Below are 131307 nucleotides of genomic sequence, written 5' to 3'. Positions count from 1 at the left end.
CGACGATGACGACGATGACGACGACGACGGCGACGACGATGAATATTGAGAGTTTCAGCCCTGATCGTCCGATGGAGCAGCAGAGATGTGTCAGACAGAGACGACAGCCATAGATGGCGGATTGATCGATGGTTTATCTTGCGGTTAGATCATCCTTCCGTTTAACCGTGAGATGCCGAGCCGTCGCGCCACTAATTGGCATCGAACTGGGGAGCCGGCGAAGATTATCTTCGGCAAACGATCGGTTTGTGGCCATTCGATGTCATCGATTTGGTTGTCGAACCACATTTATTGGATCGAAATTAAACAGCCGAACTATCTCACATATTCTAAAAGCATAATCAAATAACAGACTCTATTCGATCGGAGATACGGATTATCAAATGCATAAGCCATCAACATCAACCGGACATACGAGCAAAATAAGGGTGAAGAGGTATTAAAATATTGTTAGTATGATGTTGACGGCGTTGCTGAACTAATACGAAGTTCTCGACATTACATCCGAGGCAAATGGTATAAACATTTTACTAAAATATATTCGTAAGAACTGGAATTCATCAATTGCTTGATCTGAAGTTAGGGAAAGTGTTATTCTTGTCGCCTTGCAACAGCCATCGCTCTTCATCACACAGTACCGAGGGTGCCATAGCTTTCGACAGCATAGTTTTCTGAAGCATCACGTAGTCACACCTACTTCTTGGTAGATGTTTGTGGATAAGAGATGTAAAAAATAAGCCCGATTCGAATTTATTTCCCGCATGTAACCCTTCTGTATTCTGCGGTTAATTCCGAAAGACGCAATCGAAACGATTCAACGTTTGAACCTGCAACGATTCCGGTACCGGTAGAACCTACTGGCATCCTATAACGAGTTACAAAGTAATAGTAATGAAGCCAACGCGTAAAACGACGTGGAATTTATTCTCCAGATGATTAGTTTGCTTGTTTGTTTGCTGTATGTAGCAAACCGCTCTACTACCACAAGTCGCTTAGTACATAGTTTTCTACTAGATACTATCGAGGCGCCTCGATAGGATAAAATCGACAAAGTAACGAGAGCCCACAAACGGACCAAATTAGCGTCTGCATGACTCGGCTTTGTTTGCTGATATTTTCACGTGGCACAAACTGCGCATGTCCCAGCGCGCGGGCTGCATGCCAATCGATGGTTTCATGTAAGCATTGCGGAAGTCCTTCGTGTGTTGTACTCGAGCATTTCGGGCATTGACGCAAACCGTCGGGGTAGGGTTGCACCTAGATGCTAGATGTAACCTGTGAACGGTCTTATAGTGCAATGTGAGCGATGCCTTAGCCGAAAAATCGGACTTCTGACTGCCATTTTGGTTTCAGTTATAGAATTGGGAATTTTCCAAAGTTTCTACTCCAAATGCCATTAAGTAAAAAAGTAAGAAGCCATTTCCAGAATTCCACAAATGGCGCCCATATCCTACATTTTGAAATTTTGACTTTGACCGCTTCATATTTTATGAAAGCATCTAACATGAAATTCTCTCAAATTTCGAACGGAATTTCAGCTCTGGCTAGTTCTTATTAACCAGTAATAGTTACTAAAACGGATTGTCTCTAAAATGTCTATGTAGCACATTCACATGTTCGAGAGCTATGTATACAGAGATTGTTTCTTTCGCAATCATTTGGTTATGAAATCGTCATGACGAACGATACAGCATTTCACATACTAACACTCCTCCTCAAAATTCTGCATAATTGCGTTACTACGAACGTAGTGCGTTGAATTTTTCAATACGATTTTTTCTTTCTGTAAGAACATAACAATACTTCTTTTTTAAATATTTTTCTTTACTTTGCATAATGGTTAGCATAACTTGCCAACATTATAATTATGCGAACTATAAAAAATAAGATCAATAATATAAGTGAATAGAATTAGAATAAAATAACTTCAAATTTCCATGTTTCGTGTAAAACTCAGTTCACTTTTTTTGTCTATTTCTTCTATTTCTATTATTTATAGAAGTAATTCTATTTTCTAGCTCTTTAAAATGTCATCGTATGAATTCTGCGGTACTTACAACCGGGCGTTGAAAGGAAAGCTGCTCCGTCGTCGTCGAGCTGCATCGTCCACATCAATCCACCAACTATTAGCACAAGTAAAGACATTCGATACTTTAAAGTAATTGCGATAGTTAGTACATCCACTAGTACCACAAATCGTTTCACAAATAGCGCTAGAGCAAAGAGAAAAAGTACAGTAGTAGTAAAGCAATGTTCCTGTAATGTAATGTTCCTGCAACGTATTGCGCATGTGCATGTTTAGTGGAGAGTAAATCGGATAACACTCCACACGGGGTCACAGCAGTTACTACGCAGTCAACGATGACTATATTGCGTCTTACTTTTTGCGTTCTCCATGTACTTTGAAATAAATGATGATGATTTTCAGCAAAATGATGGGCAGTAGTTTGGCACTAATTCGTAGTTTCTGCCTTATGTTTGGCTTAGCACGATTTTTCGTTGATTTAGTTCACTTATTTGAATATTAAATGAATGTTCTGTAATTTGCCATGCGATTTCTAATATGCCTAATAAATGATACATGTTCAATATCGCTTGATAAATCTAAACGACTTTACAGAATGTAATGGGCTTTCTTTAGAAAAGGATCTGAGGGGCGTTTTAAGTAACACTTACTCCTTCAATTTTAAACATAAAAAAGTTGTTTACGTATGGCACCATAGAATGTTTAAGAAAAAAATGTGATTATATAAAATAAAACTGTTTGATTGTACAAAAGACAATTCGATATCGGCAATTGTCGATAGACAAAGATCAAACCCATGTAAAAAAGGCATCATGAATATAAAGGAATTCTTAATTTTGAACATGTAGTTAAACAAATAATTACAATTTTGTCCTAAAGTAAAACTCATATTTTTATTTAAAAAATATAATAACTACACTTACTATTACATAACATTTTATAGAACGAGTTTGATTTTTGACTTTTGTCAAGTATTTTTTCGCATAAATAGTATTTCATTCTTCTTTTTGACATCTTTTTTTGACATTTTTTTTTTGTTTGTAACTTCGGATCGGCTGCGTTCGGGTTTTAAAGCGAGACAACACGTGTAGAGCGAGAGAGCAAAGGGGCGGAGTCTCCGAGAATCAATTTACAGTAATGGTCGATAAAATAGCAGCGCGTACCAACTCTACGAACTCGAAAAGGTAAAAAACGCGTTAAAAATTTATTTTATAAATTTAGTTGAATTAGAGTTGGTTGTTACATGAGACCACGCAATATTTACGACAACTCATATTTTCTATTGGCATTGAATTCTTGATGTCAGTGCAAAAAATCGATCAGATTGAAATACAGAATTGCCGGGCATCTTTCGATTCCGGTGTCGTAAAACATTACTTTTGCTTACTGATGTGCTTGGGGTGAATATCTCGCTAAAATACTATTTTCGAGTAACTTCATTTTCAACATTTTGAAACATAAATGTTTTGCAAAATTTCGCACTTGTTAGTAGCAACTATGGTTTCTGCGATCCGATCAGCAGTATAAGAAACAACTACAAACCAGATTTTATGCGAAATCAAATTTCAAGCAACGTCGAAACGAGTTTTCGTCGGAATGAAGGAAAACGAGACCTTGGAACTGGTTTGGAGCCCGATTTTGGAGCCCGTTCTGTGGATTGCTCGCTGGAATCGCTGCTGCCTTCGAACGCCGCTCAGGTGCTCGCGGAGTGCTGTTTAAAAAGCATTTTAAAACGATTTCAACATCAAATTTGAGAGGAATTCAATACCATTTATGATTGACACACATCCATAATAATGGTGAATAGCAAAGTAATTGATCTTTCCGATTGACGGCTCGACACAAGACCGGTTTGTACGGACCGGTTTGCGCTGCTGATTACGCACAAACTGCATTTTATCATTAACGAATGTTTGAACAGTTAGTGAAGCAGCGGTGAATGCATTCAACCGAGATTTTTATGGCATCTAACAATCAGGTATGGTAAGTAATTTTAAGAAGATTTGCACGAAGGAATTTTTAAGAAGAATACGACTGCTCACTCAATATGGAAAGATGCACAGCGTATACCACATAAAATAAATCAACTGTGAAAAGATATGAAAAAAAATCACAAGGACATTAAACTGTCAATTTTTCATACCTTAAACCAATCAATTCTTTCAGATCAATGATTATAACGCGTTGTTATCTGACATACTATCTGTTTTAAATTATTGATATGGTAATCTAGCTATGCTATCTAATCACAAATTATATTTGCTATAACTCCGGGTTGGTACTTCTTAAGGATATGAAATGGTCATTTAAAATAAGTAATTTAATTAATTAATTTTTATTGGAATCTGCAACAACTATGCGCACGATTTGATATAATTTTTCATTGAGCTAAGAATTATCGTCTTTTGTGGGCAATCATTCTGGCAATCAGTGAGCGTAAGAACATATTGTGTTGCACATGCATCTTTGACGAATGATAGCGTTATATTTTGCTAAATTCCAATTCCAGTGAGAAAAAAAAGTCTGATGTATTAGTAGCCATTACTGCAGTAGTAGCCATTTAGTAGCATTTCAATATTCTTTCCTGTAAAATGAATTCAACATTTCCATTTTCTGCTTCTAGTCCAGTGTACATCTCACTGGTATCAAACGGTTTTATTTTTTATTTCAAAACTATTTCCAATCGCATGCTTGACCCCATCGATCCGCCGCTTGGATGTTAGTTTCGCGTACTTAAAGTGGAACCCGGTCTCAATCGCATCGCCCGCGGCGACGATTACCAGCAATCATAGTAACCCGCAAGTATGTTGTTAGGCGAACAGTTTAGTCAGGAAAACGGCGGTCAGCGCGGCCATGGAAAGTGTAATGGAGGCCGCACCATCGCACGCACCATCCATGCACGAGGCAAAGGCGATCGTGTGGGCAATAAAGTGTTGCTCGTAGCCACCGGACAGCATAAAAGCCCATGGACCGGCAGCATACACGCTGGCGTCTTCACCTCCATCAACGCCTTCCGCCATCGGTACCGAGGCTGGGCAGGTGCGTTCGTGGGCATTGGCCGTCCCTTCGACCACACTCACCGGATCAAGCCGACCCTGCTCCGTGCGATAGAAGCTGGAATAGGATGGTCCGGTGGCGTACGAAAGTCCGAGATAAGGCAACGTATCGGCATCGCTGGTTCCGGCCGGTGCGGATACTATGTCGGAGTTACGCGCCGGGAAACCGGGCAGGGACAGTGTGCTACCGATGTCGTTCATCGAGATGAAGAGCGTATTCTGCTCGCTACCCATCATCTTGGCCATGTTGAAGGCGGTTGCGTAGTGGCGCACCTGCTCCAGTGCCTTGCGTGCCTTGTTGTGCTGGTGGGCACGCCGGATGTTGCCATCCTCGACGAATAGCAGGAAACCCTCCTTGTGTTCCGGTTTCTGCAGCATCTCCAGCGAATAGTGAACCATCTGGACCAGCCGGGGTGTTGGTACGTTCTGTTGGCCCTCAAAATCTGCGCTGAACGGTAGATGGTCGTAATCGAACAGTCCAAGTAGGTAATCGATCTTCGAGGTGTCCAGACTGCCCAGTTCACTCTGCAATTATTTTGAGAGAGATAGAGTGGAAGATAATTAGATACCTTTGAAAACTGTTTTTCATTAAAAATATAAACTTTATCTACGTTAGTGTGATAGAGAGATGTGATGTGATAAATACATTAGCTGATGCTCAGAATGATAATTGAAAAAAAAGGAAAAAGACAACAAGTTGAACAAGAGGTCATAACTACTTCTTAAAAATCACTAAAGAATAACTATCAGATGCTCAACTAAACATCGGACTTTAGGCCCTTATTTACACAAGCAGTACAGCAAGCGGTAGTATAAGGAAAAATTAACTTTATTCTTACATTTGAGGTTTGATAATTGTTTCGATATTTTGAAATGAATTAAAATGGCTGATTTCTTGTCAAATAAACAATATTGATCAATACGATTCATTGTTTAAGAATCAATCAAGCAAAACGTTGGCAGAAGAGTCTCGAGAATTGCAAAACATTTAAGCGCGATGCTGTTTCGAGTGGAACAAAGGGCCGGAACTGAAAAACATTCTTTCAGCAACATTAATTATATTGAGATAGGCAAAAAAACAAAAAACAGTGATTAAAAAAATATTGTAATGATGTATGATCATTTAGGACTCATTTAGGAAAAGATGAATGAGCGTTGACTAGAGAAGTGTTTGGGATCTAATCGGCAACCGTTATCAAAACACAACATCTGCACGTCATTCTGCGGGACCGCCGATGCCGTCATGTTATCCTCCATTCATGCATTTTTGCCCAACACCTTCAGAAAGCAAATCCCCAGTTCAACGAACAAAACCCGAACTAATCTACCGGAAGATCCGGCTCCCTCCGTTGCCAAAAAAGGTTCTTTTCCCTCTCGAGCAACCCTCCGGTCGTTCGTTATGGTGTAACGTTGTCGCGCATCGTGTCGTCGTGCAAATGGCAAGGGACAGGAACGATAACAAGCGCGCCGTTATTGCCTCTAAATGGGATTGGAAATCAAATTAAACAACCTGAAGCGGAAGACGACGAGCGAGCGAACGAGCGAGCGAGGGAGAATCTGCCAACTAAGGGCCATTCCCGGGGACGCCTTTCCTTGGTCCTGTGCGTCCCACACAGCCATAGCAAGCCAGTACGCACGCGGTACTTGCTCCGTGGCCTAACCGTGGCTGATGGAGAGGCAAACAGTGCTCCGCAGCATCCCCGTCACCGTCACCACAGCCGTCTCTCACACAGTATGCGAAGGATATGAAAATTGCAACAATTTTCTTCGGGAGGAGCATCGACAAAGGGTGTGTGTAAGTGTGTGTGTGTGTGTGTGTGGTGTGGTTGGTGCGCTGCCAGAGTAAGGCGAGGAGTGAATTTAATAAATATTTAAAATTGTGATTAAAACTTGACGACTTTTCTCGAACTTTAGGGCTCGGCAACATGGGGAAAGCGGGTGTCTCGCCCAAACCGTGTAATGTTGTGTAGCAAATGAATCGTGAGGGCGCTAAATGGAACAAGTCAACGTGTCACGCTGACAGTAGCCGAAATTGGGGAAAACCAACGAAACGGATCCTGAGAGTAGATTTAAGAAGGGGGGGTCGATCCCCTGGCGATCGATTGATTTATTGGAAACGCTTGTTGGGAGTTATCGTCGGTCGGAACCGGGAACCAGAAATACATCTTCATCATCATTACGAAGGCAATCGTAACTCAGCTTGTTTGCGAAAAATAATAATGCATTCTGTGTCGCCTTCTTATGTTTGCGCAATTAATTGATAATAAGCCATATTGGTTTGATTGCCTACGAAGTGGGGGTGGGAGATGCTGCATAAACTCGTTTTGATCGTATTAAATGGTTTCATAATTTTATATAACTATGCTCGAACTTGGATTTAACTTTACGCATGTCCTGAATTTGGATGTCGTATTTCTGTTGGCAGCATAAAGTAAGCTTAATGCCTACACAAAAGGTTCTCATGTTGCATGAGACAACCCATAATGACGACAACCTATAATTTTATGTTATCATAAAATGAGATATTGATTGAACAATGTTGTGTTCGTGTTTTTTCACAAACAAATGGCTGTAACCGACAAAGGAACTGTTCAACTTGAAGAGGAGTAATTTGCAAAATATTGCTTGAGCAACTGTTAACAATAATCAATGATAACATAAACGATTTGCTAAAAATGACTGCGAATTAAAAAGACCTAACAAAAGAGATTTGTTTGTAACCTTCGATAGTAATAAAAAAATAGAAAAAACGCATTAACAAATAAATAAAAGTTGGTTTAAGAGGATTTCTTACAATTGTATAACTTTCAAAATTGCCCTAGAAAGTGCTTTGAAGGTTTTACAAAATACTCGCAGAACTATAATACAAGTTTGAAATTGAAAATTTGAAAAAGAAACCATCAAGAGAATTCTTCGTTTTGCAAATTTTGTAGGTAGCTTGTTTTACTTTTCCAAGCTACACTTGATGGGTTTTGGAGGAGCGTAAAATGTGAATGGTTTTCGTTTCTAGTGTAGCTAATTGCAAGCCTTGTATGCTTTGGATGGACAAGGAAGTGTGGTTAATGTCGCGAATCATTAAAGCCCCGTTAACTCTAAGCAATTCGTTTACGAAGCGCTTAAAGCTTAACCAGAAATTAGTTCCGAATTCCTTCTAACAGCAACCCCACTTCTATAAGGCCACTCTACTGTGGGAACCATATGGTTAGTCATTAAGTGGTGCCTTTGGCAAAAAAAACGGATTTAATGAAAAGCTTTCAAAAGAATTGTCTCCAACGTGGTCTTCACCCGGCATTCGACTGTATGATGATGGCGGCGGTATACTGGCTCTAACGAGCTTCTCTTACTTTTTGCATTTTTGCGTCTGCCGTCTGGGTCTGACTAGCTGGCGGGTCGTTGGTATCAAATGAATCGGAATCGATTCAGCGCGACAAAAATACGATTATTGCCACCAGTACCACCACCACCACCGCGATGGCCACCAGTGCACGGTCACACATTTGCATCGCCACGGTCGCTTGTGCCAACTTTTATTTAATCGTTTTTCTGTGTTCTAATCCCAATTGCACGGCCCCCCCCGTGACCGTCAGCAGCGGCGTCAGGTGAACCCCTTTAGCACCGTTTCACCGCAATGCAGACGCACCGCATGTGGCCGGCAGGCCGGCTGGCCGGCTGGCTGGCTCCCTTGCTCATGCTCCTCACGATGCATGACACACACACACGGTGTCGCGGTGCCCGACGCCAAAGCGTTTCGCCTCCTCGCGACACACCGACTCGCCAACACGGCGCCAGATTTTATGTCTCAATAAACGAAAGGGGTTTTGCGGTTTGGGCGAATATGTGAAACTACCCTGCCGGCCACGCTGGACGATAGAATCGCACGGAATCGTCCGACTTTAATACCGTTAATTAATGACGATGATCAACTTTAATGACTTGGCGTGTCTTGGCGGGGAAGAGGATAGAGAATTTTTATTGGAAAATTTAACAACAACAAAAAAAAAACAAGCTTTGCGACCCTTTTTTCCGGGCCCCTCGATGGGCGTGTGAAGTAGAAGCACGAAATGTCCGGCGAGGGGATTAGATGTCCCGCGGCTTATTACGATGCGATCATAATTTCCATTGCGTTCCGGATGGTAAGTGTGCTGGTAACTGTATTTTAATGTACTTATTAATTATTAGCGCTGGATTCGATCCATGAAAAATCGAATAAAATGTACTAGATGCATATTTACATGATTGTAAAAAAGGATATTCTATTCAACATGAACATCTAACTGTATGTAAAATAGGTTAGTTAATGTACAGTGTGTGACTCGGAACTACTCTCGCTAATTCATGCGTAATTTGATAGACAAAAATATATAAAATCTAAACAATCCGGATTATTGAAACAAATGAAGCTTATTCTATAAAGGTAAAAAGTATCAAAGGGGCTGTTGGTAAGTCAATATGAAGAACAAAATTAAATACATTTGTCGAGCGAAAAAGTAGGAATAAGAAGAAAAGTAAATGTATATGAAAAGCATAGAAAGGGAAGGGAAAAAACATATAGTGTGCTACACTACATGTTTACTTTAAAAGATTTTAAAAATGAAATGCTCATTTACGCAACTTGGAAACACTGTAGAAGCAAATCATGTGAGTATAATAAATCCATACGAAATCGGTTCGATAGCAAATCGGATCAGTGCGCGTGTCGGTGCCTATCATCATTCTTACAATAAAGATTAGCTATACCGCCGACTGCAGGGCGCCCATCCACTTTTGGCCGCGGAATCGGCTTTTATTGAACTGATTCGCGCATACAAATGATCCACATTACTTCAAGCGCACCGTTTCGCAACAATCTCAAACAGCCCCCCCCTCGCTTTCCTAAACACCAACCGATCTCGCATCGCCATCGATCGATGCAAACAGCAAAACCTCACACAATCGTAATCGATCGAATCGAAAATGAGGAATTTTTATCGTGCTCATAACGCAACCAAGAAAATGCACCGGAGAATGGACCGAGAATGGTCGGATCGTGTGGTCTCCGTTCGCCGTTCGCACCGTTCCTTTTCCCCGACCCCGACCTCGTGGCCACGTTATCGATTGTCAAATTGCGAATCGAAGCCAACGAAGATGCAAAGAGGTGAGGCCCGCGACGTGACGATCGGAAACGTCAGGCGCGCATCAAAGGCGAGCCCGGGCGGGTTCGATGAGACCGTGTGCTTGTTGTTGCCTTGCTGTCGACCCACGACCGTTCGCTTCTTGCCGCGCAAACGGGGCCTCCTCGATGGTTATCTCGATACCGCCCCAAAAAAAACAACCGCGAACAGTGAACCAACCTCGTAAGCTGGTCAAAACGATTGCAACGAAAACTCGCGAATCCTCAGTTCGTCCAAACGAAGCGGTACCCAAAGTGGCACACGAGGTCCGGTTGCCAGCGTTCGAGGACTCCCCCCTTTTTCCGGTTCGCTTCTGTTGCGGCGGACGTGTTACGCGGACCCTTGGGTGCGGCTCATTCCGGAGCAGCTCGGCCCCGGGTCCCGGTGCACGATCGTCGCTCGCTACTGCAACGGGCGGCAATTGACGTTCGCGGCGAATGATTTATGTCAGCCATTTTACACGCGGACCCCGGGCGCACACTTGCTGGACGATAAATCAATTCACTAAACTATTCCCTCCGTTCGTGTTCCGTTGTTGTGTGTTGTGTGTGCACCGTGCGCGGTGCAACGGTTCTGGCACTGGACGCCACGAGCCCCAAACCCCTTAGTCGTACCGGATGAACGATCGGTTCTTGCTTGAGCAATGTTTCACTTTATTCTTTTCGTTGTGCGGCTCCCCTCAAAACATGTCCCCCCTTGAAAAGGCCATATAGAGGCGCTTCGCTCTCCCCAGACATCTCCTCCTTTGCCAGGTGGATTATGTGGATTAAGATGAAGGCTCGCTTAAACCGTTCAGACGTTTGTCGAATTTTTCATCCAAAATTGAGTGTTTATCTTGCTTTCTCTTGGAAGCGGTCACTGGACAGCTTGGATCTGAGTGGGTAACGGATTTAACGGGGTCGGGAGGGGGGGGGGGGGATGGTCGCGCAAATTGAGATGCACTGGCAACCTGGACGGTATGGCGGGTAAAACATAAATTATTGCCAGCACCGAGAAGAGTTTAACCAATTAATGCTGGAGCTGTGTCTGCAGCTGACCAAGCTGACCTCCGTTTGACGCAGATTTATGGCGCAATAGGTGTCACAGAGTGCCAGGGAGAGAGAGAGAGAGAGAAGGAGAGAGAGAGAGAGAGAGAGAAAAAAAAAAGAGAGAGAGAGCAATAAAGACGACAATAAATATGAAAAATGGAGTTTAGTGGAGCGTTTCGTCGAAGTTTTGTGATAAGCTTAAAGAGAAGGTTATAGCAATGCGTGTTACAAAAGGTTGACAGCATTTTCGTATAAATGAGCGACAGTTTAATAATGATCCCGAAAAGTGATTTTAAATTATTTTAATGTTCCCGAAAAATGATTCGTGGAGTCGCAATGATTGCAATGCTATGATCAAAACCAACAGTCTCTTTCGAACGAAAAATGGATGCGCATATTTAATTCCACTCCAATAAACATTCGTTCATTCGATTCAACGTTGATTGACATTCTTGATTGATGCGTTTATTCATGCCCACATTCAAATCAGCAGCAGCAGCAGCAACTCATCAAATAAAGCGTCTCTTGATCAGTTGGCCTTTCTGCGAGCCATTTAGAGATTGCTTAAGGAACTACTCTGAAACTTGGGTCGGTTTTAATTTGTTCTTTTCATAACAGTTTCTCCTGCTTCGTTGGAAAATGCTACTGAGCAAACGATTTCAGAATCGAGAATGGACTAAACATACTATCAGTGACTTTTGCATCGTTCGTCAAAGAACAATTACACACACAGACGACAGATTTGCCCTGATAACATATGGAAGTTAATGGTGCATGCAGCGCCATTACAGCGGGACGAAGTTGGTCAAACGAGACCGTATGCTTGTGATTTATGGGCTAAAATGTGGATGTTTATTGCAGCACGAAATTCATTGTTTCGTGTGTGGGTGTGTATGTGTGACTAGCATCTCTGGAATAGTATGCAATTCATTAGCACTTATGTCTTCTACGCATTTTATCTTCAAAATCGAATAAAGTACGACCACGAAAAAAAAAACACTGTCGTAGCTTTATTTTTGTGGTGTTTGGTTTCTACTATTAATGTATGGATTCACAAAAGATATTGATTTTCAAGAATATTTTACTATACTGTCAGAAAAACATTGAATAAGGTGAATAATGACGCCAAGTAAAGTGCTAGAGAAATATCGATAATCGATGCGAAATTGGATATCTGTTTGAGCAAATTTGGATTGCACATTTATAGATGATGCAAAAAGAGACTTTGGAGGGGTCTAGAAGAAGAGGAAAACATTAATTTTATCTGAACAGTGTGCTTGATTCATACAAAAAGCAGAAAGAAATTTGATTTCTTAAGGGAACCATTCAGGGAAGGGAAGGGGGTTGCTTAAGGAAAGTAACCCACAAAATCTACTAAAGTAAGAACCGAATTCACAAAAACTGGAGAAAATCAAATCGGTTTAAGCCACAACAACACGGTTTTCGTGTCCGGGTCGTTTCATATTGAACTTTTATAATCTTTTTCAACATAAAATGCCCAAGAAAGGAACATTATTTTCAAAGAACCAAAACCGAAAAAAATCTATTTAAAGCACGAACAACTGGTGCACTCCAGCCGGGAAACGCGTTCCGCAATAAATACTCCACTATGACTGGGCGTTGAAACCCTCGAGCCATTGAAAACTCCCCACGGGATTGAGCCACGCCAACGCCACACCCAATGCTACGGAGCATAAATTGTGAGCCGTTTCCAAAAATAAAACCTCCTAAAACCATCCCATCAACGCCCATAAGGGGAGCGAGCGAGCAGCACGGAAGACCCTCAATTTCGGTTGCCCCCCTCGGAACACAGCGTCAGCATCGGCTTAAGGGTCTTCAACAACCACCGATGGGACCTTTTTTTTTTTTGGTCCGGACGTGTGGAGCGTCACACCAAGTTAATGGTCGATTGAGTCGACTCCGAGATGCTAATCTCTTCCGGGCCGATGAAGGCGAAGGTGGCTCGAGTTCACGTGGCACCTGGTTGGCCTCTGGTGGAGAATGAAACCCCGTGCTCCAGAATGAAACTCCAGAAGAGTGGTAGTGGTACTTACCGCACTGGTAATGTAGGTGGCGTTCGCTCCATCGGCACCCCTCGATTGTTGCCACTCGCGCACCAGATTCTTGCCATCGGTCCGCAGCCCACGGCCACCAGAACTGTCCGTCTCGGTCGTCGGTAGGAACTGTTTGCGTCCACCGCCCAATATCACCTGAAGAAATTACGAGAAAAGTTTGAAAAATATTCTGCCAGCCATCCTTTTTGGTAGACCTTCCTCGCAACCCCTACCACCCCTTGGCTTACCTTGAAGTGCTTGCCGATATCCCCGTGGATTAGCTGGTGGGCAATGTCGGGCACGTTGGCCACGTTACAGCCGGCCGCGGTGACGTCTGCATCGTTCTCCCAGCGGCTGTCCGGACTGTTGGCGTACAGAGCCGCACTAGACCCGGATGTGACGCGGGAAGTGGTCGCGAAACCTGTCGGAAGCAGAGAATCAGACGGCGGGCAAGACAACAAATGAGCTTCAACTTCAGGTCCTTTTCTGCTCTCGCACTCACACTACCGCCAAGGGTTGGCTATTCATTGTGTAGTTGGATGGGTGTTTGTGGTTCAAAGTTTCGCTTGCTGGTTAAATTAAAAGCAGTCCAAGCAGTCCAAGCAGTGCTAAGGGTGGCGTGCAGCAACTCGAATTGAGGTTAGGTTAGACGAGAGGGATTTTCGGTTGAATGGGAGTTATCCAACTTCTGCCGCCATTCGTCTCGTGAGGGCTCCCCGATGCCCTTTCGGGTTTAAAGCGCGTTGTGGAGCCCCCCCGGGAACACTTTTTCAAGCACTTTAATCTCCTTCAATTCCAGCTGTTTGGTTGTGTGAAGTTCGTAACTAATGTTTGGCAAACAACAAACACACAAGAGAAACTGTTGGAGACTCTAAGTCGGCATACGTCAGTTAAAGTAGGCCAATCAATCTCTTATCAAGTTAGCTCGATTGCTATACAACTAAGACCATCTTTCAACATTTAACATTGACATTAAGTCGCTAATATTGGTTCTATGTAAATAAATTGATTCTTTTTTATTTTTCACTTTGAAAATGAAGAAAAAAATTAGACTGAGTAATAGTTGTTTTAACAAATTATCTAATCATTGTTAGAACACGATTACTTTTTTCATCTACTTCAAACTTGAGACCTTAATAAGAATTTCGATCCGGATTTAAAAAAGATTTGGTTTAGAAGTGGAAATAGCATTTCATTTTGTTAAACCAATATCATATTGATTTTGAAAATTATGATGAGAAACTGATCATTGAAAAAACAATAAAAGAGCGTCCAGCACTCGACAGTGCGAAGGATGCCCATCAGGTGGACGTTACAGTAGAGATTGTAGCATTTACGGATTAAACACTTGAATAGTGCGATACTCTAAAACATGAAAAATTGATAAATGTAAGGGTGTAAGGAAGTAGCAGCACGAGATGCCTTGTCCTTCCGGAAGATTGGTCCGTATGCAAATTGGATAAAAAAAACACAAAAACCAAACCACCCACTCATGCATCCTCATCCTAGCACCGTCTGCGTTGCGTCTGAACGATAAAAAAAGTAATTGAACGAAGGCGCGGACACAAATAATGGACGCTTCGAACGCATGTGTGTGTGCCTCCCTGGTTGTGATAAATCATGGCTCACAGCCCCTCGAACCACCACCTCGCCTCACCTCACCAATTTACTTACCAACAGCTTTGCCCGCCTCGAGGGCCCATTTGGCGATGGAGGCCAGCTTTTTGGCCGGATCGAGCGTACAGTCGCCCCGGTTGACTGTCGGATCGGTTGCCACCGTACCAAAGTTCGACTTGACGCCCGTCAGGATGGCCGTCCCGGCACAGGCACTGTCGGGGACGCGGCTATCGACGCAGTATGTCTGTATCCGCCCGATAGGAGAAATGGGGAGAAAAAAAAGTCGAAAATCGGTAAATAAATAATCGGAAAAAGGGCGCGCACACACACACACGCACACGTTGGGGGTGAGTCTGGGCCCCGGGAACTGAAGACGGTGGTTTCGAGGCGAAGAAGTGCCTGCACTAAGTGGCCAATTTATTACACTCGGCGGCGATGGAACGATCGGAACGGAATCCCCCACTCCCCAGCAGCAACACGATGGACGCTACAAATCATGCGAAGCCACACGCACGCAGATACCCCGTTACGGTCAAGCGCGGCAATATGCTTCCAATCAATAAACGAAGTGAACAACACAGCACGGCCTAAGGGGCCTTTGGGGCCCTTTTACTTTTCTCGCTCTCGGCCCACGGTAACGTGTCATCGACGAACTCGGCCCGTCTCCCACCACCACCCTTTCATCGTCACGGAGCTACGAATTTTCCCACTCTGGTACTCCACTCCGGGTTCTCTCTGTCCGGCCGACTGAGTCTAGGGCCAGCGCTCCGCTTTTTTTTTCGCTCCACCGGTAATCACGTTGTACGCCGGCTTTTTTGCGGTTCGTCAAGCATGAAGGCTTGGTATGAGGAGTATGCGGTATGTGGTTGTCGCACCGTTTGTGGCCAAGACCAAACGAAATTAGAGGGACAACATGCTCACCAGCCCATGGTGGTTGCATTTTCCGATTTTCACTTCCATCATTTTCTTGCTTTTGCTTTACATTTTGGCGCTGTAGAGAACGTAAGCTTCTCGAGAGGGATTTTGAGAGAAAACAAAGGACCAAGAAGCTCTAAAACAATAGCACCAAACGTATGCAGCCACTAGTGGCACGTTAAGGGCTCAGAAACGTGCTCCTTTCATCCTCAACAACGGCATTTCTTCTAAAGAACAAGATCGAAATCCGATAATGTTATGAAAGCAAACTGCATTACTTCTCTCCAACAGGCAGCAAGTCGTTTGTCAATGCATTATACTATTGACCAAGGAGAGCCTTTTAACTACCGAAACAACGTGAGCAAGACCAGCGGCTGTACAGTAACTTCTGGGCAAACAACCGCCATCCAGCATATTGTCCACCGGCGTCGACGTTAAACTGTTTATGGCATCTTACGGTCAGGTGCACGCACCGGCTGTTGAGCTCGATTCTATTGCCCGTCCATTTGTCGTTTCTTTATTGTTCTCAGGGCGTACTTTGAGTATGGAACATGAGTGCTGCTCCTCCTAATCAAATCGTCAGTGTCCCAGACTTACCCGTGCATTGCCACTCCACTTGAGGTTCTCGAAGGCGAGCGTTGCATTGTCACCACCGTTGTAGGAGCGTGCGGCCGTGACGGTTGCCTGCGACATACCGGCCCCGACGAACACCATGATGTTCTTGGCGATGTTCTGTGTGTTCCCCACCCCCCGCGGAAGAAGGTTGGTCCCGGTCGTTCCGCCATGTTGCGCCACGAAGATGAATGGTGTTTGCGGAAAGCGGATAGAGACAAAGAGATGCAATGAGTTGGATATGCTAGTAGAGATGCTGCGACAAATCAGGCTGCTATGTGCTCATAAATCGTTTTAGATTGTTAGCTAACTAGTAAATTATTGCTAGATGCATCTTTGGTTCAATTGCGTTAAAGTACAAGCACCTAACTATCTACCACCCGAGACACATTGTTTTGTAAGATAGTTCAGAAAATATCCAAAATATGGGGAACCCCACGTGACGAAAACACGGCATTGGACGAAGGTTCAGCTGACAGTACCGTGTATCGGTTTGGTCATATATAAACGATTCTTCACTGATCAGTATTTCCACATTAAGCACTACATAACCGAAACGATACTACGGTACCATCAGCTGCAAAACTCGCATGAACTATTTGCGATGCATTTCGGGCGTCAAAGACAGTCCGTTACATCCAACCCCACAGCTCATTTTAATTGCCAAATACTGCTGATAGCGCGGCACAATTCACGAGCACGAGATAGAAAGGCAACATTGTTGTCGAATGAATTCGATCATAAGCACAGCAGCATTCGATAAGGAATGCCAGTATACACTGTTATCTGACGTACGCTATCAGCAGACTACTGAACGAGTTATGCCCGGGGATTCGAAACTGATAAGACAACCAATAAGAAGGGCTTGCATCATTGTCGCATTCACTTTCTATTGATGTAGGTTCGGCACAAGTAGCGACACGCTATGCACAACCGATTGCACATCTATCTATGCAGCCTGATAACACTCTGCTAATAAATGCACTAGACTCTAAACGCAGATGGACGCGGGCGACCGAGGATATTTACAATCTTCTGCATCGTGTAGTCCTTCTTCTCGAACAGCAGCTCGTGGGCCATGTGTTTCCAGTAGTGGGCATCATGCTCCTCGTGCGCATTGATTGTTGCTAGCGAAAGGCAGCCAAGGAGCAGCACTAGGCCAGCGGTGGCTAGGCCTATCCTGTTGGTCAGGGGAAGAGACATTCTGCTGTCAAATGTTGGCCGACTGGATACTGCACTTCACGCGCGCGCGATGGTAGGTCAACGGAATCGTGCCACCAACTGACCGTACTCTTCAGGTAAGCTGCTCCATTTTATAGGCATCTGATAAGCTTGTTAAGCAGGTGAATGAGCATCTGAGGTATCAGAGACGGCGACGGAAGGGGGCTGCATTATGATTGGGTTCCTCTTGGCATGACTACGATAACGGGTATTGCGAGAACAGTCGTACCAACAGTGTAGACATTACATTAGACAGTGAAAATGAAAAAAAAACCTGGAATAGTTCCAAAAATGGTACAAGCAGTTGATCCAACATGTCATGCTAGAGAGTTTTTAAATGTTCCAACAGCCTTAGCGTCCACGAAGGCGCGCTGGACTCGGATACTCGGAGCAAACCCTCCCCAGAATCTGCTCGAATGCCGTCGCGCATCCCGAGTTCGAGAAGCCTAAGCCGTTACCGGTCGGTTGAAGAAGTGTCCGGTGCGTGCCGTGTGCAAAGCAGCGGTGCTCGTGTTGGGGCGAGTTTTGCGCACGGCCCCCAACCGATAATAACCCGCCGCAAAGAATCGCTGACCGATGGGGCTCCAGAGTGCACTTCGATCACTCGAGCGGCACATTATTCGGTTGCCAGTCGGTGCTGCGTGGACAGCTAAACCGGGATCCGATTGTTTCGCACCAATAAGGCCTTATCGATGTCGCAGCTGTATCGTTTAATCGGGAGCAGATAACAACAGACGCGGACTCGAGCGCCGATCGGTGGCATAGAATGACATCCCTGGTCCCTGGTGTTGTTGTTAAGCCAGCAAATGGACTTATCGCGGATGTATCATCTGAGGAAATGATGCAATTCACGAAATCGGAAAGCAATGGCAATGCTTGCGAGGAATATGCTTTTAAGTGCAGCCTAGCATGATTATGTTGAAGTAGTCTGCCATCTTAATGATTAGCAGGTTATCCGTTTCATGTTTTCTTTTGTGTTTGGTTTACAATCTGGCCACAATTCTGAATAGAATTTTATTATTCATTGCTTTTTGTTTTTTTTTAATATAATTTTTAAATATTGCTATTTCGAACAACAATCATTTTGGACAGACAAATTAAGAAAGATTTTCAACTCATTTTATTCTAAGAAAAAAAAGAGTGCAGAATCTAATTAGACTTTTTAATGTGTTAATAACTAACGCCATTACATATTTTAATTAATGAGCGTTGATTAAGGGGGGGATTTGGTTATTTCGGGTTAAAATCAGGCTTTTTTTGACGATTTTTAGAGAAGAAACCAGTCAACTTTAATTTTTCAGAATAATCTCATTTAAAACTAGTACTTTTCAAGAATATTCGGTTCTATTTTGAGGAAGATTTGGTCAAAACTACGTTCGTGGCATCAAATCTAGAAAGACGAGTTTGCAAAAATGTACTTTTTGCGGTGCCCATCGTAGCTACGTGCCAGGTTATCAGAAATACTCAAATGAATATTCTTTTGTTAGATTATAAGTTTATCAATTTAACCCCGTCAAGTTTTTGCTGAATTGTCCATTTTTCGATTTTTGGCAGTTTTTGTGATGTTGAAAAAGTGATGCTTTTTTCGATATTGCCTCAAAAAACGACACTTTACATAATTGAAAAAATTATTTAAAAAAAAGTATCAACAATTTTTACAAAATCTCGACGGGGCTACCTGGAAAATAGTATAAAGATTATGTGTTCAAAATTTAAAATCGATCGGTCCAGTAGTGCTTATGCTACGATGGGCACCGGCTTTGAAAACGCAGGTTTTGGGAATCGCTTTTCAAAATTGTGAGATGCATTGAGCCTTGTATGAAAGTAGGTATTTCAAAAATCAATATCTTTGTCAGTTTTGCTTCGATTGATCCCAAAACTTTACACAATACTCTTGAAAGGATAAGCACTCATAACAAATTATAAAAAGTAAATGCGAAGAATCAAAATAAAATACCGAAGCCCCCCTTAATAAATCAAAAGCATTAGATAAACCTTTTTATAACATTCGCACGTGATAAAAGATATTGGCAATTTCTCCAAAACAGAACATCAAGTATAGAAACTATAGTCGTTAGGTAAATTGGTGTATTTTAATGTACAATGACTGTATTAAATTTACATTAAATATCTTGTTGATTTGGATCCAATGTTACAAAAAGAGATTCCTTTTTCATCCTGCCTTCCAGAAGCTGCAAGTCTGTTTAGTGTTCTCAAGCTACTAAGCCCCGTTCCTAATTGAACCTCTTCCGCATGAAAGAGGCTTTGCGAACTGTGCGAGCTAATAATGAACAGCGTAAACGAAGGGATTTCCCGTTTTGTTTTTCTCTCGGTTTCGATAGACCCAAAAGATCAGAATCTTTGTTCTGGTTCTTCAATTCCTCCATTTTATAAACATCACCCTGGTTCTTTCTCCCACATTCGTTAGTAGTTCTATTGGTGGTTTCAAATTGAAATGTAGGCATCGTGTTTGTGGTAGCAGCAGCGCCTAGGTTCGAATTGGACCCGATGTGAGGCTTTAGGTTTTACGATTCCCATTCCATGCACCATCGAGAAGGTGGCCTGGTATTTTGGATGAGTTTTGATAAGTCCTTGCCGACTGAAGACAGTTCTTGGATACGAAAAAGGTTTGTAGAGAAGCATCCTGTACGAAGTGTCCTTTAGCTTATCTCCAAGCAAAACAACGAAACATTCCAGGGAAAGCGTTTCCATCGCCACTAATTCCATTCAACCATCCTTTTCTGGCAAAAGGAAAGTAGACAAAGCTAGCCAAAGAAAACGCTGTGTACGCTTCGTTGGCGCTGGGGTTGAAATCGGTCCTCCGGAGGGAGAAAAGATTCTTCGGAAAACCCTATTCTTCGCGAAGGCTACAGAGTTTTTCTCGCTGTTGCTACCGGATATCGACCTCAGGTCCTTCGCCTGTCCTCTCTACTTTTCCAACCCCTGCTTTGCGTTGTCAAGATATTTCACGTGAGCCAGCCTGCTTCGGTCACCGATTTTGGGCACAATCTCGCAAGGTCCAAGCACGTAGTACGGTGTACGTAGTAGGCCTGGTTGGTTCGATGATTGTTGAGCTACTTTCTCGCCGCAAACCATCTCGGCTTGCTTGTATCACCCTCATCATCATCGTCATCGGCGTCGTCGGCGTCGACCCTCGCATTGTTGCTGCTGGCTTTATTGCGCAAGTCATGGGCACCCCGGTCCCGTTCCCGTTCGTTTGATGCCTTTTACCGTTTTCACGAACGTTCCGAGGTCGGAATAGCGCGGCATAGCACGCTCTCTATTACGATGCGAGTGCTTCAGTGCTTTTATAAACAGCAAGCGTACTTTTTTGAAGCCATTTTGAACAGATTTTTGTTCGATTCAACCTGAGAGGGAATGATTTAGAGATTGATTAATTTAAGTTTTTCTCTATATTTGAGTTGCTATTGGTAGCTCCTCGTTGATTTGACTATGTTAACCTTAATATCTTCTACACAGCGAACGCTATGAACATTTTCACTGGTCCAGATAATAATCAAATTCCATGCAATTTACTGATTTTTCATATAATATAACAACTCTATTAGAGGAAATTATTTTGCAAATTTTCTGCAATGGAATTTGAAATTCTCTTTCGAAAAAGAATGTTGTGGTGCATTTCATTTGGCGTTTGGTTTGCATCAACGTGTTTAGACAAACGCAGCGATCAACGACTGTTCTGTAAAAAGTATCAGTTCCAAAATATATTTTATAGATTACAAAAAGGGCAACATGATCCGTGGCAGGATAAAAACTATAGTTGATGAGATCTTTAAACCCAGCGCTAGTACAAGCTATTACGCCAGGTACTATGAAAATTTCATCCCAGGTTTTTGGGTTCCAATTCGATGTAGGTATGTTTTACGCAAGTTATTATATTATTTTTAACTTATTTTAATTCCAGACCAAAAAAAAAGAAAGAGACGAAAGAGTGAGCGAGAAAGCAAACAACTTGTGTTCAAGCTTGCACGCAAGCTCACATTATTTGCGTACAAATCTTTCCTTTCTCGCTCACTCTTTGCTGCGCAAGCGAGAGAGAGAGAGCTGCTCGAGATTTATCGACGTCGAGTAGTTTGAAAAAAATTCGAACTGTAACGGACAAAATTGGGAAAAAGGGGGGGGGGGGGGGGGGTGGTGAAGTATTTTTTTCATGTTTTTCCAGAATGCAGACCCGCTCAAAAGTATCCGGTGAAAGTTTCACATCTATCAAAGTCGAATTGATAAAGATACAGATTTTTTTAAAAATCATCACACATGCCTCACTTGTCGCGTGGTTTATAAGGCTTTGGGGGATTAAATTCGGTCGGAACCCTAAGGATTCACTCTAATTAGAGACAGGAGCCTTAGGAAAGTGAGGAGAGAATGACAACCGTTGCTTATATGCGTACCTCCAAACATGGTTGTATGTAAGGACGACGTCAATTTGCTTAATCTCTTTTACAAAATTATAACATTCACAAACTCCAACGATCTTTCTTTAAGAATTTATCGATCTGCTCGCAACTAGCACGAGTTACGAAACCATCAAATTGATTTTTCAGTCCCCTCTCTTTATGGTAAACACCGTTCCAAACCGCTTTATGGCTTTAGACATGCAAGCCGTTTGATACTGGTTACGGCTTTTGTATGTGGATTTATACGATTAGCCCAACCAAAGATTCCAAATTTAGTTTCCATCGATCCTGCACACACACATTCGATTCGCGGCTAAACAAACCATTGATAAACCCCAATCATGATAACATTGCCCCGCCAGCCACGATTAGTGACCAGAAGGGCGCCCGCTTTACAAATAGCGTCTAATGATAAGCCATTTGGTGGTTCCGTTCACTAAGCTCCATCGTTCGGCTATGCTCCCTCGCTAGCGTACAAAGGTGACAACCGTTTATGTTTCAATTATCGGTCAAATGGTCGGACAGAACAGCGTAGCCAGCCGGCCAGCAAGCCAACATAATTGGCTTCCGGTAAGCTCTTGCAAACAAGGGAGGAAACAACGAAACGTGTGAAGAACCCACTACTCGGACGCTCTACTGTTATCATAATGTCAATCCGCAACAAAGCTCAAGCAGCATGAGTCGAACGAAAGTTGATACCCTGACCACATCGACACAACAGGCAACAAAGGCTGACCAGCCATGCCATGTGGTCACATTCCCAGGCTTCCATGGCTCCAGCAAAACACCAGCGCGGATCTGCTGGATAATTGTTCTGTTTACCTAGCATTTGCTTCCGGATATCCGTGCCACAACGGCGAACGGCCACTCGCAATTTCATTGCGTACCGTCAGTCTGGTGGTGGCCTTTTAACAAGTAACAGCGACTACGACGACGCCGGTGACAACGAGATGAGTGCGCGAACGGAAGTGACACCCATCAAGCGGTTAACGACGACGGAGAGGGGGGGCTCGACGACATCTACTGCCGTGGTGGTCCTGGATGGACCGGGCATCATTGGGCACCAACAAGGACCGCTTAACAGGACCGCCAGTCGTGTGATGGAGTGCAGCACTCATGAGGCACTTTGGCCGGTCATTTGCGTTGGCCAAATCTTCTCGCTGATGCCCATTATACGGTACACCGGACCGGATCCGCGTGATGTAACGTTCCGCGTCCGGTCGGTGCGTTTCTGGTACGCCCTGCTTACGCTTCTCCTGCTGCTCACGTTTCTCGCCATGCTAACCATCTACACGGCTAATGGTAGTGGATCATTTGGCATGTCCGCCGCTTGTCAGTATCCGTTCTTCTTCTTCTGTTTCTCGGCCATCGGCCACTTACTTTTATGTGCGAGTGTGTGTGTGTGTGTTTGCTTCTTCTTGCAGCCGCCATCGTGTACTACGCCATCATCGTATTCTTTATGCTGGAGTTAATGATGCTGGCCCGGAACTGGAGCACCATCATGAGCCGATGGTATGAGGATGAGTTGGTGTTCCGAAGTGCACCCTATCTGCCACCGGCCGGTGCGTTACCGCTTAACCGAAAGATCCCGTTGATCGCCTTCGGCATCATCGCGTTGGCCTTTCTCGAGGATACGCTAAACTTCGTATCGGTGTATCAGCTGAACGCGCTGCACATCCGCTATTGTGACCACCGGGACGGGTTCTGGAAGAATTTCTTTCACCGGGAGCATCCATACGTGCTGGCGGCGATCCATGGCTATCATCCGGTCGTCGGTTGGACGATCGAGCTAACGATGCGTGTGGGCAAGTTCACCTGGCACTACGTGGACGTGTTCATCATTTGTCTGGCCGTGTGCCTGCAGCGTCGTTACGTTCAGTACAACGAACGGCTCGAGCGGCTCGGTGGCCAACCACAACCGACCGGTGTTTGGCGCGAGTTACGGTTGCACTTTGTGCGGTTGACCGAACTGGTGCGCTTCCTGGATGGACGCTTCTCACGCCTCATACTGGCCTCCTGTGCGAATAACATGTTCTTCATTACGGTCCAGCTTTTTAACAGCTTCGAGTAAGAATTCCGTGACCGGTCTGCTGCGACCTGAGATGGTCTCCTCTTGAGCTGAGTTCTAATATCCCGTTTCTGCGTGCTCCATTGACAGTCTTAAGCCAACGACCACGACGACGGTCTACTTCTGGTACTCGCTCGTCTTCCTGATGGGCCGATGCTTCCTGATGCTCTTCATCGTGTCTTCGGTGAGCGTGGCGGCCAGTGCGCCCCTCGAGTCACTGCGCCACTTCCCCAGCTCCAACTGGAATCTTGACTTAAAGCGGCTTTGCGATGCAGCGGCTTGTTCCGATAACGCCCTATCCGGTCAGCGTTTTTTCTTCATTCGGCGGCCCCTGATACTAGCGGTAAGTAGTCTGCTGCCGGGGTTCCGTCGTCGGTTTCATCTAGCTGGATCCACCGCGCAAACCTTATCTCCACTCCAAAAAGGAACGGGAATTTACCGACGGCGAGAAGCAGGGGGGGGGGGGGGGGGAGGATTGGCATTAGGTCAGGCAATGTCTTATCGCTCTCCCCAGCACTCTGCTATCGATGTGACGACTTGAAGCAATCGATAAGTGACTCTGCAACTGCTGCAACCGACCACCCTCGAGAACGTGCTGTTTCGAACACAAACGACACCTCTCGACTTTTCGACCTCTGGACACAGACGCAATCCATTACTTATCGTGTTCGTTTATTGTTCTTCTCTTCCTGCCAGATGGCGGGCACTATCATCACCTACGAGCTGGTGCTGCTCGATCAGGTCAAGAAGGTACCGGACAATACGCGGGACTGTACCTTCTAATGCTTCGATTTGACGGGGAGCCCCAGCCCGGTGCCTAATGCTGCTTCTAGTTCTGTGTTGCTGCGCTTACTGATACCTGCCATGATCCTAGTACTCGACGAGTGCCTCGTAGTTTTTGATCGGGATCTCGCTACCACCGTACGGGATGTAGAGCGTCTGGTGGCTCGGATGAATCTTGCCCGGTGTCAACGCACCCATATAGTGAGCCCGGCCCACGTACAGCGCTTCACCGGAGGACGTACGCCCGGCGAGGACGGCATTCGGTGGTACGCTACCGAATCCGGTTGGCACCCAGGAGACGTTTCCGTTGCAGAGGACTTCGAACGAGTGCTTCGGTATCTCCATGCCATTGTGCGACACGTACGCGATCTGTTTGGTGGGCAGCACCTTCGCCGGTAGCTGGTCACCCTCATGGTACGCACGACCGACGTAGATCGGCGAACCGTCCGAGTCATTGCCGGCCAGGATGGCGCCCGGTGGCACCGGAGCATGGGCCGAGCAGTGCTGCCAAGCCGCTGGTGATAGTAGTTTTGGAAAGTGAAGGTCGCAGGATTAGTTTATGCATTGTTGAATTATCAGGAACCTTCGAAAGGCCGTATTGTGTCAGGACTTACAGCGCTGCTGTCCGATTAGGACCTCGTAGTGCTTGAAGCTCTGCTCGGCACCACCGAACGGGATGTATAGACAACCGTGCGACCGATGGATCTTGCCCGGTGTCAGACTGCCCTCGTGGTGCGTACGTCCGATGTGCAACTGCTCACCGGTCGTCGTATGACCTCCCTGTACGGCCCCATCCGGTACGTGTCCATTGGCGCTGTGAACCCAGCTAAAGCCCGATCCGGTCAACACCTGTGAGAATGCATAAACCAATCAGTCAGACAGTACTGCTCCTGGCAACCACCAAGCGCGTTCGCCGCCTCGTACTTCGAACGATGGCTTGAAGACTTCCATTCCGTTGTGCGACACATAGCAGGCCGACTTGGTCGGTAACACCTTGGCCGGTATCAGGTCACCCTCGTGGTACGCTCGGCCGACGTAGATCGGCGATCCATCCTGATCGTTACCGGCATGGACGGCCATCGGCGGAATACCCTGGTGCGAGGTCCATGGAATCCAGTTGAATCCTAAATGGATGGAAAAACCAGAAGACACAGATTTTGGGTTAGCCACAATTCGCATCACATGCCCCTTCACCATCGGAAACCGGTTTGCCAATCGAGATAGGATCATCTAAAACCGGTCCTTTAATGCACTCCCTTCTTCCACCATTGTCTTCGGGGACTATACCTTGTGCCATTATTTGCTTTTGTTCGATGGTCCAAAATTCGCAGAATCAATCGGCTACGCAGAGACAGAACGCGTTCTTCACGACTGGGCGGACGTTAGCAGACTGACTGGTCCGTTGCTACTGCGTGAGTGTGTAATATGGTGGATGGCTTGTGTGTTCTTCGCAGACCGTGAAGTTGATAACGAATTCGCTGGCTGAGACATACGACCACACACACACACACACAAGGAGCCACAGAGAGGAGGAATTGGTTGACCCCCTCCACTCCACTCCATTTCCGATGTGTTGTAAGATTCCATATCGTTTGTCGAGCATGCAGCGGAAAACACCGTGACACAGATGTATGACGTGCACCATTACACCGATGGATGTTTTCAGTACACAGTACAGCGATATCACCTCTGATAACAGCTGAGTCCGAGGGTGAATCAACAATCGGCCCACCCTTTTGGCAAGTGCTAGATAATGGAACAGCGTGAATCACTACTCATGAGGGCTGGAGATGATTGGTGGAATGCAAAATTCTAATGCTGAGTTTTGCAAGGTAGCAGCAACAGCGGCAGCAGCTACCGGTTCTTGGTTGTCCGCAACCAACTGTTCTTGAAAGATTTAAGGCCTGGTCTGAACCCGATTTCATCCTTGAAGTTAATCTATCACAATTTCCAGGAATCGCATTTGGGTTCGGTGGCTTAAATAATAGGTATCTATATCTTGTGCTGACGCTGATTATCTCCATGTAATCCATAATCCCGCTACATTTAACACTAGCAGTAGGAGTCGACCAGACCTTTTTGCACTACGTTGCCCACCCTCGGCATGGCATTCGCTCGGCGGTACCATTTCGATAAGATAGCAGCTAAACAAACATTGTGGTGCAGATGCGTATTCCCAATAACTGCCACCCTTTTGATTTGCGTCTGCCACCCACCCTCGACCGTGGCCGGCAGCAGCATGCCTGTAGTGGTGCAACAATTGTACTTATCAAAACCCTTAGAATGTGTCGTTCCATGCAAAATGATAAACGCCGAGGCTGAATGATGACACCGATGCGAGAGTGTATGTGCAGAAATTCACCACACCACCGGGGGCAGTGGGATGGCTAACGAGTTATCTAGGGGTATTCAACATTCAACGTGGTACCGAAGAGAGAGACGCTCGAGCAACAGACACAAGTAAACCCGACAGAAACCGGTGACGATCGTTCGGTTTAAACGACGATCGTGTTTACGGCCACGTGTTTACTCGGTTTCCAGCACGCAATCGCTTGAGCGCGACGTGGTAGAACCTTAATCGAGTTCAAATTCACAAGAACAAGGGGTTTCGAGATTCGGAGGTAAACTGCGAACATAAATGAGGCAATGAGATCCAAAGGGTGACGTTTTGATTGCGGTTCGAATATTCAGCACCACCGAGATACCTTTTCGTTTGAGAGTACAGAAAATATTTACATGTGAATAAAATAATATGTTCAATGCTAATGTATATATGTTTAAAGTTGCAATACTTTGTTAATATCAACTGGATTAGAAGTGACTTCTTAAGTTGCCATTTTTTTGCTGCATCTAAATTTAAAATATAAATGTTGAAAACATTTAAAATGAATCAACACCTGCTTTGCAAGATAATGATCCGTATACTAATGTGCATTAACTGAACAGGGCATTTAGGCTACAAGAAAATCGAGAGAAGTGCACGCTGAGCGCTAACTTTAGAACAAGATATTAAACTGATCGTACGCTTCAAATGCAAACACAAACGAACACGAAACGAAAGAAGGTGGGGATCGTTCGGTTCAGACGATCGACGATCGTGTCTCCACCACGTGTTTGCTCGGGATCAGCTCGGTTGTGGTGTTCGTTGTTGGGTTGTTTCGGTGTTTCGCGGTGTGGCAAAACCTTGATTGAGTTCAAGTTCACGAGAAACCAGCGCGCGAAGCTGGAGATGCGTGCAACATTGCTTGCAAAGGTGTTAAAGGTGTCTGGCGGCGCGCGATTCGCGGGGAAAATGGCGAGGAAAATTGTGGAAATGAGATGTGAGGAACAATTTTTTGATGAATGTTAAGTCTCGTAAATTTAAGTAGTTGTCATAGTTAATTTGATTTTAATTTAAGATATAAAATATTCAGTGTAGATAAATTTATTATTATTATAGCTCTATGGTCCGTGATCGGTTCAATGAACATGGCACTCATTGAACCGATCAGCGAACATAGAGTCAGATAAAGCAATTAAAAAAGAAAAATAGATGATATCATGGATGGAGCAGATGGAAGTATAATAATAACCTACATCATCATGTATTGTACGATTCTAATTAAAGAAAAGTTTATTTGAAAAATACTGTTTGTAAATGTGATAATACATATATCCGTACATAAGTCTTGTCTAAAAAATGTGGTTGAACTGGCAAATAGAAAGTGAATGAAACACCCATGGAATAATGGTAACTCTTCAACATTCATGCCGGTCACTCTAGCACGTGCGAAATGCAAATGTGAAAAAAACAGCGTCTCAAGAAGCATCTAGAACCACTTGCACCGCAAACCACTCGAAAGCACACATGGTCAAGGCCGACCATCTTTCGGTGCTTCGGTACGTGCTTCAGACAGGGAACTGGCGCGAGATAGAAATCCGCCCAAAAGCCAACAACAAAACGCAGATTGATTGAAGAGCATGGTAAGGACCGCCGCAGACGCCATTGCGACAGATCCGCGGTTCACACTCTCCAACGTACCGGAAAGGTGTCTATCCCTCCCATCCATCCATCCAGCGTCCGCATCTGTGCTTGCTGCTCATTGGTAGTCATTGGCGCGCGGTTCTACGCCACGCGGCGCCGTTTCGCGTGCATCATCGCGCACGCGGCGTGGCACACGAATGTATAAACCATTTTAATTCGCGTCAGCACCGGGTACGACCAACTGGCCAGAGTTCGAGTTTCGCTTCTTTTCTCTTTCCCGCTTTTTATAACGCCAGAGTCAAGACGGCCACAAGGGGTGGACAGCGGAACAATTACCCTAATAGTAGTAGCTGCCAGCCGAGCCCGAGAAGGCTAGCGAAGAGGCTAACGGAACGATGCGATGCGAGCGATGTACGCGCGATCCAGTATACAACACATCATTTCCCTGTAGTGGTAACCTCTGAACTGGGCGACAGTTGAACCCACCTCAAGGCAGTACCAGGAGGGGAGTGGATGCGGTAACGAGGAATTACTAGAATAGGGCCGGTTCCACCGACGAGTCCTTCGACAAGAGCGGTAGGCCGTCATGCAAGCAAGCAAGCAAGCACGTCCAACCACAACCGACCGACCGACCGACCAACCGACCGGTGCGTGCGGTTCTCCGTTGATCTCGCCAAGATCGGCTTCTTCTCGTATATCAACCGCTCGACGCTGATCGACGATCGGCATTCTGTTCTCGACCGTCGTCCTAGGGACAACATCACATTACCGGTGGTAGTAGTAGTTTGTCACGGAGGTGGTTACGATCTGTCGCCATCGATGTTGATTGTTAGACAGTGCTCTAGCTTGAGAGCGTGTGAATGGAATAGTTTGAAGTGGGAATAGACAGCAGATAGTGCGCTCGAAACGAGATTATTAGTCACCGGCATTGTTCGTTCGTTACTAGTGAGTCTGAGTGTTATCTCAAAGAAAGTGTCTCTGCATTGAAAGGTATGTTTGATCTGCAGATCTATAATCGTCTAGTTCTTGATGGAGTTCTTTATCACTGAATCGCGTTGTGTTGATTAAACTATTGCTTTAAAATGGTAGGAAATTGAAGGGTTTCAAATAAGTTTAAGTAATAACATAGGTTTGCACGCTTTATTTATTGCTCTTCGAAGTTATACTTCAACACTCAGTGCTATGTTAGTCTCTATTCATGTCTTCTGACCTTCCTCAACCATATTTCGCGTTCCTTCGGTGCAAAATGATCTTCAAAGGTTAATGCTTGCTCATCGACTTATTGTGATTCCGGATAACAGAATGAACCACCAATCTCAGTTCTACAAACGCCTTCTCTCGGTGACATAGCTGAGCGTGATTTGCACGAAACGTTCGTCTCATAAATCATGTCGTACAAGATCCTCGTTGAAATTCTCGAGCTTGTAACGACACGCTAATGCCAACGCCGCAAGTGCTGCCAGTAACATTGTTCTGGTTCATTGGCTTATAATGTGCTGTTGCTGCAAAGCGGCACATAGTTTCCAACACCTACGTAGAAGGTTGTGGGTTACCGGGTGAGTGCGAGGCCTGCGAAACCTCTATGGACAGGAATAGAACGATTACCTTTCAAACTCAGCCTCAGTGAGTGGATTCCTAAAGCGAAATATAATGACACCTAGCGAGACTTTAGGGGTTCAACCCGCTGGTTGCTGAGAGGATGATTATCATTTCATTTGTCGGGAATTAGCGACCACGAGAAGCGACGCCGGCGCTGGAGTGAGTTGGCCATTTTTGATACCTATTCCTTCGGCGGGACCTCCGCCTAGCCGATGACAGGTGGCATCAGAATGGCGTCAGGCGTTCATCATCTGCTTTATCTGTTTCCATCTCGTGATTCAATTTGCTGATCATCTTCACAGTGCAAACACTGCCGGTACGGAACTGGCTTCCACGGTACCGGCCGCGTAATGATATGCAGAAACCGAGAGACCCACAGGACCGGTGTGTGGACCACTTGAGCAAACCACTTCTTAAACAAATTGTTTAACGTCCTAGGCAACATTTGGAGCTGATGCAATGCGGTACGCACCGACACAAATGGTATCCAAATCCTTGGTTTGGTTTGGGATCGGGGTTTTTTTTATTGGCAACGGCCGAGAGGAGCAAGTTCCTTCTAATTCGCCACTTGCACTAATGGCACTTGGCGCAGGTCTTGCACTCAAGAACGTGCACTTCCGTGTTCCTTGAGTGATGTTTTAGCGACGTCCAAGTACACGCAACTACACACACATATACACGTTAGAGTCCTACCGAATTGGATATCTGCGGATTGCGTCTGCCGCACACCTCGGGGGCCTGATAAAGCAAACAAGTTCAAGGGCTCGGAACGGCTTAGTTCTCTTCCAGCTGTTTTGCGCGGTGACAACGTACGGCGATACTTAACGGTATGGCCATTAACCGCTCGCGAGTTCACGTTGGTGACGACGACGGCGGTGGTCGCGTGAGTAACAAGATGGTCCATTCGGGGAGAGGAAGGGCAGAGAAGACGTACGTTAGGCCATTTTCGTTTGTTTGTCTTGACCATTCCGTGCTCAAGTGTCGCACGGTCAACGATCGTAAAAGCCGTCACTACCGCTACCTGTCGCGGCCGTCGTCGTCGTCATCGTTGATGCTGATGATGATGATGTTGTCGCGGGACAATTCCACACCGAACCGCCACGCCACACACCTGTCACACCGGTTTCGGCAGTTGGCACTTCTCTCGGAACTTCAATGAACGCCGGCCATGATCGTGGCGCCGGTTATCCAAGGTGGTCAAGGTCGCGCTTTCCATCTCGCGAGCCCTTTTCATGAGACAGCCAGGACTCGAACGCAGTGATTAAGGGTGCCCGCAGAGGCGAGAGTGGATAATTCGCAAGGTGAGGGTTAAAGGTTGCGCGCAGGGCTACCTGGGCATGTTTACGCGAAAACGGATCGTTATGACGGTTGGTGGCGCAGTCGTCAGGGCAGGAAGGGCATACGGAAGGTCAGCTGATAGTTTTATCTGGCCTACTGATACAGTTGTCGGAACTGACGGTGGATCTGATTAACTTGTTTCCCATGACCTGCTGGATGTGGAAGGCTGTATGTCACAGTGTATCAAGCTTGGGAGATTCAAAACTGAACCGTAGATCTCCCTTTTTCGGGGCGAGAAATGAAAAAACTATTACAAAGAAGCTATGAAACTAGATAAACGAATAAACCAAAACAAAAGCCATACAATGATATCTAACAAATAAGGTAGTAAAACCAGTTTAGTAGTCCTTAAACAGGAAGTAGTCGTGTGATATAGGCTAAAGCACGCAATGAATATAGCTTTGGAATGTTTGCTCAAGCGCCATCAAATATATGAAAGACACTCCGGGAGGGAAAAGGGAAAATCAGTTTATTCATCTCGTACGTTAGAAGTACAGACGCAAAACATTATTAGCTTAAAAGCAATGTGTGATACATTGGCCTAAGCAATCTTTATCTTTCGTATCAGATCACACGTTGGATATCAGCCGCGTGAGGAAACAATCATTTTGTCACCTTGCGCTCCTCGGGCAGTCATCTCGCTGCCGATACCAAACCTCCATCATTAACATGTGCATGCTAATGTATGATGGTCCGGTCCGGTGCGGTGCGATGCTGTGCGCAGATCACTTCCTGCTTGTGCGCACACGATCGCACCGGAAGGCACGAGTTATGCCAAAAATGTGTGATATTTTCAGGTAGCGTGACGCTACAATTGGCCAATTGTGCGAGTCCATTCGCGAGGTACAGAGAGTCGCAGTCCCCGCTGTCAATGGCTGGTTAGAATTATAAGGTTTTTGTTTGTTGCTACCGCATTGGATAATAAAACCTCAACCTTGACCAAAGGTTAGATCGACGGTACTGCAATTAATTGGAAAATGCGCGCGTACGCCTTTGGTTACGTCTTGCTGAGATAAGTGCAACCGTGACCGTGATCCGCGCGACGTACACAACGTACTGGAGGCTCCATGAATGGATTTCGAATTCAAATCGATTCGCGGTACCCGTTGACCACTCACCTTCGTTGCGCCATCTCGACAGGGTGCCAAACCCAAATTACTGGTGCTGATCCGTTGTGTAATCTAGAAAAGAAAACTTTGTTTGCAAGCGTGCGAGCTTCGCAGCAACCGGAACTTGCTCCTGCACATCAAGGACTGCGGAAATGGCTTTAACAATTGCTCGATCGATCGATCGATCGATCGATCGGTCGATAGGTGAATCCGTTTAGCGACCTCGAGAGGGCAAACGAGACGCTAAATAGTTCGCCGGTAACGATTGATCGTAAACTGTCCAGTCGCTTAGCAGTCGCATCACAGGCTCGCATCGTGGCTGGAGAGTCATGGCTGCTGCGACGACGTGCTGTTGGTAGCAAGAGCAGACACCATCGTGATCGCAAACCCGGTGTGTGCCTAACGGTTTAGATGATTAACGTCGTGAACCGGCTTATTACAGTTCCTGCCTATGCTTCTCCCTAACAAACAAATCATGAACACCTTGGCGAGGAAGATGCGATGCACCCGGCGATAGCTGATTTCCTTGGAAATCGTTCATCGTTGCCAGTAGGTTATCCGGTAAGTCCGGAGCAATAGGACAGTAGCAATGATGTGCGCTTTAAACATATTCACGAACAACGCCACTACGGTGACACAATTAGTGTATAAAGTCGTCGAGTCTAGTTGTCCAAAGTTGCCTCGTACATTTAACTTATACACAAAAACCAGTTTACAGCTAGCAAGGTATCTCTTGCTTACGTCAAATCTAATCGGAACGAGAAGAAAGAAAGAACGATTTTATTTCGAGAAACCCCTGCAGATATTAGGAATGAAACGCGCCCCTTCCGTTCCCGGGAATGTGTGAAATCTTCGATTGATTCTGACGTCAAAATGTGAGACTTGGAGTGGGTTTGCGTCAGCATCCTTATCATACCATCTTAAGAACTTGTTGTGGCGCCGTTAAGAGCACGCAATTTGACAACTTTAAGCGGTTCATCCCTGCGAAGCCATCTCTTTAGCGTTCGATGGTTCCCACATCACTTTGCATCCAGGAACGCAACAATATTTCCGTCGGTCGTCGGACGGCGATTAGAAATTTAAATCTCATCTATTTGCCGACCGAGTGAGCTGGCATAATTCGACAACCCTTGGACCCAATAACCAGCGAGCTCATAAGCAAATATCCTCTTCTACGACAATGTCGGATATGGTTGTAGTTAACTTCCCCGGTAGGACAGGGCGGGTTCAGTTCCGTGGATTAGCAACACCAACATCGTCACTTCGGTCTGATGAGGAACGTCAGGATTGTTTGTTTGTCAACTTCCCGTGCCTCACCAGGAAAGGCTCAGAATCAGTGTCCGCTAGTCGGCTAGAATTCAGAATGAACCATCCATCGTCAACGCTGGCAAGCCTCCGTATGCAACGTATGCTCTGGTCTACGCTACCGAACCCACCCGGGAGTTGATGATTTATAGCCGACACACCAGCATACGCTCACGGTAGTTGGCATTCAAGAGGACGAGCCCGGGCGAGGCGTACCACCACACGTCTACCGGTTCCACTGGGCGGCGCACTGTGGGATGCGAGCGTCGGAAATCTCTTCATTCCTGTGCGACACCCATGTCCAGGTTTTGGGGAAAATCCGTTCCAACCCACCACCATCCAAGGAGTGGTAGCCACTCTGCGGCAGGAGGCCGCTGGGGGGTTACGAAAGGGATTTATGATTTCATAAACACCGTACATTATTAATGGAAATTGTGGAGCAAACCGGTGTTCGCGGCTGCAGATGCACGTGTACCGAGAGGCCACAATAGCCCTGCCAAGGGGTTGCGTGAAATATCGCTTTGATATGAGCAGTAAACAATCATCAAGAAGGCCTTGCTAGGTCGTCTGGTATGCATAGTGCTATGGTGGTTACTACCTTAAGGCCAAGTGCACCGACCAGCAGCACCCAGCAGCGGGCGGAGCTGAGACCGTTGTCAACCACCGATATCCGGTTTTGGTATGGGATGTAAAACCGCTTGGACTGCGAATGTGGTTCAAAGCCATCGGTCATGGTGTTGGCGTGGATTGAATCGTTTCTAGAACAACAATGGTACAGGTGCTTTATGTATTTGATGCCCTAAATTGCATGGGTTTTTCATTTATGCTTTTTATGCATTTGATGCCCCAGGGGTCAGTAGAGATGGAAATCGAAGATTCCCTCAACAGTTCACTCGCGGCCGTCTGGTTTGTGTGCGAAACATATCAGATGGCTGCAAAAGGCCAGCAAGAGTGACGTCAAACTCGGTGACGATGTAAAGCCAAGAAGGTAACAAACCTAGAATTAACTCCTCGTGGAGAGCAGTCCCTTTGTTGAATGCTTCGGTGCAGTTCCTTACCGCAAGCTTGACACTGTACTAGAGTAGAGTAGCTCAAGCAGCGATTAGCCAAAGGTCTTCTGATATGTACGCTTACTATGAACGGTAGGCCATGATCTTGACACACACAAATACTAACGATAGGGGGGGGGGGGAGAGAGAGAGAGAGAGAGACAGAGTGAAATAGAGAAACGAGGATAGCAGGGATGTAAATAATATTAGAAGCCCGCTGTAGCGCAAGTTTGCAATCAAGTGAAACCAAGCTAATCGATTGTGAGAGGCTCGTGCACTCGGCGCAGTAGATTTGCATGCAGCGTGACGTGGGTTTGTGGTTTTTGGTGGCTAGAGTAGGGAGGAGGACACACCCAGCTTCCATTAACGGTAAGATGGTTGGAGTACAACATCTTGTGAGTTCAATAGAAGGATCTTTGCTTGTTAAACATTTTCAACAATCGCAAAAACAACTATGTTTAACTACAATGTGCACCCTTACGTACTCTCTGTACGAACTTATCCACCAACTCTCTCGTTATCCACGCTCTGGCCCTGACCTTGCCCAGAGAGAAATGAAAAGAAACTGAAGCAATCCGGTCCGCTGGAAAACAAAGCGTAATGAAGGCGTCATAAAGGCGAAGAACTAGCATGCCCTCTGACTTGCCGCTGTCTGACCTCATACGGCGCATGTCCGAACACGACCCAATGTCAGCCAATAACTTGCAATGCAAGAAACATTTAATGCTCACCGGTAAACCATTTCTTTCGCCCTCCCTCGTTCCCTCCGCGTAATGATGATAAATCGTGCGACACAGCAGCACAATGAAGGGATAGGTAATGGTGCACCGCATGGGTTCATTGCGGAAACAATGGCATCATGGTGGCATCTTCGGATGACGATCTTCAGTGTTTCCGGATTCTTTCTCCCTGCTGCCGGAAGCGTGTAGTGGAAGACCTTTCGAACACGGCCTCTCGTTGGCATGCCGACTTTCCATAATAGCGAGATACGTCTTCGATTAATCGACATTATTTTCATCAAGCTTTGGCTTTCGAGCGTACCAGGGTTGAAGGGAGAGCACGCTGAAGATGATGTATGTTATAGGAAGCGTGGCCTGGGCACGTCTGCACGATAGCATTGACCGAATACGCAAAGTTTGATGACAGCGTGCAGGGCGAAGGTCAGTTTGAGGCACACCTTTAAAGAGAACCATTGGTTTATTGGACCATTGGATATTTAAGGAACATTGGTTTATACACATTGGCCAAACGGGTTCTCATATAGAGTTCTTCACACACTCTAGCCATTAAAGATTGGAATTTAAAATAGCATACAGGTGGTATGGCAAAAGGCGAAGCGTCTACACCTGCTACATCCAACCAGATGCAACAACCAGGCAAGTGAATAATTCAGCAAACTAAAGCGAAACAAAGAGCTCATATCCATTCAGGCCTCAATAGTGAAGGAAATGATCGCAGTAAGCAAAAAAAAAAGATAATACGGCCTCCCATCGGGGTAATCACATTATCATCGCTAGCCAGTTCGTCCTTGAAGCAACAACAGTTATAGCCGACGGAGAAATCCGGTCCGTTGTAGGGGTCACGACACTTTTGCCAAGTTTTGTTTCTTTTGCTTCGCCCTCTTTTACGGGTTTCTTCACCATCCGCTCTTGGCGATCGCATAGGTGTAGCGTATCCCTAGCAACCGTGGCGGCACGATGGCATGCAATTGATGCGTTAATCATTGCGCGTACAATGAAATGGCATGGTATGGGGCGGAGAGATGCAGTTGCCACTGACGTGGTGGTATCGTACGGATCGTGTAGAAACTTTCAGCAGCTCCGCCCTGGTGCAGGAATCTGGAAGTCGATCCTACTATAGCAACACTATTTATCCGATCCGACGGTGATCTTCACACCCGAGCGACATTGAACCCAGCCAGACGGGGCCAGTGGCTTTTGTAAATCTCACAAAATGTGTCAGATTTGGCATGGCGTACCAGAGACCGCGACATCTGGACTCTTCGTGGTCAGCATTTCGAGGGCGCACATGGCATGGCACGGAATCGATTAGAACCGTGCCGAGGGCCCCGCCAATTGTTCAGTATGTACTCCAGTGACAACCGGTGTTCCGCCGGAGTGTTTGCTTTCCGAAACAACATCTCGTCTTACCATTCCGTTTGGGTAGCCGTGTTTGACGTGCGGCATGAGAAGAATTAATTTTGCTCGCCCAACTACCGGTTGCGGCAAAAGCCCATGCAAACGGTCCATTCGTCCGTCCGAGGGCTGGTGGGCTTGGCATTTAATCGTTGCCGCGTAGCGTATTTCACGTCACGATCACACAGCATATCTGGCCGAAGAGAGAAAGAGACGAAGAGTGGACGGAAGATTCTACGAGGTCAATGATGATTAAGGGTGATGATAGCGCCGTTACGGCTCGTTTGGCGATGCATACACGCAATCGCAGCGATTCCAGCTCCACTCTCCCTCGCCGATTACGGATTAGATGATTGAAACAGAATTAATATTCTCACTACTGTTCCAACAGTACACCGCGAAAGTCGTGCCAATCTGCATAACTGTGCTGACAAAGAGCACACTCTGGGTTGAAATATTTGCATTCATAATGCTGGATGGTACGCGTTTTCTCCTGTGATTCGGTTAAAATGTACTCGTTTCGTTTGCAGGAAATTCGGAGGATTGAATTGGAATGTAACGGCATTAGCATAACTTATTAGGAAGGGGATTTATTCTAGGAATTTTAAAACCCTAGCACAGGAATGTTGAGACTGCTAGCCATTCATGCTATCTGATGTTATTATACAATGAGAATAATATAAAAGAAAAATAAATGAGAAGGAGATAAGCAAATCGCAGCCTGCTGTGAGAAAATCAAAACTAAATGTTCAAAACATAAAGAAAGATTGACTATCAACATCCGTGTTGCCGTAGAGTGAGAACTTAATTCACTCCTGGTATGGCGCTTCGCCTTATTGCTTCGATTATCTATTACCTGCGACACGCCAAACAATTAGGATTCTTGTCCGAAGAATTTGATCCGACACCAAACTGTCACTGGATGATTAATTAAACGTGACGTGTTTTAAACTCTTAGCTAACCTTTGCAAATAAGGCGCCATTCCTTAATCGTCGTAGTAAATGGTACCGTGTTTGTGATGGCGGGCAACCTTCCCGTTGGCCGGGATATTGCTGTGCAAATAAGTTTCTCACGAACAGATTAACCACAACTGTAACCTGGACTTGATTTCTAAATACCAAAAAAACGGCAAGTGTTCTCAAGGCCAATCTACAAAACAAAACAAGACAAGAAAAAATATACAGTCACATTCTCCACTCGCCTTTACTTCGGATTATCGTTTGCGCCAGCAGACCTCTGTAATGTACCGACTTCCTACTTGTCGCTCACCGGACGGATAGCGCGCAAGATTTGGCAACAGCAAGCGCCTAGCCAGCGTGTGAGCCAGCGTGTGAGTAACTGGTATTGTCAACCTGTTACCGATAACTGAACGACATTCTAGAACGACCGTTTCATATTAGTGATTTCCGCCTAATCAACGTCACGCTGGTTGAGCCAGACACGGGCCTGGCACTTTTACGATGGACGCACCGTTATTGCGTTACTTTGATTGAGATAAACGAAAAAGCTTGCGAACAATCGCTTGCGAACAATCGCTTGCGAAACACTATACGGGAACGTTGATTCTACACTGGGTCACACAACACACCGCGATATCGATCAGTTTGCACTGCAACTTTCACGTTTCTACGATTCACTCTCTTAGATTTAGCACCATATCACGCCAATCATTGCCAACCGCTTCTTATGCACCTCCACCATGGCGTCTGCACTTACACTCACTGCGGGGCTGCTGGTGTTGCTATTCGCCATCATTCAACCGTGCGAGGGGCAGGCACAGATCACGGCACTGGATTCTCCTTTTCTCACCAGCAAGTATCGGAAGCTGCGGGAACTCATGTTTAACTTTATTGGCCCAACGGGCAACAATAAGAACAAGTTCCTGGTCAATCTCAAGAAGGGGGTAAGTATTCTAGGTGCGTGTACCGAGAGCGTGTACGGTACGCATTGTCGCCTCGATTTATCATCTTTTACAGAAACTGCAGCGTCAGTTCAGTGCGGAAGATCCATTCTTCTGCAACACAACGGGTATGCGTAGCCCGACCGTGCCATCCTCAGTAGACGAGCTACGCCCGGGCGACATCGACATTATCGGTGCAATTGGGGACTCGCTGACGGCGGGTAATGGTGCAATGGCCACCAACATGCTGGAGGTACTGATCGAGAACAAGGGGCTCTCGTGGAGCATCGGTGGTCAGGGTACATGGCGTCAGTACTTAACGCTACCGAACATATTGAAGGAGTACAATCCGAAGCTGTACGGTTATCCGACCACCGATGGGCTGTCGTCGAAAAAGTCTGCACTGTAAGTCCCTGGCATCCCTACATTCCTATGCCTTCTATTTAATCACGATTCGTCATACTTCTTTCTGTGCGCTCAGATTCAATGCCGCCGAAGGAGGCGCGATGTCACAGGACATACCGTACCAGGCGCGCAACCTCGTCAAACGGATGCTCTCCGATCGTAACGTGGACATTGCGAAACACTGGAAGATGATTACGCTGATGATCGGGGGCAATGATTTCTGTGCCGAGATCTGCTACATGGCCACGCCCGAAAAGATACTAGAGTACCACGAGAAGAACATCGTCAGTGCGCTGCGCACATTTCGCGATTATCTGCCTCGAACATTCGTTAATCTAGCCGCCAGTCCCAGTGAGTACCAGCGGTAGACGCTATGTATTATGTTCGTCTCATGATCCCTCATCATCACCACTTTCAACTTCTTGTAGAGGTCGACCTGTTGGCTCGATTCAAGAACAAACCGCAGGAGTGCGTCTCCATGCACCGGATCGAGTGTCCCTGTTTGCTGGCCTCGCGCTTTCGCAAGCAACGCAAGCGCTTTATTAAGCTGATCGATGACTGGAACATGCTGCAGATGGAGATCGTCGGGCGACCGGAATTTCACAGCAAACCCGACTTCACCGTCGTCTATCAACCGTTCGTGATGAATCTCACTTTTCCCGAGACACCGAACGGTGATACGGACTTCACCTACATGTCGCTAGACTGTTTCCATCTCAGCCAGAAGGGATACGCGCTGGCCTCAAATGCGCTATGGAATAATATTCTGGAACCGGTTGGCAGTAAGTCGATGAGCTGGGAGCGTGAGTTTGAGCTGTTCCGGTGTCCCAGCGATACCATGCCCTTCCTTCGCACACCCGGAAACAGCTGAACAGTAAACGGTGTCTGTTTCCTCGGGTGCGAGAAACTGGCCAGTTTGGATTCGTGGTCGAAGCCCAAGCCAGAATCGAATTGTGATATCAAAACCGTTAGCATTAAGTCATCCAACCAGCTGCTTTTCATACACGGTTAAGGCTATCCCGTGCTTTGCAAACTGTATCTGGACACACACGCCTGATTACTGCCTTTACAATACAAACGAACCATTTACAACAGAATGGTTTTATAAATTGCCTTTCCAATGCTTATCCTTGAGCTTATCACTGGAGGCACTGCAACGCAACGCAACGCAGTACGTAAGTAAGGCACGTCCGAAATGACGACACTTCCAGGGCTACCGAACTCCGATGCTAAGTTGTCTGCTTCCTGCACATCCCAAACGCTTGCAGTTAGATTAATGTTTAATGACACTCTGGCACAGACCGATTTTTCGCGACGCGCACTACGACAGTTTCATTTCACAGCTTTTTATCATATTCGCTACACTGCACACGCCTGTAATGGTTGATAGATAGATGTGCAGTATCATTGGCGGACCATATGCTGTAATTATAGAATGCTTTTCAGTTGATTTGAATAGATCATTGGTTCTCTTTGTCCAACGGAAAGTGATAAAATGATGGCGATTACGCTGTTGGCATTACTGATGGCGCTGCTCGTCGGTGATCGCATGATAAGCTATGCCCAAGAAGAAGTAACGGTACTGGATTCTCCGCCACTACTGGAACTATATCGGGGATTACATCAATTGCTATTCAATTTCGTTGAACCTAACAGTGAAGACACTACCCGTCTTGCACGTGCCCGAACGTTAGGGGTAGGTACCGGTTGGTTGGTTCCGTCATTTTTTGATTAATCGTCGATTCACTTATCCCACTAGAAGATACAAACCCCGATCCCGAAAAAGCAAGAATTCCCATGCTTCAGAGATGGTATGCGTAGCACACAGGTCCCAACGTCGGTACACGAGCTACGTCCTGGCGATATCGACGTGATAGCTGCCATCGGCGACTCCCTCACAGCGGGAACAGGTGTACTAGCGACCGGAATATTGGACCTGATAATTGAAAATCGTGGCCTCTCGTGGAGCATAGGTGGCCAGGGTACGTGGCGTGAATATCTGACTATTCCCAACATACTCAAGGAGTTCAATCCAAAGCTGAGTGGATATGCTTCAGCTGATAGCCTGTCGAACAATAAGACATCGAGGTACCTCAACGAAACATCAGGCTTCGTTATCAGAAACGACTAACTTCCATTTTCTCACACATCCTCTGTCCAGATTCGATGTGGCCGAGATAGGTGGCATGAGTGCGGATTTGCCCCACCAGGCCCGGAACCTCATCAAACGGATGCTAACCGATCACACGGTCGACATTAAGAACCACTGGAAGCTAGTGACGATTTTCATCGGTCATAACGATTTCTGTAGTCGACTATGCTACCTGCCCAACCCGGAGAAGGCTCTACACTATCACGAACAGAATCTAATCGAAACACTTCGATTGCTAAAGAAGTATCTGCCCAGGACCATGGTCAACATTGTGTCTCCAATTAGTGAGTGTTTTCTCCTTCCACTGCTCACCGATCATTCCAAGTAATCAATTGCATAACCTTCTCCAACAGATGTCAACGTTTTAAGGACCTTTCGGCCCCTACCACCTGAATGTGTATCAACTCAGCTGTTTGAGTGTTCCTGTATTTTTGGCACACGGTTTCAAGTACTCCAGCCTCGCCTAAACCGCATTATAGATGATTGGAACCGGGTTCAAATGCGTGTAGCGGAGCGGCCAGAGTTTCAAAATGCAACAGACTTCACCGTAAACTATCAACCATTTGCCGAGCAGCTCGTGTTACCAACGCTTCCAGACGGTAGCACTGATGCGGGTCTCGCATCAGTCGATTGTTTCCATCTTAGTCAACGAGGCCACGCAATCATGGCAAATAGCTATTGGAACAACATGATCGAGGTGGTGGGCAACAAGAGCGGTACGCTGCAACGAGAGTTTCAAAGGTTTAACTGTCCGACAACGGCTCGACCGTATTTAGCAACGCACGTCAACAGTTTACGCGGTCGCTAAAAGCTATTGACATTCTTCATAGGAGTATCAGTTTATCGGTTATTAGGAATTAATTTTAAAATATTATAATTATCAATTTACATGAGATGGTTATTTCGAAACTATGCAAACACCTCTTTGGTGGGAATTACAGATAACTGGGTCTATTTAAATGTTGATAGTATAATGGCCAAATCGACAAAAACGTTGATTCGAAATCTGTATTTTGGATATGTGTCAAACGTTATCAAGCTTTCTGGAGTGGAACCCCTTTGAACATAAAACGATCGTAGAAACCAACTTTCATCAGCGGTTTATAGTCCAACCTGTTTACGGTTCACCTACGGCATTACGGTTACACCAACTTTTTTCTGTTTTACCTTACATTTCCGGATATGGTTAAGATTATGAGGATCGAGCTGAATAATTTCTAACTCTTCTACTCATTCCAACGCATTTTCTTCTGCCGGGATTATAAGCTGAGCTTCAGTGTTCAGTTTGGTCAGTGGTGCTACCGGTACCGTAAACTTGAATATCACATTCTCAGCTTGAGTATTTTCGATTCGTTTATCCGAACAAGCATCCAGTTGGGCTCCTGTTCCAAACACGAAACGCTGTCAATGAACTTTATCTCGCAGCCAGGTGTGACAAAAATAAAACCAGCGGAGTATCCCTGAAATTGTAGGAAGTTAAGGCAAGTGAAGAGAAGGAGAGTAAAGCATAGGACGGAGTATCACCTCTCTCAGTGTTTCTTGCCCCCATGACGTAAACCCTTCTCTACTGAAGGTCGTCTACCGCCCGTCGGCCAAATTCTACGCGATTACAGTGAAAGGCACGAATGTTTTCCCATTTTCGAGCTAGAACAGAGCTGTCTTGTCCAAAATATTCCATATAAGCAATTCCCACTCCTGTCCGGTGATACCTGACCTGGCGATTGAACAGATTTTTCATTTCATGCGAAAATGCGATGAACCAGCGACAACTATTTATTCTCAACCCTTGGCACACTACCTTCCCTTTGTCAATCCTCCCTGAGTTATTGTTTCCAACTCACTTCTAAATTAAAATTGTTTTGAATTGTATAGTGTAAAGCTTAAAGATTCTTATGTAACCACCACTGTATTTCTTCCATCACACGATTGTCACACACGATATACGACTGAACATTGGATTCACTTTACACCACCTTGCTGCTAGTCTATTGCCTTTTGCCTGATCACCATATTATTCATCCTTTTGATTCCTATAGGTTACTTTATTCACATCCATACAATCAGACAATACAAGATCAACTGCTGCTGCAGTGGTGATGTACGTAGCTTATAATCATTGAATTCTATCCAAAATACATTTGCGCCGCTCACGTGAAGGCCGCGAAAGTATCATACCGATCATACTACTAGGAGCTCGGTCCTTCTCGGTTCTTGGAAACATGACACAATTGATGGGACAACTAAGAACCGGTTCAGCGAGTAAGCAGCTGATATACCTCCTACTTATATCTGACCAATATTCTCGAACCTCCGTTTCGAACTTGAAATTTCTGCCTAGTCAAGGCTACTCTGGATGAGTTTGCGTAGATTAACTTCTGTACTTTTTTGATGCATTCTCGCTTATTCATTACTTATCTAAAGCACCACGGTATGGTATGCAATCAAACAAATGCCAATTGGATCATAAATACCGATAAACTTGTAGAATTGATTAGCACTTAGATCCGACGATACACATCAGAATAGGGTTACTGCATCATTCCGTTATTGAGTGAACCAAATTTCGATTAGTTTGCAATGCAACTTTAACGTTTCTACAGTTTACTTCTTTAGATTAACCACCAAATCACGCCAATCATCGTCAAGCGTTTCTAAAGCAACTCCACCATAGCATCTGCACCTACGTTTTTACTCACTGCGCTTGCTACTATTCGCCTCCATCCAACTGTGTACCAGGCACAGATCACAATGCTGGATTCTCCTCTCGTCACCAGCTAGTACCGGAAGCAATGCGAACATTTTTTTTTTAATTTTTGGTCTGATGAGCAACACGAAGAACAAGTTCCAGGTGAATCTGAAGAAGGAGGGATAAAAGTACACTAGGCGCACTTGCAGGGTGAAACAGGTTCACATTCTCTTGTGCGGAAACATTCGGGCTAGCATATATTCACCGTGTATCCTCGCATTCACTGCACCGTGAAGGACATGCACGTAAAGCTATAAAAGTAGATGTGCAGTGCAGTCGGTAGAACATTCAGTGTCCTGCTGTAATACTAGCGGTGCAAGACTAGCGGTGAAACGCTTGATAGTTGATTCGAACATAACTTGAATGATAACGATAGCTTGGTAAAAAATGGTGACAATTACGCTGTTGGCATCGCTGCTGGGACTACTCGCCGGAGGACACTGCATGGACGATAGCCAAGAAGAAAAAACGTTTCTAGATTCTCAGTTCTCAATGGTGCTTTACCGGAAAATGAATGGAATGCTGCTCAATAACGTCAAATCTAACAGAGATGATGCAGCCCGTCTTGCACGTGCCCGATCATTAGGGGTAGGTACCGGTTGGTTGGTTCCGTCGGTTTTTAATTAATCGTCGATTCACTTATCCCACTAGAAGATACAAACCCCAATCCCGACAGGGCAAGAATTCCCATGCCCCAGAGATGGTATGCGTAGCACACAGGTTCCAACGTCGGTACACGAGCTACGTCCTGGCGACATTGATGTGGTAGCCGCCATGGGCGACTCAGTCACAGCGGGAACGGGTATACTAGCGACCGGAATATTGGACCTGATAATTGAAAATCGTGGCCTCTCGTGGAGTATAGGTGGCCAGGGTACGTGGCGTGAATATTTGACTATTCCCAACATACTCAAGGAGTTCAATCCGAAGCTGAATGGATACGCTTCAGCTGATACGATCAGTCTGGCGATCAATAAGACATCGAGGCAAGAGCTCCTTCACAGAACGTCCACCTTCGTCCTCAGAAACGAGTAACTTCCATTCTCTCGCATTATCTTCATATAGATTCAACGTGGCCCACATTATGAGCATGAGTGCGGATTTGCCCCACCAGGCCCGAATCCTGATCAAAAGGATGCTAACCGATCACACGGTTGACATTAAGAACCACTGGAAGCTGGTGACGATTTTCATTGGTCATAACGATTTCTGCAGTCGACTATGCTACCTGCCCAACCCAGAGATGGCTCTACGCTATCACGAACAGAATCTAATCGAAACGCTTCGATTGCTACGGAAGTATCTGCCCAGGACCATGGTCAACATTGTGTCTCCAATTAGTGAGTGTTTTCTGCTTACACTACTCAGCGATCATTCCAAGTAATCGATTGCATAACCTTCTCCAACAGATGTCAACGTTTTAAGGACCTTCAACTCACTACCACCTGAATGTGTCTCTATGAGGCTGATTTCATGTTGTTGTATCTTCGGCACAAGTTTTCAAGCATTCCAGCCTCGCCTAAACCGCATCATACATTATTGGACCCAGGTAGAGAAGGGAGTAGCAGAGCGACCAGAGTTTCAAAATGCTACAGATTTCACCGTCAACCATCAACCGTTTGTCGAGCAACTATTATTGTTGCCAACAATTCCAGATGGTACAACAGATGCTGGTATGTTTTCTGTCGATTGTTTCCATCTTAGTCAACGAGGCCATGCGATGATGGCAAATAGCTATTGGAACAACATGATCGAGGTGGTGGGCAACAAGAGCGGTCCACTACAGCGAGAGTTTCAACGATTTAACTGTCCGACACAGGCCCGTCCGTATTTGGCGACGCACGTCAATAGTTTACGCGAAAGGTGATAGATGTTCAGAAAGTGTTAACAAAAGAAACCTCTTGAATTTAATCATAAAAGGTGTGTGAATTATAGCAATTATAGCAAACAAGCAATATTGCGTGAAGAAATAAAAAAAAAAACAAATAATAACAACTGATTAACAACTCGTTAACTATAATAGGATTACTGCTATTGAGCATCAGATGCGTCCGAATATCCGAGTAACGCTTAGCGTTCGGTCCAAACGCTCGTTCACAACGTTCCAGCCCATCACGCCAACCGTGGAGCACAACGCATGTTCGACAATGTATCACATTTTATTGGACTCGCATGGCATGGTACATTATCAACTACGTGGCCTTACTTATACACCAATCCACCAACCGCCTAATCAGCCAAGGATCATGGGTAAAACCGTCTCGAGTGGTTATGGTGTCAACAGTTCGATATTGATCGTCCAATCGTGAAGTAGTACGAACATTACCGCGCGAGATATTCTCTCTTAGTCTGCTATTTGCTGTTGGACTGTGTGATAATCGTGCGGCCTGTTGTGAGCCATTTGTGCATTTGCGAAGTGAAAAATGGCTCCATGTAAGATGACACACAACAACCATAAATCGTTGTAACGCCGGTTTCAGAGAATAGAGGGTGGGCGAAAATTTCCGATATTTTCTACTTTCCCATGCTCTGTCGTCCTGATAGGCTTCAATTGGATCAAATGGAACTCGCACCAGGGAATTCCGCCCATGGCAGTCCATGCTGGACATGATCAGGATGGCTCACCGATTTATGTCGGTCGGGCTTGTCACGAGTGTGACCTGCTACCGGCTAAGGTGATCCCCACCAAGCAGGCTTGCTATGTGTCCCATAACGGAATGGAAATCTTCAAGCCATCCTTCGAGGTACGTCGCGGACACTTTATGGAATGGTAGGACCGTCAGAAAGAGTCTTTTTGATCTGGAATAGTTACATTCTCACAGGTGCTGACCGGAACAGGGTTCACCTGGGTTCACAGCACCAACGGGCAGATACCGAAAGGGGCTGTATTGGGTGGCCATACCAGATGCGGTGAACAGCTGCATATCGGACGTGCCCATCACGAATGTAGCCTGACACCGGGCAAGATCCATCGGTCTCATGGATGTCTTTACATCCCGTTCGGTGGAGCCAAGCACAGCTACAAGCACTACGAGGTCCTAATTGGACAGCAACGCTGTAAGTCGCTTCGGTTCGCTCGTGGTAGTTGGCCTACTATCACTAACCCCTCCATCTCTGTCCTCTCATTCAATCCAGCCACTTGGAAGCACTGTTCGGCCTATGCACCCATCCCATCTGGTGCCATCTTAACTGGCAAGGATTCAGACGGTTCGCCGATATACGTGGGCCGGGCAAACCACGAGTGTGAATTGTTACCGGCGAAGGTGTTGCCAACGAAAAAAGTTGCCTATGTGTCGTACGCTGGTCGTGAGATATCGAAGCAAACATACGAGGTTCTCTGCAACGGGAACGTGTCCTGGATGCCGTGCAACAATGGTTACGTACCACCGAAAGCCGTCGTCGGAGGACACACTAGGTGTGGAGAAACGCTGTACGTTGGCCGGGCACGCCACTGCAGCGCACTGACACCGGGCAAGATACACCCGAGCCACAAGACGCTCTACATTCCATACGGGGGCAGTGAAATCTCGGTAAAAAACTACGAGGTCCTCATCGAGAACTAGGCCTGGTGCGCAAAACAGCACAACTTGCATGGGGAACAAAATAAAAGCTTCTCTAGTGTGTCCCTGGAAGACAAGTGTCGTTAAATATCATTCGCCCATTGACTTTACCGTCTTTACAGCCTGTTAATCCGGAAGTCACAACTGATAACTATACTAGTTAAATAACAACGCAACACCACGAGATACTAAAATCGATGTTTTTCCGGCTGAAACCCCGCTCTTGACGTTCGTTGCCAGTGTTGCCAGTCCAGCGTCAATCCGTCACTTTCTTTGTTTTCGTTTTTGCCGACGTCAACAAAAAATCGGCAAAACCGCTCCGATGCCGCCTTTCGAGACCGGTTTTAAGTTGTGAATTCCACCGTTTTCCCCGATTATGTTGTAAACTATTACGTGTAATAATCAACGTAAACAAAATGTTTTCCTTGCTGAGCACCGCGACCATGTTCGGCGCCTTCACTGCCTTGTTCGCGATCATCTTCCAAGCGTATCTCTCGTCGAACGAGCTCGTCAAGCTCACGGTCATCCTGCAACATTTACGGGACCTAGAGGTGGAGTTTCCGGTTGCGGGGCCCCGCGTCGCTATCGGTTACGGCTCGTGTAGTGATCTGCATGTTCGAGCCGTTAATTTCCTAGCGCATAACGAGACCATAGTCAGCGGCCTTAACTTCACCGACTACACCTTCGACGACATAACGACTGAAGAGGAGTTCCTGCTCAATTTTGCGTACTACTTTCAACAGGGAGCAGCGGCTGAGTAAGTCCATTCGACAAGGCCACATAAAGGCCAGGGATTGATACGATTCTCATACCCTGTTACTCTCCATTTCATAGACGATTCACGGCCAATCGAGAACTATTCCTACGGCTGGTGCAACGGGCCAAAAAGTCTTCTTCCGCGGATCACCACTGGGCGCTGGGTGGCAATGCACCGGTCATCGGTTCACGGATGGCAATGGAGGGTGCAAATGTGCTGCTCGGAGCAAAAATGTCGAACAAGTAGGTATTCCTGGGTATATTGAGTGGACACAAAGGACATAATGAATATTTGGAATTTGTCATAGATTGAAATCCCATCTGCGGCCAGAGGTGTTGCTGACTGGTAGTCTCATCGAAGACGATGACATTCATCTCATCCTGGAGTACAATACTGGCGATACGTGGGGACAGCTCGTTTCACCACGTGCCAATCGTTACATTCTGCATAACGATCGACACAATCCGATGCTCAGTTCACTCGAGGAGTTTGACGCCGCACTGCCTGACTTCAATCCGGATCTGTTCATCGTAAGTGGCCTTCAAATGATGGACAACTATATGTACCAACCGGGGGTTCGCGAGGCACGATTACTAAAGGTACAACACCAGATGCAGGCACAGTCCCCCCATACACTCATTCACTTCGAGATGGCAAGCTTCGTAGAGCTGGAGCTGTTGCAGCAGCTGATGCGCTACGTACTCCCGTACAGCGATTCGATCGGTATGAACGAGCAGGAGCTCGACAATTTGCGACAAGTACTGGAAACGGGTAGGATCAGTTTGGTGGCCGATTCAAATCCGCGAGTTGCTCATTCGCTCGATCAAGCACGGAGCGTCTTTGCTCGGCTGAACCAACAATTTGTTGGTAACGATGCTACGGGAAAGCGGCGTCCACTGTCGCGAATCCATCTACACACGCTTGCTTACCAGGCCTTCATAGTGTCCAAGGGAAGTAGTTGGAAGCATACAAAGCAAGCAGCCGCGAAAGCATCGCTCACCGCACACCGACACGTGTGTGCGAGCACGATCGTCAACCCGGATGCATCCTACCTGCAGATGGATGGCAGCTTTGCCGTCTCGGCTAAACCGGGTGCACGTCGAATTCCCTTCGATAATCGGGTGCCTGTATCATGTTGGGACGAATCAATTCCATTATCCTTGGATGGTGATAAAGCGAGCCTAAAGGCTGTGGAAGTGGAAATCTGTGTCGCTCCGGTCTTGATTTGCAAAAATGCTAAACAAACAGTGGGTGCCGGCGATAACATATCCGGAGCCGGGCTGGTGCTACAAATTTGATGACGCCATCGGCTAAACTCATTCCACCCTGTTACCGGACAAGACTGCTACAGTTGCCCAGACTGCCATGGAGCGGATAATCTCAAATAGCGTTCCATTTTAACGCGTAATCGCTGGTCTAATCATCGATATTTTGTTAAATGAGATTTTCTAGTTTATTGAATGACGAGCATAAGAGACATTTTAACATTCCATTGGTTGATGCTTAAAATTGTAGTAAAACCTATCCAATAACACGTACAGTGGCCACATAGCCTGAGGACGAGGGGCCTCTCGGTAGAGAATGAAACGTAATTTCCAATTGCACTCGTTACACCACAGTCGTTCACTGCTCCGACGCAATTGATCTTAAATTTTAGAGACTGACTTAGCATTTTAGCCAATCAATTATCAATAGTTCATACCATGCATGGCTGCTCACTTGAACGCTAATCCTAGCTAGGTGATTCAGACTTAAGAAGTAAACCAGCGAACCTTTGAAGACAAAGTAGGCTTAACAGCGGAAATTCGTAGACGATCAGACTTCTGTTGCCCACAGCTCAGACCCAATAAAATCCCTATCGCCTCTCATCGTAAAATCAAACGATTTATTTGTGCTAGCCTTGTACGGAACGAACTACGTTAAAGTTAAATACACGATTGAATAAATGAATTGCGCTTGTCCTCGGTGATTGGTAGAGGTAACTTCGCTTCTGACCCAAGTGTTTCTCTCCTCAGCCTACCAATCCCGGTGGATTCTAGATGCAGTTCAAAATGTAGCTCAAGCACCGGCCACAGTCTCCGATTTCTGCCCAATCTGCAGCCATGGCTGGTAGCTTCTGCTGCAGCCGAATGATGCGTTCCTTCCCGAGTGCCATCGATCCGTGCTTCAGTGCACTGGTGGCATGATGTGCTAGCAGCTTGAAGCAGTAACGCCGGGTGGCGTTGTGCCGAGCGTTCTCGTAAACCGGTGTTTCGCGAACATACGGCCATGCCATCAGCACGTAATCGAGCAATGCATCCCAATGGCGTGAGCTATACAACGTTTGCGAGTGAGCGTTGATCGTCTGCTTAAAGGTGGCCAGATGAGTTGAGGCACGTAGAAATCCATGGCAATCGGTACGGCTGTACAGCTTTTGCTGCGGCACGCTGGCGTAAATGTTCTTCTTAAGCTTTATCAGTTCAGTCTCTAGTGGCCCAATGTCTGGAATAGGCAGTTCATAGCGCACGGTGCGCTCAAGCTGCTCGTTACCGTTAACCAGCGTACCGATGATCTCGATCAGCTGCTCATGGCTGTAGCCCTTGAGAATCGTCTCCAAGGGAATACCTTCATTCTGGCGATTCATGGCCGACTCTTCGACCCTCGGTCTTTTCCCACTGGATCCAGGGGTGTCGCCGATGGAGGAACGAACCGACAAAAGCCGCTTCGACGGTGTACCGAGAGAGGTGGCCGATGGCACAGCTGGTGCCGATGGCTCGGACAGCTCCTGGATGAGGGAACGTTTGCGAGGTGAGCTACGCAACGTCATCGTCGAAATGCTTTTGGTAGGCGTCTTCATCGGCGATGGAAACAGAGACCGATTATCGGGTGACCAAACGATTGGCATCCGGCGGCGGCCACGCTGTCGAATGACGATCTCCTCAGGAGACAGCGATGGACTGAGGATACTATCCGGTATGTTGGCCATCGGACTATCGATGATGCGCGGATTGAGTGCAGCACGGCGCGTCACCACAGTAGGCGTCGCAGGCGTTTCCGTTGGCGAGGGCCGCATTTGTGGCACGGTCGGCAGCTCGGTGAGCGGTGCTCTTAACCGGGGTGTTCCACCGGTTTGCGCCATCATCCGTCCAACGTTAGCTGGCTCGACGAATCGTTACACGGATGCCCGGATGAGGCGGATTTTTTCGGAATACACAAATTAACAGCACGTTATTCAATAAAAACACAGCCCAATGAGTGAAAATGGAACTAAACGGCACTAAACAGGCAAAAATTGTGATAAAATGTAGCAGGAAAACACAGGACAAAACAAGACAAAACAGAACCAAACGGAAAACCACGGCGGGAAATGTTGTTTATGCCAGGTACGTTTTCCCGCGTGAATTTTTCCGTTACGCCGAGCCGCTGTTTACCACCAGGGTCGAATACTTTACAAAACTTTTTCACTTTATAATCAGTTTATCTTACCCTAACTTTTCAACAATGCATAGACAAAAAATAGTACATAATTATTACAGCGATTTGTTAGAGACAGGTTCTCACAAAACACTTGTAGTTTAGTATACGCACGAATTTGAAATTCAACTCGCTACTTTTCGTAAACAGTGTATGGCAAATGTTAGTGTATGGAGGAAAAGCGACACATTTTTAAGCGTTTTGTTTCAGTATTTTTGGTGGTAAAATGCTTAAAAAGAAGAATTTCCCAATCTTTTTTGCAGTTCCACCGATAAAGGAATATGCAAATTTTATAATATTTTGTTACAGGTCGCTGCTCGTGAAGCGCGACTGAAGATTGGCTTGGATCAGCTGTTGGGCGTAAACAATCATTTTGTTGATGCTTTAGTAAGAGGAGCAGTTTACCGAAGATGGATCAAACTCCCAAGAATCACAGTAAGAAATGGCAACAAAATCTCTTTCCTACAAGAAATAATCTCAATCCACTCTGTCCTTTTCAGACGAGCAGCAGCATGAGGTTACCGGAGTGTCGCGGAGTGGACGGGTTTGCAAGAAACCTTCCAAGCTGATGGACTTCCAATCTCCTGATGTTATTGAACTAAAGCCGAAGAAGGCGGGACCACAGCATCGCACGGGTGTAAAATTGTTTGGGCATCATGTAACGTACCAGCTATTACTCATCAAGCATCGACTAGCGTTCTTAATTAGCTTCATGCATTCCATCGATAGGAGGATGCTCACGGCCCACATGATGACCCGCACACCGAATCCGACGAACGCGGTTCGAACGGCTCGAGTGGCAGTGAATCGTCTAGCAGCGGCGAAGATGAGGCAATCGATTATGGGGACGAATATTGTCCCACGGCAGAAGACATGGAAGGAAGCGAGGGTGAACTGATGATTGATGCATCGTACAAACAGCACCATTCAGCGGAAAAGGCACGAAAGGTAAGGAGGGTACGCTAGCGAATCCCGAGACTAGCTTATACTAATAGGAAGCATGTCCGCAGCCAACGAAACGAAAAGTAAGGAAGAATTCGAAAAGCGACACCGGCCGACCTTCACAATCGAAACGACGAAAGTCGAAGAAACACTCGAGAAGCAACGCGTACCGGAAGAAGGAAAAGCTGGGAGGCACATTCAAACCTCCAGGCTATCAGCCCAACGATGTAGCGGCACATCTTACACTGCTAGGTGACAGCCTGACACTCATTGGCGAACGGCTAAAGGAACATGAGGTGAAGTCGCACAATCGACAAACGAAGATCGACGTTCATCCGCTAACCCATCTACTTTCCGGTTGTATTACAGGGCCAGATTGCTGTCTCCGGAAGCCTGTCGGTGCTGCTGGATAGCTTGATCTGTTCGCTGGGACCACTGATGTGCTTAACGTTGCAGATACCAGGCATCGAGCGTAACTCGGAGCACCTGAAAAATCTTTTCCAAAATACGCTCGACAACATTGCTTACGTTATGCCAGGCCTGTAGCAGCGACAGGCACATACTTGGCATTCTTCGTAATCGTGATTAAGTTTTTCTTGGAAATCGTTTTGTTTTAGGATTTTTTTCTGATAAGATCTCGAATTAGTTATTTGTTTATTAGCTTAGAAAGAGTAATGCTTCCGTTAAAACATGATTTTCTGAGCATGCGGTCGTTCCTAAATAATTTTACATCGATTCCAGTTCCTCACTGTGACACTCCAACTCTAAAAACTACCTTTATTGGACACGCATCACTCAAATGTGCACAGTGAATGTGTTAGGCGTGCTTGTATCGTGGATAGAATTGAAGGATAAATATGGAAAAGAAAACGTCAAATTTGTTCCTCATCTTGTCCGTGCTTAAATCGGTGTCGGTAGATTACGTATGACAGCTTTCAGGACATCCTCGGTCTTGAAGCACCAGTTAGCGATGTCCTTGCTCACCTTGCACCACTCTTCACCATGCTTCGGTTCGGCTGCGATACATCGTTCCATCAGCTCATTCTGTTGCTGCTCGGTGCCGTGCTGCTGTTCGAACTTATAAAAGTATGCCCACGCATCGCCGAAATCAGGATCAATCTTAATCTGCAGGAAGATGCAAGAGCGCGGTGAGACATTTGAGACACCTGGGAAAAATGGTTTCCAGAAATCAAAGGGCATTGCTCTTTGCTTACCGTGCGATTAAACCAATCGCGACACTTCTGCAACTTCCGTTCGCTCCAAAATAGCTTTGAAACAGCCAGCAGCACATGTGGATCGTGCTCACATTTCTTCAAAGCGTCCACCTACGAATAGAAAGCGGTAATGCGTTAGCCGTAAGCAATGCAAGGATCATGTGTAGCTGGCTTGCTTACCGATTTCGTCTTACGCTGCGGTCGTGGCTCGAGAAAGATGGCTTCGGCCCACAATTCGCCCGCATTCGGACAATCCTGTATCGCGCGGGCCATCATCGTGTGCGCCATATCCTTCATCCCGGCCCGGATCTCAATACGAATGGCTGCCAACCAGAGCAGAGGGTTTTTAGCGTTCTTCAACCGACCACGCTCGAGCACGGAACGTGCCTTCGTTAACAGGTTGCGTTTTTCCTCGAGCGCCGCCAACAGCAACCAGAGCGGTATCGAGTTGGGACACTTTTTCAATCCCGCATTGTACGATTCGGCCGCACGTTCCAGTAGATTCTTCTGTTCCTCAATCTGTCCCTTCATCATCCACAGTTTGGCGTAATCGGGGAACACTCGTACGGCGTCCTCGAGCAGGCTGAGCGCTTCTTCCAGATCGTTTAGAGCCCACTCGAGCTTAGCCGATTTCATCATGACGCGCGGTGTCGGAGCGGAAGCTCGAGCCTTGGCCAGTAGCCGCCGGGCCCGCTCATACTCGGCATTCTCCGATTCCAGCTTCACGGCCGCCAACCAGATATCCTCCGAGTTCGGATTGGCCTGGAAGGCGAGCGAGAGAATGCCACGAGCGGCCGGCACATCACCCGCTAACCATTTCGATTTCGCTCCCATCAACCACAACACCTCCGACTGAGGACAATGCGCGACGGCCTTCTGCAGCAGCGCCTCAAGGCTTTCGCGTGTTCCGTGGTTCTTCTCGAAGTATGCCGCCCGCAACCAGATGCTCTTTTTCGAAGGGAACTCGGACAATGCGTAGCCGTACACGGCACGGGCACATTCGTACGCACCCTCTTTGGCGCAATTCTCCGCGTCATCGATCCACGTTTGCTTCCGGTCCTCCTCATCGATACCGATCGCGATAACCGCACGTACGATCGCCTGGCAGCACCGGATCGCGCCAGATTTTTCTGCCTCAATCGCCTCCTGCAGCCACTGATCACGGTTAATCTCGACACCGTTAGCCGTGAGCGATGAGAGCGCTCGATCAATGATCTTTTCCACCATGTGGATGTTCCCGTTCGCTTCTTCCAGCTTGGCAGCCGTCGTCCAGATCTGTCGATCGGTTGGAATCTTTTCACGCGCCTTGTTCAACACTTTCCGGGCATTTTCGTATGTTTCCAAGCGTGCCAGAGCGAGCCACAGCTCCACGCTGGTACCGCAGCACTCGACGGCTCGCGAAAGCAGAATCTTTGCGTCTTCCGGATTCTCCATCTCGACGGCCGCCTTCCAGAGACGCACCGAGTTGGGAATGTGTTCGAGGGCTTTGCGAAACACGCGCCGCTTCGCTTTTGGTTCCGTTTCGAGATCGGCCGCCTTAATCCAGATGCGCACCGAGGTCGGAATGCGACGTGCAGCTTGTGCGATCACACCCTTGGCCGTATCGGGCGGTTGCAGTCGAGCGGCTTCCAGCCATAGGTCCTCACTCTGCGGATTTTGCTCGCAACCACGCATGATCAGGTTTCGGGCCATCTGCAGCTTACCCGTCACTTCCTCCAGACGTGCCGAAGCGATCCAGGCCGGCGGATGGTACGGATTTGTTTCGCGCACACTCTTCAGCAGCATGCGCGCCTTCTTGATGTCATTTATGTCCCCACCGTACGTGGGAATCATGCTTTGCAGATCCGTCAAATAACCCTTCGGGTCGACCACGGTCTGTCCGGTGACAGAATCGGACACCTGCGATAGCTTCACGTTCATTAGCGTGTTTCGCGCTTGACCGATTTTGCGCAGATCGAGATCACCGCTTGGTGTCAGCATTCCTGGTGTGGCCACTCCCGGTATCATTGAGGCGAGCCCAGATCGACCATCGATCGCTGTAGTCGACTCACCGCCCAGGTTGCGCGAAAGTACGCTATCGGGCAGGGGCGTGAATTTTTCGGCCCTCGGATTGCGTTGCTTCTTGTTGCGGCTGTCGCCTACCTCGGGCAGATTGGCCCACTCTTCTTCCGAGACAGCGATCAAGTTTCGCTTCAGATCGGAAAATTGTTGCTGAATCTTTGGCCGCTCCTGACGGTAACGTTCCAGGTCCTCCTTCAGTCGCTTCTCCCGGTACTCTTTGCGCTTCTCGTCCATCCGCTTGTCGATGCTCTCGTAGATGGCGTCCGCTTCGGCATCGTCCTTATCGTACGGATCCTTCGAGAACAACGAGCCGCTGTACCCGCTGAACTCGTCGTAATTCGAATCGTTCAGATCCTCATCGTCCTCCTCCTCCTCTTCCTTTTTCTTTCGCTTGGCCGCCGGTGGTGCATGCCGGTCATCTCTGTGGTGGGAAGAAGGGAAAATTATAGTTATCAGGAGATCAGGATGAGCCGGAAGAAAACGAAAGGCTACTTACGAAACATCGTTGGCGTCACGAGCCGGACCGATATCCGATCGTGTGGTGAAACCAGTCGCTCTGAGAAAAAAAAGGATACAAAAATCATGAATACAGCGGCGACGGAAGCGGCGGTTTGATGCGACACTTACCCTCGACCAACACCGGCCACATAGCCCAGCGGTGCCGGAACACCGAGGAAATGCTTTTTGTTCTTATTTCCCAGCGAGGTAGCCGGTATATGAGCCATTTTCGTAGTTTAATTCACAGTCTTTTGCACAATTCTCAACTGGATTCTTCAACACCTACTGCGAGTTTGTTTACGTTCAGGGTTGACAGCTCGGCGGGGAATAAAACGCTCGGCCGCATTTCATACACGAATACTCACAAACTATGTGTACGGACACGATTTGGCTTTGTGTGAGTGATGCGTTTCGAATTCGTAGAAATTTCAAAGAAAACATCGCATACCTGAAATCGCGCGTTAACAAAATAAAACCAAGAAACGTGGATCTTGCCGGTAAGATTGCATTAATTACTATTCCGTGGTTAAATGAAATGTATTCCATTTTTTAGACAAAAGAGATGAAAGCAAGGAGTTTCCATGTTAATATGAATACCCTTCACCTTCGATTTGTCGCTACAATTCATTGACCTTGCACTTGCGAGCGTCTAGTTCGTGTGTTGCATCCCGCCACGGTCGAATCACAGCAACCATTACCCACCCTTTCATACATTTCGTGTTTCACTTTCGGAATCTCGCGCTCCTAAATTGTCCCCAAATCTTTGTGAATCGCGGTTCCGGCGTTCGTGTCACTCGCGAGTGTCCGCGATTTATCTTCGTGGAAACTCGCTATTCGCTCGTGCTGCACGGAAAACCCCACAACCAAGCGACGGTGGAAAACCTTCCTGCGGTGGGTGCGCTCGTGTGAGTATTTCGGCTGAGCCGTCACCGGTCGTGGGTGATGCAATCTAATCGTCACCTGCCCCGTGGATACAGCGATGAACCGCTCTCCGGCGGAAGGGTAGTTCAATGCGGCATTTCACGGGTCTAGCCAAACATCTGACTAGCGGCGAGTGCATTCGTCCTTTTGCACTGGCCAGCGTAGATCCTGCGGTATCGCTCGTACGCTAACGACGGGTTGCTTTGTTGACAGAGGTTTGCCTGAGGGCTTGTGCTGCTGCTGTGTACTCACGGCATGTTTCGACTCATGCTAGGGTCCTTGAAAGCCTCAAGGGCCAAGTGATTAGTGTGTGTATCCCTCACGGAGAAAGTAATTACTATTTTCGGTCTCTGCACTGCTACAGCACACGAAGAATTTCAATTCCCACCGGCCATGAACTTGACCCCTGCGCTTCCAAGTGCGAACCCTCAGCGAGGCCGTGTAGCGTGACTTGGAGCGACCATTGCGCGAAACTTGGCAAGCGCACCGGTCCCGTCCTTCATGTGTTGTAGCGAGAACAGGTGCACATATCCTACAGCCAGTAGTAGCAGCAGAACTTCAAGAGAAAAGGATTACTAGATTGAAGTGTGCCGATAAAGGGACGTCAGTCGTTGTAGGCCAAGGGATCTGGACATACAAAAACGCGGGTTGGTTTCTGCCAACCGCTCGATTGCAGACTTCCGGCAGCTAGCACTGGAAGTTGGGCAAACTTCTGGTCCCGCATCTGGTTTTAAGGTAAGACATACTACCCATACTAGCTACACTAGCAATTAGGAGTGACCATCATTGGCCGCATGACGCTAGGCACTAGCGTGACCCACGTTTTTGCATATGGATTAGCGCGATTGAGACTTGAGCTATTTTTAAAACCACTCTGTATCAGACAGTTCTGCGATGTTTAAGCAAGCGCGTAAAGTAGTAGGATACAACATCTCACAGCAGGCAGTATACTACTATAGTCAAATCATAATCCTTGCTTCAATTGTGTGCCTTTTCAGAGAAAAAAACAATGCTTCTAATTCTCACATCAGTAATTTAACCGAACCTAATTAGAATCGTCTCGTGCTTGTTGCTCAGCAAATTATGGTTATTCTCGCGGTGATCGATCCGATCCGCGATGCTGATCCACAAAATTATTTATTGCCGCAACCCCAACCGGGTGTGATCAGTGGATCGTGAAATAAGCGAAAGGCACGATCTATGGAAAATTTGTAGCCATATTATCGACGGACAAGATGTATTGTTTTATGCGGTTTGTCTAATTTGCAACCATCGGCATCGGGGTGGTATCGTGCGCGTCACACGCGCATATCACGAAAGCCACATTTATACGATTTCCTTCGATTACAATAAATTTACCTATTTTGCCGACCATAGAGTGGAATGTGCGCACGTTCCTGGCAAGGTGTTGAATCCAGCGGGTCAACATGCGGCTAATCACATGGCCAACGGAACGGCCCTTCGCCACAATCTGAACGGATTGATAGTGGAAGATGTTGGAACTGCTACGAATGGCCTGATGCTTGCCGCGGTTGTCGGTTGTAGCATTCGCATACTACTCACCAATCACCAACGCACTGATGGAGTTCTCAATCAGTTCTCAGTAAAATTAATTGAAAAACCTCACCACAGTGCAGCGGATGAATGAGCCGCGTCAACCGGCATAACGATCACTTTCACGCTCCGTCGCAAATCGCTGAGTAACGCGCGCCCGTTAGAACCCTCGCGAATCTCCCGAGATGCATCTTTCGATCATTAATCGAACAGCTGGTGTGGGTGGGCTGAACGCTAGGGGAACTCGTAAATTTCGTTTAATTGCACTAAACCACGATGTTCTCGATAAGGAGGTATGTCCCGTTCCTGGACGGATTGAATGTTAGATGAAGCACTAAGTATGATCACAGGCATAAGTTTTTATTCCGATTGACGATCGCGATAGGAGGGGAAGCAGCGCAGCGACAACGAGGAAGCAGCGCAAAGATGACGCTCTCCGATGCAGCCTCGCGTACGCGATCGCGATCTTTGTCTCCGTTGGCAATCGTGATTGGTGTATCGGTGCTACCGCTGCTGCAGTTGCAGTAGCATCCATTAACCAGGTGTGGTAGCCTTTTTGCTGCCTACGGAACAATCGTCAGCAGCTCCGGAGTTGATGTTCAAGCAATGATTAACGATTAATGGTTCGCTGATGGTGCATCGCGTGTCCCGTATCGACACTAGAGTGTGAGCGATAAGATAAAGCAAGGGGCCTGCAACTCACCAGAACTACTCCTTGTTGGACAAATGTTTGCGTTGGTTGTTTTACAGCCTTGTATCATGCGCTGCGGGGAAGCTTGATAAGCTAATTGTGTTCTAGTGCTAAGCATACTGTATCGACGCTGGAGTGATGTAGCAGAATTGTAGCCGTTAAGGCAGAAGCAGAATGACTTTCAACAACAGCGTACCCCAGAACTGTCTCCACGCGTGAAGTCAAGTCCAGATGCGTAAGCTCTTCGCGCGATCTCAGGGAACACGCCTCCCGCCTGTAATCGGAATCAAGATAAATCAATTTTAAATCAAACCGAAGTCACACTTCCCTGATCGTATAGCCTCGCCGGAGAGCATTTGCCGCAGTCTCATGCGCAAACTGTTGCCATTAATGAATACTCGGCATCACTGCGGTTGTTGTTGTTGCTGCTGGTGCTGCTGGTGCTTCTCAGGCGTCCAATCGAATGTAATCAGAATCTCTTGGCAGCGATTCGCGATCTTGATCATTATGATCGCACGTTCACTTGACGGCATCATGGCAAACGGCAGTTTATCATACGTAAAGCACCACCAGTAGACCCTCTCCCCCATCTCCAAAACCCCTTATATTCCCAAACTCCACCAAGGTCGTACTCTGGAGAGCCTGGAGCCTGTGGTGTGGCAGAAATCTAGCATGGTAGTCGAGAGGTTAAAGGTACTTTTTGGTGTGTCCGAGAAACCGAACCTCCTAGTTGTCTGGGCTTTGGGCGAATCACTTCCTCCTCTTCCTTCACCAGCCAACCAGCTAGCGTAAGGGTGAAGTGTCGATTTGCATAATTGATCTGGCAGTTGGACGCGGATGAGAGCGTGTGCGGGCACGCGCGCTCGCGCTCGCCCATGCACGTCTCGGAACACATCATTATCATCATCACATTGCTCACACCTAAGAGCGCGCAATGCTGATGGGACTGTTCAGTCAATTTTTTTTTTGTCGTGGCTTTTCAGGTGAGCCTGGGTGTGTCTGAATGTTTTGCTCTCATTGATCGTTTTCAGTTCAGCTCGCGGGAAAACTGTTTACACAGTAGTCACAACACCCGACGAGTGCGCCGGTAGTTAGGAGATCCATGGGAAGTAAACAAATATAGGTTACCATAATCAACTGCTAGACTGTCGGCATGTTCCGTGCCGTGCAGGATTTGATTGTGTCGATCAGAACGATTCCCCCCCTATAAAGGAATCTTCCACTGGGAGCCGTTTTCCGTTTTTCCTGCAACCCGCAAGCTCGAACGGTGTTCCAAACTGAACACCGAGTCTAACGCCTAGAGATACGGTTCTAGTCCATGCATTTAACGAATCCTTATAGTAGTCGGATGCAGGGAATTTAAATAAAATGAAATTTCCAATAAAAACCTGCTGCCGACCGGAATATTCCGAAGTCAAACGCTGGCATTCGGAAAGTTTGAATCGCGTCAAAGGAAGGCTGGTTCTATCCTCCGGCTGGTGGGGGATCACCATATCACATTTGTAGCTACTTATTCACATTCCTTCAAGTGTGCTGTCCACGCGTAAATCCGCACTTAGTCACCGCACCATCGTGACTAGCCGGCACTCGAATTCCACCGCACACCCTCAACCTCTGCGGGTAGTCTTGATCGATGATGCAACTGACGACAACCGCAACCAACCGCCTAGCCGCCTAAGTTACAGGCACGCAGGCAGCCTCTGTTACCGGCAAGTTCCAGGTGTCTATTGACAACTGCAACTCTGTCCAACCTATCGCGATCGGTATGAACGGAAATTCCGCCTTAAAACTGGATGATCTTTTTCCAAAGCGATTGAGCGAGCCAGCTGGCGGGCGGACGGACGGACAGACAGGCGTACCTTGGGCAAAAGGTTCCTTCTAATGGCGATCGGCCAATTGGCTATCACCGAGTTCCATTCGGGTTATACATGTTCCTGCTCAATTATCGAAGGACAGACACTAGCACTAGTATGTTTGATCGGTATGTTCTCGATCGCTAAAAGGTAACGCCAAACAATTACCCTCCCGGCTAGACGTCGCTGGACGCCGCAGACGGCTAGCCGGCGGCTAATGTAAGGTTTTGCGGCAGCATTCGCCCCCCGGACACAGGAAGTGCTCCAGAGAAAAGATGTTCCGGTGAAGGTTGGTGGCATCGAGGCTCGTTAGCAAGGCGGGGGTTTCCTTCCTGTGTGTGTTTGTTGTAAGGGAAGTTAAGTAGTTTCCCTCGGAGATCGAAACGGAACGATCCGATACGATCGCGAACAAAGCATAACGCTGCGATCGAGACGCGTCGGGCGCGTTCTTGACGGAACGTGTCGACGCGGTTCGATACGGGCGATCTGTCTGACCCTGTGTGCCCGACCGTACAACTACTGCTGGCTCGGCCATTGTTCGCGGTTTTGTGGCTAAAACTTTCACACTCTCCGCAGCTTCCGGACAGTGCAGTGCGACTCCCCCTCCTCCGGGTCGGTGCACAAGATGCTGCTGCGGCCATATTTAGTTCCGTACTTTAACATTCTTGCTCAGCTGTGCGTGAGCTCGTCTCGGATGGTGCGTGATGCATTTGCGAGCCTACATGTCGATGCTCTCCTCCGGCAAGACCTTCGTTCGACTACCCAGTACTCCGAAGCGGGGGGAGAGGCATACACTCTCGCAGCACTTGCTTCTGCTTGTGGAGTGAACAATGAACTAGGCTTGTGGAAGCGAGCGACCAAACCTGTTTGTTGCAATAGAGCACTAGCTTGGCAGTGGCAGAATCTGCCGCCTCTAATTGCCAATTAGTGTCACTGGGGGAGAGCATTAGCTCTAGCGATACGATAGTATCTAACGCATCGATAAGCGATGCTGAACTTGGCTGACGCCCAATTGTGCCCAGTAGAGAGTGCTCGAATCGAAGGGCAAATCACTTTACATTATCGCCCTTTTACTTTGATCTATGGCGATCGTAAAACTGTTTTTGGTGAGATGGAAATTCAATGTCAGCGCCAGGAAAATCACCGACCAATCGGTAACCCCCGGGGGGGAGACGAGAGTCAACCTCGAATGGATATAATATAGGTTTCTCTGTAAGAAAACTGTTCCGACAAAGCTCTCGCGCACTGTTTACCGTATTCTACACTTCCCAGGAAGCAGATCGAGGTCTCATGAATCTTCCCCCTTAGAGAATCGCATGATGATTGCAAGACACCGGCAGCTCGTGCCTCGACGAGTACCTTATCTTCAACCCAGCACTCACTAATCAAATTAAGCAAAAGTAGCCTGATTTGGGCATTGGTTCTCAATCAGTTTCATATCATCACACGCCTCCCTGCCCCCGGACCCCGACGATATGCCGGTTTGATTGGCGTATTAAGCTTCTTATCCGTGCGCAGGATCTCGATAGCAACGCTACTACGCTGGTGCTACGGGGGTTGGTGTGACTTAGTATTGCTGCTCCGTTATTCCACGGGGGACCAAATCAGGGCTTTCGGACGGGAATTGCTCGGGCTCGGGTTGGTGTGCGGTTAAGTAATCCGTTCTCACTATTGTATGTTTGCGAATCGCCGACGCCGGTGACGCCGTCGATATTCCGTGCAGGGCAAGGATCGCCAGGGTTCACTATGGTGTCAGTAATTGAATACTCTGATCGTTCGAGAAGGTTTCATTCACAATCAGCTCCTGGCAGGGCAGTAGCTCAGTATTACCTTGAGTCATCAAACAACACCGAGTGCATCGGAAAGTGGTGGTAGAGCCTTACACAGCCTCCTCGGTTCAGAACTAATTATAACTGATTAGATAAGGTGCTGGTAACAAATCGAAATTCGATGGGCTGTACTCCGGTACGTTCAGCGGCTCCGCCTGACTACGAGAGCAAACTCGTCGGTTTGTTCGGGTTTTTTCCGTTTTTGACAGTCGTCTCAAGTTCCCGAATGCGAAAACCGATATGAAGCTGCTTATCATGAGTTTCGCCAGTTTAATAGCTACCGAACGGCACAGGCTCACACCCATTTGCCAATGGCGGTGCACATCTCTGTTAATTTGCATCAAAGCCTTTTCGGGCCAAACGGTCAAACGGTGCGGGACAGTCCCCAGGATTCCCCGCTGTCGTCACCGGCCCGTTAGAGAGCAAGACGTAAACCACGAACCACGTTGCTTTATGCATTCTTTGCGCGTCACACCTACCCAGCAATCGCTTCCTGGGGAAACAAAAAATCCCCATCGGTCGGCGCGCGCCAGTTGGCCCAAGACCTGCAGCGTCCGATCGCTCTGGTGTGGTCTGACGTGTCGCGGGATCTTGTGGGTGCTTGGGCGGCGGTAAGGAATGCAAAGCAAGTCAGGCAAAATAAGCGGTCTAGCATCTTCCCTTGAAGGGGGGGGAGAAGGTTTTACCGGAAGCCTTTCTTGGCCCCGTGGTGCACAGGTGAGAGGGTACCGTATGGGCTGCTGACCAGGCGGGGCAGGGCCCAACATCCCCGTCCATATTATTGCGTGCCCTGGACATCATCGCGCACACACTATCTGCGTCTCGCTCACGCACGGCTTGCGAGTGCATGGTAACCGCAACCGCGTGGTACCGTGCCAGGTCGATCGGTGCGTGCTTATGCCAATAGCCTGAGAACTGTGAATGTTGGAATGGTAGGTTGGAGCTGTTCGCGAGGGTAGGGGTGGAAGGGCGATGGAGAGTCGTGGATTCACGCCACGCAAAACAAACACATTCGCGCGTTCGCCGCCGCGACCGCGAAATGATTTAAGATGATAGCAAACACAACAACGCGTCTACTAGCGTGTCTCGTTCGTCGGTCGTTTAGCCATCACCACGGGAACGGGCTATCGCAGTGTGCGGCGATACTAGTAGGACGACGCTTCTCGGAGAGCCTCAGTCGTTGGCAGATCGCGGTTTCGAGCGGATGCAGAGCCACTCACTCGCTACGATAAGGAGGGATCCGAGTGAAGACGGACCGTTCCTGTTTCCGTTCCCGTTTCCGTACCCGTTCGAGCCCTGTCGAGCACAGGAATTCGGAAACTGTTTGCGGAGCGCCGGAAAAGGTGACGCGCAAACAGACACGCCGTATTGTTGGCTCAGCCTTTCGAAGGTGAATCCTGCTGACAGTGACAATTCCTGAAGTTAAGGTACAGCTCTAGTGATTACAGTGCCTAGGGATCGTGATAGATCGTGTGCTGTGAATGTGAAGCATTATATAGGGGCGATCATTAAGTTTCAAATGCTATCGAATGCTATTTGAATGCTTCATGGATTTTTGAATTCTTTTCTGTGTACGATTAAACCGACTACATAGGCGCGCAGTGTCCGTTAGTTTGCTAGCGATCGTGTATTTGCAGTTGGTAGTTTGCCAAAAAAGAAAACCAACGGACATATTCCACGGAATGAGCCGGTTCCAAAACCGTCGTACATACACTAGTGCCGTATTACGTTTCTTCGGTTTGGGACACTTTGTGGAAACGGTCATCGGTGTCGAAGTGTCCGCTTAAACTTGAAACTTCCGTGCAACTACATGTGAATATCGCCGACGTCACTTGCCAGTGCGCGGCAACCAGCAGACCCTTGGAATGGTTTCAATTAAACCGATTCCTTAAAATACCCGAATAGCGGGACAGTTTGCTTGGAGTGAAGCAGCGGCAGTCGATTTTTGGCAGCTGGATAGTATGATTTATGTGTTTTAAATTCGTCCTCACGGCCCAGCATAGGGCGCAATCGAACGTTGGTTTGTCATCGGGCATCAAAAGCGGGAGAAGATGGATCTACGAGGATCAAAGTGCGTATTCGATGGGTGGTGTGCTCCGTTGATCAATATTTACTCGGATGCAAAGTAGGCGCAAACGGCCTACGGTGGAGCGCCGCTCGCCATTCAAGAAGGAATTCGCTTCAAGAGGATTTGCTGACAGAGATGTCAACCGGAACCGTTTGCTGACTGCCGGGTGATCGATGGTTGCGATCAAAGTTCACTACGATCACCAAGCCTAGAAAGGCGGAATGAGAGTGAGAGGGCTTGGGCTAAATATTTATGCGCAGCAGCATATGCGAACATTTTGGTTTTTAATAATTTCGATATCGCCCTAGTAGGCACAATGAAGCTTGTATACTCGCTCGTGTAGTTCCTTTTCATTTCCATTCATTATCAGCAGCAACCCGCCTGAATTCATCAATTCATCTCAACGACAACTGTTGATGGGTACAGCGCAGTCGCATAGCTCATGGGTTATCAATCGAGTGCCATTTGCAAACGATTGGCATTGGCACTTTTTGTTGATACATTAAAGTTTCTGGTTTCCTTCGCTCTGAATCAATGGGTGCCCTGTTCTGGGTCGTGTCACAGTCGGGCGCACGGGGGCAATCGCCGTGACATGCCGTCACACCATTCTCGAGTTTTTATTGAACGCTATGAGTTAATTGATTTGCTTTACAAAAATCAATTTCTACGCGTCGTGGCCAAATACCCCATCGCTTCCGTTCAGTGCGAGGAAAGTATTCAATCGAACATCGTGCATGATCTAAGACGTAAGGGCAGCATTGAAACGCTGCCGAGGGTCAGGGCCTTCGCCGATCTTTCGTGTCATTTTGTTAATTGTTTTAACCCGATCCCTATCGCTTTTTCTGAAAAAAAAAAAGCCCGCCATCTTCGGCCAGAACCGTCGCGTTCGGTGTCTTGGCAATTGCGCTCAGACAGGCAGGGTCTGTGTGCGGTGCCCGTATACACAGTGCCAGTAGCAGCGTCTAATGAACGAACGAGCCAGAGAACTGGAGATTTTAATCACAAAAACGCACCCCGATCACTGCCGATTGAACGCCATTGGTTAGACCGCGGCATGTGGTGGCTCCTCTATTCTTCCACTAGTGCCCTTTTTTTCCGGGGCCCGGTATCGACCTATTTATTGTTTCTAAGCCAAGCGGGAACGAGTGCGAGCTGCGCAAACATCAGCGTGATCGCGTGTCTTGCCGGCTAGTGTCGGATACGAATGTGCCTTGGCGTTGGCGGCGATGATTGAGGCGGCTTACTCACAGGCCTCAGCCGGGTTCGATTCCCATGGTGCTGCTGCCGTAGTTGATGGTGTGAAGTTCAAGTGCACTTGATACGATGACGCTGGAACACTCACACACTAGATGGTTGGGAGGGAGGGTGGAACGCAATAATTTGTAATTAATATTTAGCTTACCCTAACGCACACCAAGCATGAATCGCTGAGCTTCGTGTTCGTCGGGAGCAGCCCTTAGTAGGCATAGCCGGCAGGGTCTATTACGCTCATCAAGCAAGAACTTTTAACAGTTCGAAGGACGGTCAGCATATCCCTTACTGAAGCAGTTTACTCTCTTTATCCCTTCTTTCCAAACAGTAAACCAATCCAAGCTGTCTGCGGTCTGTAACAAGTGCGCGATAGTGTAAACGGGGCCCTCACGATGACACTCAAAGATTATTCGCAAGGGAACGGGGTGCTGCAGACGACGAATCTCAAGAACGGTGCGCAGAGCACCGATAACATGTCCGTTGCTAGCCATAAAAGTACCAAGGATATTCTGGATGTGTAAGTAACCTGCTCGATTCCATATTAGGCGGCACGTGCCATAGTTAACTCGCTTCTGTTCGTTTGTTCTTGCAGAAAATTTACCAAATCACAAGCCAAAGATGATTCGCAGGCCGTGTCGTACTTTAAACTGGTGAGTAGTGTGCGGTTAGCGTGTGTGTGCGTCGCCCGCCATCTAACGTGCCCGCTTCATCGTTTCAGTTTCGATTTGCCACGTGCGGCGAGATCTGTGCTACATTGATCGGTATTCTGCTGGCATCGATGGCATCCCTCGGGCTGCCGTACGGTGTGATTCTGTATGGCGAGTTCACCACGCTACTCGTGGACCGTACGATCGGCATCGGCAAGTCCACCGATACGGCCATCCTCTCGATCTTTGGCGGTGGCCGAGTGCTGTAAGTATGCGTCGCGTGCATCGCGGGGTCAATTGGTGCCGGGATAGCAATCGCCATAATGGTAATTTGTGCCACTTGGTCTGGTCGCACTTGGATGGTGTCAATAAACAATTCAATAAACGATCGCGCTCTGGCGAACGATCGGTTTTGCACCATGCGATTCCATATACCTTCAACGAAGGCATGGCATCGTTTAACGATTTCTCTCATTTGTGGTCCCATTGGTAAACAGGATCAACGCAACGGAGGAGGAGAACAGTGCCGCTATCCTGGAGGATGCCAAAGCATTTGGGCTTGGTGTGGTAGCCGTTACAATTTTGCAGTTCATCTTCGCCACGCTCAGCGTTGACTGTATCAATCGATCGGCACAACGACAGATCAGTCGGATAAGGCATCTTTTTCTGCAGGCTGTCCTGCGCCAAGACATGACCTGGTACGATCTCAACAGTGATGATAGCTTTGCGGTACGCATAACGGAGTAAGTATCAAGGAGAAGCTGCGTCGTATGTTAGAGTGGCCAGTAACTGAACACTCTCTGTTTTGTGCGATCAGTGATCTGGATAAACTTAAGGAAGGCATTGGCGAGAAGTTGTCCATCTTCACGTACCTGGTGATGTCGTTCGTGATTTCTGTGATATTTTCCTTCTTCTACGGCTGGAAGCTAACGCTCGTGATCCTGAGCTGCGCCCCGATCATCATTCTGGCGACGGCCTTCGTTGCCAAGGTAGCTTTATATTTAACTTTCGATCATTCAAACAACTCGATAACATAATACAATCTTTTCTGGTCGTTTCAGATGCAAAGTACGCTAACGGAGAAAGAGCTGAAGGCATACTCGTCGGCTGGTGCCGTAGCGGAGGAGGTGCTCGGTAGCATAAGGACGGTGGTGGCCTTCGGCGGTGAGCGCAAGGAACTGGACCGGTATCGGGAGCGATTGACAAGCGCAGAGTACAACGGGCGCAGGAAGGGTCTGTTCTCGGGCATCGGTGGTGGTATCATGTGGTTTATCATCTACTGTTGCTACGCGTTGGCGTTCTGGTATGGCATCAGCTTGATTCTGGAAGATCGCGGAAAGGACGTCAAGGACTACACGCCAGCCGTACTGATCATTGTGCTGTTCGGTGTGCTTGCCGGTGCGCAAAATCTCGGTCTTTCCTCGCCACATCTGGAAGCGTTCTCGACGGCAAAAGGATCAGCCGCTACGATCTTTTCTGTGATCGATCGTGTCCCGGTGATCGATTCGCTTGGAGATGCTGGTCTAAGGCCCGGGAAGGTCTTGGGTAACATCAAGTTTTCCAACGTGTTCTTCCGCTATCCGGCCCGCAATGATGTGCAGGTACTGCAAGGGTTGAATCTGGAGATTGAAACCGGACAAACGGTAGCCCTGGTCGGTCCGTCCGGTTGCGGCAAATCGACCTGCCTGCAACTCATCCAACGCCTGTATGATCCCTTGAGTGTAAGTATCCCGGAATGGTGGTGAATGCAATGGTGACCAATCATCACAGCTAGATCCTAACGTTCTGGTGTTCTATTTAGGGCTACGTTACCATCGATGGTACGAATGTAAGCGAGCTGAACATTGGCTGGTTGCGTTCGATGATAGGCGTAGTAGGCCAGGAACCGGTACTTTTCGCCACCACTATCGCCGAAAACATCCGCTACGGTAATCCGGAGGCCAGTCAGGGTGAGATCGAGCGTGCCGCCAAAATAGCCAACTGTCACAGCTTTATCATGAAGCTCCCGAACGGCTACGGTACGATGATTGGTGAACGAGGAGCACAGCTATCGGGTGGACAGAAGCAAAGGATTGCCATCGCACGGGCATTGGTACGGAACCCGAAGATATTGCTGTTGGATGAGGCCACCTCTGCACTCGATCCCAGTTCGGAACGACGGGTTCAGGATGCGCTGGAGCGTGCCAGCAAGGGCCGTACCACGTTGGTGGTATCGCACCGGCTCTCGACCATTACCAACGCAGACAAGATCGTCTACATCGACAAAGGTGTCGTGATGGAGCAAGGCACGCACGAACAGCTAATGGCTAGCGGAGGACTGTACTATGACCTGGTCATTGCTAGCGGATCTCAGAAGAGTGCAGATGCCGACGATGGGGACGTGACGCTCGCCAAGAGCAGCTCCTCGATGCGCCAAGATTCGGTCGAGGAGGCAGACTCGTCGGACGATGAATCGGAAAGTGGTAAATCGGACGCAAAGAATGAGGAAGAGCAGGAGGAGGTGTATCCGGTGTCACTGATGCGCTTACTGAAACTCAACTCGCCCGAGTGGCCGTACATTCTTTTCGGTTGTTCCGCGGCCATCGTTGTGGGAGCATCGTTCCCGGCCTTTGCCGTGCTGTTCGGAGAAATGTATGGCGTAAGTAGAGATGCCGAAAGGATATTCGATTCTCCAGGATTATCATTACGTTCTCCCTTTCCTTACATGCCTACAGATACTCTCCGTTGCTGATCCTGAGTACGTGAAGGAAGAGTCAAACTTCTACTCGTTGTTGTTCCTACTGCTGGGACTGATCACCGGCCTGGGCACCTTTTTCCAGACGTATCTATTCAACATTGCTGGCGTCCGGTTAACGTCCCGCCTGCGCCAGAAGTCCTTCAAGGCGATCATCAGCCAAGAGATGGCCTGGTTCGACGAAAGCCGCAATGCTGTCGGTGCACTTTGCGCGCGACTCTCTGGTGACTGTGCGAGTGTACAGGGTGCCACTGGTACACGTATCGGTTCGCTACTGCAGGCCGCATCTACTATCTGCATCGGTGTCGGTATATCGTTCTTCTACTCCTGGAACCTAACACTGGTGTCGATCGTCGCCATCCCCGTTACATTGGCATCCATAACGCTCGAATCGCGCTACATGGAGTCGAGCGGCCTGAAGGAAAAACAATCTCAGGAAGGTGCCACACGACTTGCCGTTGAAGCCATCTCGAACATACGCACTGTGGCTAGCCTTGGCCAGGAGCGACACGTGCTGGATCGTTACAGCAAAGAAACGGTGAAGATTGACGAAGCATGTCGCAAGAAGACCCGGCTGCGCGGTACAGTATTTGCCTTGGGCCAAGTGATGCCCTTCGCTGGATACGGTTTGGCTCTATTCTATGGTGGCAAGCTGGTATCGGAGAAAGAGTTGGAGTACAAGGATGTCATAAAGTAAGTTGTAATTGTTTTTTAAACGTGAGCGCAAGTACTGTTAACTATTGGTTGAATTTACTTATTTTCCAGAGTCTCAGAAGCACTTATCTTCGGTGCATGGATGTTGGGACAAGCGCTGGCCTACGCACCGAACGTTAATTCGGCCATTCTGTCGGCTGGTCGGCTCATGAAACTCCTCGACCGTACGCCGAGAATGCACAATCCCTCTACGTCCTACCATCCATTATCGCAGCGTACCGAGGGAGACATCAAGTTCACGGACGTTGAGTTCCGCTACCCGACCCGCCCCACCATACCGGTGCTGCAAGGATTGAATCTCGACATTGGCAAGGGACAAACGGTGGCCCTGGTAGGACCGTCCGGGTGTGGTAAATCGACCTGCATACAGATGCTGCTCCGGTACTACGATCCAGACAGTGGCAAAGTGGTAAGTTCGGAGCCCGTTAGTTGGATCAAGTATCTATTTTTATTTTTTAACTATTCCTATATTCTACTCTTTGTAGGACATCGACGGCATCACCTCAACGGACTACTCGCTGAATCGCATTCGATCGCAGATGGGCTTGGTGTCACAGGAACCGGTACTGTTCGACCGCACGATAGCGGAAAACATTGCATATGGCGACAATACGAGAGAAATACCGATGCCGGAAGTACTCGAGGCGGCGAAGATGGCCAATATTCACGAATTCATTGTCAACCTACCGAAGGGCTACGATACGAGTCTTGGCACGAAGGGTGCCCAGCTGTCCGGTGGTCAGAAACAACGTATTGCCATCGCACGGGCGTTGGTACGTAATCCAAGGGTACTACTGCTCGATGAGGCGACGTCAGCACTCGACAACCAGAGTGAAAAGATTGTTCAGAACGCGCTGGATCATGCGCGAACCGGCCGGACCTGTATCATCATTGCTCATCGGTTAACCACCATACAGAATGCGGACCTGATCTGCGTCATCCAGAACGGTGTGGTAGTAGAGTCCGGCACTCATGACGAACTGCTGTCGGCGAACCGCATCTACGCTAAGCTGTACCAGATGCAGCAGGTGTCATAAGGAGAGAACAATTAAGGGGATTTCCGTGCTGGAATTTCCCCTCCCTGTTCGTACGTTCCTAATCGCAAGCATCCTGCTCGCCTCGAACACACCTTCGAGTTGCCTTCGCTCATATGTTGCAAACGATAGCCATCAGAAAGAAGACAGCGTATAGAAAAAGAGTAGTAGAGTCCAGCTACCGAGCAACAAGAGTCTAAGACTTAACGAAATGTGCCGTATCGGTGGTAGATGGTGTGTATGATAATAGTACAACCGAGCGCGTGCAGCTTTCGAACTCGCGCCTCCATACGAGCCTTCCAGTGCTGCCTTTGTTTAGCTTTTTTTCGGCTAATAAGATATGCTAGTGCAACGATTGCTGCTTCGGTTTATACGCAACGTGATATACTAAGCGCCTCCTTTTAGAAGATAATTCTTTTAGTGTTAATCGATACCGAAGTTACCGATCGATGCCTAGCAGGCGGCATTCTCCAGCGTCAATCGCAGTCAATGCTCGACATAGCGGGTTCTTGGTTCGAATGGCCTCTGTACCGTGTAGATATAGATATAGGCTGAAGTTAAGATAAATTTGGCAGCTTTTTTGATTGCATCTCAGCAACGCACAAACCCCAAAACCATACAGCAAGCAGTTGACAAAGCATGTACACTACCAACAGTGATAAGCGACGCCGAATGCACAATATCCCACAGTATGACTGTTCCCATTTCCGACCGCAATCTTAGGGTGGTGGGGTTTCGGGGAGCCACACACACTTGCAAATATTTATCTCAACGAATGCGCTCAGCAGTGTAATTGATAAGGATGAGATGATGCCGAAGGATGGTTGCCAAGTGGAAAAGACATACGACACGTCCGTGTCTCTCTCGCTTACATCATTGGTGAAGTATAATAATCATAAGCCAACGATCACTCCACTCCACTGTCTATCTCTCTCTTCCCCTCTTTTGCTCTATCTCTTAGTCGGACACAATAATACACCTGTTACCACCTTCTAGTATGAATAAAGTAAATTATTTGGTACTGTAACTTTTACGAGTTGAAATCTGCATAGGATGGTGAACACGAAAGATCATTCTTAGCATTATACTTAAAACATGATTTCTGGAGATATATTTCATGCAAAATAACTTACTCAATAGGCAAAGGATACATTTTTGGATCTGTTTTTCTCTTTCTTCCGTTAATTAACTAACGCCGTTAGTGAAGCACGAACTGATCGATCGTATTGCCAGTGAGGGAGAGGATCTTCTCCACTGTCAGTGATGTTCCTGAAACCAAATCACACAGAAGACGATGGTTAAGAAGGTTCTGGAACGGACGGAGTACATAGTCGCGTTTGGATTGGATGCTCACCTAGGTCAAGCCACTCTCGCGGCAATCCAGCATCCCGACGGGCGGCCCAAAGCGCGTACCGCAATGCAAACGCCACCGTCACTCCCAGATTGTACGCCGGCTCTCCCGTTGTCTTTGATCGCAGCACACCGGCTGCATTGGAGCTCTTCTGCAACAAGCGTACGCGAAAATCGATCGGAATATCACGTGCCATTGGTGGCTTATACGTCCAAGTACGGGAATTAAGTAATTCTCCGGTACTCCGATCGTACTGTAGCTCCTCCATCAGATGCAACCCCATCGCCATCATGAAGGCTCCCTCAATCTGGCCAATGTCCAGCAGCGGATTCATGCTTTCGCCCGTATCCTCCAGGATGTCAACCCGAGGCAACTGCACCTGACCCGTCAAAAGATCGAGCTCTACCTCGACACAGCACAGGGCCCACACGGTGTACGGCTGGATGTCCGAGCGGCGGACAAAGTAGGAAGCGGTCAAATCGATACCACGTTGATAGCATGTCTGTACAGTCGCCTCCCACGAAGCGGTCCGGTTCTCGTCCCGTACGGGTCGGATGCGCTCAAGCAGCATCTCGCAGGCACGCTTCACCGAGTAAGTAACCAGATCGGTACCGATTGAGCCGCCGGTAATGAACGAGTTCGGAGAGGAAACGGTCGAGTGTGGCTTCATCGAGATCTTGGCCAGCGGGATACCAAGTATGTGAGCGGCCACCTGGGCCGTTTTAGTATTTATGCTCTGCCCCATCTCGATGCCACCGTGTGTGATGGCCACGGAACCATCCACGTGATAGATCGAGACCCAGGCATTTATTCCTCCAAAATATGTTATGGGGTGAGCCGTTGGTACAATCGAGATCCCCCGTTTTTTCCAGCGATTGGTCTCATTAAAGCGATCGTTAGCCGCCTTCCGTACCAGGAAATCGACATCCCGCTGGAAGGCAGGGAGCAAAGTGGCCATTCTGCTCGACGGATCCATGTTCGCTAGCCGGACGGCCAGTGGATCGAGCCCGGTGGTAAACGCAATATGCTCCATGATTGTTTCGATGGTGCCGATCGCTTCCGCGGTACCTGGCGATCGTAGCCAGGTATTGCTCGGGGCATCCGTAACTGCACCCTTCAGCTGCAAACGCCAAAGGTCCGTGCCGTTGTAGCAGTTCTTGAATGCCTCCCGGAATAGTATGGCCATCGATTCGTAGCTCGAGCAACCGAAGTCTTGCGTGTGCTCGTTCTGCAACTTTACGATCCGGCCCGACTGCGCATCAAAGTGGACACTGTACTCACAGTGCGCACCGATCCGCTTCCCGATCGCTTGCATGATCGTCTCGAACGGAACGACCATTCTGACGGGGCGTTTCGTATGAAGAGCTGCTAAGCTAGCTGTACATGCTATTAATCCTGAACGAGTCATTTTACCACCGAATGAACCGCCAACAGGAGGAACGATCACGTTGACCGTATTCTGAGGTATCGCCAGTGCCTTCGAGACAGCTAGATGTACTAGTTGGCTCGTTTGGGTAGTACTATACACTTCCAGTCCGTCTTCAGTCGGTATGCACAGACAGGCGTGAGGCTCAGTGGCAAAGTGGGCTTGACTCCCGAACTCGTACGATCCGCGTAGTTGCATAGTTTCTGGACGATCGACAGAGGCCCGGTGATAGTTGCGCCCGATGACATCCGATTCAACGGTTGCTATCCGCTCCGTCGCACCAACGGCCATTACATCTGCGACCGTCGGTAGGATCGGACCATCCGGTGGTCCGTAGGTTATTACTACCAGTTTGGCCGCCTCCTGAGCCCTCGCGAAGGTGTTGGCCACTAGAACACCGATCGGTTGACCGTGGTAGAGCACACGTCCTTCACAGAAAATTAGCTCCGGTACGTTGTTGTAGGGGAAGGTCGTATTACTGCTACCCTTGAGCCCACCGAAATCGTTCACACCGGGTAGATCAGTGACGGAGTAGAACCCTACAACACCGGACAGGGCAAGGGCGGGGCCGGCATCGATGCCCGTGATGCTACAGCGGGCTTTGGTCGCTAGGACGAAGGCAGCGGATAGTTCATCCGGCCGAGATGGTAGATCGTTCAGGTAAACCAACTCACCGGCCGTCTGGTGAAGTGCCTCAAGCTTCGGCAGTGCCTGGGTCAGTGGCCAGTTGGAAGGATAGGTGTCGAACGATTGAATACCGTGCGAGAGAGGTCTGATCAGCGGGTTACCACCGGTACGCACCAGTGGGTTTGCCACGCGACGATCACGTGGTGAGAGCTGCAGCACGAAACGATACAACAGTCCAACAGCCACCTGGCGCCGGTACGAAGAGCTCGGTAGTCGGAGCTGCTCGTTGAACGGTAGTTCACCGTTCAGGGTGGCCAGAGCTTCCTGTAGATCGATGTTGTTGAACAGATTCTTACCCTTTACGAACTCCTCCGTGGCGGTGGCATGACAGAACTGCAAAGATACAAGTACACAAGATCCATAAACCCCATGAGTAGATCTTTCTGTTGAACAGCTTAATAGCAAACGGATTAGATCTTACACTGGCATCGATGCCACCGAAGCAGAGACGCGCGTACTCGACGTTCACTTTGCGCGGACACAGACGCACCAGAAAGCCAGCGTTTACATACGCCTTCGAGTTTTGGGCTCTCGGTGCGATCTTGTAAGACCGGAACACGGATACCTCCGGATCCAGCGCGGGCAGCGTGATATTCAGGATGATGCGCTTCCGCAGATCGAATCCAAGGAACCGCTCCGGTAGCAGCTTATGAATCGATCCTTTTGCTCCGACTGTGCGTGTACATGTATGTGAACAACAGATAGAGTTGAAGGTAACAGCATAGCTCACACTGTGGTACTCCCTAGGATACCTACCGATGGTCATCTCAACGCCAAGGGCTTCAAACAACACGAACAGATCTGAGGGAAACTCCGGATGGCGATACTTAAGCACCAGGTTTCCGGCAATCGTACCAACATTTCGGACGGCCGGATGTGCTACGTCTTCCACGTGCTGCGCTACCTCCTTACAGTACGAGAACCGCCTGTCTTTTCTAGCGGCTTCACGCAGTATCTCGATGAACTCGGTAAGCGGTACGTTGGCACCGACGATTAGACTGCTCCCAATCCAGTAGTTATGCAGCTCCTCCACGTTGCGTATATCCACAAAGACACGCAGCTTCGGTGACCTACGGTATACTCCGTGGCCTGTATTTCCCGCCACCAACATAAACGCATCGGGTTCCAAGGGTGCCAATATCTCGAACACTTCATCCACCGTCCGTACACGGTACCATTGGCGGTTGTCTGGGCAACGTACCGAGACGGGTTGATCGAAGCAAGTGCGCGCCGAACAGGGCGGCTCACTACCGCTAGCACAGGGTACATCACAGGAGCGTGGAAGCTCTTCAATATCGGCCAAGCATTGACCGGTGGACGATCGAAGTGCCCGAGCGGGTGTGTCCACAGCGAACGATTTTAACGCATCCAGGATAGGGCGGTAACCGGTACAGCGGCAAATGTTGCCGGCCAAAGCCTGCTCCACCTCAGCCATCGTCACACTGCCTCCCTTCGCTTCCAACAACCCATACATACTCATCACCATACCGGGGGAACAATAGCCACACTGTGTGCCGTTCATCTGGGCCAACCGCTCCTGAACTGGATGATAGCCGGCCAGCTTCGAACCGATGCCTTCCACCGTTCGCACGTCCATGCCATGGCAAGACAACACCGTGAACAGACACTAAATCAAACGGATCAAATCAACAAGTTGCGCTGGGGCTACGGAACTTACAGACTCTACTAACCGAGTTGACGGAGAAAGCGGTCCGTTGCCTGGTTACCGGATGCGTTCCTTCGATATGAACAATGCACACTCCGCAGCCTCCCTCGAGGCAGAGGAACTTAGTCCCTGTTGGTAATTTTTTAATTGTTTTTTAAATTTGTTAATATCTATTAGATAAATCGTTTATTTATCGGTGCTTCTAATTAGGATACGATGTGACCTGGTTGACGACTAAAACGTTAATCTTTTATTCTATCACGTTGATAGTGTAATGTATTGGATGTGGTAATGTAGTGATAGCGTAATTCGCCACATACCCTTCAGATTCGCCCGGGTTCGTATGAACGTGTTCAGCGAAGTGTCCACCGGTAGATCCTCCGAAGAAAGTGCAGAAAATTCGTACGGTTTCCCGTTGATGGTAAATTTGGCCTGCTGCATGCTGTGGAACCGAGGACTCTGGCGCACGGCACAATACGGTACGGTACGGTGGTTAATCAACAACTGCCTCTCCGGCCTTCCAGGCACTGGTACGCTACTGGCGTCGCCGCCTTGCGTGCGAGGGATCAACGTAGCGAGAACATCGCCATAATGGTACGCCTGACTGCACCGAACAGCCGTGCTAACGTCCTTTCACGTTTTGATGCGTGTGCGCCCGTCCATGCCCAGCCCAAACATCGATGTCGGTACCACCACTGCCAATACCATCACCAAGCCTACCCTCATCTAGTGGAAACCCATTGGCACCATTGGATTACAGCTTTCGAATGAATCGGCAGCAGTACTTCGGCTACCAGCAACCAGTGCGGACAGCAAACCCTCATCCCGGTTAACATAATGAACGTAGTACGGTTTCGAATTAACGAACAGTGTTACACCGGTAAGTCCTCCGCCCCGGCCTCGTCAAAGAACTGATCTGCCGGAATGTAAGCAATCTGAGGAGAATGGCCAGTTGTGATGGTGTGGCGATTTAAAGTGATCAAGTTTTCCGTTTCAAGCGGCATCCAGAATACCATGTGTGCTATGTCCATCTTCTTGGAGTATTCTATGGTGACATTACGATTGGAAGTGAAATCTATTGTGGATCAGTGAATAGCCTAAAGGGTTTAGTGAAGCTCAATTTACATATAATTTTCAAATGCTCAATTTCGTCTACTCTACGCGTAATAGTGTGCAGGACAGTTACATATTCAAGCGTGCTGTGTGGTGCAGCAGCTCACTGCCTAGTTCCCTCTCCCCCATTCATTCTAGGTGTTTGTAGTCCTACTAAAAGCTATTTAAAAAAAAACAATCCATAATCGTCCAAACAGATGCCAAGAATGCTGGTGGTCTGGGCAGAACTATCGAAAAGGTGTAAATTATTAGGAAAGGCGCTCGCTGTTGGAGCATCAAACAGTATGCTTAAGGGGTAATCCGTTGAAAAAGCCGAGCAATAACAAACAGAGAACACGATTAACGATCGTCGACTATCGCACCAAATCGCTTAATTAATTGAACGAATCTATCAAAGATTGTCCGCGATCGTCTGGCTGGCATTAATTGCCACACTCACTCGACAGCGGACAATGTTTTATTCATCTCCATCCCCATAAAAAACCGTTCCGGATGGTTTTACCTTTTGCTTTTTTTATGAAACCCGTTAGGCTCACACATCATTACGCACCAGACTCGTATTTTGCGGCACGAACAAAACGATCGGACGGGGTTTTCTCTGCTGCCTGCCGCTAACTCAACCAGTTAAATGGATGAGGAGTGCGTGTTTGCTGCGTACGAAGCGTAGATGTGTCTTGCTATTACTCAGCAACCCTTTCGGGCTATGCAACCGCAACGCAGCAACCATTGAATGTGCAAAATGATCTACAGTTTATTAAGGGTTTTTCGAGAAGTATAGACATTTCGTTTCTTCAAAATACTATTAATCCATTTTATGCACCGATACCTTTCTTTCCAGTAAACGGTTCGACCGAAGGTATACCCGTGGATACCTCTTTGAATACTTTCATAAGGACTCGGGCAAATCTGAAGGGTATGTGGCGGATTAAACTATCAATATATTACCATATCTAACACACTACACTACACTATCAACGTGATTGAATAAAATAGTAACGTTTTGGTCGTTAACCAAGCCACATCGTATCCTAATTAAAAGGACCGATAAATAACCGATTTACCTAAAAATATCTAAAAAATATTAAAAATAAAAAAAAAAATTACCTACAGGGACCAAGTTCTCCTGCCTCGAGGGTGGTTGCGGAGCGTGCATTGTCCACATCGAAGGAACGCATCCGGTTACCAGGCAACGGACCGCTTTCTCCGTCAACTCGGTTAGTAGAGTGTGTAAGTTCCGTAGCCCCAGCGCAACTTGTTGATTTGATCCGTTTGATTTAGTGTCTGTTCTCGGTGTTTTCCTGCCATGAGCTGGATGTTCGTACGATCGAGGGTATTGGTGGGAAACGGCGCGGTGCCTATCATCCACTCCAGCAACGGTTAGCGGAAGCAGGTGGATCGCAGTGTGGTTACTGTTCTCCCGGTATGGTGATGAGTATGTATGGGCTGATGGTCGGCAATCGGAGTGATGGCCCTCCAACGGAAGCCCAGATAGAGGCAACCTTCGATGGGAATGTGTGCCGCTGCACAGGATACCGACCAATACTGGAGGCGTTCCGGTCATTTGCTCACGATCGCATCACGACACCGCCCCCAGTGCCCGATATCGAGGATTTAACGCTTTGTCCGGCAACGCGCGGCACCGGAAAAGTGTCTAATGAGCAACCGGTTACCACGAAACGATGCCTCGCATTTGGCGATGGTGAAAAGTGGTTCAAGGTGACGTCATTAGGCCAAGCACTCGAGGTTCTTGAATCAATCAAAATCGATGAACAGTATATGCTGGTCGGTGGCAACACCGCCCATGGTGTGTATCGACGAAGCGATGATTTAAAGGTATTCATTGATGTTAGCACGGTTCGGGAGCTTCGTGAGCATCGCCTAGAGGCAAAGATGCTCCACATCGGGTCTGGTGTGCCGTTGACGGAACTGATCGATGTCCTGAACAGTGCCGCCGACAATAATCTGGGGTTCGCATATTGTACCTCGTTGGCGGACCATCTCCGGAAGGTGGCCAACACACCGGTGCGAAACGTTGGCACGATCGCCGGCAATCTGATGATCAAACATCAGCATCCTGAGTTCCCTTCGGATCTGTTCTTACTGCTCGAAGCCGTCGAAGCCACGCTCGTCATCGGTAAGTCCTTATCCGGCGATGATGCCCTGCTCGGAACACAGTGCTAACCGTTCTTTCTATCACTAGTGTCGAGTCTGCAGGAAACAATCCGTGTGGCACCGTTAGACTTTCTGAAGCTCAATATGGGCAAGAAGATCATCCGATCGATCGAGCTACCATCGCACGATCACGTCAGTACCACGTTCCGTTCCTACAAGATCATGCCGGTCGCCCAGAATTCCCGGGCTACCGTTAACGCCGCTCTAATGTTGCGAATCTGCCCCGAGGCCCGACTGTACAGCTCCATCCGCATCTGCTACGGTGGCATCAACCCATCGTTCGTTCATGCGACCAAAACGGAGGTCTTCCTGCAGGGCAAAAGCCTTGGTTCGAGTGAAACACTGGCCCAGGCACTTCACATCCTTTCCGGGGAGGTAAAACCGGACGCAGTGTTACCGGATGCTGCTCCCGACTATCGGAAGCACCTGGCGCTGGCCCTGCTGTATCGGTTTGCGCTCAGCGTACACCCGGAAAACGTGGGTCGCTTGATGCGAACGGGAGCAAATGGTCTCGAGCGCCCACCGGTCTCCTCTGGTCAGCAAAGCTACGAAACACACCGAAAGCGGTGGCCACTCACGAAGAACATTCCCAAGATCGAAGCGCTGGCACAGTGCGCGGGGGAGGCCGAGTTCATTAACGATATGCCCACATTACCGAACGAGCTGCATGGTGCGTTTGTGTTGGCCACCGAGGTGCAAAGCCGTATCGTACGGATCGATGCTTCCGACGCTCTGGCCATCCCGGGCGTAGCGGCTTTTCTGTGTGCAAAGGATGTGCCCGGTTTCAACAACTTTATGCCGCTGGAGATAGGTGCCCGGGAGGTGGAGGAGATCTTCTGCAGCGGGCAGGTGAACTTTGTCGGCCAGATCGTTGGGTTGGTGTGTGCGGAGAGCTTCGAGCTGGCGAACCGGGCCGCACGGCTGGTACGGATCGAGTACAAGCGTACCAGCAACCGGTTGGTGCTGCCAACGGTGCAGGATGTTTACGATGCACTGGACTTTAGTCGTGTGACCGATCAACCGTACGATCGGCATGGTGCGACATATCACCAGGCACGGGAAGGATCTATCACGCTGACGAGCCGCTTTGACCTTAAGGGTCAGTACCACTATCCGTTGGAAACTCAAACCTGTCTGTGTGTGCCACGGCCGAATGAAATGGACGTCTACTCGGCTACCCAATTTATTGATCACGTGCAGATTGCCGTCTCCCAGGCGCTGAAGGTGATGGTAAGTGGAGAGATGAAATCGAAGGAAAAACCTTAACTTGCAATTAAAATTAATTATTAATATGCAGGAGTCGCAGATTAATGTGACCGTCAAAAGGGTTGGAGGAGCATACGGTTTTAAGCTAACGTATGCCTCCCAGGTGGCCTGCGCTTGTGCCGTGGCAGCTCATCAGACAGGTCGTCCAGTCCGTATGACTCTGCCTCTTGAGACGGCCATGTGCGCAATGGGGAAAAGGGCCGGAAGTGTGAGCGAGTACGAGGTATCAGTCGATCGAAGCGGGCGCATCAGTAAGCTGAGCCACACGTACATCCATGATGATGGCGCATCCATGAATCTTTTGCTCGGAGGCATGACGAGTGACCTGTTCAAGAACTGCTACCGGACGAATAGCTGGAAGCTGCGCGGGAAGATCGCCCGGACGGATGTACCGCCGAACACGTGGGCCCGAGCCCCGGGCACTTCAGAGGGTATCGCTATGATCGAAAATATCATGGAACATGTTGCTCATGCCACCGGCCAGGACCCGCTCCAGGTTCGGCTTGCCAACATGCCGCAGGATAGCAAAATGCGCAAACTATTGCCCCAGTTCCGGCGGCAGGTGGATTACGATGGGCGGCGTAGCGAGATCGAGACGTTCAATCGCGCAAACCGTTGGCACAAACGAGGAATCGCCGTTATGCCGATGCAATATCCGCTCGAGATCAAATCGAAGAAAGGAGCAGTGGTTTCGATCCACAACGACGACGGAACCGTAACGATCGTGCACGGTGGGATTGAAATGGGGCAGGGAATTAATACGAAGATGATCCAGGTTGCAGCTTACGTTCTTGGCATTCCAATGGAGAAGATCATCGTGAGGCCGACTAACAGCTTGCTGAACGCGAATTCGAACGCCTCGAAGCACAGCCAAGCGACGGATGGTGTGGCAATGGTAAGGAACCTTCGATGCACCAGGATCAAGTCTCTTACCGTTTTTTCTCTATCCCCATCTCTCCGTAGGCCGTGAAGAAATGCTGCGAAATACTGCTCGAGCGTCTCAAACCTTACCGGTCGCTGCTGCGACCCAGAAGCTGGGAAGAAATGGTCCGCAGTGCGGCCCTAGATGAGATCAATCTGCAGGCGTCGTATTTTTCCACGCCAGCCGACATCCGACCGTACACTATCTGGGGTCTGGCGTGCGGTGAGGTCGAGCTGGACGTACTAACGGGGCAGGTACTGGTCCGGCGAGTTGACATCCTGGAGGACGTCGGTGAAAGCATGAATCCGAACATCGATGTGGGCCAGATAGAGGGTGCGTTCGTGATGGGCCTTGGTTACTACCTTACGGAGGCACTCGTTTACGATTCCAATGGGAAACTTTTGACCAATCGTAGCTGGACCTACAAACCCCCCGGCCATGCCGACACACCCGTGGACTTCCGGGTATCGTTCCTTGCCAAGAGCGTCAACGAAGGCGGTGTACTGCGGGCCAAAGCAACTGGTGAGCCAGCCTTTTCGCTCAGCCCTGTCGTGGTGTATGCGTTGCGGAATGCCATACGATCGGCCCGGCTCGACGCTGGATTACCGGACGTGTGGTTACACATGGGTAGGTTTGTTCGGTCTAGTTCAATTTCTCCTGCCATTTGCTAACCACTTGATCTCGTTCCCCCTTTGATAGGTAGTGGCATGACGCCGGAAAAGATCTGCTCCCTGCTAGAACACTCCATGGAGCAGTTCAAGTTGGAATGATATTGCACTTGTGCCAAGTTTTTTTTTCTGAAATAAACTGTTCCCCTTAACCATGTTCACCCGGTGGTCTTGTGTTTTGTCTCAACTTTTACTGAGTTCTACCATTTAAAATTCACAATAATTTAATCCAGCCTTCCGTCGCGTGATCTGTGTATCGATGGAACTGCACGGAAGGAAATAAAACTTAAAAGCGTTAAGCTACGCCGCCCCCCTTGACAGACTGTACATAGGTGATTGTAAATGCGCATCTCGTTCGCAATCCTCTCGATCAAAAGACGCTGCTGCTTCATCGATGGCTTAGAGCCGACTATCGGAAATGGTGCCCGGCTGGGCGAGCGCTTCCTTGCGTTCCTGTATTGCATTGCACAGCCGTCGGTACGGTCCTAGCGGTAGGCCCAACGATTTGATATCCGTTTCCGTGAGCATCATCAGCGTTTCCATGTCGATCTCGTTCTTTTGGAATCTGCAAACACGAGCGAGAAGATAAAAAACTCTGCTAACCAAGGGAGACACGCGCAATTCATCTAGATAAAGAGGATGCACTAGTACTACTTACACCGGATAATAATCCTCCAGTTTGAACGCAGCCAGAAACCGTAGTATCGCCAACGAATCGTTTTCGTCGTTGTCTGAGCTTTCTACATCTGACTCCGAGTCGGAAATGACGAGCTGGGAACGTGGTTTGATAGCGCCCTTTGTCGGTTTCGCCTTCACCGAACCATCGGAGGAAGCACTGGACGAGTTTTCGTTGCCGAGCTGGGCCAACACGTTAGATACCGATCGTCTGCAAGCAACAGTAGGGCAATAGCGGAATCAATTGCTGCAATCCGACTCCAGAAGGGTTAAGGACTTACGGAAATGCCAGATTGCCGAACGAGGGTCTACTGAATAATCCGGATGGACGCTGCAGCATTACATCTTCCGTCACCTCGTCGGTTGCGTTGGCCAGGAAGTCCGGCTGACTGAGGGAACGCGAAATGGTCCCAAACTTGCCACTCGCCGCACTACCACTGTCCTCGTCCGCATCATCATCCGCACAGCCATTGGAGTCGGAGACATCAAACACATCCTTCAGCTTGCCCCGCCGATCCGAGGCATTCGACTCTTCGTTCGAACTGTATGTACCGACGTAGAGCACTTCCGAGTCCCGCCGCAATCCCTGTATCGATCGTACACTCCGCTTACCATTCGCTTCCATCTCGCCGATCTTGAAATCTGGAAACCGATTCGCCTTTGTTAGTGACCTTTCGCTGGCCTATCCGATCGAACCATACCTCCGTTTTCCATCTGCTGTCGAACCTTCGCGGCGTCAGCACGCTTTTTGACTGCGCCACCACCACGCGTCACCGTACCACCAGCGCCACCGCCTACGAGGGTACTGAATTTGGTTGATGCCGGTGGCAAGGGATCAGTCAACCGCTGGCTTTGCAACAGATTACCCTGGCTACCGGACCAAAGTTTGTGTTTGAGCGCCTGCAGCATGTTCGAGGGACGATGCGGTCGCACCGTGCGCACCGTCGCATCCTGTTCCCGCTCGATCTTTTGCTGCCGGCTGACGAACTCACGCGCTCGTTTCTCGGACTTCTTTTTGGCTTGCTCCTTGAACTCGTGAGCCCGCTTCCTGTGTGACAAAGAGTGACATTAGAGAGTGAGTGGCCGAATGCCGGGCATGATCTTACAACTTACCGATCTGTGGCTTCTAGGGTTGCCGCCGCCCCATCGAGGTACCGCAAGATATGATCCCGATTGTTGATCGCCGCCAGGTCCTGCGCACTGTGATGGTCGATGTCAAGCGCGTAGATGTTAACGCCGAACTGCACGAGAAAGTCGACGCATTGCATGTGTCCCTTGGCTGCTGCTAGATGTAACGCAGTATTACCAAACTGATCCGCCTTGTCCGGATCCCCACTGTGTCAATAAAACGAACGATTCCGCATTAGTCCGATTTTTTCCGTCTGCTGGTGGGTGGTCGTAATGTTGCAGCTAGTTCCTATGGTTACGTACCCGCGGGCGACTAGGAGTTTTAAAGCATCGAAATGGCCCTCGAACGCGGCCCACAGGACGGGCGTCATGCCGTCCACATCTTTGGCGTTGGTCTCGGAACGGGTCGCTTCCCGCAACACGTCCAGCAGCCCATCTTTGGCGGCGCTGAAAAGGAACGGAAGCGCGTTATAATGGATCTTCCAGATCATTAATTCGATGGATCATGACTATAACCCCTTTCGTTGCGTGATAAGCAGTGATGAAATTCCCTTTTCAAACACTCTCCTACTCCGCGTGCTCACACCCGGAGCACTTAATCGTGTGCGTCAAGACACTTTTCTCGGAACTCGGAGCAACCACAATATGTAGGTCCCATCGAACAATCAAACAAACAAGAAACACTTAAGCGAGGCTTTCCCGTTATCGAATTAAATGGCCGGCACCGTTGAGCTGGCTTCTCGCGGCACCTGGCCTACCGTTGTTGCCAATTGTGGCTCGAGCAATGTGATATGAATCACCATCGAGCGGCAGCAGAGAAGCCTCCTAGTCACACGGGAGTGACTTCCCCCATTCATAAGGTGGCCACAAAAGGGAGGGCTTGATATGTTCGCGAAATAAAATAGGAAACTGCTGACGACGCCCAGCCACCGCAACATGATAGCATAATCGTTGCTTTTCGATGCAGAGCCCGTGAGAAAAGCTCTCACACTTTCATTCATTAGCATATTGGGTAGAAAAGATTGGTGGGATCAGCTCCAGGGTACGCGACGCGGGGTGAAGCGTACGGCTTATCGAACTCCGACCGACCTACCGGTGTATCCTATCTGACGACATCGCTTCCGTATTCTACCACCGGTAGGCATCTATTTCCGCTCTCATTGAAACGACGCCGTGTCGCTTCACGGCTTGAGCACTGCCAATGGAGGAGGCTGTGCCACCAGAACGGCGTTTGATGGGGTTTTTGAATCGATGCAAATTCAACCCTCGGTGACGTCTGTGGTTCCTCTTCGGTCGATGGACACTGCTGCTAACTAAAATGAGAAGTAAAAAGGGGAAGGCGAAAGGACTTAGCTTTTGGAGCAACTGGTACAATGAGATACAGACACACATATAAACACACACAAAGGATTATCCATTCGCAAATACTTCAAACAAGCTCAAACACTTCATCAGATTATCCGCATCTTGAACACATCCACCCCCAGATTTCGATTCTTCCAGCAGTTGCTTTAGCGGTGATCGGTTGTGTCCGCTAGGAGGTCCACTCGAAGTCCTACTTTCTTCCTTCCCCGGCTCCGCGAAAGCACCAAACCGAAGCCAAACACCGTAAGTTTCGTTTGCCAGCGCGACGGTGTCGACGATGGCGTACTTACCGAACCGTAACCACAATCGAAGATTGTGTGCCCGGGAGCCTCCTTCCTTCCCTCAAGAAGAAGGTGGCAGGGCGACCACTCCTAAGCACTATTTCACTTTATGCTAATGGCTGCGATCTGGAGATTTAAACGGCCAGTGGTTTCACTTTCATTGACGATTGTGCCACTGGCTGCAAGAGGTGCTTGTAATCGATTTAGGCGCGGTTAGGCCAACGATCTTGTTAAGCCGTTTGGTGCGTGTATTTGAAATGTAACAGAAGCGATCGTGATTCAAGGAGATGAGAGAAATTTCCCTTTTTCAAGCATTAGTCTCAATAACCGCGATTCGATCGCGGTGGAAGCGTTTGAACAGCGATCCGGAGGGTACCATAGATCGACTCTCTATTGAAATGCCCGATTGCTGCATTGTATAGTGCTTCGTAGGATGTAAAATGATTTCCGATTCCGAATCCAGTAACCGTCGAATAGAGACTCCTTTAATCAGAATATGATTCCCTTGGGTACTCTAAGTAAGTAGTAGCTTACCCCATCGACTGAAGCATTCCTTTTAAAATGGATTTCTCTACCAGCGCCTCCCAGTAGCCGCCGAGGCATTTTATCAAATACTGAACGCCCTAAAGGCGCCCCGAAGTGAAATTTATGGATATTGTGCTGGCAGCCTATTCGAAAACGCCATTATAGTGATAGCAAACAGTTAAGTAGCGTGCGAAATGACGCGATCAACAGTAAGTAACGCCTTCGCATTTCCACAACCACCACCTTGTCACGCCTCGTTTAGCAAATCCACCACCCTGCCGCCTATCGCTGGCCCATATCAGCTGGCGAGAAACCACGAAAACGTCGACGACGAGGAACGATAGATGACTAACTACTGTGCATTTAGCATAAACATCAGCAGCGAGCATCAGCGATTCGGTCGAATCCCTTAGGCCACCATCACTACACATGGACCAGCATGTAGTGAAAAGTGAAAACCAGTTTAGAAAGAGCGTTAACTCTAATGAACATCGAAAGCACACCGCGGTACCGGTGGCATAATATGTCGACACTCGCCGTGATCGATGGGCACGGCCAGGCACATTAGGGAGCCCAGGAATAGATCCGGAAATCGGCGTGTTAAATGCAGTTCACCGGCGGTACACATATTAATCGAGTTTTTCCTCTGCGGACAATCGGTTCGCTCAAAACCAGTCCGAACTGAAAGAAATCGACGGCAGACCGGGCGGACAGTTCGGTTCGACCACGAGCCAAACCGCGACCGATAAGCAGCTAATGCTTCCACCCACATGTCTCCGCGACCAAGGGCTTTTTTGCCGCTGAATACAGAACGGGGATTTTTTGTTGTCTTCGAGCGCGACTTCGAGATCACCGAACCGAGCTGGCCCATTAGCCGATTGTGCAATCCACACACCACTTCCTGCACCCCCACCGCGGGGCCTCGCTTGGCTGTCTTGGGTGGGTAACGCAAATATCTACGCAACGCGATCAACTCGCCACCCTCTCTCTCTCTCTCTCTCTGTCTCTCGTCTGCCATGCAATCCAATTTCAATGAACGGTAATTGTTGCCATGCTCACAGCATAGACGGCGATGAATCTATACGCTTTGGACCTCCGAGTGGCGAGAGCAAAACCATGGCGTTCTTTGGTTTGGAAATTCGTTAATTTGCGTTTAACCTCCACCGGATCGCTCCAATTTTGGGCCAGGCTATGCCACCTGCTGTAGCAGCAGCGTGGCTTGTCGAGCGCGCGGCATCATCGCCGTTGTTCACATCGATTTGGATGGGCGCTGACATCCAAACGACGGAATTGACGGATTGGACGACCTTCCGAGCTTTGCTCGTGTGCCCGAAGGTGGATCGAAATGCATGCCCGGGTCGCCAACACCAAGGTGGAAAAATAACGGGTGCCGCGGGGTGAATGGGAGTGGTGGGAGAGGACGACCATTCCACTAGCCTTGGCGTAATCGTTGACCTCCGGCGGAACCGCCCGGTGGCTGCATTTATGTGCACGCTGGTTTCGGAACAACAAAACCACGCGAGTCACGGGAACCCCCGGTTTGAAATGGGCGGGCGTGAACTCCACACCGCATACAGTGGTCTCTATCCACTGCTTCTCGTTTGTTCTAGTAGCGAACCGGTGTGAAAATGGCAACATTTTCTGCCATATTCCAAAGCAAAAATTCCACTCCACAGACACGCGATCACGATCGTCAGTTGGAAATTTCAATTTTTGTCGCACATTCTCGGGAATCGCTTTTTCGGACAGCATGTTCGCCCCGGTACCACGTGGAGACCGCCCATGCCCTTTTCCGTGTTTCTTCTAACATCAATTAGCTCTCGATGTTTGCTTGTCACGATACCGAGTGGCGTTGATTAGAATCTACAAAATTGGCACACCAACGCGTGAAGACGTGAGGAAGTAGTGGAGGGTGGGGATGTGACCAAACATCACATTCACATCACTACAACAGAACATCAGAGCCGAACATGACATGTCGGCGGCCAATAACCGCCTTTCTAACCACTCGTCTTGTGGGACGATAATTGAGACATGACGACGGTGACGACGCCGTTCCCAGGATGTAACTACCAAAGCTCACACACACGCCGACCGATGCCGAATCATCATCTGCAGCACCAGCAGCAGCAGCAACGCTCTCTCAAGGCTCTGGCCAACACCGCCTTCACCATTGCACAGCCGGCGCACATTCCCAAGAGCACCGTTTGCTTTTCATGGGGTTGAAAACATGACGAAATATGCTCGGCTTCTCGGTCGCAGCAGGGCGGGGACGAACTACATTGAACCCCATATTTTGGCACCCCCAATCGGGCTTCTTGCGCCCCTCGCGGATTCAATGCCAGCTTAAAAGGAGGGCATAAAAAGATGATCGTTCCTAGCTGGTAGCGCGTGAAAACGGGGAAGAAGACACGGCTAATCTCAATGTGAACTACGGTGTGCGATTGATTGCGGTTTCAATGCGTTTGGCCGCTGTAGGGCGTGGATGGTGAACGTGGATACAATGACAGTAGGCTTTGGTGTGGTAACAGTTGGAAGGTTGAGCAGCGAGTTTATCGAACGAGCGCATGGCTGGCTCTGCATACATTCACTTCTGGACAAATTTGCCAGCTTTGGATTATTGGGTTGTTTGTTCGTTGTACGTTATCATTCTTGATGTCTTCTTAAGGATTTTCCCCCTTTACAATCTTTATTTCAATAATTATTTGGTGATTATTCATGAGCTGTGGATGATTTACACTTTCACGATTTTGATTAATTTAAAATGAACTTCAAGTTGGTTTATCGTTTCTCTGGTCGGAACGCGACATTATGAAGGAAAATTAATTGACTTAAATACTGACACTGCTTACAGTTTGTCCTCAGACAAACTTTAAATTGAAACATAAACAATTCAACTGACAATTCCAAGCGGCCAAAAAGTCGTGGGAAGACCGTGGAAATGGAAAGTAATAAAATTAATTTAAAATTCCATCCACCTCAAACGGTCAGCGGTGGAAAAGGGGAAAGCAACGAAAGTGGTTTGTGACCTACAACAAATAATTGCTGGTACTTGCCACTAAACTATGACGAGTTAATGATAGCGTACGCCTAGTAGCGTTCCGCATAGAAATGATAGATAGGAATTATTGCTATTAACCCGAACAATGATTGCGTGCGGTCCCTCACACGTTTTAATCGAATTCCAATCAATTACCGTGTCATTAGCGTTCGTTACAATTACTTGTCACATTTACAGCTTGACACCAGCCTGGCGCTGTAAACCACAACCATCAATCAATTTTTATGTCGTATAACTTAACATCTAATCACATCATTCAACCGGGTTGTGTAAAACCCTCTCTCAATCCCCCGGGATCGTGCAGGAATGATCTAATTGCACCACGACCACAACTGAGTATCGGGTAACATATACGTATTCCTGGCCTGGGGATTTGTTGCCGCTCAGTCTAGGCACTAGAGCGCTGAGCTCAAGTTTATGCGTCGCGACGCGGATTACGTTCTAACCTGAGAGAGTGACCGCGCGCCGCAACTGTACACCCGCTATGACACTGACCTAACGCGTCACGACACACACGCGAGGAGGGGAACAGTCGCGCTGGTCAGCCATGTGCAACGACACAAACAGCCGGGACCGGCAGCAATCCTAGGGGGAGGCACCGTGCAGCCTTCAGCGAGAGAAGAAGCGCAAGGGCGAACCTCCACGCGGATCAACGCTGCCACCACGTTCACGTGATCAGACCGGAAGTAGCGTAGTAGAGGTGCTTGCGGTTTAATTACCACCGAGACCAAAATAAGAAAAAAAAACCGACGAGGGGAGTTGCGATCTACCGGAATTCCGCCACGTTTCTGCGCTCGGAATCTTGGATTGAAATTGGTTTTTTGGTGGGTCAGGGCGCAAGGGTTGGGAGCACAAGAAAGCAAATAGTTACATATTTAATGATGCCAGTGCTAGCCTGCGCCAGATGCCACTTGGCGATGGTCATGCATTTTTAATGTTTAAACATAGCTCCACCACAACATAGCCCCTGGGGAGCTCGGGTTCTGTTTGTTTTGATGTTCTTCATCATTCACCGCATCACGAGCGCGAAGAGGTCGCGGGAACAGAGTTTCAATTCCACTTTGTTCTTCTTGATCTCCAGTGCTTCTTCTCTGTACTTGCTTATTCACTCCACAGCTCTGCAGACGAACACGGCGAACAATGGGATAGTTAGGTGCAGGTTAGATGCCACCCCCACCCCGCGTATCTGTGATGCATCCACACACCGTAATGTAAACATAAGGGTGCATGCAAAGAGCAACATGCAATTTGTGTCTTCCGGCGATCTGACGGCGGTGACGCTCATTCGCACTTTGCTGTGCGCCATTCGCGAACCAATTCCACTCCAAAAAATGGAGTGGGAGGGAATTGTGTCTTCTAATGGCCTGCACTACCGGTGGACTGGTAAAGCCCACCTGTCGCCGTCGCTGGAACACATGCGGGGGCTTCAGCGATACAGTGCTATCATTAAATGAATTCATCAACCAGCTCCGGGGAGCGGACTCTATTGGAATGCAAATGCGGAGCAGATAAAGCGACCCCTACTCGGGTCCGCCTCTACTCGGTGTGGCTGCTGGTGTGTAGTGAAACCATTTTTAGACTCAGTTTTGAGCAGGCTAAACTGGGCTTTCTGCTGTGTTAGCCCTGTTGTGGGATCGTTTTAAATAACCAGCGACCATCATCAACCAACGCGCTGATTGAGATCGCATGCAGGCGCAATTAATATTAATCTTCAAACTTGTGCTAAAGCTCCGATTCCGATGGTAAGGAGAGGAATTGAATATTTTAAAATTGGCCACCCCTCACCGCGCTCTTGACGGCCTGTGAGCTGCTCAGCGGTAGCACAAAACATCAGGCAACGATCAGCAAACAACGGCTGGCCATCGGTGCGGACCGTAATTGGCCAGCCAGATGCCACACAGACGCCACCGACCTTCACCACTCGGTTGTTCACCGTCCATCATTCGGTTGTGCAGCAAAATGGCCAACTATGCCACAGGGCCAGCAATCGCAAACAAACCTGTCACCCGGGCCTGGGAATGCACTAGACGGATCGGCCTACCTACGAAGAGATCCGCGATTTTGCCCTTTTCTCTCCCAACGTCGCCTGGTACGAACTAACGATGAGGACACGTTTGATGGACCTCTCGTGTCGGCCGTTTTGATGCTTCGGTGCGATCTCCGTGGTGGTGCATCAAAGCGGAAAGCATAAACGCAGCCACCGCACGATAACGAGTCTTGACGCTGCACCGCTTCTTCGAGAGGGAATGCTTTTCCTCGACGAGGGGTCGATGATGATGATGACGGTTCCTCGCTGGCAGGCACGGTACGGCCAAGCCAAGCGAACTGTAACCACCGGCAGCACACCTGCAGAAGCGCAATCAAAGCAACCGAACACACATCGTCTGCGTGCTCTCGTGACCCAGCGACGAGTCACGGCAACACAGATAACGTGCTGTTGGAGATCCGGTTGAAAGAGAGGAAGGAAAATTCATTAAACCGAAAGGGCTGCCCGGGAACCACTCATCACAACAGGATTTCAATAACCATCCAACTAGCCAAACAAGCCACAATCGGTCCGCAATAAACTCAAGTGATGAGGAGCGAAATTAGTCATTACTGATATGGAACTCCGTGCAGAGCCAGAGTAGGGTGGTGTTATCATGATTGTCACCTTGATATCTGTCGCACCACACACATACACACATACAGACACACGCGCGCGAGCAAACACGGATCCACACACTCGCGAGCAGCAGGCCGGAATTGGTGATAAGATATGGCCACATCACGGAATCGCCACGAATAACCCATTTCAATTGGCACTCGACTTCTATTGTGGGCTTCTGCGGTCCACTCTGGATATTGGTACCAGGGGGCATCTGACTAATTTTTCTTTTTCTTCGATCCCGGAACTACCCTTAGCATCGTGTTCCCAGTAAAACCGCGGATATACGGTCTCAAAATGTCAAAAGGGAATTCCGGAGCCTACTTCTCTGCTACGATACTGCTATTGCTGGAGATCTGCAAAGGGGGGCTGCTGCTGCTGCTGCTTGGGGTTACTCTTGGCGTAGACAGCGAGACGATCACGCACAACGCTATACAGCAGCACACACACGTACACAGCACCAACACACGCACAAAAAAAAAACCGGGACGGGAAGGGCAATCAGAACAACGCATGGACGCAATGCGAAAACACGGAATAAGCTAAAAACCACCGAAAAGAAGCATAACGGAACCCTTTGCTCCAACCACTGCTCCACTGTTCTCCTCCACCTCCTTTACCCCATTTTGGAGCGACGATTGCTGACGAAACACAAACAGCGCCAACCCAGCGTACGACGGGGGTGTGCGTCCATCGTTCAGTCCAGCAGAAGGAAATTACACTCGCATGGCAATCTGCGGCTACTCCAAGAATCAATGGCGGCGCTAATTACAAACGGATCCACGGCGGAAGCGAAAGAGGAGGAAGAGACGGTGGGTCATTTACACTTACGCGGAGAGATCGCTGCGGTCGAAAGATCGGGTGGTCTGGGACTACTGGGGACTGGTAGATGGAAAGGCTACCGCGATCACTTTTGAACTGAGCAGCCTCGCTTTACCCTTTCGGAGCTGCTCTGGTACCATGGAACGCGAGAGGCAGGCTCACCACTCTCCGCAACCAGGTCTACAGTCACCGGCCGAATAGAGCATTCACGCTGGGTCGTCACAACTTTGACTTACAAATGTATCGTATACTTAGTGTGTTTTTGTGAAATCATTGGACTTCATGGTTTTTTTTTAATTTATTGAATTTGAAATATTGAAAATAACGAATAAAATTGATAGAGCTACCTGGTAAACGAAAAGCAGATACATTCATACATTTTATACGATTAGCCTAGTAGCAGGGAGATTAATTGAATTGATTATTGAAAAATGTTCATTAAGTAAAAAAAAATGCTTCCAAGACAATCGCGGTGGCCACCTGAATTTGCCATTGACTGTACCAGGTGTATAAATTCAAAATGTGTGCGTGTGTTTTCCAGGAAAGCGCTATTGTTGCGAAGGGGGGAATCTCACGTTCATTTCGATTGAAAGGGGGTTGGCTATCATGAGTTCTGTGGCACAGGTGGCGCAAATGTTTAGGTTTATTTTTAATACGCGATCGCGATCTCGACCACGTGTTGTGGCGGTTACTGCTTTGCGATCTCCACGTAAACCGTTGAAGGAATCCTGTTAAACCACGTGTTTTGAATTTTACTCTATTAATAAATTAACTAGCTGCCCCGACAGACTTTTTACTTTAACTTTGACTTTGATTTTGAAAAATGTCGTTAGGTATAATTTTATCTACGTCATCATTTATTCGTATTTTATCAATTAACCAAATCAATAACTAGGTCAGCTAAGGATTTTGATAATTGACATAATGTTTTAATTGTACACCCAGATTTTGCCTTTCGCGTCAAATGATGTCATTTGGAAACATGAATTATGTTTTCCAAAAATTTTAATAAAATACTTTGGTTTCGGCTTGCACAACGCTCATTAAGTGGTTCAAATGGTGGTATGGTTTTTATATCACACGGCATTACAATACGACACACTTGATCAATTTTACCGATATTCAGCTAACGATGATTTGCATAGTCACATGGTAGATCAAAAGAAACCCTACAAATTTGCTCAAACGTCGGTCGATCAGATCGGGGGCCTTGGTAAAATTTGGTAAAAATGCATCTACTGAAATTTTTCGTTCCTGTCCACGATAAACCCATGACCGTTCAAAGACAGTACGAAGTCTGTCGACCAGATAGTAACCATTGCCGCGTCTTAATAAAAATCAATCACACTGCTATTTGGTTCAACAAAACGAAACATATTTTATTGGGATAATTATTCTAAGTAGTAACTTTCTAGCAGAGAGTTTTGGCACAATTTTGAAAGTAACCTAAATGTTGCTATACTTTTCGAGGTAACAAATTACGCTGCACGATCGTCGACACTCTCATTTGGTTTTATTGGCTCGTTGTCCATCCTAGACCAGCTAGCTCCTGTAGTTATCTTTAGCTGCACCGCCTTCCTATTAGCACAACAGCCGGTACTAGTCGAAGTTTAAATATTTGATCATTCGCGTCGCGTATACCACTAGCCGCCAGCCGCTGACCGTGCTTGATGTGCGAAATGTTGTCCCTCACATCCCACTAACGCGTGCTAATGGTCGAAGGTCGCGAACGATCCTTTGCAATCCATCAAACGAACCCATTTATCACTTAACGAGCTGCAAAAGGAAAGGGTGTGCGAGGTATAATCGGTTTCTCTTATCAACGAAGTGACGAGCGTCCACTCACGGACTGACCGGCCGATTACTAAACTCTTGTCCCAACTCGCGTCTAAATCGCACAGATTAGACACCGAAACCACCGCACCGCAAGTACGTGTGTGGACCGTTTTCAATTCCTCTTCTTCTGCTTGCTCGCTCCCCGGCCCTTTGATTTGGCTGCCCCGGGGAAGATCCGCCGTACAATGGCCTTGACGACCAAAACGAACCCAACTAGCGACGATAGGACAATCAGCGCCATCAAGGCGTACACATCCAACAGATTGTACTCGATGAAGGAGAGCTTCGTCGATGGTGACTGTAGATGCGGTGCACCACGATGCCGCAACACGTACTCCACCCAGTAGACGGCCGTTTTGGCGGGACCGAGTGGCTGATCGCGATAGCGTGTCGAGATGGTTTTGGCCGCTCGCGTGTACGATTCGTCCGAGAGGACCTTCCGGATGGCAGCGAGGATCGTTTCCTCACTCAGTGACTCGTAGTCCAGCTTCAGCCCATAGCCGGCCCGTTCGGCCCGGGCCAAATTAAGCTCCTGATCACCGTAGATCGGTACGCCGACCATCGGTTTCCCGTGGTGAAGTGCCTCCGTCGAACCGAGCAGACCACCGTGCGTGATGAACAGCTTCACCTTCGGATGGGCCAGTATGTCGTTCTGTGGCATCCACGACCGTATCAGGACGTTCGCCGGCCGGTTCGGCAGACTCTCGTTCTCGTACTTCCAGATCACACGCTCCGGCAGTTGCCGGAACGCGTTCACAAACGCATCCCGCTTCGATTCCGGGAAATTGCGGCCCTTCAACATCGAACCCATCGAGAAGTAGATCACGCCATGCTTTGCCGATTGAATATACTCCTCGAGCTCATTTGGCAGCGGTTTCGCTTCCTCGATCTGTATGCCCCCGATCTCGATGTGGTTCGGGGCGTACGGGTGCGGATAGCTCAGCGAGAAGTGTTGGTTCACGAACGCCAACCGCACACTCTGCAGCGTCTCGGTGAAGGTCCGTTTGGCATTGGGGAAGTGGCGCCGGTACAGCGCTTCCTGTTGGGGCAGATACACCATCCGGTAGTATAGCTTGTCAGCGTGGGCCACGAGCGCATTCACGAAACGCTGCCAGAAGCTCATCTCGTTCGTGTAGCTGAGGAAGGTGTGCGGGATGTAGGAATACGGGTATGGTGTACCGACGAGCTCGTTCGTCCACATGGATGCACCGAACGGGGAAAACACCATCAGCTCGCCGCCAAAGTGTTCCGCCAACCCGTACAGCACCTCACTGGCGAACGATTCGACGATGACGGCATCGAACCGCTCACCGGAACTCATCAATTCCACCATCTTCGGATGGTTCAGGATAATCTCTGACACTCCCGGTCCGATCTCGGAGTACACCAGGTACAGCACGAATAGGTTCGGGGCACTTTTGTACTGGAACAGGTCGGGACCCTCGACACCGTGAGCTTCGGACAGCTCCGGTAGCAGAATGTCCCGGTGTCGATCCGCGGGAGCTCCCTTCATGGCGTACGGGCTCACAATTGTCACGTTATGGCCCGCATCGATAAGCGCGCCCATTAGGCCAGCCCCAATAATGTAATGCGATCGGCCACACGAGGGCAAAATTCCCAAAATTTTTTTTACACCACCCGCTGGCGGTTGGGAAGCCCCCCACCCGCTGGCTACCAGCAGCGCCAGCAGGAACACTAGACTCACCGAACGCATCTTTCACGACTGACTGACTGACAGACTGGCTGGCAGGCTGGCGGTGAGCTGTGATCGTCAGTAGGCCACAATCGTTATCGCTTGTCGCGGTTCGTGATAAGCTTCGTGTGACCGTGACGCTATGGGGTGAGGGGGTACCGGCCCTACTACCGACCGACGATGTCTATATTTGTTTAGAGACCAAACGATGACAAATATAAGGTAACGCGTGCCACCGAGCAACGGTGCACTTGACGAACCGAGTACAAACAGAGCTGTGTAAGCAGTGCCTCGTCCCGCAACTGTGACCTTCTTATAGCCGGCAAGCGGCAGCGAGGTTACTTTCAAAGCAAGTGTTTTGCGGTACGACACCCGACGAGAGGAGGGCTAGCTGAATGGCCATTTTAATAAAGCGCCTTGCTGCTGACCACGTGTTCGTATGGATCCGCTTGCGAGACATTCACAGATACGGAACAAGAGCCACAACTGTTTTAGCCATTGTCGGATTTGATTCGGATTAGTAATACTGTTTAGATAAATGGTTTATTAATATTGCTTAATGCTTGGAATGGTTTATTAATATTGCTCCACCTTGGAAGCCTTACAAATGCAGACACTCGTGAAACGCTACAAAAGCCACTTTTTCGACCAAAGCAAAATCTAATCAACGATGATAGGACCCCGTTGCCATGTAGGGCTGCATAAGTTACTGTTACCTTATCTTTGTATTTCTGATTGTACGATAATTAGCTCTGCGATGGAGCGCATACCAAAAAGGATAGGGTCAACGTCAACGAGCATGATTTCACGCCTCCGCCACGTGAGGCACAGTGTCTAGATAAGAAAGAGTAGGGTAGTAGTCGTTGTAGTAGATACACATTGTGCCGCCTATGCCAACATGAGTTTGCAGAAATGGTACGATCTTCGATCGTACCCAAAATTCTCTCATCACCAACCACACACAAACCTCAGCCGTTCGAGGGGAGCGCGAGAGGGAGGCTTAACATTTTGAACAAATATTATCGACTCTCGCGCCAACGTCTGCCTTCTCCCCCCCCCCCCCCCCCAACAATACACATCTACACAAATACACAGGAACATTGTTTGCTTCACACTTTTATACGCGGCTAGACGCGAGATAGCGACGTTACGAGTTATGGTCGATGGTCCATCGCGCGCGGAATTCGGAACATGCGACTATTCCAGCCGGAGACACGCACAAGGGCACACCTATAGCGATGGTCAAGTTCAGAGTCACGCTGGCGGTGTCGATCGCGTTGGTTGCCCTCTGCCTGATCGGGCTTCCACCGGCGATCGATGGCGCAAAAATTTTGGGAATCTTTCCAACTTCTGCCCGTAGCCATTTTATTGTAGGCTCTTCTCTAATGAAGGAGTTAGCACGACGTGGTCACGAGGTGAGTTTTCGGAAGCAAATCCGAATGTATGTGTGTGTGGTTTCTATTACTTACGAATTCCTCTCACGTCCTACCCTCACAGGTGACTGTTATCAATCCATTCCCGCAGAAGAAACCGCTGCCCAATTACCGAGACATTGATGTATCAATTGAACAGGATATCATGAAGAGTGCGTTTGGTTACGGCAAGGTTAGCATCTTGGTGACACTCGATTAATGTGCCCTGCCATTCGGTTACAGATTTCATGCCCAACATGCTCGATTTGGCTGATCACTCTGTGATCGAGAGTATTACGAAGACGTACGAGTTCGGTCACTTGATCACCAATCAGACACTGCAGCACCCGAATGTCCACCGGTTGCTTAGCTCGAACGAAAAGTTTGATCTCGTCATCATGGAGGCGTTCTTGAATGATGCTCATCTAGGTAAAGCAGAGCATGGGAGCTTGGTTGATCATATCGTATAGTTGCTAAATCATTTTGTTGCTCATTTCCAGGGTTTGCACATCACTTCAAAGCCCCGTGCGTAGCGTTGTCCACCTTCGGTGCATCCCGTTGGACCAATGAAATGGTCGGTACACCATCACCGATCTCGTACATTCCCCATCCCTTCCTGCGCTTCACCGATCGTATGTCGTTCGTCGAACGGATCGGCAATGCGCTCATGACGGTCGCGGATATGATCGCCGGCCAGTTACTCGACTTCCCCGTTCAGAGCGCGATGTACGAGCAGGCATTCCCGGGACCGAAGCCTCCCTTAGAGCACCTGCGCAAGCATTCCGTATCGCTGGTGCTACTGAACAACCACTTCAGTTTGAGCTACCCGCGACCGTACGTTCCGAACATGATCGAGGTTGGCGGAATGCACGTGAACCGCAAACCGAAACCACTGCCCGACGATATTAAGGCCATTCTGGATGGGGCACCCCACGGAGTGATCTATTTTTCGCTCGGTTCCAATCTCCAGAGCCGGCAGCTGCCGATCGAGAAACGTGAAGCGATACTGCGCGTGTTCGCCAGCCTGAAGCAGACGGTCCTGTGGAAGTGGGAGGACGAGACGCTGCCAAACAAGCCGGACAATGTGATCGTAAAGGCGTGGTGGCCCCAGGATGATATTCTTGGCCATCCGAATGTGCGGCTCTTCATCACGCACGGTGGTCTGCTCAGTACGACCGAGTCTATGTACCATGGTGTTCCTGTCATTGGTATTCCCGTGTTCGGTGATCAGTACCTGAACATGGGCAAGGCGGAACGGACTGGCTACGGGTTGCTGCTGCCGTATAAGGAGATTAGCGAGGAGCGACTAGCGACCACGATTGCGAAGATACTAAGCGATTCCAGCTACCGGACCGTCGCGCAATCCATCTCGGCTCGTTACCGCGATCAGCCGCAGAATCCGCTCGATTTGGCCGTGTTTTGGGTGGAATATGTGATCCGGCATAAGGGTGCCGTACATTTGAAATCGGCAGGCCAGGAGCTTGGGTTTTTGCAGTACCACGGCATCGATGTGTTCGCTACCATCATCGGTGTTCCGGTGCTATTCATCTATCTGCTCTCCAAGCTGCTCTGCGGAAAACGAACCAAGCATAGCAGTGGTGGAAAGGGGACAGTTAGTGGCTCGAAGAAACGAAACTAAACTTTTGCCTGTAAGCGAGTGAACTTAAGTCTAGATTCTGAAATAGAGAGATTGTTTTGGAGTGTATCATAGGTCTTCCGTGTGAATCTTTCATCTGCCGTAATGATAAGACGAAGTCTTATGCTGTGAATGAAATTACTCCCAATTTCAAACTTCACTGGCGGACCTCTACTGCTCTTCTTCGTGCCAGCAATTGAAACTCCAGAGAGCGTGAGCGAAATGCTTAGAAAAAACTTCTCAACTAGTTTGACCTTCACATGATGAGGAAGCAGGTTTTTGGCTGAACCGAGCCGCAACAGGTTACCGTGAGCGACATAGCATACAATCGAACATCGCCCGGTGATCAGACGTGGTTGCTGTGGTTTTGGTATTTTCAACTGTTGTCTTATCGCAATGCGCTTTGGTATGTAATAAACTGTTTTCAATAAAGAATACGAACAATGCAATCGGCTACTGCAATGCCAATCGTGATATCTCTCTTTCTGTTCGCGTGTAAAAGATGATAAGACCCAGTATCTATATTGGAACCAGGGTTGGGTGACAGAGCAATTTCGGTGCAGAGAATGATTTGCTCGTATAAAGATGCTTTGTCATGCAGAGCGTGATTTGTGTATTCCGGCTCTGGTTCGGATCTATGATTTCTATGAATTGACTTGACAGAATTGGCCCATAATATTGTAACATGAACGAATTTGGAATTCATTATCCAAAATATGTTTTATACTTCCTCATTTACCTGTTTTCAATTCTAGCTCGACAGCTTAAGGTTCATAAGTTTCTCGAGAACATTTTCATTCGACAATTGCTTCTGTGAGGAAGTACCATCGTCATCGTCGTCTTCATCATCATCAGCGCCAGATGCATCGCTTAAGCTAACGGGAGACTCGTAATCATCTGAATCCGTTGCATACGAATCGGAATCCTGAGTAATGACATCCTTCAGGAGCCTCTGTACCACATTTTCCTCACCGAACCCGAGCGGTTCCGGGTGTACTTCCGGTAGAGTCTGCATAGTAAAGTGAACACGAAGAGTGAGCGAAGCATTCAAAACTATTTCTGGCTGTGTCACAGTTTACCTCTTCAAGTTCCTCCACGATTCGCAGTAACAGCGCATCATCCAGCGCCAGTTCGACATATCGGATGTAATCCTTGATGTAGTAGTGGTTCAGAATAGCACAATCGGTCGTCTTAAAAGCTTCGTATGCATGAAACAACTCCGTAGTTAGCCAGTCTTTTCGATTGGTTGCGGCACGTATTCGCTCGATCAGTGTATCCACGCAGAGCTGAGTGAGATCTTTGTTTCGATAGAATGGATATGTGCAAGATCGTCGATAAAACGATCGCAACAATGCTTCTACATTGCTGAATTCCACGAAATATGACAACGTAGCGGATATTCTTTGAATGTTGATGTGCGAATTCGCCTCGTTCAGTTCGTTGTTATTGGTCAAACGGTCGTAGGCGATAGCGAGCAGGATATCGAACATACCAAGCATCACAGGACGGTGCTCCGAGATGGATTTAATCAGCTCTCTCTGTTTCGGTTTCTCGCCAATAATCGCATTCGCTCGATAGCGTTGTTCGTCGGTGAGTGATTTAACTGGCGAAAGATCGCTCAACTTGAGACCCAACTTATCGATCATAAATTGTATGTAGTCCATTCCGTAGTGGTCGGCACTAAAGTCTGCCTTTTCTGCTGCCTCCATTGAGGCCAGTCGATCCGGTAAGGAATGCAGTTTTGGGTTGGAGAGAGTTTTTAGCTCCTGGCTTGTGTCCTAAGGTAAATTGTGATTGTTAATATCGATATGAAAGTGGTGTTCAATTACTTCAAACATACCATCGAAAGGGGACCGTTATAGAGTAAGCCGAAACCGTAGGGAAAAGTACTATCCGAGGAAGTCTCTTTACTGCTGGTTGCTATGTCCAGCGGAACTCGGAATGTAACGCTGCTTTTCTCGTAATCTATATGCTCTGGCAGCACTTTGCCACATTTACCGGCACGTTCCAGCGGAATTCTGCAACATAGTTTTGTAGCAAAATACTATAGCAATTTATCGGTGCTTTAATCGCTGTTCTTTACTTCCTACCTGGCATGATACGGCGGTGCTGTGAAGACGGACTCGTGCGGGAACACATCAAGCACAAGATCACTTTCATGCTCTAGATCGAGTTCGGGCAGATCGAGAACAATTTTCGCGTGCTGGGAGTCGTAAGATACGGTAAACTTTAGATTATCGTCCATTTCGTCGCAGAAATCCAGCTATTCGACGATTTCCTTGCCGGTCACACTTTGCGCCGTTCGCGTTTGTTTATATTTATGCCTGTGACAACTAGCATGTGACCGATAAATGGTCTTTAAAGAGTCGCGCGGATGACTAGTCGATTTATTGAAATAATTGTTGATATTGCACTAGTTTAAAGGCACGATGTTCGATAGAATAATTGCCGAATCGTGCTCGCTAAGCGGAAAAGTTGTGCCTTGTTTTTGGCAAGCCGTAGACATCTACCTCTTTAAAACGCACGTGATAAATAAGAAACTGTTCGGCGTGAAAACGTTGTCCGTGTCGATCTACAAATATCGAAATGAAACCGACGACCTTGTGGAACGTTTCTGCGAAGAACGGGATCTCGAAGAGCATCTATCGGAACGAGGCTATGAGCTGACGAGGGCGGTAGAGGAACTGAACAGTCCTTCGGTGGACCGTCTAGCTCGTTGTGGCGGCGACGGATTGATCATCGTGAATAGATTGCTCCCGAAGAATGTAAACAGTTTGGATTCGCTGGATGTGGTCTGCTTGGTTGGTAAGATTTGGTGTAGAGTCTAGGACTTCAAGATAATGATCTTTCATGTATTTTATCCAGATTTTAGGTCCCACACGCTGTACCTGAAGCGACAAAGGAGCGGACTAGAGAACAATCTGTTTCCCAGTTTTGCTTTTGTAGTGCAAGCCCAAAGCGAGGGGAAGCTCTCTATACGATGTCGCTCAGGTGATACTACCGATGATCGATCGATCGTCTGGTTGCGAGACGTGCTCCTTTGCCGAATGATGAAATGGATCGAAGCAAGCTCCCCAAGAAGCGAAATGACCGATGGTACGAACGCTACCATTCACTCGCTAGCGATGATTGACGATATGGAGGAGTACAATCAAGTGTTTCATGAGCTGAAACAAAAGTACGGCCTCTCGATGGTCTCGATCTGGCCCGAGTGTACCGATCCGCAAAAGTTCGTTTTTGAGGACATCGCTATAGCGACATATCTGATAGTGCTGTGGCGGCAAGAACGTCGATCGAATGCCGAGTGTGCAATGCAATCGTTTGTGGATCTGGGCTGCGGGAACGGACTGCTCGTGTACATACTGGCAAGCGAAGGCCATCGTGGATACGGGGTCGATCTAAGAAAACGCAAGCTATGGGATCTGTACCCAGGCGGTACAACGGATTTGCGGGTTCAAGCACTCATACCATCTGACGCATCCCTGTTTCCCGACATCGACTGGATCATTGGGAATCATTCAGATGAGTTGTCACCCTGGATTCCGGTCATAGCCGCACGCAGTGCACACTCTTGTCGCTTCTTCCTGTTGCCCTGCTGTGCGTATGAGTTCGACGGAAGCAAATATCAGCGACAAAACTGTGCCCTCAGCCAGTACGGAGACTTCCTGCAGTACGCCAAACAAGTAGCGGAAGTGTGCGGCTTCCGAGTGGAAACGGATCGTCTCCGAATTCCAAGTACCAAGCGCACCTGCATCATCGGGAGTTCCAGAAGCTATCCACCGGAGGAGTACGCCAGTTACGATCGTAAAATTCAAATGTTTATTGACGAGCGATCGAAGCAACATAGCGTGCCGACGTTGTCAAGCAATTCCAAGGCGGACGGATGGTCGGTAAATTTTAAACCACGAGAAAGTACGGAAAAGGTGCGCAACTGCACCAAGGTCGATCGATCGATCGTAGAAAAGATAGTTGCGATTGTTTTTCAATCGTTACTCGCAAAAAAACGCGTTTTTCCCGAGCATGTCCAGCAAAATTGGAATGCCGGTGGTACATTATCAATGGGAGATCTAGTGGAAATGATACCTCAGCAGTATCTGACCGCCTTGAAAGCTGAATGTGGAGGACTGCAAACGTTGCTAAAGAATAATCATCAAATATTCTTGGTACAAAATGGGACAGTGCAAGTGCGGATACCTAGGAAAGCGTCCGAAACGAAAGAATCGACTGTAGCGAGGAGAACAAAAAAGGTGAAAAACCACAAACCCGTTAATTTGAAGCAGAAAACGTGTTGGTTCTTTAGAAACCATCCAGACGGGTGTCCCCTGGAAGAGTTTGAATGTCGATTCAATCACGAAAAATAAAGGAAACTAAATAAACCCCAACGGCTGTTGGAATTAGAGTTACTAAATTATTGGTCTGCTTTAGTTGTTTTTTTTTATTAATTCAGTTTCCACAGCCTTATGTTAGCCGCTTTGTTGTAATAATACTTATTCAAAGATTATCGGCGTAAATATGCTTGATTCCATTTTCAAGCGTAGCCTGGCTGTACTGAAGGTCATCGTCCAGCTCATACCAAAGCCTTTGAAACTCGAGAGAATATGCGGACACCAGAACAGGATGGGACATGTAAAATTGGCTTTCCCAGTTTGTGCTCAAACCGGCCAACGTCCAGTTACTGGAACCAGCAATCAACAGACCCCCAGGTGGAAGCGGATCTACACCACTTTCATTGTGATCCTTCGCTGTAGCCCGCTTTCTTGCGTCACATCGGCCACAGGAAACCCCGAACATCCTTCTAAGCCCGGCTAGATCCGACTGAATCGCTTTATCAAAGAGAGAATATTCCATCTCTTTTAGCGGTTTTCCTATAGCTTTGATGTGTTCCTTTACGAGACATTCGGCACACAGCCACTCGCCGTCCAGTACGCAGAACTTGTGGTGCATTAAATTTGTTGTTTCTTTTTTGTACCGCACAATAATGCCTGCAAATGATGGAGCAAGGAGAACGGTTAGGAGATCTACGTACGAGGTAAACTGCTACGTTGCTACGATGATTTACCTTCATTCAACAGTTCCGGAAGCTTTGTGCTTGCGTTATACACCATGCTGTTGCAGGTTATCACCCGCACGATTACTCCACGCCGGTATGCGCGTATAAGAGCATCTCGCAATTGTTCCGTAGTGAACGTGTAAATCGCAACACTAATCGAGTGTTTGGCCCGATCGATCATGCTTACCAACCGTTCAATGTGTTCCGTGAGCACGGTTTCTGGCTTGGCCGATGCGATTGCCAGCGTACGACGATTCATAAAGTACACCTCGGCGATTTCACGTCTAGCTTTCCGGTTCCTGATGGCGCTGCGGATACCTAAAAACAGCTCGTACCCTACTTCCGACAGAATCCCTAGTCCACCAACGATGAGGAGCGATTTGCCGCGCCATCCCAGAGAATTAAAATATAATGCGATGGGATTCATTGCAGAAGTTCCGGGCTGGTCCGCGACGAAGATGAAATTTCGCTGGAAAGCCGGTTGTCAAGTGTTACTTGTAATGAACAAATTCTCCCGCGTTTTTCGTCACCAACACTACCAGCACAATCGAAAGAGTTTTAAAACAGTGCCTCAATCATTCCGTCACTTGCAATTCCGATTTTCTTTAGTTTATAAAACAATTGAATCATCAAAACCAACTTGCTGAACAAGCAAATTACCACGAGGAACGGCGTTTTGGGGTTTCGAATTCGTCGCCGCCGGCCGCGATGACCAAGGTGTTTAAATAGAGAGGTGCGCTCTTCTCGCGGATTTTAGAAAAAAGATGTGAATTTGACAGTTGAGTGCACATCACGGGGGCGCGATTTTCTTAGGCGTTTTCGCGAATTCATGGTTCTTGAGAAATGCGGTGCGAAAGTTAAAGTTTTTACAATTATTCTCAATGTTAAATGCCTAATAAAACCTTTCCCGTGTCGGCAAACGCACGCTGCTTTGTTGGTGCACGTAAAAAAATCCAATACGGCGATCTGTCAAGTTCTAAGACACCACCTCTCTATTTAAAACATCTTGGGCAAAAATGAAAACAAATAATTTTCGAATCTTTTGCGGATTTTGTGCAAGAAAAAATCCACAAAATTAATCGATTTCACCGAGAAACACTCGTCAACGACGGCAGCGTTGGTTCCTCTAGTCATACACGCGCGGAGGTGTACGTAATCTTCCGGAAGTGCGCCCCCGGTTACAATTGTGTCGCGTAACGAACCCGTGAACCCAGCTCGCCCTCGTAACCCATTCGATCTCGACGGCGAGGTGCGTAACAACCACCTCGATAAGCGTCTTCCGCGGTCCCTGGCGTTGTTATCAGTGATTAGTCGTTAGCGTGTGTCTACATTGGCCAAGATTAATCTCTCGGTGGAAATCAACATGGGAGAAAACAGCAAGGAGGCAGCGGAAACACCGCCCGCCGTCCTGTCGGCGGTGGCCAGCTTAACAACGACGACGGACCATCTAACGGAATCAGCGAGTACAACTTCCCCCCAATCACCACCGCCACTGCCACCGCGAGAGCATTTGGTAAGGGCAGCCGTTGCACTTTGCAGGCTGACTGGCTAGCTGGCACACGGTGTACAAAGGTCGTTCGTTCACTTATTAATCCATGCGGGAAACCGTAACACTGTTGTAGATCGTGACCGCCATTAAGTTCCTGAACAATCCGAACGTAGTTCGTAGTGCCATCAACAAGAAGCAGGCCTTTCTGCGGTCCAAAGGTTTAACGGAGGATGAGATACAGATCGCCTGCGAGCGGGCCGGTGTCTTTACCGCTGATCCCAAGCTCCCCAGCCACACCGTCATCAGTATGGGCGTGGAATCGGGTGGTGCAAGCTACGCCAAATCCGGGGCCAGCTACCAGCTGCAACAGCGTTCCAGTAATTTTCTCACTCGAATGAAGGACATACTCAGCTCCGTTGCTATGCTCAGTGGACTTATGTACGGGGCATACTGGCTCTACAAGGTACATGCTCTCATGAGGGTTCGCGTTAAACGTTGAGCTCCCTCCGTAATTGTCTCTGCATACTAAATACAACAAACGAAACTCCTTCGTTATCGCTTATTTGGTGGCTGGGATTGCTTTGCATGCTTGGATTTTTACTGACGTTCCTCAGCAATAGAATAGTCGGAACATACAACTGACCCGTACTTTCCATGATCCATTCGCTCTCGCAGAGATTCATCGAACCGTTGTTGTTTAGGGATAAAAAGAAGAAAAGTGTCACGGAAGAGTTGGCTGAATTGAACGCTTCGGTTACGGTGAAGATCGACACGATCAGTAGTGAGCTGACGGGTATCCGGGAAGAGCTGAACCGAGTCAACCAGCTTAATGATAAGATGAAGGAGTTGACGAGTTTTAAGGGTGATCTCGATTCAATCAAAGGTCTACTCCTGAACCGGTGAGTATCCTTGCCTTTGTGGTAGCCAAACCCCGCGCTCCTTTATGGTTGCTCAACGGTGCTTATGGACCCATTTTAGGAAACAATTTGCCTCCCCCAACCTTCCCATAGTACCACCGTCGATTCCAGCGTGGCAGCTACGCTCACAGCAGCACCAGCAACCGAGCAGCGAGGGAGAACACGACAAGATCGATGATAACGATACTGGCTCCGGGTCGGGATCCAGTGAGAACGATGTGGTGCTGAAGAACAGTGACAGCAGCTTGGAGATTATGTAATTGCGATTGTTCCTGGACAATTATTGCTGATCTTCCCTGACAATTTCTTTTTCTCCATTTGCTACTTTCCTACTTTGCAGATCTTAATTCGTCTAAATACGCATCACAAGTAACGATTGGTCTGCAAATAAAAGTCGTTTCCTCCATTATTGTGTAGCTTCCATCGCCTAAATTCGCGATAATTTTGTGCGTTCAGTTAGCTCCCATGGATGCGCTAGGTATAGCTCCCTTGGATCGTACAACGTCATCATGTTCTACAGGACCGTTTTGATCGCTCCAGGGAAAAGGAAAGGGAAACGTTAGGGTTCAGTTTTACATAACGTTAAGCTCCTCCTTTTTGTACAGTTTTGCATTTAACCAAACCATTGCCATTCTTCCTTGTTTGAGCGCTGCTGTGGGGATGGTGTTGACTGGACAGCATAGAAGGTAGCACCTGCAGACGATTGCGGGTATTGTAGAAAGCAGGATCGAAACGTTTCCAATCCTTTATCGATAGTTGTGTTTTTGGTTGCTTTCAGGGATACTGTGGAGAGTTCTTTACTCGTGCGTAACACGTGCGTTATCTAGTGATATCAATTAGTTTCCTGCAATGGTTTTGAACTGTAATGCCGATGATTTCTGGTCGTGGTGGTGGAACATAACATTTGGAAGGTAGAAAAGATCGAGCGGTTTTACGTTAGTGTGTAGTTTACTTGACTGCAAGTGAATGGTACCTACCCATCCGTGTGTCAGAATTGGATGAATAAACTCGATCCTATCCTGTTCAAGATACACACTACCTCTCATTCAATTGCTATCAGTTTCGCTGACCCATTCGGAAAATGGTAAGTGGAGTCGCTAGATCTTACTTCACTGTAACTGAGCTACGTACTTGTACAAAACCATACAACGTATAGTTATGTTGGATCAAAATTGTATGTTTAATTCATTAGTAAGAGTTCGACAAAAACTGTGACTGAATGCTGCATAATGAGTTAATTCAACTAAGGAGGATTTAATTAATATGCATGAAAAAAAGGAATAAACCGTTGTGCGATTTTTATTCTTTTATTTACTCACGACGCTTCAGCACTTCTCCTCGTTCGTCCCCTCGACATTTCGGGTGGCAGCTGCCATTCGTTTGTGTTTTGCTCTATGGTATCAATTCTTCCTCAGTTAAACAATAGTATTTACAAAATCATTCCATTTGTTTGTCGCCTGTATGTGTGTGGGGTCTGTTACTGTTATTTTTCTTTTCAGATTTACATACTTCCCCTATCGGTTTACTGTGTGTTGGTTTATAATTACAAATGTAAACTTACTATGTATCGTTCGAAGAGACGTTTCTCTCTTCAGCTCCAGCTCCAGCTTCATGCTTATCCTGCCAAGGTGCGCATTGAACTTCCGTGTACTCTTACTTTGGGATCGATGCTGCTGTTGCTGTTGCTAACGCTGAATTATGGGGTACATAGTGCTTGCGGTTGGCAATCATTTTCTTTTCGTAGCTCAGTTGATGCCTGCTTGTGGATCCTATTGTATTCTACGCTTTTAACTGAAGTATGTGTTATGTTGAATTGGATTGGGGATTGGTTTAATGATTGATCGATGTTGTCGTCAGTTTGGAAGCCGGTGGTACATAGAAGTATCATAGTACCACTCCTGATACATTTATCTTTTCACGAACCTAGACCTACAGTCGGAGCTACAGTACCCAGTAGGAATACCGAATCTTGGGCACGATCATTATAGATCGGATGCATTTGACGGCAAACAAATACTTGACCTCACGCTCTTCTCCGCCATTTGCTGACTGTCTTCTTTGGACTGCTCCGTGGAGGATTTTTTTTTGTTTAGTTTGTTTCGTCAATCATCTTCTTCATCGTTTTTGCAACGTCATTTTTGCGTTATAATCTTCTCCGTTTATGTGTCGTTCGTCTGCTGTTCGTCTTATATGCCACCGCAGCCGTTACATCATTTGTACCGTGTTCACTTATGCGTAATATTGTTGAGCTCCTCGTAATGAATGAGCTTATTATCTTTTACCATTTGTTGTTATATTGCGCTCTCGTTTTGCTTCTTCGGAAGTTTCGTTCTTCGATCAATTTGAAAAGCAATTTTGGTGCTGGTGCTGGTGCTATATGATTCAAAATTTGTCTTTCATCTGAAAACACTCGACTGCTGCGAAAGGAGTAATTCAAAGCTTAATAGCACGTCCACTTGAAACAGGAAATGGTGAAAATCGATTCCTGCATTCACGCAAAGGATCTGGAGCAGCGATGATGCTATGAGTATCATAAAACGTTGACTGTACATCGTCTCCAACACAATTGTTCTGTAGTACAAAAGAACAACAAGCGTCGTGCATTTAAATTAACCTCCGATACACACACATACCCACACACGCCCTAGTGGTGACTAATAATTTTAAAGAAAAATAAACAAAAAACGTTAATGCTAAAGTAGGAAGCATTGTAAATAACCATGAAGTGGGAGAGGTAGGTAGTAATAGTATCCTTTACTATAACCGCACACAGACGCAAATCACGGTAAGTCTTATTGCCTCAAATGGTGAAGAACGTGAGTACAAAACCCCTGTTTCCATTACCGTGAATAGTGTTGGACCACCGCAAAGAACATATCTGGAAAGGGTCACTTCCCCTTTTCGCTGTATCGTTTAGCGAATCGTTCGTACGCACATTAAGATCGTTCTAAAGTATAGGAGCTAGATGGTTTGAGCAAAAAAGAAACGTTTAAGCCATTCGTTATGAACCATTGCTTACTGCATTTTAACATTACTTCCGACCGTACATGGTGGATGTTTGGACGACGGATATTACTCTGATAACAACTGCGTACCTTGTAGGATCCCTTCGTTGCTCACAGTTGTCACGATTTTTCATTATTATAAAACAAACAAATAATCCTAACAATTCTATTAGTTGGGAAATGGAGAGCCTCTTAATGAACCGACGAAATGAAAATACTTTCTACCCACTACACTGTTCTCCCTCTCCTATTCTCCTACACCTTACAGTCGTTTCGACTGCATGAATCGAAAGAGCAATGGATTAGCATTCATCACGCCCTTACACATTACCGTTAGAAACCAATTGCTTGGTTGATGGTAGTGTCACGAGGGAGTTACTTTCGCTATCAGAACTCCCCCGATTTGTTTGCGATTACTCCGAGCAGGCGGCGTTCCGACCTGTTGTAAAAACGGAGCGATGTCCGTTGCATTCTAATCTGATTGCTTGTTGTGAGTAGTTAACAAGTTAGATTGAGCCAATACTCATAAAAAACGATTCGATTCGATCGTTAGATTTTCGACGTGCAGTATGAGTGTACCTGTATGAGAGTTTCGGTTTTTCTGCTTACAGCGCCATCACTCTCATCGAATCGGTTACTTGATTGTTTCATTGGCGACGAATGAGAAGACTTTACCATTGGGTCGTTTGTTGGTTACTACCATTCATGACTGCGCTACATTGGAATACTTGAGAGCACCGCAGTAGCTTGCAAAACCTCACAGAGCAATCGCTACTAGCTCAATTGGTTGTTTAATACGAAAATGTCATTTTTATGTTTTTTTTTCTTTGTTTTCTGTGTATGTGTATATCTGATGTTTTCGAAGGATATTGCCACTTCGTGCAAATCCACCTTCATGCAATCTACTGCGAACCATCAGACCATAGCACCTGACATGGCCCTTGAGGTCCACATGGGTGAATTACGTCTTTTTTCTTTTTGTTCACTCCCGGTTACTAACAATTACGCATTACTATAGAATAAAATAAAGAAATAATCGCTTTTAGTACACTCACAGCGCACCTCAGTATGCTCATCAAATTCTGTAAAGAGAATAGAACGGGAGGTCGGGATGAGATAATGACAACACATAATTATGACAAATGGGCTTCCTTACCTGCTACCACAAACGGTGTAGGTGTAGGTTACGAGACAGCACGGACCGCACATCGTTGGTAAACCGCAGCGCATCCAGCAGCGGCAACAGTGACAACAGACAGATGTCCATTGGATCGGAAAACCAGGACTTGATCGGTATTGCATTGTTTGGGAAACAGCGGTAAGCACCGGGCGAATTGTCTATTATGAATATCTGTAAAGCAGGAAAGTGATGCAGGAAGGTAAAGTTTTAGCTATTTAGCCATTCGAAACCGGATTCCTTTTTTGTCGTGCTCTGCCCTCACCCTGTTCAGATCGCTGCATATCGCCGACAGATCCTTGGTGTAGGAGCCGAAATCTGGCGTACAATGCTGACGATAGTAGCGCCGTCTCAGGATGTTCCTACCATTGTCCAGCTTGTCGGCGACAGCAGCGCCATAGATTTCCATGCTGGCCGTAAACACCACCAGATCGTACCACTGTGAAACCTATTAGCCAGGTAGAGAGAGGAGGGAAAAAGAGTAGTTGATAGAGTTCATAAACGTTGAAAGCCTTCATCCTGGATGCACACACACTCACACATGGCTGTACTTACAATGTCGAGGAAGTAGTCGACGTGTGGTCGCTTGTGCACGAAGAAGCGCACCGGATGCCGATCGATCGTCACCTTGACCGTGAAGTCGTGCGGCGTGCCCGGTTTCACCGTGTTGCGAGGCATCGCGTCGTGGTGCGAGTGTATGAGCGTCTCGTCCAGGTCCAGCACGAGCGTCTTGCGCTGGACCATGTTCAGCCGGTGCCGGGACACCGGCGTAAGCGGGAACAGTTCATATTTGACCGGTTGATGCTGTACAAACTAAGGCAGTTCAATTATCGTTGAAGAGAAAATCATAAAAGCGTATCATTTGGCGGTGGTGGTGGTGGCGGCGCGGCTGCGGTGTTGGTGGACGGTAGCGTTTAGTGGCATTTGTTTGTTTGGCTGGCAACTATGAGATGGTGTGGCCAGTGTGAATAGTGGAGGATGGTGGGCGCGTTATCAATGTGTACAATGTGCGTGATTATTACAGTATATTTTGTTTTTGGAGCATAGTAATTGGCATAAAGCTACGAGATTTACAGACTAAATTACAAAACGCAAAAACTATATATCAACGTATGATGATCAAGGCGGTATAAGCAATGCGCAACGTTTTCCTTCGAAATTATTCTACACATCGAAGTTGGCAACCGATTTTCATTTCATCTTCGGCCAAAAACTTCAAAAAAATAGGCGTGAGTGCCGAGTTGCGAGAGTCGCGCGAAATTGCCGCTGGTAGAAGACACACAGCGGGGAGGAGAAGCAATTTGAATATTGCTCCGACACGACAACCGACGGGATGAGAAGCGCGAAGAAGATATCAGCTATAATTAGAACGTTGTCTCCACTCCGCCACTGTTCCATTCAGTCCTAGAGGCAGATCTCGGTTGGCATCGTCATCGTCAAAACTTGGCTGACAATCGCGTAAGATATCACTTGAATGGGTGGCGTCTGCGACATCGGAGGCTACAAACGAATGCTGCTGCTTGCGAGGAAAAACTGTGCAAAAGCGAAAACAGCAAATCGCGCTCCGGCCGTAGCACACAGCGAGGCGGATAGACCGTGCAGGGATCAGTGCACGCCACGTGCTAGCACGTTTTACGCACGTGGAGCCTTTCCCCGATGAAAGGGATAGCTTGAGAGCGTTGGAGGCCTCCATTCCGTGATTCAGCGCTTCACAAGCCGCCCGCGATGCGTTTCCAGAGTCTGAGTGTGTTCGACTGGGCTCGGGTGCACGTGCTGCACCGGACAAGTGGTGTCTAGCGTCGTGTAGAGCCGCGAGCCGGAGTGAATGGGCTGCAGCAGTTGCGTAGCAATTAGTTCTGCTGCATATTGATCCGCGCACTTCCCTTCGCACTCCGTCGTCTATGAACCATGGTTTGGCGCGCAAGTGTCACACAACCGGACGCGTTGCGGCATTAAAAACAGGATTGAAATGCGCCCTGGTTGCGGCGCTAGGTCGCTGTTTGAATCGATTGTGGCAGGAGGAACGATGAAGGGAAGGCCATTGCAACACACGATGCAGCGACAGCGATTGCTTAGCATGCAGGTCTCTGACCTGATGCACCACGCTGGCTTTCCCCCTACACATCCCCTCTCACGGAGATTGCTAATCGGTGCAAGGACGGCCGCGGTATCAACATCAGCAATGCAAATCGCAGTATGAGTGATTGGTCGTGAGGGGTGGTGGAATGAATTGATAGACACCATCAACAATTCGAGCTTCTTCGTCAGCAGTTTTGAGTTGATTTCGTTTCCGTACGTCTGCGTCACGCACCCGTTGGCTTTTATTTTGCTGCCGATATTCATCTCAACATTAATTGCCACCAATTGAATCATCACATTTAGTAGACGCTAAACTGTTAATCTACACTAAAGCGTAATCTCCACACCCTGCTAGGATAGCATCGCTCCTCCCAATAATAACCGATTCGCGTACGCACATTAGCTACCAGCGGCCGTTCGGAGTATTTGAGGTGCGGCAAGGGATCATTCCGTTGCATGTCACCTGTCATTTTCGCTTAAGCGTTTGCATCCTAACAAGCGAGTAGTGGTGCTACTAGCATGCTATGGACAGAGGAGAGCGGCGGATTGCTGGATCGTTCTACAGCCGAACCTCGGGCAGATTCGTTTGCCAAAGTGCAGTAGGAAAGGAGGAGCAACCGAAGGGATAGTAGTACAATTTATCGAAATTAAATTAGTATTGTACTCATACTGGGCTACTTTAATTAAGAGCTGTGGTGCAGATTTGGGACAAGTACGATGTACCAAGAGAGAGGGACACGATTTGGTAGAGGAAACAACATTTCGGCACCTCCTCCCTCCTGTGCCACCTGGCACAATCGATGCGAGCTTGAGTGTCTTTCATATCGTGATAAGTGCTGTGAGATAAGATTATATTCCATTGAATGTACGTCACGATCCAACAATGATTACATGCAAGTTGTGTGTTGAGGGCATGCTGAGCCGGAGGTGCACTCTTGGGGTGCTTAAATAAGTCCTTAAACTAAGCTGGGTCACGGAAAGCATGCCATGAGACCAATTCTGTCTACCAAATGCTGTCTGGCCAATAGCAAAACATAAAAAATCTTAGCTTAAACGCAAACGTCCTATTTCTATCAGATGGCATGCCTCCGAAAGCAATAAGAGTTTTCGGAAAAGTTGAAAATCATGCTTACTGTTTCTTATACTATAAGCAAAATGAGCTATAAGCTCTGCTTGCCAACTCCGTGCGCAATACGCAAGTTTGAGCACACTATTGTTTAATCTGAACACATTTAGTCTCGCAACTGTATACTGTATCCATTTGCCATGTCTTTTCGATACTTGAACCCCCAAACAGCACAATTCATAACGTCTAGCGTCTTCTCAAATCCCCAGTGCCTGTGCACCGCTCATCAACGTCTTCGTAGTCCGCACGGTTTGTGTGTCGCAAAAAATAAATCTTCACAACAAACAGAACGAAACAACGGGCACTAACGGCCTGCACACGGCCTGTCGTTGGATCGTGTGTGTCGTAAGGTGGATGTGATCATTCCGTTCAAGTGCCGAAAGATGAGCGCAAACACGGCACACACATATGCCACACGCTCGTTGGTTTTCATGATTCGTGAATGAGCGGCGAACCAAAGCAAACGGTGACCGGTTGTTGCTGGATTCGCATTTCGTAGTTGCTGTAAATGCCACATTAGGTTCACTGTTGATGAACAAATCGAGAATTGGTGTACTAAACTATTGAAGCGCTAATAAGAAATGCCAAACTATGCGATACCAGCGTCTTTTTTAGCAGAGCATATAACTAGCCGCCTAAAACCAACGCAAGAGAACCGCGGAAGGCAACCTTAAAACCAGCGAACGTAACCAATGATAGCTTTGATAGTAACGGCGCCGGAAAGCGTCGAGAGAGAGAGAAGGAGGGAGTGAGGAAAGGGTAAGAGGAAGCGGAATAAAAATGCAAAAAAACCGTTTGGTGAAACTTACCGCCCGAACCTGTCGGTTGAACATGTAGCAGATGCAGGTCCATACCTTCGACGCCAGAACGAGAAACGCGCGTAAGTGCATTTGAAATTGAGACAACATTGGCATCCTCAGGGCCACCAGGGGCAGTGCATGAATGGAGGTCGCCTTTGACCCGCTCGGCTGTTGCGCACGCTTTTCCTTTCCTTTCAGGCGGTTGGAGGCGGTCACGGTGGTGCTTGCCGGTAGCATGTGCTACTGGTGCTGCCGGTGCGGTCGGCAGTCGCGTGAAAGCGGCTCGTCAGCGGAGACACTACTCTACGGAGCACCACAACGCGGGAACTACGGACTGCGTGTGGCTGCGATAACGCTATCCCACTGTTTCGTTGCTAGGGCGCGAAAATCTTCTTTGCTCCCGAGGGCACTTTCCACGCACGTAACGAACACTATTTCACACACACACAACACACAAAACGGCTTCCTAGTAACCAACCGAGTTGAATCGACGAGTGGTGGCACTGTAGAGTTCAAACCAGCGGCTGCCGCGATTAGAAAAGATCCAGAGAAAGAAATAATTAATGCAGAAGCAACCCCTAGGAATCCTCCCAAGACGGGAGCGAGCGTGAGTCCTTGAACAGCCCCTTGCTACTGCTCACTGGTTTGGCGACACACAGCGTTCTATCGGTGGCAAATACGCATTAAAAATCAAAACAGCAAGATACACTTGCAGGATGTATTCCGAGTGCGTGCGCGTTTAGTGCCTCCGTGAAGGCCGCCAAACGTGCCGCACCGCACCGCAAGGTTGTTTTCTCAGCAGGGAGAGTGATCTCTCTGAAAGGACAATTTCTTGTCTCAGTCGCCCAAGAAGGGAGCACAAAGACAACAAAATCAAGGAAAAACAAGACGACAAGGGACGAACCACGCTCCGCGCCTCCTGGAGCAGCGGCGCCTCAGCATCTTCGCTCTTTTTCGGCAAAGCTAGCGCGCGCACACCAAGCGCCACACGAGACAATACACGGCAGCCAAGGAGGAAGGGCTGGCTGGCGCTTTTCCTTCCTCTCACGCGCGAAGCAGAAAACGCACCATCAGCAGCCACGCCGAACACGCACCCCATCGAACGCGTTGCCAAGGGGATGGGGTCGCGGGTAAGAGGACAGTAGAAGGAAAAGCACACATTTTCGGGAATTTTGCACTTCCTCTGCGAGGTTCCTTCGAATTCGTGGGCGAGCGGAAGCAACCGACCAGAAAATGGTCTCTTCGATATCGGTGCAGGACGACGATGACGAAGACGGCGGCGGGTATATAAGCGCAAGTAACCCTTGACCAAAGAAGTCGTTTTTCTGCTACATTCACACACTCGACAAGCAGATACCGGCGACGGGCACGGAGGCGGGTGATTCCGATGCTCGGGGTACACACGCGCGGACCGTGGAGTGAAGCCAAAATCTCGATCGATCGTCACTCTCGTCGTCGTCGTCGATTCTGTAACCCGTTCCGTGAGAGAACGGTCCTTGCCAGCTTCGTCCGCGAAGGCCTACCTTACCCGTTGGTGGCTAGGGAGCTGGCCGTGCACAGCCGAGTGCACCACCCGGATCGCGGTTAGCGGGTTCGCAGGATTTTCGTCCAAAAATGCAGAATCCGATTTAGCAACAGAACGCACGCACCGCTTTTTGCTGCGGTTTTTTGCCACTTTCTGACCCTGCGTCCAGACGAGAAGTTGGCGATGGCAGGTTGAACTGACAGTTCGTTTGTTTCAGCAGGCCGGTTTGACAGTACCGGTTCAAAACCGATTGGAGAACCGTTAAAAATAGCAACAGCTTTCTCTCTCCCTAGAAAAGACTACGGTACAGTTTTCTCTAGCTTCTTAGAATTTGTACGCCGAAAATAGAAATTACCAGATTCTAGGGATTATTTTCATCTGGACGGAGGATAAAAAAGCCGCTCGCAGCCACCGATGGCAGCGCACATCAAACTGCCCACTCAGCAGAAACGATGCCAAGGTGCGTCTGGTGTGGTTCGCCGATTTTTTAAAACTTTTGGTACCTAACTCTTGTTTTTGGTTCCTAACTCTTGTTTTTGGTACCTAACTCGACTTTTCAAAAACTGACTTCAGTGCCCTCCGGTCAACCCGGTCGCCCCGAGAACTGGACAATTCCCCGTGAACAAAAAAATTGACGCCTGAGGCGTCAAGTAACGCCTGACGGGAATAGGCACCTCTTTCCTGCGTTGGAATTCGATTGTTTTTTTTATTGTACGGCATTGATATTTCTAAATGGCAACCTCTGAATTGCCAATTGGTTTCAACCCCATCCAAAGGGTTTCAATAGAAACTGTAAATATGCATATTTACATAAATTGATCACCACATTTCTCTTCGACCTCTCTCCACCGATCTACCGGTCCGATGGCAGCTGATAAGACCGCTCTGTTCGACAGCTCGTTGCTTACTCATTGGGCCTCCATGGCCACTTTTTGAGGCGCATCTAGAATGGGAAACGTAAGAACTTGCTTCACAACCGGGCAAATGACCAGGCAAATTTCCCTGTGGCTCACCTTTCTCCTTTTTGCGTTGCCGCTCTTTCTGTTTGATTGGCTCATCATCCGGCACTTCTGGAAGCCGGTCAGTGATATCGTCCTTATCCGGTTGTTCCGTTTCTTGCTGCTCATCAGCGGCAACAAGGGCGTCCAACTCGGCCAATACATCGTCTTCATCCTCTTCCGTTAGCACTCCGTTCAAAAGTGCATCGATTTCCTGTTGCTTCTCGATACTTTCCCTAGTTTCATCCAGTATTTGTTCCACCTCGTCAATGGACAACACTTCGTTGACCTTTTTCAAAGCCTCGTTTCCGACCTTCAGGCCACTAACGACCTGTGCCTCAACCTGCGCAAATTCGATATCCGAAGCAAGCTTCTCTAGTGTTTCCAGTTGGGCGTCTGTGTTGCTCAGTAGCTTCTCTTGATACTTTTTCTTTCTGAGCAGCGTTTTAGCTCGACTGGAATATCGGAAGGCAGCGAAAAGATTATAATCACAAAGAGCCATTAGGTGCATCGACGAGACTTACTCTTTCCTTCCGCTCGCAAGGCACTGTTTCGCCAGTTCTCGATCCTTTTCAAGCGACAATTCGATTCGTTTCTGATACTGTTTGAGCTTATCGCGTTGCTGTTTCAGTTGCTGCAAGGATTGGACGAGGAGAGACGTTTATCGTGTTGCAAAGTCCTCGCGAATGTGCAGTTACTTACGAGAATCGCTTTGTCCTGTTCTGTTACTCTGCTGACGGGTTTGGTTTTAGTTTTCCCGAATATATTTCCCATTTTTTAATGTTGCGAGGGACAACGGAAGAGGATGGAACTAATTCAATTACCGGAATGAAGATAACTATTTTACAAATCGCTGATTGTTTTTTTTTCGGGATGATTCATTGTTATGACAGCGAGCCTCGACCAAGGTTAATAATAGAAGATGTGCCGGTTCAGGCCGGACTTTTGAATTTATTCAGTTCGATATTCGTTTCGATTTATTGTTTTCAGAACAGTGCATCATTCGCGTAGAACGAATCCCAAACTTTCATTCGTTTGCCTTCGGGCAACTCCTGGACGGTGATGCCATCGTTGCCAATGTTCAGGCATTCGTACGGAGGAACCGTGTCCGGTACGGCGTTCCATGTAACTTTCGATGTGCTCGAACAATTTGGATCGCCGTTAGCAGCAAAACTGGTAAATATATCGACGATCTCCCGAATCGCCCGATATTCCATGGTGTTCTGATCCAGCGCGGTGGCAAATATATTCGAGAAAAGATACGAGATCTCGTCAGCGTGTGATGTGCCACGAATGTCGGGATCAACCATGTGGATCCGATAGTGATTGAAGAATGGCGAATCCACCGCAAACCGATAAACGAACGTTTTGATCCCCTGAGTCTGCTGCGATGCACGTGCCAAAATGGTACGATGCAAACCATGCCAAAACACACGATCCGATGCCATGTCGATGAAACCACCCAGATTGTCTACGCCCGGTTCCGAATCTGGGTAGTACAGTTGTTTTAGCTGGGCGGCGAATGCCATCCGCTGTTCGATGGCCAAGGGCAGGTGCATCGGCACGTTCCCAGCAAACAACCGGGGATCCTGTAAAACCGCGGCTAGATTGGGCTTCACTTTCTGCAGCAGTATTAGTCCTTCCTCTGAGGTGCCACCGATCATTACATTGATGGAGTTGCCCCAGGCCGCTTGCAACATTTCCCGCGGAGCTTTCGGAATGAAACATACCTCGCTCTGGTACGGTTCAATCGTAGGACCGAATGGAGTAAGCAATCCTTCTTGAATTTCCTGGAAATTGACAAGTTTTTAGGAAAATAACGTCCAACTTAGTGTTTCCCCCTTGCTGACCATTACCTGCGGTCCAAACAGTTTCTCCTGATGCGCTACGATGTCCTCCGGAGCCGCTTGACGGAGAAACTCGAGTGCTGCCTGCTCGCCCTCACACTCGCCCTGCCAACCGATGGCTTTCGCCAATCTTTCAACCCAATTACGTTGCGGTGAGAGGGCCCAATCGCACATCGTACTCCCGGACATTATAATCGCGCGGTCAAACAGCCCATTCGATTGGTTGGACAGCAAGTGATATTGCACGGAAGCACCGCCTGCGCTGTGGCCAAATAGTGTGATTGAGGTCGGATCACCTCCGAACCTGGCCACGTTATCACGCACCCAGCGGAGCGCCATCCTTTGATCCTTGAGACCGGCGTTCCCTGGCACACCGGCATCGGGCGATTGGCAGCACAGGAATCCGAGGGCACCAACACGGTAGTTCAGCGTAACCAGTACGATATCCTTTTCGATCAGATAGTCAGGACCGTACAGTTCTGTCGCGGATGTTCCCTCAACGAAACCTCCCCCGTACAGATACACCATAACCGGTAGACCGGCAGCAGTTGGTTTAATCTGCAGACGTAGGGAATGGATCGAGAATGTATTAAGGTAATGCAATAGCGAAGGTTCTTTTCTTGCTTACCGTTTTCGTGAAGATATTCAGCCTCAAGCTGTCCTCGCTACCGACGATTTGATTTACCCGCCGATCGAAGTGGTAACAAGGATCGCATTGCTTGGTGCAGTCCAACACGTCGGTCCAATTCGTTGGAGGGACAGGGTCCTAACGGAAAAAATGAGAGAAAGTTAACGATCAAAGAGAGATTGGCGATATGGGAATGTACAAATGCAAAACATTTCATTTACAGCTCTGTTTGATCATTATAAATTTTTCATTGGCCCAAAAACCCCATTTTTTGTTTGCTTACTACTTCAAAAGGGGGACAATTCTATAAACCAGAGCGCATTGATAACATTTTCAATTGTCTTCACTCTTGAGAAAAAGTGATTTGGCCATAACCATCACCATCATCATCACATACAATCATTCTCAGTTAAAGATAATCAATTCAATCATCAACACAAGCTACCCATTGATAAACTCAGTGCTGCACGATCGTCGAATGCCGGCCGAGAATCGTACCGATGTCGTGGCATAACAAAACATTGCCCTTGACCTTCGCCCTACCTTAAAACGTAGCTCCCCCACGGGCGGCTTAGCGTACGGGATACCCTGGAAGCTAACATAAGCCACCCCGTACAGCGATGTTTTGCTTGTTCCCAGCACTGGCCCATTACCGGTTTGCACAATAAGCTCACTGCTGCTGCTGCTGCTGTTGGCCATGATTTCCTGCGTTTACGAATCGTCCGGATTTCTCCACTTACGCACTTCGACTGAACAACCCTTAACGTTTGACGACGTATGTCTGCCTCCCGAATGTCGGGCCTCCCCGGTTGTCGTGTGGTTGTGATAAGCACCACTCAACAATCGGTCGCGGTTTGGCTCGTTACTGGTGTGTGCGTGGTTTAGCTGATGCTCAGCCGCGAATAGCGAGAGGAACAACTTGCAAAAATCTTATCGCACGTTTGACCCCCCCCTTCATGCAACATTTAGTAGATCTAATAATGGGGCCGAGATATGAGTATCGTCCGATGGAAGATACAAAACAAGCTGGCAACTCATCTCACCTTATCTCGGTTCTCACTATCTCAATTACAGCGTAGTTAATAACAGATAATAAGATCGGGTGCACATGTGGGTATAGCCCTGCTGCTGCCCCATCATCCAGCTAGTCAGTCGTTAGAAGATCTTTAGAGAACAAACTCCCCAACATGACGGACGCTCAGGAATATCCAGTTGTACAGACGTGCTACGGACCGATTCGAGGTTTGAAAAAGGTGGCCAGCACGGGCGTGAATTATTACAACTTTCAGCGTATCCCTTATTGCAAGCCGCCCATTGGAGAGCGTAGATTCAAAGTAAGGTACACCGTCGCAGGCACAGTTCGTGGATTGTGAGATTAACAAGCTTCCCTTATTACGATGGTGTAGGATTTGGAACTACCGGAACCGTGGACGGAACCGCTGGACTGTTCGCAGCAGGGCCCCAGTGGATATCAGTACAGCAAACTGTTGAACAAAATCATTGGCAGCGAGGACCATCTGTACATTAACGTGTACACCAAGCAGGTGATTCTACAGGATCGCTCTGGGCAGCCACCAATTGTCTAAATAATAAGGGTTGTTTCGCTTATCTGCTAATATTTTGGCATCAAATCTACTGACGGGGATGATGGATGGTTTCGCATTTTGATCTCGAAAGTAATGCATTTAATGTTGTCTCTTTGTCAGCTAAATCCGACCAAACCGCTCCCGGTGCTACTTTGGATTCATGGTGGGGCATTTATGCGAGGTTCGAGCGGCACGGAAATGTACGCACCGGACTATCTGCTCCAGAAGGATGTTGTGTTTGTTTCGTTCAACTATCGTATCGGAGCCTTTGGTAAGTGTTGTTCAGATCGAAGCTTCTCAAGTAGACGATATCCAGTTCGTGTTTGCTTTGCTTCCAGGATTTTTGTCGCTGGATTCAAAAGAACTGGGCATTCCTGGTAACGCTGGTCTCAAGGATCAGAATCTTGCCATTCGCTGGGTACGTGATAACGTGGCCAACTTTGGAGGTGATCCGAGATCGCTTACCCTCTTCGGAGAGAGTGCCGGTGGCTGTTCGGTGCACTATCACATGCTGTCCAACCAATCGAGGGGGCTGTTTGACCGCGCGATAGTGATGTCAGGATGTGCTTTAAATAACTGGGCTACCGTACCGAGAAGAAACATGGCGGAACGCTTAGCCAAAGCGCTCGGATGGGATGGAGTAGGTGGAGAAGCGGCCGCACTAAAAGTACTAATGGACGCACCGGCTGAGGATATCATTAAGCACCAGGATCTACTGTTGACGGCCAATGTAAGCCTGATCCGTCAAATGGAAAATGCGTTTGTAGCGCGTTTAACTCATTCACTAATCATTGCACTAGGAATTGGAGAACAGGATCTTGTTTGCTTTTGGGCCAGTCATTGAACCTTACGTTACTGAGCGTACCTTCATTCCGAAGAGTCCTCTGGAAATGTGCCGTGAGGCATGGAGCAATGACCTTGACATACTGATTGGCGGGAATTCGGACGAGGGACTGTTCTGTCTGAGCGGGATCAAGGAAAATCCTTCTATCATGGACAACCTGAAGGATTTCGAGTTCCTGGTACCACTGGAACTGGAGCTGGTGCGTACTTCACAGGCCTGTAAGGAGTACGGATTGAAACTGAAACGTTTCTACTACGGCAATACGGAGCCGTCGTTCGAAAATCGAAACGGTTATCTCACGGTAAGAGCTCTTGTTCAGCAATTCCTGAACGAATATGTAAAGTAATGCGCATCAATTTGTTCCAGCTTATGACGGACAAACTGTTTTGGCATGGACTGCATCGTACCATTTGCGGTCGTATTGCTTCTGGCAAGCCAGCAAAAACGTACGTGTACCGGTTTGCCGTGGATTCGGACACGTATAATCATTACCGGATTTACTTCTGCGATCGTAATGTCCGCGGTACGGCTCATGCGGACGATTTGTCGTACATCTTCAAAAATGCATTCAGCCCTGTTCCTGCCAATGATACGTTCGAGTATAGGACAATGATGACAATGGTAGGAAGTTGCCGTGTAACAGCGCTGGAATGGTTGATTATCCAAAGGTTATTTCTTGTAGGTTGAGCTGTTCTCTAACTTTGCTACGAGCGGTAATCCGAATGGAGGTGTTGCCGGTGACGTTTGGGTTCCAGTGGACAGTTCGATTGGTACATACAAGTGTCTCAACATCACCAATGATGGTTTAAGCTACGTAGAGCTCCCCGAGAGACAGCGTATGGAGCTGTGGGATTCCATATACCGCAAGGAACAGCTTTATTAGATGTTGCAGTATGCATGCAATCGCAACTGTTGGTGTGTTACTGCAAGATCAAAAAGGTGGGCCATTTTTTTCTACTTGATCCATACCCCTTATTTATTGGTAAAATCCATATCTCGTACTACATTTTCTTATAATCCACAAGATCCGAACGTATCTTCATGATAACCTAAACTGGTTGGCGGTATTACCAGCCAGCAAGTAGATTTGCTCAGGAGTTGCAGGAACATCTACAAAACGGGAAATAAAAGAAACATTTTAAGGGAAACGGTACCAATAGCCTGATGTTTTATACCTACCGATCATATACCAATCATCTGAAAGGCCAGCTTGGCGCCGAGCCGAATTTAGGGCCATCCGTAGAGCGAACAGCAGCGAAACTGTCATGTTCAGTGCCGGCTCACCAGTGGTTTTGGAGCGTAGCACAAAGTTCTCGTTGTGCGTACGCTGCAGGAACTTCACTCGAAAGTCCACGGGAATATCCTTCGCGCCTGCTGGTTTGTAATGCCAGGATCTGTTGTTTAGCAACGCCCCGTTCCCGGGGTCATAGACGAGCTGCTCAGTAAAGTACAATCCAATGCCCATCACGAACGCGCCCTCAATCTGTCCGATGTCGATGCCGGGACTGATGCTTTCACCGACATCCTCCAGGATGTCGACTCGGCAAATCTGCACATTCCCGGTTAGAATATCGACCGCTATCTCCGAGCACGTTAACCCCCAGACGACGTAGTGCTGCATCTCGTTCACATTGTATTGATAGAGTGCGCACAGGTCTACATGCTGCTGGTAGCACAGCTGGGTGATGGTCTCCCACGAAGCATCGGGATTCTGTTCCTTCAAGGGCCCAATACGTTCGTTTAGCAACTCGCACGCCTTCTTGACAGCATAACAGGCGGCATCGCTGGTCATGCTGCCACCGGAAACGATGGCGTTTGGTGAAGTGAGGTTGGCCATTCCTTTCACCTTAATCATGCTCATCGGTATGCAAAGTGTGCGGGCGGCAACCTGTAAAATTTTAGTATGCACACCTTGCCCCATATCAATGCCACCGGTAGTGATGGCCACGGTACCATCTGCGTGGTAAATCGAAACCAGCGCGTGGAGCGTTCCCACAAAATACTGAGGGTATCTCATCGGAACGATAGAGATGCCACGTTTCATCCAGCGGTTCTGTTCATTGTACTGCTTGATCTCATTGCGTCGCCTTTCGTACTCCACATCACGGGCGAACTCTGGTAGCAGTTGACGAATGGGGCTATCCTCGGGTAAGTTCTGCATTCGGACCTCTAGCGGATCTAGCCCCAACCGATGGGCGATGTTCTCCATGAAATTTTCCGCCATACTTATACCCTCGTTCGTTCCAGGACCTCTGCAGTAGGTGGTAGAGGGGGAATTCGTCAGCACACTGTTTCCGACCACCTTCCAGGCGCTCGTGTCATAGCAATTGCGATAGAACAGGAACGTCACCTTCTCCACTGGTTCATTCAAACTGCAGCCCGAATCCTGGTAGAACTGGTTCAGCAATCGTCGCACCTTACCCCGCTCATCCACTTCGATCTCATAGTTACTGGCACAGGCTGACCGTTTACCGATAGCCGCCATGTTGTCTTCGAGTGAGACTATCAGCCGCACTGGTCGTTGGCTGAAATGAGCTGCCACGGCACAGGCACAGGCCACCTGGGAGGCTCGCGAAATCTTCGATCCAAATGCACCTCCCAACCGACGGATGTGGAAGTTGAGGCTGTTCTCGGGTATTAGCAGAGCCCTGGCGATTGCAATTTGGCATATATCAACCCATTGCGTTGATGAGAAAACATTCATTCCGTCGTCAATCGGTACGCAGATACATTGCTGAGTTTCCATCGAGAAATGATACTGACTCGGTAGATAAAAGCTACCTTGAATTCTAATGCCGTTTTCATTCTCATCGGCCTCCCGATACTGTTCGCCTATCTGCACTTCATCGCTTGGGTGAATACGATCGGTAGCTCCTGCCCTGAGGACATCGCGAACGGTGGGCAGGATTGGGTGCCCATCGGACGGCCCATATTCAATCGCGACCAACTGGGCAGCCCGGTAAGCCTCGTCAAAGCTTTCGGCCAGAATGATACCCACCGGTTGGCCATGATACAATACTCGATCGCTACAGAAGATCTCTTCGGTTTCCTTATTCCCCAGCTCGGTGGGCATGAAATTGTTCGTTCCCGGGATGTCCTTGGCGGAATAGAAAGCTTCTACACCGGGCTGACTCAGAGCTTCGGTTGCGTCGATACTCAGGATACGGCAGTGTGGTTTTCTTGCCAGTACGAAAGCACCGAACAGCTGGTGAGGTTGATTGGGTAGATCGTCAATGTAGTCCGCTTCACCGGCCGTCTGAGCAAGCCCTTCCACCTTGGGTATGTGCTTCGTCATCGGCCAGTTATCCTGTATCGTGTCGTAAGTCTGCTGACCACTGGATAGCAATCGAGCGTGTGTTACAGCACCGGAAGCGTAGAGTGGATTGAGGCGGATGTTATGCGCCCTGCCAACGCTAAGAGTTGCCCGGTAGAAGAGCGACAATGCGAGCTGCTTCCGATAGTCAGGTGATGCGTCGGGCAATACCGCGTCCGGTTCCAGTGAGCTGTCCAGCACTGCTAGAGCCTCCTGGAGTACATTATCCTCGAAAACGTTCTTACCGACAAGAAACTCCTCCAGTGCGGTTGCATGAGTAAACTGCGGATTGATGCCACCGTAACAGATCGATGCATAGCGAACCACCGATTCCTGGATGTTCAGCAGGATAGACGCATTTACGTACGCGTGTGCGTTTTGTGCCCTGGGCATGATTTTGTATGTGCGCAGTGTATAGCGGGACGGATCCATCGGGTATAGCAGAACGTTCAGAATGATCTTCTTGTGCATGCCCAGTTTTAGATACTCTTCCACCGTGACGCTCTTGGTACTCACGTGTGATGTAGCTGAAACAGTGTGACTGGGTTAGCTGGAGGAACGGGATGCTGGCTTCTCGTAACAAGTTACCGTGTGTCTATACTTCTAGAAACTAGCCCTAGAATCTAGTGAATAATATATAAAATGAACACAAATGTATGAAGATGTGTTCATTTCATACGTCATCTACTAGATTCTTGGCCTAGATTCTAGACGTGTGGATGCACGGTTAGATTGCTTACCGATCGTAAGGCGTGCACCAACACCTTCGAGTAGCAGATACAAATCGGAAGGAAAGGCCGGATGGCGATGTTTGATGCTTAGGTTCCCGGCAATCGTACCGACATTGCGGACGGGCACATTAGCCACCAGATCCAGGTGTTTCACGAGTTCGCCACAGTACTCGTAGCCCTCGCTATGACTCGCCTCTTCCAGTATTGTCATTAATTCAGTTAGTGAAACGTTAGCGCCGATTATGAGTGCATCGTTGAAGAAGTGAACGCGCAGATCAGCGACGGAGGTAATGTCGATAAATACCTCCAAATCAGACGATCGCCGATAGACTCCTGTAACAGACGTTTCAGAATCACAGTTATCATTTTCCCCACTGTTTCAGCTTCCCATTTACCTGTAGCAGTGTTTCCGGCAACGAGCATATACGGTTTCGTTCCAATCTTGTCGAAGATCTTGAATACTGTTTGCACATTTTCTACCTTGTACCACTCCTTGCCACCTTGGAAGCTCAGTTGTATATCGTTCGCTTCCTCGCATAACGCAGCCATCGAGCAGGTTCCGCTGCACCTACCACCACTCTTTGCGCAAATCTTCGGTACATCCTCAATGTCCTGGCAGACGGCCAGTAGTTTTGGATCTGCATCGATCGCCATAGACTTAAAGGCATCCAGAATCGATCGATAGCCGGTACAGCGACAGATGTTACCGCCAAAGGAGTTCTCAACGTCCTCCATCGTCACCTTACCCTGCTTGGCCTCGAGCAAGCTGTACATGTTCATGACCATCCCCGGTGAGCAGTAGCCACATTGCGTCCCGTTGAAATGGGCCAACCGCTGCTGGGTCGCATGGTAACCCTTCAGCTTGTTACCGATTCCTTCTACCGTCACGATGTCCAGCCCGTGGCAGGAGAACAGCGGAAACAGGCACTGGAAGCAGAGATTGCCATACAGAAATCAATTTCGGGTCGAAAAGAGTTCAATCAATCGCGCCACCAGGAGAACCGATCAATCGATCATACCGAATTAACTGCTCGCGAGATGGTGCTCTTGGTGACAGGGTGTTGACCGGTTATGTTGACCAAACAAGCCCCGCAACCGGCCTCACGACACATAAATTTGGTGCCCTTGAGCTGCGCATGATAGCGAAGAAATGTGCCAAGCGATGTCTCAACCGGAACGGTCCCACTATTCGCTGTGGAGCATCGCGAGAAGAACAGAGAGCCAGATAGAGTGATGAGTGAGCGAGTGAGTGAGTGAGTGCGAGAGAGCAGCAGTCGTCGAGGAGGGAAAAGAGTTATTGTTGACGGCCCTATCAGCTGTTATCATGGGAACCACGATATCTATCCACCAACTGTCGACTGCGCTCATTGTGCTCAACCGGCGATGTTCGGCCCACTGATAACTTACCTTTGTATATTTTTCCGTTGATAGTAAAAACCACTTGCATTTTATTATTTTTTCACTTGGCACGGCGCAGAGCTATCGAGCGAGTCGAGTAGCGTCTAAAACTGCGTGATCCGGGCGTCCGCTAAGTGACTTTATAGCTCGAGAGTTCGGCTACGACCGGTCTCCGTTATCTCACTCGGCGCAACTTCGTGTCGCGCGTACGCCATCGGGCGAGAGCATCGTCGCCGCGTCTATGCTTCCGGTGTTAGTACGGCCGACGGCAATAATTCCACGTGAACTAAATTTGAATCATCAGCGAATCGGTAATATTTGCGCGAAACTTGACAATCCGTTGCTCGGGCGTAGGGATCTGGCGGAAGGTAAGGTGGATTCCTTCGAATGAATTCCGAAGATCGATTTTCGAAGGATACGCTTTTTGCAGCTTATCGTGGCAACTCGTTGTTTGCTACGAAATTCGGCATCAGGCGCAGAGGAAGATACTATCTCGATGCACATTTATCTAAACCCAAACGCATGTGTGCCATGGTTCAGGTTGCATGATGGTATCTATTGATAAGGATTGATAATGTAGTGTGGGGGGAGTGTAATGTGCAACAAAAGAGAGAGATAGAGAGAAAGAGAGGCAGGGATTAATTTTTTTTGAAAATTGTGTAATAGCACAACTTGAACTGAATGAAATAAAAGTATTTTGTTTCGGCGTACTGTCAAGAGATCATACGTTTACGGGCAAATTCAGCTGTAACTAAAGCAGGACATTTTATTCAAAACCAGAAAATTATTACAAGCGAAAAGGAAATAATGTGTTTCGCGCTATTGAATATCGTATGTGGATTGATCGTATGTCTTGCGAATCATTAAACCATAACTGTATCATTTTATTTGTAGTGAAACTGTAAAAACTGACTCAAAATCATTTCAAACAAGTCAAGGGTAAATATATCATACCCAGTATAATCACCAAAACTTGGAAAAGTTAATGCGAGGTAGTTGGTATCTTTGCCGAAGCCAAGTGCTTTCTGAATAGATTGAATCCAGTAAATGAACGCTAGTTGCACAGCGTTAGGTAGATATGTATATTATATCTGTATGGAATTCAGACACGGAAATTAATGGAATAAATCTTTACTACACTATAGCTAACTTGTTTTTAAAACATTTAGAAATTTGAAAAGACGCCTCCCTTCAGTTGAGCAAGTAATGCTCAGCGGAGTTGCCCGCCTTCAAATACACCTGATCAGGCGTGGATGGTGCACCCAGCTGCACCCAATCATCGGGCAAACCAGCAGCTTTTCTGGCCGCCTGAACGGCATTGCGAAGCGCACACAACACGGCGATGGTCATGTTCATGGCCGGCTCTCCCGTGGCCTTCGAGCGCAGCACTCCCGCCGGATTGCTACTGTTGTGCAGGAACTGCACCCGGAAATCGATAGGGACGTCACGCGCCGTTGGAACCTTATACGTCCACGTACGGTTCGAAAGCAGGGCACCCGTTTCCGGATCGTAGACGAGCGCCTCCGTAAGGTAGTAACCAATGCCCATCACGAACGCACCTTCCACCTGACCGACGTCAATACCAGGGCTAAGACTTTCGCCCGTATCCTCCAGGATGTCGACGCGGCGCAGCTGCACATTCCCGGTTAACACATCGATTTCCAGCTCAACGCAAGTGAGACCCCAAATGATGTAGGGTTCCAGATCGGACGCCTTGTACATGTAGGTGGCGCACAGATCCACGTTCTTGTAATAGCTGTTCTCAACGATCGTCTCCCAGGAGGCGTCCTTCATCTCCTCTCGGATTGGTTTCATACGCTCCAGCAAAATCTGGCACGCCTTCATGACAGCCTGTATGATCGAGCAAGTAGAAGCATACAATGAGTTAATGATTGGACACATAAAAAAAAAACAAACAAACACTTACAAAAGCAACCGTTTCGCTGGTCATGCTCCCACCCGTGCAGATAGCATTCGGGGACGTCATATTAGTGGATGGTTTGATGCTAATCT

At 48.0% G+C, this 131307-nt stretch overlaps 26 protein-coding genes across 39 annotated transcripts in view; 12 read left to right on the top strand and 14 right to left on the bottom strand.

Annotated features, from left to right (window-relative positions):
* Positions 1–4630: 4630 nt before the first annotated feature.
* On the bottom strand, positions 4631–17734 carry LOC125957323 (membrane-bound alkaline phosphatase-like). The gene is made up of 6 exons (XM_049689955.1): positions 17488–17734; positions 16444–16578; positions 14989–15175; positions 13563–13735; positions 13315–13470; positions 4631–5607 (listed from the first exon to the last, which is right to left on the bottom strand). The coding sequence occupies exons 1-6, from the start codon at positions 17659–17661 to the stop codon at positions 4837–4839; spliced, it is 1596 nt and encodes a 531-aa protein (XP_049545912.1). The 5' UTR covers positions 17662–17734; the 3' UTR covers positions 4631–4836.
* Positions 17735–23044: 5310 nt separating this feature from the next.
* On the top strand, positions 23045–24945 carry LOC125955589 (gustatory receptor for sugar taste 64b-like). The gene is made up of 4 exons (XM_049686727.1): positions 23045–23426; positions 23519–24161; positions 24253–24505; positions 24859–24945. The coding sequence occupies exons 1-4, from the start codon at positions 23045–23047 to the stop codon at positions 24943–24945; spliced, it is 1365 nt and encodes a 454-aa protein (XP_049542684.1).
* LOC125957344 (uncharacterized) lies at positions 24892–26365 on the bottom strand. The gene is made up of 4 exons (XM_049689991.1): positions 26233–26365; positions 25870–26069; positions 25560–25794; positions 24892–25460 (listed from the first exon to the last, which is right to left on the bottom strand). The coding sequence occupies exons 1-4, from the start codon at positions 26240–26242 to the stop codon at positions 25033–25035; spliced, it is 873 nt and encodes a 290-aa protein (XP_049545948.1). The 5' UTR covers positions 26243–26365; the 3' UTR covers positions 24892–25032.
* A 3283-nt stretch (positions 26366–29648) lies between these two features.
* Positions 29649–43085, top strand: LOC125957336 (phospholipase B1, membrane-associated-like). Of its 3 annotated transcripts, none has more exons than XM_049689980.1 (5): positions 29649–29899; positions 41239–41446; positions 41513–41838; positions 41912–42186; positions 42256–43085. In XM_049689980.1, exons 2-5 carry the CDS (start codon positions 41246–41248, stop codon positions 42708–42710), a joined length of 1257 nt encoding a protein of 418 aa, XP_049545937.1. In that variant the 5' UTR covers positions 29649–29899; positions 41239–41245; the 3' UTR covers positions 42711–43085. The 3 variants fall into 3 exon arrangements, with proteins under 3 accessions (XP_049545937.1, XP_049545936.1, XP_049545938.1); XM_049689979.1 differs by having other exon boundaries at positions 41510–41838; XM_049689981.1 differs by lacking the exons at positions 41239–41446; positions 41513–41838; positions 41912–42186; positions 42256–43085 and adding exons at positions 39091–39348; positions 39422–39750; positions 39827–40101; positions 40179–40858.
* A 2268-nt stretch (positions 43086–45353) lies between these two features.
* LOC125955588 (phospholipase B1, membrane-associated-like) lies at positions 45354–46032 on the top strand. The gene is made up of 2 exons (XM_049686726.1): positions 45354–45634; positions 45714–46032. Exons 1-2 carry the CDS (start codon positions 45354–45356, stop codon positions 46030–46032), a joined length of 600 nt encoding a protein of 199 aa, XP_049542683.1.
* Positions 46033–46943: 911 nt separating this feature from the next.
* Positions 46944–48272, top strand: LOC125957345 (uncharacterized). Its single transcript, XM_049689992.1, has 4 exons — positions 46944–47081; positions 47193–47392; positions 47471–47705; positions 47784–48272. Exons 1-4 carry the CDS (start codon positions 47072–47074, stop codon positions 48209–48211), a joined length of 873 nt encoding a protein of 290 aa, XP_049545949.1. The 5' UTR covers positions 46944–47071; the 3' UTR covers positions 48212–48272.
* Positions 48273–48509: 237 nt separating this feature from the next.
* On the top strand, positions 48510–50964 carry LOC125957329 (ADP-dependent glucokinase). Of its 2 annotated transcripts, XM_049689967.1 has the most exons (4): positions 48510–48965; positions 49043–49207; positions 49273–49495; positions 49577–50964. In XM_049689967.1, the coding sequence occupies exons 1-4, from the start codon at positions 48625–48627 to the stop codon at positions 50261–50263; spliced, it is 1416 nt and encodes a 471-aa protein (XP_049545924.1). In that variant the 5' UTR covers positions 48510–48624; the 3' UTR covers positions 50264–50964. The 2 variants fall into 2 exon arrangements, with proteins under 2 accessions (XP_049545924.1, XP_049545923.1); XM_049689966.1 differs by having other exon boundaries at positions 49273–50964.
* A 36-nt stretch (positions 50965–51000) lies between these two features.
* On the bottom strand, positions 51001–52292 carry LOC125957341 (uncharacterized). Its single transcript, XM_049689986.1, has one exon. The coding sequence runs from the start codon at positions 52084–52086 to the stop codon at positions 51001–51003; it is 1086 nt and encodes a 361-aa protein (XP_049545943.1). The 5' UTR covers positions 52087–52292.
* A 485-nt stretch (positions 52293–52777) lies between these two features.
* On the top strand, positions 52778–54084 carry LOC125957347 (HMG box-containing protein 4). The gene is made up of 5 exons (XM_049689997.1): positions 52778–52853; positions 52919–53076; positions 53148–53366; positions 53429–53656; positions 53730–54084. The coding sequence occupies exons 1-5, from the start codon at positions 52829–52831 to the stop codon at positions 53904–53906; spliced, it is 807 nt and encodes a 268-aa protein (XP_049545954.1). The 5' UTR covers positions 52778–52828; the 3' UTR covers positions 53907–54084.
* Positions 53998–57414, bottom strand: LOC125957312 (pre-mRNA-processing factor 6). The gene is made up of 5 exons (XM_049689931.1): positions 57263–57414; positions 57132–57191; positions 54755–57056; positions 54575–54685; positions 53998–54485 (listed from the first exon to the last, which is right to left on the bottom strand). Exons 1-5 carry the CDS (start codon positions 57358–57360, stop codon positions 54261–54263), a joined length of 2796 nt encoding a protein of 931 aa, XP_049545888.1. The 5' UTR covers positions 57361–57414; the 3' UTR covers positions 53998–54260.
* An 803-nt stretch (positions 57415–58217) lies between these two features.
* Positions 58218–73440, top strand: LOC125957300 (multidrug resistance protein homolog 49). Of its 3 annotated transcripts, none has more exons than XM_049689916.1 (11): positions 58218–58789; positions 67629–67817; positions 67893–67950; positions 68019–68212; positions 68445–68690; positions 68765–68936; positions 69009–69668; positions 69749–70585; positions 70662–71374; positions 71447–71804; positions 71881–73440. In XM_049689916.1, the coding sequence occupies exons 2-11, from the start codon at positions 67693–67695 to the stop codon at positions 72430–72432; spliced, it is 3915 nt and encodes a 1304-aa protein (XP_049545873.1). In that variant the 5' UTR covers positions 58218–58789; positions 67629–67692; the 3' UTR covers positions 72433–73440. The 3 variants fall into 3 exon arrangements, with proteins under 3 accessions (XP_049545873.1, XP_049545872.1, XP_049545871.1); XM_049689915.1 differs by lacking the exon at positions 58218–58789 and adding an exon at positions 65173–65371; XM_049689914.1 differs by lacking the exon at positions 58218–58789 and adding an exon at positions 65173–65408.
* A 187-nt stretch (positions 73441–73627) lies between these two features.
* On the bottom strand, positions 73628–78000 carry LOC125957306 (xanthine dehydrogenase/oxidase-like). The gene is made up of 6 exons (XM_049689925.1): positions 77880–78000; positions 77585–77688; positions 76650–77520; positions 76315–76565; positions 73784–76226; positions 73628–73698 (listed from the first exon to the last, which is right to left on the bottom strand). Exons 1-6 carry the CDS (start codon positions 77998–78000, stop codon positions 73628–73630), a joined length of 3861 nt encoding a protein of 1286 aa, XP_049545882.1.
* Positions 78001–78239: 239 nt separating this feature from the next.
* Positions 78240–83802, top strand: LOC125957307 (xanthine dehydrogenase/oxidase-like). Its single transcript, XM_049689926.1, has 7 exons — positions 78240–78387; positions 79783–79886; positions 79951–80806; positions 80873–82074; positions 82142–83005; positions 83074–83659; positions 83732–83802. Exons 1-7 carry the CDS (start codon positions 78240–78242, stop codon positions 83800–83802), a joined length of 3831 nt encoding a protein of 1276 aa, XP_049545883.1.
* Positions 83803–83871: 69 nt separating this feature from the next.
* Positions 83872–94323, bottom strand: LOC125957333 (Usher syndrome type-1G protein homolog). 2 transcript variants are annotated; one of them, XM_049689974.1, is made up of 8 exons: positions 94214–94323; positions 86597–86816; positions 85807–85950; positions 85489–85710; positions 85077–85423; positions 84657–85017; positions 84359–84586; positions 83872–84265 (listed from the first exon to the last, which is right to left on the bottom strand). In XM_049689974.1, exons 2-8 carry the CDS (start codon positions 86617–86619, stop codon positions 84100–84102), a joined length of 1491 nt encoding a protein of 496 aa, XP_049545931.1. In that variant the 5' UTR covers positions 86620–86816; positions 94214–94323; the 3' UTR covers positions 83872–84099. The 2 variants fall into 2 exon arrangements, with proteins under 2 accessions (XP_049545931.1, XP_049545930.1); XM_049689973.1 differs by lacking the exon at positions 94214–94323 and adding an exon at positions 94003–94022.
* A 1222-nt stretch (positions 94324–95545) lies between these two features.
* On the bottom strand, positions 95546–97978 carry LOC125957322 (UDP-glycosyltransferase UGT5-like). The gene has a single exon (XM_049689954.1). It carries the CDS (start codon positions 97752–97754, stop codon positions 96153–96155), a length of 1602 nt encoding a protein of 533 aa, XP_049545911.1. The 5' UTR covers positions 97755–97978; the 3' UTR covers positions 95546–96152.
* A 929-nt stretch (positions 97979–98907) lies between these two features.
* Positions 98908–101275, top strand: LOC125957324 (UDP-glycosyltransferase UGT5-like). The gene is made up of 4 exons (XM_049689956.1): positions 98908–99148; positions 99231–99318; positions 99389–99574; positions 99646–101275. The coding sequence occupies exons 1-4, from the start codon at positions 98972–98974 to the stop codon at positions 100782–100784; spliced, it is 1590 nt and encodes a 529-aa protein (XP_049545913.1). The 5' UTR covers positions 98908–98971; the 3' UTR covers positions 100785–101275.
* Positions 101276–101476: 201 nt separating this feature from the next.
* Positions 101477–103090, bottom strand: LOC125957335 (protein SHQ1 homolog). Its single transcript, XM_049689978.1, has 4 exons — positions 102872–103090; positions 102622–102799; positions 101861–102559; positions 101477–101790 (listed from the first exon to the last, which is right to left on the bottom strand). Exons 1-4 carry the CDS (start codon positions 103024–103026, stop codon positions 101533–101535), a joined length of 1290 nt encoding a protein of 429 aa, XP_049545935.1. The 5' UTR covers positions 103027–103090; the 3' UTR covers positions 101477–101532.
* Positions 103091–103210: 120 nt separating this feature from the next.
* On the top strand, positions 103211–105167 carry LOC125957317 (probable tRNA (uracil-O(2)-)-methyltransferase). Its single transcript, XM_049689943.1, has 2 exons — positions 103211–103586; positions 103647–105167. Exons 1-2 carry the CDS (start codon positions 103211–103213, stop codon positions 105140–105142), a joined length of 1872 nt encoding a protein of 623 aa, XP_049545900.1. The 3' UTR covers positions 105143–105167.
* A 33-nt stretch (positions 105168–105200) lies between these two features.
* LOC125957342 (uncharacterized) lies at positions 105201–106613 on the bottom strand. 2 transcript variants are annotated; one of them, XM_049689988.1, is made up of 3 exons: positions 106371–106613; positions 105841–106300; positions 105201–105763 (listed from the first exon to the last, which is right to left on the bottom strand). In XM_049689988.1, the coding sequence occupies exons 2-3, from the start codon at positions 106256–106258 to the stop codon at positions 105273–105275; spliced, it is 909 nt and encodes a 302-aa protein (XP_049545945.1). In that variant the 5' UTR covers positions 106259–106300; positions 106371–106613; the 3' UTR covers positions 105201–105272. The 2 variants fall into 2 exon arrangements, with proteins under 2 accessions (XP_049545945.1, XP_049545944.1); XM_049689987.1 differs by having other exon boundaries at positions 105841–106613.
* A 49-nt stretch (positions 106614–106662) lies between these two features.
* Positions 106663–109452, top strand: LOC125957343 (peroxisomal membrane protein PEX14). Of its 2 annotated transcripts, XM_049689989.1 has the most exons (5): positions 106665–107344; positions 107454–107783; positions 107996–108219; positions 108299–108493; positions 108578–109444. In XM_049689989.1, the coding sequence occupies exons 1-5, from the start codon at positions 107195–107197 to the stop codon at positions 108582–108584; spliced, it is 906 nt and encodes a 301-aa protein (XP_049545946.1). In that variant the 5' UTR covers positions 106665–107194; the 3' UTR covers positions 108585–109444. The 2 variants fall into 2 exon arrangements, with proteins under 2 accessions (XP_049545947.1, XP_049545946.1); XM_049689990.1 differs by having other exon boundaries at positions 106663–107344; positions 108299–109452.
* Positions 109453–109509: 57 nt separating this feature from the next.
* Positions 109510–118103, bottom strand: LOC125957346 (CTD nuclear envelope phosphatase 1 homolog). Of its 4 annotated transcripts, XR_007469228.1 has the most exons (7): positions 117953–118103; positions 116434–116948; positions 112975–113232; positions 112685–112867; positions 112399–112593; positions 112172–112324; positions 109510–112133 (listed from the first exon to the last, which is right to left on the bottom strand). XR_007469228.1 is itself a non-coding variant. In XM_049689995.1 (6 exons), the coding sequence occupies exons 2-5, from the start codon at positions 116659–116661 to the stop codon at positions 112402–112404; spliced, it is 861 nt and encodes a 286-aa protein (XP_049545952.1). In that variant the 5' UTR covers positions 116662–116948; positions 117948–118103; the 3' UTR covers positions 109510–112324; positions 112399–112401. The 4 variants fall into 4 exon arrangements, 3 of the variants coding, with proteins under 3 accessions (XP_049545952.1, XP_049545951.1, XP_049545953.1); XM_049689995.1 differs by having other exon boundaries at positions 109510–112324; positions 117948–118103; XM_049689994.1 differs by having other exon boundaries at positions 109510–112324.
* A 383-nt stretch (positions 118104–118486) lies between these two features.
* Positions 118487–119814, bottom strand: LOC125957351 (charged multivesicular body protein 6). Its single transcript, XM_049690002.1, has 4 exons — positions 119650–119814; positions 119472–119581; positions 118963–119402; positions 118487–118892 (listed from the first exon to the last, which is right to left on the bottom strand). The coding sequence occupies exons 1-4, from the start codon at positions 119719–119721 to the stop codon at positions 118858–118860; spliced, it is 657 nt and encodes a 218-aa protein (XP_049545959.1). The 5' UTR covers positions 119722–119814; the 3' UTR covers positions 118487–118857.
* Positions 119815–119826: 12 nt separating this feature from the next.
* On the bottom strand, positions 119827–122310 carry LOC125957320 (esterase B1-like). Its single transcript, XM_049689952.1, has 4 exons — positions 121966–122310; positions 121423–121560; positions 120804–121352; positions 119827–120737 (listed from the first exon to the last, which is right to left on the bottom strand). The coding sequence occupies exons 1-4, from the start codon at positions 122119–122121 to the stop codon at positions 119934–119936; spliced, it is 1647 nt and encodes a 548-aa protein (XP_049545909.1). The 5' UTR covers positions 122122–122310; the 3' UTR covers positions 119827–119933.
* Positions 122311–122510: 200 nt separating this feature from the next.
* Positions 122511–125019, top strand: LOC125957321 (esterase B1-like). Of its 2 annotated transcripts, XR_007469227.1 has the most exons (8): positions 122511–122756; positions 122829–122966; positions 123129–123279; positions 123347–123738; positions 123809–124153; positions 124219–124473; positions 124535–124791; positions 124878–125019. XR_007469227.1 is itself a non-coding variant. In XM_049689953.1 (7 exons), the coding sequence occupies exons 1-7, from the start codon at positions 122610–122612 to the stop codon at positions 124733–124735; spliced, it is 1629 nt and encodes a 542-aa protein (XP_049545910.1). In that variant the 5' UTR covers positions 122511–122609; the 3' UTR covers positions 124736–124844. The 2 variants fall into 2 exon arrangements, 1 of the variants encoding a protein (XP_049545910.1); XM_049689953.1 differs by lacking the exon at positions 124878–125019 and having other exon boundaries at positions 124535–124844.
* On the bottom strand, positions 124783–129414 carry LOC125957303 (uncharacterized). Of its 2 annotated transcripts, XM_049689919.1 has the most exons (6): positions 129304–129414; positions 128916–129088; positions 128292–128823; positions 127906–128229; positions 125032–127692; positions 124783–124962 (listed from the first exon to the last, which is right to left on the bottom strand). In XM_049689919.1, exons 1-6 carry the CDS (start codon positions 129341–129343, stop codon positions 124892–124894), a joined length of 3801 nt encoding a protein of 1266 aa, XP_049545876.1. In that variant the 5' UTR covers positions 129344–129414; the 3' UTR covers positions 124783–124891. The 2 variants fall into 2 exon arrangements, with proteins under 2 accessions (XP_049545876.1, XP_049545877.1); XM_049689920.1 differs by lacking the exon at positions 128916–129088 and having other exon boundaries at positions 129304–129392.
* Positions 129415–130062: 648 nt separating this feature from the next.
* Positions 130063–131307, bottom strand: part of LOC125957304 (xanthine dehydrogenase/oxidase-like) — a 5228-nt gene continuing 3983 nt past the window's right edge. Inside the window, exons 6-7 of the mRNA XM_049689921.1 lie at positions 131222–131307; positions 130063–131145 (exon numbers count right to left, since the gene is read on the bottom strand). The exon at positions 131222–131307 is cut by the window's right edge and continues 550 nt beyond it. Of these exons, the coding sequence (XP_049545878.1) occupies positions 130486–131145; positions 131222–131307 (746 nt within the window). The 3' untranslated portion in view covers positions 130063–130485. The remainder of the gene's footprint in view (positions 131146–131221) is intronic.

This window comes from Anopheles darlingi, chromosome 3 (assembly GCF_943734745.1).
Source record: "Anopheles darlingi chromosome 3, idAnoDarlMG_H_01, whole genome shotgun sequence".
Classification (NCBI taxonomy): Eukaryota; Metazoa; Arthropoda; class Insecta; order Diptera; family Culicidae; genus Anopheles; species Anopheles darlingi.
Note: the sequence above shows the minus strand (reverse complement) of the source record. Positions and strands in the feature narration are given on the sequence as shown.

What these genes read in the sequence shown, in the direction of transcription:
- LOC125957323 (XM_049689955.1), bottom strand. Translation starts at nt 17,661, where the DNA reads ATGTCTCTTCCCCTGACCAACAGGATAGGCCTAGCCACCGCTGGCCTA. An exon ending in CGAGGCGGGCAAAGCTGTTG is followed by an intron (nt 13,736 to 14,988) that starts GTAAGTAAATTG and finishes TGCTTCCGACAG; the next exon opens with GTTTCGCGACCACTTCCCGC. An exon ending in ATATCGGCAAGCACTTCAAG is followed by an intron (nt 13,471 to 13,562) that starts GTAAGCCAAGGG and finishes TAATTTCTTCAG; the next exon opens with GTGATATTGGGCGGTGGACG.
- LOC125955589 (XM_049686727.1), top strand. Translation starts at nt 23,045, where the DNA reads ATGAGTGCGCGAACGGAAGTGACACCCATCAAGCGGTTAACGACGACG. An exon ending in CAGCTTTTTAACAGCTTCGA is followed by an intron (nt 24,162 to 24,252) that starts GTAAGAATTCCG and finishes CTCCATTGACAG; the next exon opens with TCTTAAGCCAACGACCACGA. An exon ending in GGCGGCCCCTGATACTAGCG is followed by an intron (nt 24,506 to 24,858) that starts GTAAGTAGTCTG and finishes TCTTCCTGCCAG; the next exon opens with ATGGCGGGCACTATCATCAC.
- LOC125957344 (XM_049689991.1), bottom strand. An exon ending in TCTTCAAGCCATCGTTCGAA is followed by an intron (nt 25,795 to 25,869) that starts GTACGAGGCGGC and finishes GCATTCTCACAG; the next exon opens with GTGTTGACCGGATCGGGCTT. An exon ending in CCTAATCGGACAGCAGCGCT is followed by an intron (nt 25,461 to 25,559) that starts GTAAGTCCTGAC and finishes TACTATCACCAG; the next exon opens with CGGCTTGGCAGCACTGCTCG.
- LOC125957336 (XM_049689979.1), top strand. Translation starts at nt 41,246, where the DNA reads ATGATGGCGATTACGCTGTTGGCATTACTGATGGCGCTGCTCGTCGGT. An exon ending in CACGTGCCCGAACGTTAGGG is followed by an intron (nt 41,447 to 41,509) that starts GTAGGTACCGGT and finishes TTATCCCACTAG; the next exon opens with AAGATACAAACCCCGATCCC. An exon ending in TCGAACAATAAGACATCGAG is followed by an intron (nt 41,839 to 41,911) that starts GTACCTCAACGA and finishes TCCTCTGTCCAG; the next exon opens with ATTCGATGTGGCCGAGATAG.
- LOC125955588 (XM_049686726.1), top strand. Translation starts at nt 45,354, where the DNA reads ATGCGTAGCACACAGGTTCCAACGTCGGTACACGAGCTACGTCCTGGC. An exon ending in GCGATCAATAAGACATCGAG is followed by an intron (nt 45,635 to 45,713) that starts GCAAGAGCTCCT and finishes ATCTTCATATAG; the next exon opens with ATTCAACGTGGCCCACATTA.
- LOC125957345 (XM_049689992.1), top strand. An exon ending in TCTTCAAGCCATCCTTCGAG is followed by an intron (nt 47,393 to 47,470) that starts GTACGTCGCGGA and finishes ACATTCTCACAG; the next exon opens with GTGCTGACCGGAACAGGGTT. An exon ending in CCTAATTGGACAGCAACGCT is followed by an intron (nt 47,706 to 47,783) that starts GTAAGTCGCTTC and finishes CATTCAATCCAG; the next exon opens with CCACTTGGAAGCACTGTTCG.
- LOC125957329 (XM_049689966.1), top strand. Translation starts at nt 48,625, where the DNA reads ATGTTTTCCTTGCTGAGCACCGCGACCATGTTCGGCGCCTTCACTGCC. An exon ending in CAACAGGGAGCAGCGGCTGA is followed by an intron (nt 48,966 to 49,042) that starts GTAAGTCCATTC and finishes TCCATTTCATAG; the next exon opens with ACGATTCACGGCCAATCGAG. An exon ending in GGAGCAAAAATGTCGAACAA is followed by an intron (nt 49,208 to 49,272) that starts GTAGGTATTCCT and finishes AATTTGTCATAG; the next exon opens with ATTGAAATCCCATCTGCGGC.
- LOC125957341 (XM_049689986.1), bottom strand. Translation starts at nt 52,086, where the DNA reads ATGATGGCGCAAACCGGTGGAACACCCCGGTTAAGAGCACCGCTCACC.
- LOC125957347 (XM_049689997.1), top strand. Translation starts at nt 52,829, where the DNA reads ATGGATCAAACTCCCAAGAATCACA. An exon ending in TAAAATTGTTTGGGCATCAT is followed by an intron (nt 53,077 to 53,147) that starts GTAACGTACCAG and finishes TTCCATCGATAG; the next exon opens with GAGGATGCTCACGGCCCACA. An exon ending in CAGCGGAAAAGGCACGAAAG is followed by an intron (nt 53,367 to 53,428) that starts GTAAGGAGGGTA and finishes GCATGTCCGCAG; the next exon opens with CCAACGAAACGAAAAGTAAG.
- LOC125957312 (XM_049689931.1), bottom strand. Translation starts at nt 57,360, where the DNA reads ATGGCTCATATACCGGCTACCTCGCTGGGAAATAAGAACAAAAAGCAT. An exon ending in GTGGCCGGTGTTGGTCGAGG is followed by an intron (nt 57,192 to 57,262) that starts GTAAGTGTCGCA and finishes TTTTTTTCTCAG; the next exon opens with AGCGACTGGTTTCACCACAC. An exon ending in CGTGACGCCAACGATGTTTC is followed by an intron (nt 57,057 to 57,131) that starts GTAAGTAGCCTT and finishes TTCCCACCACAG; the next exon opens with AGATGACCGGCATGCACCAC.
- LOC125957300 (XM_049689916.1), top strand. Translation starts at nt 67,693, where the DNA reads ATGACACTCAAAGATTATTCGCAAGGGAACGGGGTGCTGCAGACGACG. An exon ending in TTTGGCGGTGGCCGAGTGCT is followed by an intron (nt 68,213 to 68,444) that starts GTAAGTATGCGT and finishes ATTGGTAAACAG; the next exon opens with GATCAACGCAACGGAGGAGG. An exon ending in GCCTGTATGATCCCTTGAGT is followed by an intron (nt 69,669 to 69,748) that starts GTAAGTATCCCG and finishes TGTTCTATTTAG; the next exon opens with GGCTACGTTACCATCGATGG.
- LOC125957306 (XM_049689925.1), bottom strand. Translation starts at nt 78,000, where the DNA reads ATGCAGCAGGCCAAATTTACCATCAACGGGAAACCGTACGAATTTTCT. An exon ending in TGGCGTTGAGATGACCATCG is followed by an intron (nt 76,566 to 76,649) that starts GTAGGTATCCTA and finishes GTACACGCACAG; the next exon opens with TCGGAGCAAAAGGATCGATT. An exon ending in GCGAGAGTGGCTTGACCTAG is followed by an intron (nt 73,699 to 73,783) that starts GTGAGCATCCAA and finishes ATTTGGTTTCAG; the next exon opens with GAACATCACTGACAGTGGAG.
- LOC125957307 (XM_049689926.1), top strand. Translation starts at nt 78,240, where the DNA reads ATGTCGGTACCACCACTGCCAATACCATCACCAAGCCTACCCTCATCT. An exon ending in CGAAGCCACGCTCGTCATCG is followed by an intron (nt 80,807 to 80,872) that starts GTAAGTCCTTAT and finishes TTCTATCACTAG; the next exon opens with TGTCGAGTCTGCAGGAAACA. An exon ending in CCCAGGCGCTGAAGGTGATG is followed by an intron (nt 82,075 to 82,141) that starts GTAAGTGGAGAG and finishes ATTAATATGCAG; the next exon opens with GAGTCGCAGATTAATGTGAC.
- LOC125957333 (XM_049689974.1), bottom strand. Translation starts at nt 86,619, where the DNA reads ATGTCGTCAGATAGGATACACCG. An exon ending in TCGTCAGATAGGATACACCG is followed by an intron (nt 85,951 to 86,596) that starts GTAGGTCGGTCG and finishes GTTCCTTTTCAG; the next exon opens with CGCCGCCAAAGATGGGCTGC. An exon ending in TTCGGCAATCTGGCATTTCC is followed by an intron (nt 84,587 to 84,656) that starts GTAAGTCCTTAA and finishes TGTTGCTTGCAG; the next exon opens with ACGATCGGTATCTAACGTGT.
- LOC125957322 (XM_049689954.1), bottom strand. Translation starts at nt 97,754, where the DNA reads ATGCGTTCGGTGAGTCTAGTGTTCCTGCTGGCGCTGCTGGTAGCCAGC.
- LOC125957324 (XM_049689956.1), top strand. Translation starts at nt 98,972, where the DNA reads ATGGTCAAGTTCAGAGTCACGCTGGCGGTGTCGATCGCGTTGGTTGCC. An exon ending in TAGCACGACGTGGTCACGAG is followed by an intron (nt 99,149 to 99,230) that starts GTGAGTTTTCGG and finishes CTACCCTCACAG; the next exon opens with GTGACTGTTATCAATCCATT. An exon ending in CTTGAATGATGCTCATCTAG is followed by an intron (nt 99,575 to 99,645) that starts GTAAAGCAGAGC and finishes GCTCATTTCCAG; the next exon opens with GGTTTGCACATCACTTCAAA.
- LOC125957335 (XM_049689978.1), bottom strand. Translation starts at nt 103,026, where the DNA reads ATGGACGATAATCTAAAGTTTACCGTATCTTACGACTCCCAGCACGCG. An exon ending in GCACCGCCGTATCATGCCAG is followed by an intron (nt 102,800 to 102,871) that starts GTAGGAAGTAAA and finishes ACTATGTTGCAG; the next exon opens with AATTCCGCTGGAACGTGCCG. An exon ending in TCGTGGAGGAACTTGAAGAG is followed by an intron (nt 101,791 to 101,860) that starts GTAAACTGTGAC and finishes TTTACTATGCAG; the next exon opens with ACTCTACCGGAAGTACACCC.
- LOC125957317 (XM_049689943.1), top strand. Translation starts at nt 103,211, where the DNA reads ATGTTCGATAGAATAATTGCCGAATCGTGCTCGCTAAGCGGAAAAGTT. An exon ending in GGATGTGGTCTGCTTGGTTG is followed by an intron (nt 103,587 to 103,646) that starts GTAAGATTTGGT and finishes TATTTTATCCAG; the next exon opens with ATTTTAGGTCCCACACGCTG.
- LOC125957342 (XM_049689987.1), bottom strand. Translation starts at nt 106,258, where the DNA reads ATGAATCCCATCGCATTATATTTTAATTCTCTGGGATGGCGCGGCAAA. An exon ending in TCCGGAACTGTTGAATGAAG is followed by an intron (nt 105,764 to 105,840) that starts GTAAATCATCGT and finishes CATCATTTGCAG; the next exon opens with GCATTATTGTGCGGTACAAA.
- LOC125957343 (XM_049689989.1), top strand. Translation starts at nt 107,195, where the DNA reads ATGGGAGAAAACAGCAAGGAGGCAGCGGAAACACCGCCCGCCGTCCTG. An exon ending in TGCCACCGCGAGAGCATTTG is followed by an intron (nt 107,345 to 107,453) that starts GTAAGGGCAGCC and finishes ACACTGTTGTAG; the next exon opens with ATCGTGACCGCCATTAAGTT. An exon ending in AAAGGTCTACTCCTGAACCG is followed by an intron (nt 108,220 to 108,298) that starts GTGAGTATCCTT and finishes GACCCATTTTAG; the next exon opens with GAAACAATTTGCCTCCCCCA.
- LOC125957346 (XM_049689995.1), bottom strand. Translation starts at nt 116,661, where the DNA reads ATGCTACCGGCAAGCACCACCGTGACCGCCTCCAACCGCCTGAAAGGA. An exon ending in TCGACTACTTCCTCGACATT is followed by an intron (nt 112,868 to 112,974) that starts GTAAGTACAGCC and finishes CCTGGCTAATAG; the next exon opens with GTTTCACAGTGGTACGATCT. An exon ending in TATGCAGCGATCTGAACAGG is followed by an intron (nt 112,594 to 112,684) that starts GTGAGGGCAGAG and finishes CCTGCTTTACAG; the next exon opens with ATATTCATAATAGACAATTC.
- LOC125957351 (XM_049690002.1), bottom strand. Translation starts at nt 119,721, where the DNA reads ATGGGAAATATATTCGGGAAAACTAAAACCAAACCCGTCAGCAGAGTA. An exon ending in AACAGGACAAAGCGATTCTC is followed by an intron (nt 119,582 to 119,649) that starts GTAAGTAACTGC and finishes CAATCCTTGCAG; the next exon opens with CAACTGAAACAGCAACGCGA. An exon ending in CTTGCGAGCGGAAGGAAAGA is followed by an intron (nt 119,403 to 119,471) that starts GTAAGTCTCGTC and finishes CCGATATTCCAG; the next exon opens with TCGAGCTAAAACGCTGCTCA.
- LOC125957320 (XM_049689952.1), bottom strand. Translation starts at nt 122,121, where the DNA reads ATGGCCAACAGCAGCAGCAGCAGCAGTGAGCTTATTGTGCAAACCGGT. An exon ending in TGAATATCTTCACGAAAACG is followed by an intron (nt 121,353 to 121,422) that starts GTAAGCAAGAAA and finishes CTACGTCTGCAG; the next exon opens with ATTAAACCAACTGCTGCCGG. An exon ending in AGAAACTGTTTGGACCGCAG is followed by an intron (nt 120,738 to 120,803) that starts GTAATGGTCAGC and finishes GTCAATTTCCAG; the next exon opens with GAAATTCAAGAAGGATTGCT.
- LOC125957321 (XM_049689953.1), top strand. Translation starts at nt 122,610, where the DNA reads ATGACGGACGCTCAGGAATATCCAGTTGTACAGACGTGCTACGGACCG. An exon ending in TTGGAGAGCGTAGATTCAAA is followed by an intron (nt 122,757 to 122,828) that starts GTAAGGTACACC and finishes ACGATGGTGTAG; the next exon opens with GATTTGGAACTACCGGAACC. An exon ending in TTAACGTGTACACCAAGCAG is followed by an intron (nt 122,967 to 123,128) that starts GTGATTCTACAG and finishes TCTCTTTGTCAG; the next exon opens with CTAAATCCGACCAAACCGCT.
- LOC125957303 (XM_049689919.1), bottom strand. Translation starts at nt 129,343, where the DNA reads ATGCAAGTGGTTTTTACTATCAACGGAAAAATATACAAAG. An exon ending in CAACGGAAAAATATACAAAG is followed by an intron (nt 129,089 to 129,303) that starts GTAAGTTATCAG and finishes GATGCTCCACAG; the next exon opens with CGAATAGTGGGACCGTTCCG. An exon ending in TGCCGGAAACACTGCTACAG is followed by an intron (nt 128,230 to 128,291) that starts GTAAATGGGAAG and finishes CGTCTGTTACAG; the next exon opens with GAGTCTATCGGCGATCGTCT.